General features: G+C 40.7%; 4 protein-coding genes and 1 long non-coding RNA gene across 6 annotated transcripts in view; 4 read left to right on the forward strand and 1 right to left on the reverse strand.

Annotated features, from left to right (window-relative positions):
• LOC114623725 (carboxylesterase 1D-like) overlaps positions 1-13752 on the forward strand; it is a 31765-nt gene extending 18013 nt beyond the window's left edge. The window contains exons 6-12 of the mRNA XM_028770420.1: positions 297-335; positions 3871-4011; positions 5329-5409; positions 6325-6472; positions 9858-9989; positions 10872-10944; positions 13383-13752. Coding sequence (XP_028626253.1) covers positions 297-335; positions 3871-4011; positions 5329-5409; positions 6325-6472; positions 9858-9989; positions 10872-10944; positions 13383-13566 — 798 coding nt within the window. The 3' untranslated portion in view covers positions 13567-13752. The remainder of the gene's footprint in view (positions 1-296; positions 336-3870; positions 4012-5328; positions 5410-6324; positions 6473-9857; positions 9990-10871; positions 10945-13382) is intronic.
• Positions 13753-25334: 11582 nt separating this feature from the next.
• On the forward strand, positions 25335-55760 carry LOC114623685 (carboxylesterase 1D-like). Its single transcript, XM_028770358.1, has 14 exons — positions 25335-25463; positions 28034-28238; positions 30239-30383; positions 33516-33649; positions 34213-34366; positions 35411-35515; positions 36497-36601; positions 37717-37755; positions 41269-41409; positions 42039-42119; positions 43064-43211; positions 51953-52084; positions 52956-53028; positions 55391-55760. Exons 1-14 carry the CDS (start codon positions 25412-25414, stop codon positions 55572-55574), a joined length of 1698 nt encoding a protein of 565 aa, XP_028626191.1. The 5' UTR covers positions 25335-25411; the 3' UTR covers positions 55575-55760.
• On the reverse strand, positions 42904-58023 carry LOC114623690. Its single transcript, XR_003711816.1, has 2 exons — positions 57771-58023; positions 42904-45317 (listed from the first exon to the last, which is right to left on the reverse strand). It is a non-coding gene; the product is annotated as an uncharacterized LOC114623690 (long non-coding RNA).
• Positions 58024-69585: 11562 nt separating this feature from the next.
• LOC114623683 (carboxylesterase 1D) lies at positions 69586-102882 on the forward strand. Of its 2 annotated transcripts, XR_003711812.1 has the most exons (15): positions 69586-69717; positions 72299-72503; positions 74490-74634; positions 77845-77978; positions 79458-79611; positions 81260-81364; positions 82479-82583; positions 85863-85901; positions 89431-89571; positions 90877-90957; positions 91887-92034; positions 98717-98848; positions 99541-99613; positions 101758-101833; positions 102794-102882. XR_003711812.1 is itself a non-coding variant. In XM_028770356.1 (14 exons), the coding sequence occupies exons 1-14, from the start codon at positions 69666-69668 to the stop codon at positions 102297-102299; spliced, it is 1698 nt and encodes a 565-aa protein (XP_028626189.1). In that variant the 5' UTR covers positions 69586-69665; the 3' UTR covers positions 102300-102482. The 2 variants fall into 2 exon arrangements, 1 of the variants encoding a protein (XP_028626189.1); XM_028770356.1 differs by lacking the exons at positions 101758-101833; positions 102794-102882 and adding an exon at positions 102116-102482.
• Positions 102883-112774: 9892 nt separating this feature from the next.
• On the forward strand, positions 112775-133965 carry LOC114623715 (carboxylesterase 1C-like). The gene is made up of 13 exons (XM_028770415.1): positions 112775-112826; positions 113132-113336; positions 116016-116160; positions 118932-119065; positions 119592-119745; positions 122219-122323; positions 123522-123632; positions 126502-126642; positions 127431-127511; positions 128358-128505; positions 130168-130299; positions 133310-133382; positions 133663-133965. Exons 1-13 carry the CDS (start codon positions 112775-112777, stop codon positions 133853-133855), a joined length of 1674 nt encoding a protein of 557 aa, XP_028626248.1. The 3' UTR covers positions 133856-133965.
• Positions 133966-139116: the final 5151 nt, after the last annotated feature.

Genomic DNA, 139116 nt, shown 5'->3' on the forward strand with positions numbered 1-139116 from the left:
AGGTGGGGTATTGTTACCAGAAGGAAAGCATGGGCAGGCAGAATGTAGAGGAACATAGACACAGAGAGAAGACATCGTCTCCAGGACTCATCAATCCTGACTCTGTGTCCTGTGGCTTTTCTCCCTTGCTTCTGATACTCCTCCTTCATCCTGTTCTACCCTGAACTCATTGCCACATGACACATGCAGGGAAGAGTTGGGGAAGGGGGTACCAATGTACCTTGGAGTCAGAGTTCAAATGATCACCCTTTGTTTATGGAAGGCTTTTAACTCATTATCTGTCTTTATCTTCATAGAATCTTTTTAAACTGGACTTACTTGGAAACCCAAAAGAGGTAAGGATCTTCTGCCTCCCACTTGGATTACAAACGTTTAGTCTTAACAACGTTCAGCTCCCACTAAGAATGAATGTAAAATCTCCACTGTGGTATAATAATCATTTTTTGTGTGCCCTTGAGAGGGGAAGGTTCTTGCAATATTAACAAAGACAGAAAGACCAGAGATGTGGCTAGCCTGACTCGTGTAGTACAGGGCTTCTGGTCAGGAACTGTGTGTCTTCTGGGCTCACCCCTCACTTCTTGTTTACATCCCCTCCACCCATAATGGCCTGTGGGAGGATGCTGTAATGGAACCTTCTACTGTCAAATGCCTGAGGAAGGATCTGAAAAGCCTTTACTAAGGGGCAGAGTTCTGACAGGACACAGGGGTGGTGAATGATATAAAGAGCATATGAAAGCCAAAGAAGTCAGATTTCTCCTTCTACCCAGTAAACACCAGCAGTGTGCAAAATCTCCAGCCCTTTGTCTCTCAGCAGTGGTTTCCACTTTAGCTGTGCAGCTCTACAGTCCCATCTAGAGCTCACCCTGTCACTCCCCTGAAAATGAAATGAGAGTAAGCTAACCATCAATGTTTCATCAATTGGCAAGAGGTGATTTAGCAACTGGGATACAGCAGTGACCCAGATGGTACTCTGTGTCTTTTGGGAGGCTTCCATTCTGGAGCTGAGGGAGCATAACAGCAGACAAATATGTGGTGTATGTGATGGTAGTGATAAAACAGAAGATAAATTAGGAGATGGGGACAGAGCTGGCAAGTAGTTTGATATACCCAGAAAAGAGATGGCTTGACTAGGAAGAAAGCCAGATGATGGGAAATTTGGAGATAATATTACAGGCAGAGGAGGGAAGAGCTGCAAAAGTCTGCTGCAGGAAGCCAGTATGCTGGGAGGGGAGATGGTGAGGAAAGCTTGGGCTTCTGGTTCAGGAGGTGAGGTAAGTGTGGTAGCATTTGAAAGGCTTGTATTTTGATTCAGCAAGAGAGAGCTTGTCAGCGAATTTCAAATGAGATCTTGGATATTTATGCTATCTTGGTTTTATTTGTTTTGATTTGAGATATGATCTTACTACAAAATCTAGGCTGTTATTGAAGTTATGATCTTCCTGTCTCTGCTTTTCAATTTTCTGTGAATGGAATCATAGGGCATCATATCTAGCTATGAAGTCCATTTAGACAGCATTGTAGAAATTTACTGTATAAGCCAGGGGCAGGACAGGTTCAGGAAGACCAGGTAGGAATAATTTATATTACAGCGGAGTAGTGAGATGTGATTGGAGTCAGGATATTTTTTTTTAAGGAATTTCTGAGATGTCTTGCTGACCGTCATGTCATGATGAAGAGGAGGAAGGACACCATTGGCATAAGTCAAGCACTTGACCTCACAGAGTAGCTTTGGTTATTCATGGCTGGTATTAGCAATTACTGTGTGCCTTGTAGTAACTAATATCAGTCTTCCTTGCATTTGCTGCTCCATGTGGTCCTTCGCTGTCTGGATTTTACTGTATTCCTACCTCCATGTTCTTCATTCATGTCCATTTCTCATAAGGTTAACAGACCTGTTTGTGGAAAAACATATTATAACATGTCATTTTCCTTCTGATGACAAAGTCTTGACTTTGTTTGAAGACCCAGAAGTGTTAAGGAACTTTGCTTTCTGGGTTACAGGTATTGAGAAAAAGAAACACCTTTCCTTCATGAGACTAGTACTTGAACACATCTCTGAGTACCAGAGATAGGCCATATATTGCAGAGCAAGGGTGTTCTGCCTTCTGATTCTCTCTGTAATCCTGTGGAGGGGAAGCCTCCAAGTCTAGGCCCTTTTGACTGTCCTGAGTGAGTTCAGCACACTGACTCTGCTCCCTTGACTTGTGCCTTTAGACTTGTGTGGAAATTCTTGCCCTTTCCCTTATTTGTATAGAGTGTCCTTGCCCAGATCCTGCTCAGATGGCAAAACAACATGTTCCTTGTGGATCTAGTAAATTTTTTCTTCAGATGAACAGTTCTCCAAGGAGATGTCCTGCACTGTCCAACTTTTCTAAGTCAGTAGCAACTATGCCCACGGCATATTCTATTTTGTCAGCCTACTTGATTATGGCTGATGCTTGTATTGTTTTTTTGTTGTTGTTGTTGTTTTTGTTTTACAGTGAATGAAGTCTCAGTTTAGACATTTGGAGAAGAGAGCTCAGGACTCTAACACCTAACATTGTGTCACAAAGCACTCAGGTTTAGAGATAAACACATTCAGTCTGCCTTCATTACTCATCAAGTCTGTATTTGTGAAGTCACTTGCCAAAATGTACATGCAATCTCAATTCAACACTTACGACACAGTCAGAGTCTTTTGCACCATATGCACTGGGTAGTAAGAAGCTCAAGTCATGTCATGCCCAAGCTCCTGTAAGAAGTCAAAAAGGAAATACTGTATCTTCTTGATTTCTTTCTTGTATTCAGAAATAGCCTCTTCATGCTCTACTTTCTTCTCTCCTTTTCTTTGTCATTTCCCCCTTTCTCTCTGTTCCTATCTTTATCACCCACATGATCACTCTTCAGAATGATGCCCTCCCTCTGCCTCCTGACAGCATTGTATCTTGACAACTAGTTATTGTTCCAAGTAGTTTCTCTTTTTAAGATGTTCTCAAACATAGTGATGAACAGCTTCCTCCCCCAACATGGCTGAATGTGAGACACATTACAGTGGAAATATGTAGGAGTGAGCTTTCTTAAGCTCTGATGCTTTTGGTCTTGGAGTTCAGTGTTGATGAAGCAACATCACAGGGCATCGAAAAGAGAACAGAGACTTGCAATCAGGTGGCAGAGGGAAGGCATCATTTTGAAAAGTGATCATGTAGGTGATAAAGATTGGAAGGGAGAGGAAAGGGGGAAATGAAAAAGAAAAAGAGAAAAGAAAGCAGGATTGTGAAACACAAACCAATGAAATTTATATTCACTTAAACTATGATTAGAGACATTTTATGCCTTTCGAGAACCATCCTTTGTTATACATTAACTTGATTTTAAACTAATAATTTGTAAGAGGTGTGTGTTATGTAAGGTGTCACTAAATAGAAACTAACTCCTAAAGAAAAATGATGAAAATTGTGTGTCAAGAAACTCCCAGGAAGTAACTCTTAACTCTCCTTGGAGAAATTGCATAGCATTTGCTAAATCAACATTTTCAGTAAGCTTACAGACTTATGTACAATAACCCAATTAACCCTACCTAACATACTAGCCCATATTAACATATATCTGGATATTTTTAATTCAATATGTAGTCTAAACTTTGAAACACATTTTTCTAAGGTATATATTTTTCTTAGGACAGAAGTTGACCTCTTGACCTCCCTACCACCATCATCCTGGCAGCACTGACCACGTAAAGAGTCCTAGACTTCATCCTTCTTAAGACACTGAGTTTTTGTGGCCATAGCCACTGGGGTTTTTGAGCTGACTAAGCTCTCAAATATCCAAAGAAAGCACAGATTTAATAGACAGCTCAATATTAAATAGAGGTTAAATTTCTTTCTTCCCTAGAGCTATCCCTTCCTCCCTGCTGTGATTGATGGAGTGGTGCTGCCAAAGGCACCAGAAGAGATCCTGGCTGAGAAGAATTTCAACACTGTCCCCTATATAGTTGGCATCAACAAGCAAGAGTTTGGCTGGATTATTCCAACGGTGAGAATATACAGACTTCTTAATCAACCATCATCCTCCCTGCTCTAATCACATGTTATGTACCCAGATGACTATAATTCAAAGAGGCTTAAAACTTTCCAAGTAAATTTATTTTGAGACTCCTTGATGAAGTCATTTGAAGTGCTCATTTATATCTGGGCCAGAGATGGAATTAATAGTTGAAATCTTTCTAAAGTAACTACTCTAGTGGCTCAGGACCATGGCTGCCTACCACCAAGCTTTCTATTGGCAATGCTGAGCTCTCTCAAGCAGGAATTTTAGGGTCCTGGTATTATCCTGGGGTGTGGATTCTGTGTTAGAAGGTATGCTGAAACCAGAACAGATCTCCGAGTGCTGACATGGGCAGGCTTAGCACCTCCCCAGCGTTTTGCAGCAGTGTGCACCCCCTTTTTCCCTGGAGGCTGTTAACTACCAGCCTGTTGGGAGAAAGGGGGCAGAGGTGAGAGCAAGGTTCAAATGGCCACAAATATTAATGGAAGGACCTCTAGAGGCCACTGCTGTGATGAGTCTACTTTATTGTTTCAGAGATAGGGTAGGGTATATAAGGGCTTTTTAAGGTTATGACTGGAAAGGTCTAATTGGCCATGACATCAAGTGAGCTGAAAGAGCTGATTGCTTATAGTACATCATCTAATTATCATGCAGGCTGGGAGCCAGAGTGGTACATGTCTACTGAGTTCCGCAGCCTTGTACAAGAGAATTCTGTACAAGATCACTTTTCAGACAAGGCCAGCCAAGGCCAGCCACCTGTGTCCAGGGACACTGTCCAGACAAAAACAAAAAGAGGCAGGAAAATGAGAAATGGAGTCCCCCACTTCACACCAACCTCAGAAAGTCATGTAATCATGGGGAAGTAGGGAACTGCTACCTTAATAGCAAGGTTCTCCAACACAGGAGGACCTGGGGTGGGAATCATATGAACATAGACACACAAACATAATATTTGGTTTCATTTCCTCTTTTCTCCTGAGTCTGAGGGTGTCAGGGGTGTGGGTTGTGTCCTCTGTCTCTGATCCTTTAGCTTCTATGTGATCCTGGCCTGAATGTTTGCCTCCGATCTTGAGGAACATTGTAGCTTCTGATGTGATCAATACTTTTATTAAGTGCCCTCTCTGTATTAGTTGTAATCATTTATATATGTGCATTGCTTTTGTTAACGTTTTTCTCAAAAACGTAAACTCCCATGCCTGTCAAGACCCCCCAATTCCACCTCATTCCACTTTGGTTTTTGCTTGATTGGTCTTTTGACTCTTCATACTTCTCCATAATTCACAAAGCTAATCATTTGTTTAACAGTTTATGGGCTATCCACTCGCTGAAGGCAAAATGGACCAGAAGACAGCCAATTCCCTCTTGTGGAAGTCCTACCCAACACTTGTAAGACTCTGGGGAGTTGTGGGAATTGGTTAAGAAGGAAAGAAGGTTGGTGGTGTTCTCTAATCACAGACCAGTTTGATGGTGGAAAACCTATGCTTAAGCTTCTGCATTTTTCATTTACCCATTTAACCACCCAGGTGCATAGGAACGCATATTTGTGACTCCCATGTCAAAACTTCGTTGAGTTCAGGATACGTTTTAGAGGAAAAGATTTATTTTTAAAGTTAGCCAAACCAAGACCATGGAGGCTATCACAAACAAGCATCTAGGCACTGGATGCTCAAGACTTCCTTATGGAGTTATTTGGATGCAAATCAGATACCTGGATACTTATAAATTTTACATTTGTTTTTATGATATATGGCTTCTATAATCTATAGGTTAATAGATATTATAAGCTTTGTAAATTTAAAGAAAAATTACAAAGTAGCAAATCATATGACCCATGTATTCCTTGTTTTCATTTTCCAAGAAAAGTTAATTCTGAACTTTATGATGTGGCTATAAATTATGTGTTTTCCCCAGAGAACATTGGAAAATAGCAATAAATTACTTTTCTCAAGAGGACCAGGGGTGAGATTTAAAAAAAAAAAGCAAATATTTCAAGTCATGTTTTTCTATAGGAACTGAAGAACAGTATTTTAATATATGAGGTCTCTTCAGGCATGGTGATTCCACCAAAGCAAGTGACATAACAATAGTACACAGAGTAGATACCTGAACGCAAATAGTGATTATTGAACATCAACATTAAGAGAAAGTGAAGCCAAAGAGTTTAAGAGTTTATTCCAGTCTTCCATGGGCAACGGGGAGGATTTGGTAAGCAGTGAGGTAGTTTAGCATTGATGAATCCTTCTTAACTGGCTGCAGAAGCCCCATCCCTCACCCAGCTAGTCACTTTCTGATACATTTCAGAAAATCTCTGAGAATATGATTCCAGTGGCCTCTGAAAAATATTTAGGAGGGACAGATGATCCTGCCAAAAAGAAAGACCTGTTCCAGGACTTGATTGCAGATGTGGTAATTGGTGTCCCATCAGTGATGGTGTCTCGAAGCCACAGAGGTGAGTTTCAGGTGTCAGATGGGAGATGAATACAATTTCAACTTCAAGGTTTCTGACCCCTACCTCTTGGCATAGGTAGATATGAAAGATATTGAGATCAGGTCTCAAAAGTTGATTCCATATAGCCAGCAGTGCTGTTCTGCCTTTCCTGCTAGGAAAGATCTAGCATGAGGAAAAGGTCCACATGCAGCTTAGTTTAGCAGATACTGCCAGAAAACACCATTGGGAGATAAGATGATGTAGAGAAAATACAGACCTTAATCTGGAGAGCAGCCCCGCATGTTTCCATCTTACCTGACAATGGGGAGCTCTAGAGCACAAGGAGAAGGAGTACCTTAGGCTCCTTTTCTGGAAAGGCAAAACAGGTGTGTGTTTACCCACCAGGAGCCATTTCTCACAGGTGCCATGATGTGCTTATCTAGGTCAAAAGACAAGGAGTTGCTTCTCTCCTTCCATCTTTGCCTGGGCTCTGGAGGTTGAGCTAAGGTCATCTCATCTGTGCTTCGGGCATCATTACCTGCTGAGCTCTCTTGACATTCCCTCTCTGATTTTTACTGTAGGGACTCAGATCTAAAGAACTTTGCTCTTAGGGCTGTCTTTACTTTATCAAGAAGGCTTTGGTGTATTGTGGTCTCATTCTATTTAGTTCTAGGAATTATTTTTTTTAACTGCTTGACTTCTTCTATGATGCATTCGTCATTGAATAGTATGTTACTTACTCTCTATGAGTTTGAGCATTCTCTATTGTTTTTCTTGCTGTTGATTCCTAGTTTATTCCATTGTCAGAAGAAATACAAGAAGCTTTTGGATTTCGTATGAGAATACTTGACTTTTGTCCCAAACCATAAATTACTTTAGGAAAGTTCCATGAGAGTGTTTTTTCCTGAAGTGTTTGGGTGGGTCACCTCTAGGTGTCTGATCTATTAATGATGTCATTTGACTGTAAGGCATCTCTGTTTCATTTTCTTTCATCTAGATGACTTGTCCTTGGGTCAGAATGAGGTATTGTTGTTACCTGCTGTGTTAAGATTAATAGGTATTTTATACCTAACAGAATTTGTTTTAGAAATTGGCTACACTTTTTTTGGCACAATGTTTAGAATTGAAATGTCCTCTTGGTACATTGTTCCCTTGATCAGTATGAAGTGATTGATCTTCTTTGTCTCCTCTGACTTCTTTTGGTTTGAAGTCTATTTTGTCTAAAATCAGAATATCTAGACCTTTTGTTTTCCTGGTTTCAGTCACTTAAAACATTTTTCTCCCTACCCTTTTACCCCGAAGTAGTGTCTCTGTTGATAGGAGGTGTGTTTTCCTGGAGGCAGCAAAAAAGACAGAGCCTGTCTTCTTACACCAACTGCTATTTATATATTTTTATTTGGATAATAAAGAGCTTTGATGTTATTTTCAAAGGTGTATTGTATATTGATGCCTCTCCTTGCTCGTTTTGTGGTGGTGTTTTGCTTTCTGTGTACTGACTACACTAATATCATTTTTTGGTCCAGTGGTCTCTTCAAGGAGTTCATCCTTCTCTTTAGTCTGAAGTACTCCTGAATGTACCCTTTGAAGAGGTATTTCAGAGCTTATTAATTTCATTAGCCTGCTCCTGGAATGGAAAGTTTTAGGTTTCCCTTCAGCTACAACAGATAGTTTATTGAGTTTGCAGCTGTTTTCTTTCAGAACTCAATATCAATCTTTTTTATCTTTCCTGAATTGAACAGATTCTGTCAAATAATCAGGTATAAATCCAAATGGCCTTTCTTTATATGATTCAACATTCTCTCTTAAATTGTGTTGAGGGAAGCAATTAAAAACAGCCACTGGTCAAGTCTTAACTGTGGTGGCTCTGCCTGGCTCAGCTGCCATGTGCCATGTGCCATGTGCCGTGTCCAGAGGATAAGTGCACACCACAGCTAGAAATGGTCAGCCAGAAACACCAGGCCTGCCACTCTTGAGATGCCAGTGTAGGAGATGGCTCTGCCAATATCCCACGCAGTCTCCGCAAGGATGGGCATTACCCAGACCATTTGGTCAACCATGCGAGCTAGGTACAAAAAGACTCTAATGCTTAGATTATCCAAAGGCTTTATATACTGATAATGATCAATAAAAAGGTATCCATATAATCAGAGACATAATTCAATACTGAATCTAGATATACCAACTACCTTTGACTCCCAGGTACACGTGAACATCTGCCTCCATGTTACCCTCTCTCTTGTACTGTTCCTCTCTGAGCTCCTCCTCTTCCTTCTCCTCTTCCCCTCCCTACTCCTCCTCTTCCTCTCCTTACTCCTCCCACCTTAAATCTTCCTACAACATTGTTCAATGTAATTTTCTGTTCTGTTTTTTTTCAGCACTTCAATTATGATATGACAGAAAAAGTTCTTTTATTTTCTCCTATTTGGTATATCCTTATTTTGGATTCGGTGAGACTCTTGTATGCTAATAGGCATCTCTTTAGATTTGGGGGTACTTTACTCCTATGTGATTTTTGAAAATACTTTCTGTGCTTTGTGCTTGGAAATCTCCTTATATGCTCATTATTTACATGTCTGGTCTTCTCTTGCAGCCTTAAAGCTCTCTGGGTCTCCATCTCTCCATGCTTTGGGTCTGTTTATGGGTTTTTAAAAAAATGGTATCATTAAAGTTAACTGACTGCTCTGATTCCTCTAGGTTTTCTTCAAGTCCTGATACTTTGTCCTCCTCATGATCTGTTTTATTAATGTGGCTTTTCACTGAGCTTTAACTTGTTGCAATGAATTACCATTTCCAATATCACTTTAGCCTACCTATTGGAAACCACTATACCTGGTATTTGTATCTCCATTTGGATTCAGAGGATGTAAACGGGTACTAGTTGGAGAAAGGTGTGTCTTGTAGATTGTGTAATGGGATGCCATTATTAATTAGTAAAACAAAGAAAGAGTCATGAATAAGATAAGATAGTAAACATAGGTCAGTAGAATGTATATAGGATAGAAATATGCTAGGTAGAAGGAAGACTGTAGTGGGTAAGGAAGTAAAGAGTAGAAGGTTTTTGGGGGTACAGAAAATTGAGGGGCAGCCTCAGAAGGTCTATTCTGGTAAGGTAGAAGGTACAATATAGTGTACCTTCTGAATGTATGTAAAATAAATGTAAGAGATTGCAAATAATTATATGAAAGAACAATTATAAAGAGAACTAACCTTTTTGAAATGTTACTAAAAATAAAATAAAACAAAGCAAAACTAACAATAAGTAAGTCAGGTAAAAGAATTATACCTAAAACAAGTGTATGTGTATACACACTCATGCACATAATCTGGAGAATATTAATATTGGTCTTGACACCAAGCAGGTGTGTAGTGGACATTGTGAACTCTGCATGAATCCATGTCTCCACAGATGCTGGAGCCTCCACCTACATGTATGAATTTGAGTATCGCCCAAGCTTTGTATCAGCCATGAGACCCAAGGAAGTGTTAGGAGACCATGGTGATGAAATCTTCTCAGTATTTGGAACTCCATTTTTAAAAGGTAATGTTTCTTTGCTGCCCCTGGCCTGGGCATTAGGAGGCCTGAATTTGTGTCCTGGACAAACCCTTGTCCTAGTTTCTCTATTTCTCCAGTTAGCTTTCCTGCCACCCTGTAGCTGGGTTGAAATATGCTAGGAGTAAGCCTTGATCATTCACACACATGAAGGAAGCTTTTGTTCGTTCATGTGTCCCCAGCCATATTTACTCTCAGAATCATGACCCATAATGCCAGTAATAGAGAAGACAGGCAAGCCACAAGCTTCATATTGAGGGAAGGGTGTGACTTATGGACTTTTCTCCCATAATAGCTGCTGGGATATGAGTGAGGACACAGTTAATTTCTAACCCTGAACAAGGGCTATCATATTTTACCCATCTGTCTATCAATATATCTGGGTCATATGTTTGCTGTCTTTTTTAATGTGATACTTAAGGGAAGATTTCACAGCTGTCTTCAATGCATTGCTTTTCAGTAGTTATATGTAAATAGCAATTCAACTCATGTTTCTGTGAGCCTCTCCCTGTTTTTGGGTGTCTTAGGAATTTTGGAGAAAAAGATTAAGAGAAGACCCAAGAGCAACCCTACAAAGACTGAGGAAACTTCAATTGTGGTTTTGGGTCATGGGTGACAAAGGAAGCCAGTAAGTAGGAACCTATTCTTAATGTGAAGTTTAGACTATCAACCAGCATGTTCTTAGAAGGTAGGTTTTAACATAGTAAGATGGGAAATAGATCAAGACTCTGATCTTCTAACAAGGTCCGAAGATGATGACAATGACCAGAATCCCTCCTGCTATGTGACTGCTGAACAAACAAACAAACAAACAAACAAGAAAGCCACTTGGTAAGTAGCTGAAGCTTACTTACTCCTTCTTCCCAACAGATGGCGCCTCAGAAGAGGAGACCAACCTCAGCAAGATGGTGATGAAATTCTGGGCCAACTTTGCTCGGAATGGGTAAGTCTTGTAACAAAGAAGGGACAGATCTGGGGGTGTGGTGTTTTCAAGCTTGTTGGAGAGGGGTGTTTTCTAATGTTTGAATGGCCAACCACCTGTTTCCGTGACCATACCACTCCAATGAAGGCTACAATAATCATATTTGGAGGTATGGTGAGCTTTTTAGATAGTGAAGGGATGTAAATTTTGGCTTATAGATCCAGAGGCTTCAATTCTCTTTCATTTGACCTATTTGCTCAGGTTTTTGTCAGTATAGAACATGGTGGTTTAGTGAAATGCCTAGATCTCTTTGTCTCTCCATCTCACTGGCAGGCAGTAGAGATAGAAAAAAAAAAGTTGAGGGTCCCAAAATACTCATCAGGGTCATGTCCCTTAGGATCAGCTACTTTCAACTAAGCCTACCTCTTAGAGTTCCCACCATATCCCAGGAGCACATTCAGCTGACAATCAAGTATAAGAGGGCTAATATTAATCCCCGAGGCTCCATGTCTGGCATCCAGACATCTTTTGGTTGGTGTGAGTTCTGAAAGGATTAGGAAGCCCTTCCCCCAAAGTGTTTGTCTCCCACAGCCTTTCTTGGGTTGGTTGTGCTCATGGCCTGATCAAACCCTAGGTAGAAGGTTCAAGTCCTGGCCCTCCTAACTCACTATACTCTGTATACTGAGTCACATCAACTTTACTCTCATAACTTTAAGCATCATGCTTTTAAAATGCTGTTAGCAGGGACTGCAAACCTTCTACACACTTGATGGCCCCAGCTCTTTCCTTTGCAATCTATGCAGAAGCCTTGATGACCTCATTGATCTTGCATTCTGCATGCTGTCAAAACCACATCCATGTGGATATCACCAAGGTTTACCTACATTGTCAGATATCCCCAGATTCTATGGGACATCCTCTTGAACAGTCATTGCGTGTCCAAACATGAAGGGAAAAAAATCAGAGAATTAATTCTCCAGGCTACCCTGAGGACAGAGACTTCTAGTGGAACATTCTCAGAAAAGCATCTTTGGAAGAAGTTCATACCGTTACATTGTATGTCTATGATAGCTGTGGTCTGAAAGTAGAGAAACAGCTCCAGGTATAAATAACAAAGACAGGGCCAACTCCTGAGAAGTCCCTGGCCAGCTTTCATTTTCATCCTGGTGCATGCAACTCTGGCTTCTCTTAATGAGGCAATCTCCTTGACAATGGCACTCTGCTTCCACAAAGCCTTAATCAGAGTCCTTGGCTATGGTGGTAGGGGTGTTGAGAGGTTTGGTCTTTGAGGGTTTGCTTGGTTTTTGTTGTTATTGTTTGGCATGACTATGTTTTTTTAATCTTCATGTTGTTTGGTTTTCTTGTGAATCTCAATGGAAATATAACTAAGATCAGAACAAAACAAACCTCACTATACTATCTAGATGCTATTGTACTTTTGAACGTACTCCACCGTGAATACTCTACAAATTGAGGGGGGTCCTTAAACTCAGTACCCCATAATACAGCAGAATGGACAAAATAGACAAATCTATGTGAGAATGGAACATGAATGGCCTCTGATCCAGATGTCCTTCTCTTCTGAACCATCTTGAGCTTGACTTCTCTTCCTTTCTTCCCTATTAGAACCTCCAAGAATCCCCTATAAATCCCACTCACTTCATTATGCATTCTATACACTACACCCCAAACTTCCCAAACTCCTTCACAGACCAGTTAAAAAAAAAGGAAAGAAAAAAGAAAAAGAAAAAAAAAGTTCTCCAGAACCACATTGTGGGAAGGGAATTAATCTTACAGAGATCTACTTTTTAGGAGTATTTTTAGTACTATTCCTATGTGTTATCGTCTTTCAATTGCTGAGCCAAAATGTCCAAGGTTTATCAACTTAAAGGATGAAGGTTTAATTTTGGCTCTGACTTTCTCTTGAAATTTTCACTTTGACAAAGTGACAAAATGGACTGTAGTGGCTTTAGGTGAGAGCCGGATTTCTTGGCACTCAGGAGACTGACATTGTTTTATTGTTTTGATTTGTTTTTTGTTTCTTTGTGTGTGTGTGTGTGTGTGTGTGTGTGTGTGTGTGTGTGTGTGTGTGCAGTCTAGAAGCACTGAGATAAAGGACTTGGAGACCCAACATGGTGCAAAGCAGGCCTTCAGTGACCCACCCCTCCCAAGTAGGTGCCACCTCCTGATGCCTCCATTAGTCCTAACAGAAGGATTAGCTGAGCATCAGTTTCAACACAGGAGGATTTGGAGGAGAGCTAAGACCTAACTAACACAGGACTTTTTAAACATGAACAGACTGCCCTAGGAGGTAAAGAGTTGGCACAAATGGCACAGGTATCAAAGGTAGCTTCTTGGCAGAGATCCACCAAGGTTTACTTTTAAAAAATCTAAGCAGCATAGGTACAACACAGTTGCTTTGGTGAATTTCTTTTCCTTTCTTTTAATTCTGTTCACAGGAACCCTAATGGGGGAGGGCTGCCCCATTGGCCAGAATATGACCAGAAGGAAGGCTACCTGAAGATTGGTGCCTCAACTCAAGCAGCCCAGAGGCTAAAGGACAAAGAAGTGGCTTTTTGGGCTGAGCTCAGGGCCAAGGAGGCAGCAGAGAGGCCATCCAACAGAGAACATGTTGAACTCTGATCAGGAGGATCAGCTGTGTTTGAGAACCTGGAGCCCAAGAAGTATTAGTCCACAGAAGATTTTTTAGAGAAATAACACTTCTTATCTTTCAGGCTATAACCTTATATGGTATTATGTACAAATGTATTAAAGAGGAAATATTTATCCTCTTCAACTTGTAAAAATAAAACATTGTTTTGAAAATTAGAATTGGATCAATATCTGTCTTGGCAGGTTTTAGTTGTTTTTTAGTTTTTTGTTTGTTTGTTTGAGGATACAGAGAGTGGCTGGACTCACAAATGCTAGTCTAGTGACCATCTACGTGTCTTTGTCTTTTATAGGTTCCTGAGGAATCTTTTACAGATATTCTTAGCCTTTCAGATTAAAAGGCTGTTGTGCTCAGGAGACACCTTTTCACAGCAGATTTGAAGATGTCTCACTTTCTCTTTACAGGGAGATGGTCTCCTAAATATAATGAGAATCACCAGTGTTTTCTAAGTGCTAAAGGCAATGTGTGGCCTAAATAAGAATGCAGAATTGATTGAGAACCACAGACCCAAGAAGAAGCTTACTTCCTTCCCAGACTCCTCTGCAGATGTCTACCAGGTGTTTATGAATAAGTCTGAGGACATGTTGCAAGACTAGGATAAAATTTGCTTCTGGGATTCAGGCACAAAGCACACTACTATTCCCTTTCCATCAGGGAACCATACTCTGTCCATATGGGGGAATCTTCAGATACCAGATGAAGGCTTATTGCAGCCAAGGGAAAATGTTGTAAAGTTCTAAAACCTATTGCATGAACAGAACACATTACTGGACCTAAGTCATCAGAGAGCTTTTACTGCTGCTGAGAAACAGGGTCACTGATGAGACTTCATCTGAGACAACCAGGGTTCTAAGGTTAAGATAAGACAACAACTATATAATCCACTCCTTACCAGTGTTGAGTCAGTAGATGCTCTATAACAAGTAACAGAAGTCAGCTGGTGGGTGCACCAGAGTGGGATGACTCTCTGGAGATGAGAAAGCAAGGAAGAGCAGTACCAAAGGAGTGAGGCAGAATTATAGTGTGTTACTTCATTACAAATTTCATGTAACTTACACTGCAGTGTGAAGTTACAGTGTGATGGTTCAAAGGTGGGTACTGAAATCTCAAGTCAACCATTAACGATGTTTCAACCTTTGATCCTTGTCTTTCTGCATCTGCCTGATCTAACTTCATATGTTATTCCTTGGTTCCATTTATGTATCTTTTTGCAAAGCACATGATTTTATTCTCAAGCATGAGGAACAGTCTATATACACAACGTGTATACAGCCCACATTTTCATCATCCACTCTCATGGGTCCAGGTGAATAAGTGGGCAAATGGCTAAGGGATAAACACTCTCCTTTTGGGGAAATGAGAGCAGGGCATGTTGTGTGGCCTGAAAAAAATTTAGAGCTTCTAGGAGGCAAGAGAATGTCAGAATGACATCATTTGTAATTTTTTTCATTGATATCAAATCAGATTATGTATTAGTAGTTAATCTTTAATTGTGATATGAGTCTAAAAGGACAAGTGAGAAATGCTTCAAGTGACTCTTTTAGCTGAGTGACTAAAGGCCAGAATCTTGGTAGGATGGTGTTAGGACGGCTTCAAAAGAAGGAGCATCACCTCAGTACACCTTATGGATCTGCCACCACCAGCAAGTCCAACACTGCCAAGACTGTTGCCCATGCTGACCCCTCTGTGGCCGTTCCAAATGGACCAACAAGGATTCTCTCTTTAACAGCTTAGTGGACAACACAATTATCTGTAAGAAGAAGAAAAGATTGCATCCAAGGTGGTGGAGTCGTCCAAGGCCAACTGGGAGGATCCAGTGTCCACATGGACTGGAAATGAAAATCCTCCCAGCAGTTGACTCCCCACATATGGACATGTGCATGGTAACCATGGGAACACCACGTCCTTTTAGCAATGTCAGTCCCTGAAGGCCAAGATCGTTAGATTTCTGCTCACGGTTGGACTAGGCTCAGATTTTAGTAAAATTTCCAAATAAGAGATCAACAACCTTTTCAAATAACAAACAGTGATTCATGAATTTTGAGCTGCTAAAGGGCATGTCCAATTAATGCCCATCAACCCCCAGTTTTAAACATAAAAATCTAGGAAAGAGCTCTTGCTATTCCTTCCCACTCTGTGACTACTATCAAATTATTGTCAATATACAATTACCATCCTGATGTTCATACAGATTTGTAGACTCTTTGCAAAACTTTGATTCCACTATGAATATATGAACCAGGGCAGAAGTTGTTATAAGAAAAAAAAAACTACCTTGTGAAATTTGCCATGCTGTCTCCACTTGGTTCTGTATTAATGATTGTGATGATGAACAATAAAATTATTACAGGTACATATAGTCTCTTATAATTGCCTGCAGGAATGGTTGGAGGATGCTATCTTTGGAGGATTTGGGGAGTGGAGCCATGTAGATACTAGACCACCTAACCCGATTCTAATCACTCCCAATTCTTGATCACTTAATAACAACCTTAACTTTCTGGGAGAATTTTTTAAACTTTTAATATTACATTTTATTTATAATGATATTATAATTTATTTCCATGTGTATTATATTATTAATACATTGGTATTAATTAAAGTTAAGTAATATCAACTAATAATAATTGATATTAATGATTAATAACAATAAGTAATAGTTAATAGTGACATCAATGATGACTAATGTTTTTGTTAATATTAATTAATAATTAATGTTAATAATTACTGATGGTTAATAATTTATATATATTTATATAATATATTTATGTTCAAGTATGTTTCTCTGTGTGTCTATATGTCCTGTTTCTGCTGGTTCTGGATAAGGCCAAAAGAAAGTCATGGGAAGGAAATCTGGATCCTCTAGAAGAGAAGCCAGTCCTCTTGACCACTGAAGCATCTATCTACCCCTCCAAGGGGTTTAAATTTTCTGTTTGCACCCATGATTTAAGTAGCTGTGGGCGCCACCTGCTGCTACTTCAGTTTCCTCAGTTGTGGGTGAGACGACAAGGGGTGAACCTAGTACTATAATGAGGAGAGAGACAGAGAATGAGCCTATGTAGTAATATGATGGCTATTATCCAAATATCATAATAATAAAAATATGCCCCAGTGTCATCTCCTTCTCCATGTCCTACCTTTTTGTGTTTATAACCCCTGTGTGAATGAGTATAAATTACGGTTTGAAAAACATAAATAAATTCTTTTAATAAAATATTTAATAATGTAAATAATATAAATACTAAGTGATGTTGCAGTTTATGTGTCAATGAAAAACAATTACTGTAAATTTGCTACCACAGCAAATATTGTACTTAGTGAGAATGGCATTTCCTTCCATCCTTTTTACAAACTCTTTGTCAACAGTGTTTATCATATTGGAGAATGTAACTCAAAAACAAAACAGGAAGTGAGTGAGATGGCTCAGCAGATAGACGTTCTTGCTGCCAAGCCTGACGACCTGAGTACAGTCCCTGGGACTCACATGGTTGTCCTGTGACCACACATTCACTGTGATCTGCCAATCCCAATACAAAACACAAATAGACAACTTTAATTTTTAAAAAAAGGTCAAAGATGAGCAGAATGATTCTGACTTTATGACAGTCTACTCATTAGTGTCCTCCAGCCTCTGACCCTTTCTCCTTTGATGTTTTGAGCTCTTCCTTGTAGACTCCATGTACATGATGTGTGTATTTGTCTATCTAGATCTGACTCAGTCCACTTAGCATATAATTCTCCATCTTTATGTGCTTTGTCATAATGACTGTGCATCTTCCTTTTTAAGGGCATGCATTATTCCATCTACACTACCCCACAGTCTTTATACATTCATCTGTTAGTGGACACATAGTAACAGCATAACTTGACTTTGGTGAGCAGTATAATCATGGGTCAGACATATTTTCAATACAGTGGTTTCAAATCTTTGGGGTAAGCACCAGAACTGGGATTGATCTGTAATGTGACAATTCTATTTTTAACATGCTTCACACACTGTCCTTGTGTTTTCTAGCACACTCAGTGTATGAGGGAGTTTCCTTATTTCTTTATCCTTGCCGACACTACTTGTTATTACCAGCTTTTCAGTCTTGGAGAGATGCTAGCCCAGTGTGTTCCTAATTTGCATTATATAAATGATCATTGATATATGAACAATTTTTATTGATCTATTGCCCACTTTTACTTTTATCCCTCTTTCAATAAAATGTCTACTTAGGTCCTTATCATTTTCTTATCTCTGTGAGACAAAGTCTCTCTTTTTAGACAAGGCCAAGGCATCCTGCTGTCTTTGTGTCCCAAGTGTTAGATTATAGGTGCACCCCTCACCCCCCACCCTGCTCTGGATCCTTACCCAAGTAAATGGGTGGTTTGCTTGCTTTTTTTCTTGCTGTTGATTCTTTACATTCCTTATTTACTTTGTAAAGTGATTCTCTATAGCCTGTATCATTTGAAAATATGCCCCACCTTTCACACACACACACACACACACACACACACACACACACACACACATTCAATGCATGCAGTCATGCATGGACACAATGAGACATAGATAATTCATTATATTTCCCTCCTGTCAATAAGTTTTGCAGTGGAATGTTTATTTCATTTTACAGTTTTTGCCTGTGTGGTCTCCACTTTTGGGATCACACACAGAGATCCATGTTTTAGCCAAGGTCATATTGTTTTTCTTCCTCTATGTTTTCTTATAGCTGTTTTAGTTTCCCATTGGGAATTAGATTTACAAACCAATTTTCTATTTTTTTCTTTTTTAAATCACTTGAGATAAGTGTCCAGTCTAACTTATGCATGTGGCAATCCACTTTTTTGAACAGCGATTACTGAAGTGACTTTCTTTTTCTAATTGTGTGTTCTTTTCTCTTGGAATGTACAGCAACAATGGGGAATCCATGATACAGACTATGCTTATTCTAGGTGAAAGACACATCAAACACCAATTTTTCTCATGAAATGGAGAGTTGTATCCTTGGGTTCATGTTGTGCTCCATTTAGGATTCTACTGTTCAGTGTGTCTACCTTTTGTTTGTTGTTTTTAGTGGTGGTGGTGATGGTGGTGGTGGTGCAATTACTTTGTTATTCTAAGTACGTGAAGTTTAACACACATAAAAACACTAGATGAGACATTAAGCATTGTTCTTATTACTCATGATTGCCTTTAGCATGTGTATGCATGTATGTATTTCCTTGTGTATATTTGCGGGAGCACAAGCTCACAAATGCTCAAAGGAGCCTGTCCAGGTGTGTGCATGCACACATGTGCATATGTGTCCATGTTTACTCTCAGCAACGTGATTTTATATGAATTTAGAGTTACTTTTTCTATATCTGCGAATATTGACATTGGAAATTTTAGGGAACTACACAAAACTGGCAGAACACTTTGTGTAACGTGGGTATTTTGTCTACTTGTTTTTACTTTATTAGACATGGCCTTACTATACAGGCTGGCTCAGAACTCTCTATGTAGACCTGGCTGGCCTTAATTTAGGTGATACCTGGTTTTTGTACACCAGTCTGTAATACTAGACATCACAAGAATGAATCACTTTTTATATCTAAGTGATAAATATTACTGCATGAAGCTGGATTAGCCTTTAGATGGGCCTTTATATTTCACTTACTAGGATTTTCTTGAGTGCTTTTGCATGTATACATATAGAAAGTATGGTGTGTATTTCTTATAATGTTTTCTCTTATTTTAGTTTGAAGGTAATGCTGTACTGGAACTATTCCCACTTCTTTGTTTTTAAAAGAAATTTAAAGAGAATATTTGGACTGATACTAGTTTTTCTTTAAGTGATGAGTTTGACCCATCTAGGAAGTCATCAGAACTTTGAAGTACACTGATAGGAGGTTAATGTTGTCACTGATTGGATCTAGTGTGTGTATGTGTGTGTGTGTGTGTGTGTGTGTGTGTGTGTGTGTGCATGTACAGGTGCCTGTAAAGGTCAGAAGACTGTGTTGAATCTTTTCGCGATGCCCTATGTGGGTGTTGAAAACTCAGGTCCTGAAGAAGAACACCATTCCTCTTTTCTACTAAGCCAACTCTTCAGCCCTTATTTCATTTTTGGTAGACTGTATTGGATGAACATCTTATTATTTTGTCTTAGAATAGTCTGTAGTACTCTCTTAGACTTCACTCTATTTCCCTGGCACCAAGTCTATGTTTTGTGTAAATATTCTCTTCTTCTTAGTTCAACTGAGTTTGTTAGTTTTGCTTTTCTTAAATAGAAAAAAGGAAAAAGGAAATTCTTGATTATCTTGATTCTTACCTTTACTTATAGCTTCAGAACTCACTGAAAAAACTTATTTAGTTTTATGTTTGTTGGTGTTTTATCTTCATGCATGTCTGTGCACCATGTATGTGTGCCTTGTGTCCATGGAAGCCAGGATAGGATATCGGATCCCCTGGAACTGCAGCAGCCTATATTTGTTATAGGCCTCAGTGTGGATGCTGAGAATTGGACCCTGAAAATTGAACCCAAGTCCTCTAGAAGGGCAGCCAGTGCTCTTAGCTGACGAGCCAACATGCCAGCCCCTTTCTTTTTGCCAATCACGGTTATTTTTTCTTTCTGCTATCCTTGGGTTTATTTTGTTGTTCTTTTAGATTCCTTTGGTGTAACTGTAGATTGTTGGATAGTTTTCTTCTTTTTAGAATGTCGTTGTTTAATGATATGATTGTTTCTCTAAACTGTTTTTGCTATATCTCATTAGTTTTTACAAGCTGTGACACCATTTTTGTGCACACACATTAGCTTGTGTGTGTCTGCGTGTTTGTGATATACACACATGTTCATGAATGTTCATATGTGTGTGGGCACACACTTGTGTGTGTGTGAGTAAGTGAGAATACCAGACCTCTGTTGCTCTCTACCTTATATCCTGAGACAGGGCCTCTGGGTTGAACTCAGGACTCGATAGTTCAGCTGGTCTAACTAGTCAGAGTGCTCCACAGATCCCCATCTATGCCTCCAGCATGTTAGAATTACAGCAGTCTGTAATGCCATAGGCAGGCTATATTTACATGCATATTGGGTATCCAAATATTCTCACATTTGTGGGGCAAGCCCTTCCCCAATGAGTTACGATCCACCACTGTTTCAATACGCTTTAAATTTTCCCCTTAGTTTCATAACATAGATTAGTGGCTCAGGATCATGTTGCTTTCCAAGAGTCTCTCAGTTGTCTAAAATTGCTCCTTGTGTTGATGTCTGATTTCAAACCATTGTGATCAGAAAAGATGCTGTGTCTAATTCCAGTCTTCTTGTATTATCTGAGTACTGCATTGTGTTCTCACATACGATCTGTTCAAGAAAATGTTCTATGAGTGCTTGAAAATAGTATGTATTGTTGGGTGGAATGTTACATGTGATGCTATTAAATTGATTCTTCCCAAAATACTGATCAAGATCTGTTTCCTTAAGAATTCTCTATCTGAATGAGCCATCACTAACAGTGCTATTGTGTTAAAGCCCCTTTGTTATTTCATTACACCATACCTCTCCAGTGCTTCAGAGCCTCTAACATACAAATACTCTGGTCTATTATGCCTAGAACAACTCTACACTTCCTCCCCCTCTACTGTACACTTTATATCTTTGAGATCAGAATGTATGTCCTATTGTAATGATGATATATTGGCTATAATTATCACTTGATTTAGTTATGATTCACAATCCTATTGTTTTGTCACTGTACTGAGAATAAGCTTGCTGTGCTCACCATCATGGCCATTTCTGAATATTGTTCTCTGTTCTGTGTCATTGACCTTTGTGTTTTCATTTGTTTCACATTATTCATCTCTATCTTTGTGTTTATTGAGAAATGTAAGTGGTGAGTTTCATAAGATTTGATTTGTCTGAGAAAGCTGTTATTCTCTAACTTATGAAAGACAGCTTTCTCCAACATTGTACTCCTGAGGCAAAAGTGATGTGTGCTCTATGTTTGTATGTATTTATCTTTAGAAATTCTCTCTTTCAGACAAATATCTTGAAAGTTCCTCATGTTTTTCTAAACAGGTGAGGAAAAAACAAAAAGAATGGTTAAAACAGGTCTGAATGGAGGACACATAGCAAAGTGTGGATCTTGAAATGAATGGACACTAGTCACTTATCAATGAACAACTCAGTGTCCTTTCTGGATGGAGTGCATTCATAAATCTTTCCCCTCACATGAATATCACTGCTTCCTTCCACTAACTTCACAGTGCTAAGCACATCAAGAAGCTTATGTTGAATTGTTTTTCTGTTTGCACTGATACTCAGAGATCTGCTGGATTACAAAAGCCTTGATACCATCCAGGCTTGTGTCTTGAAATATGAATGGTGTGTAAATCTGTGTCTTCTCAGATGCTGGAGCTCCCACATACATGTATGAGTTTCAATATTGTCCAACCTTCTCATCAGAAATGAAACCAGACACGGTGGTAGGAGACCATGGAGATGAAATCTACTCTGTTGTTGGTGCCCCGATTTTAAGAGACAATGGTGCTTTGCTGCCTTTGAGTTTGTGATCAGGAGCTTTGGGTTCCAAGGCTTCTGTGACCTTGAGCACATTTCTTTTCCTTTCTTGATTTCATTTCTCAACTCAGTGTAACTGGGATGAGCTCAACTATCAAGTTCCCAGACTTTCTCCCATTCCAGCATACATAAGAAAAGGTACATACTCCTGGGCAGCCAGCGATACTATATATCAAGATCCTATCAGTAATGCTCCAAGAGAAATGAGTCACACAAGTGTTCCATTTGAAGACAAGAATTTCCCATTCATAATGACATCTCAGAATGTGAGTGAAGATGATGTCAAGCTGTCCCTACTCAACATGATATACAAGAATATGAGTAAAGAATGAGTCAGATGTCATGTGCATCAATCTGTCCATATGCATACCTAGCTACATGTGATACTTTACCTATATTGTCATTAATAATACAATAGTTAAAGAAAACATTTCTGAATGTTTTTAGTACCTCAACTTTCACTAGCTGCTAAAATTCAAGACTGTGAGCCACTTCATGGATTTTTATGACACACCCTGTAGATCCCAAGGTCATATCTTAGGGCAACTGTCCATCTAATTGTGGGTTTGTAGGGAATACATAAGAAAAGATACAAGGCCCAGCAATCCCATGGACCCTGTGATCCACAGAATTCTTCATCTGTGACATTTTCATATCAACTAGACAAGATTTGGACATGGATGATCACACCAGAATATACCATATGCCTGCTGTGAGGTAGATCAGTTATTCTCAAATAGTAAGTACACACTAGCTAAGCACAGTCTCCTAGCAATGAAGATTTTGATTTCACAGCTTTGGTGTAAAAGCCCAGACACTACTCTTTTAATACTCCCATGAGTGATAAGGCTCTTGTTAGCTCATAAACCATGAACTGAATCAAAAAGATTATCCTTATTCCTCATAGGTAGAATTTCAGAAAAAGAGACCAATCTCAGCAAGATGATGAAGAAATTCTGGACAAACTTTGCTAGGAATGGGTATGTCTGGTGACCGAAATGGAGCCAAGTTGATGGGTAAGATGAGGTAACAGGGTACCCTTAAAGAAGAGGTGGCTTTTAAAGTTTAAGTGATTGACTCCAACCCTGTGACCCTGGACTCTGACAATGGCGCCCCCCACCCCCTTTTTGTGTAGTTCACAGCTCTTTAGAAGAGATAAACTAGAGAGCTCTATAAATACCACAGGGATGTAGGGAACACATAACAGCTTTAAGGAATTCTATCTGATTCTGTTCCCAGGAATCCCAATGGACAGGGGCTGTCCCATTGGCCAGAGTATGACCAAAAGGAAGGGTATTTGCAGATTGGAGCCACCACCCAACAAGCCCAGAGACTGAAAGATAAGGAAGTCACATTCTGGACTGAGCTTCTGGCTAAGAAGCCACTGCAGACAGGACACACTGAGCTGTGAATAGATTGCTCTGCTAGCCTCAGCCTCAGCCCCAGGGGAGCCCAAGTTAGACTACTTCACATGGAAGATGATTGTAGCCAAGGGTTTGGGGAGAAGGAAGAATTATGTGGTGGGAGTTGGCAGAGGGCAGGGAGAGAATATTTGCACATATGGACTCAATTTGAAAAATAAATTTTGTTTCATAAATCAAATCAATATCCTAGATTGGAGATGAATCTGTGCTTCTCAGAGAGAGGCAATGTCTCTGGAAGATACCTCTGCAGAGAATCCCTTTGTGAAATGATTATCCAGAAATCTAAAGAAAGACAAGTACAGGAGAAAGTAGTGGGGATTTTGGTTCTTCCTCACTTTGCTTCTCAGTGATGACATCAATACAGGAATAAATTCATTTTTAAGGGTTTGGTGAGTTGTTAAGGGGAGAAAAAAACCTGTGGATATCACCCTGATACATATCACCAACAGTTCAGCCAAGGTATGGCTGTCAACATAACTGTGGTGCTGCCCATCCAAGCTTATTCTGGTGATCAATATCTCTGAGGGGTTACAATTGGCTCCATTAACAGAGTGTCCCGCTGCTCATGGTGAGCAATACAAATACAATTTGTGGGATTCTGTTGTCTCCTTCCACTGTGTGAATTTAAGTCCATTCATTGAAGAAATGGAGTGAAGAAGGAAAAGATACAGAATTCCCTAAATGAAATGAAATGAAAATGAAAATATAACATACAGGACCCAGATAAAACAAAAGTAGTTCTGGAGGAAAGTCTACATCGTGACTCATTATAGTCTTAGGTCTTTTAGAAGAAGTTATTATGCATCAAATGGACTTAAATTCACAGAATAGTCCCTCCCAGAGCTGTAGAATGTCTAATATTTTATCAGCTTATCTAATCTTTTTTCAAAATGAATGTGCTGAAGAGATTTGATCTTAAAGAAATTAAAGATTTCTAAAATAAAACAAATAACCTAGTAAGAGATATGGAAAACTTAAAACTAAATGATTAGGTAAAACAAATAAACACTCAAGAGGGGAATCAAAAGAGGTACCCAATCATGAAAGCATAAAGAGGCTACACTGTTGGAACAGGTTAAGGCCAGAAATTGCAGAGATGCATGCACTTTGGCAAATGTTTGAAGAATCAGTGTATACGTGCATGCATGGATGGCTAGGAAACAGGTTTGTTGCCAGAGGAGTTTGTTTAATATATGAACATTATGTCCAAAGGTTCTTTCTTTGAAGGTTAAACTTCCTTGAACCTGAGTATGCACTGTGCCAAGCACAGTTACTTGGCAGGAATACTACAAAGATAATTTAGGGATCATTTGAAGGTTGGTAAAAGGTGAGGTTCCTTCCTAACTTGAAAATATGGATTCTAGGATATACCAGTCCATGGAGGCAGAGAAATGTGTCTGTCCTCACTTCCTAGCTGAGCAGAGTGGGAATGTGAGGTACTCTAAAATCCTCAGCTTTGTAAAAGGACCCTAGATCAACACTTTCTACTACCTGCAGACACCAGCCTACTGCTGTCTGCTCTGGAGAGGTCAAGGTGCATTGGATTGAGTTGAGAGCACTGCAGAGATGTGGTTATGTAAGAAGCTGTTGGATGGGGTTCTGGCCAATTTTAATCTGAGTATTGGGCACTGACTGTTCCAACAAAAGTGGGTAAAGTCTTAGTGGGTGTGGATTGGAGGTCCTGACTCATACCCAGAGAGCTCCTTGGAATGGAAAGCTTTTTGTCATCTTAGATTGCATATCTGAGCTGGTTGAGCAAGATTTAAGGAGGTGTGCCTCTAGGTCCACAAGGGAAGCAATTCTAAAGCAGCAGATAGCTAACAGATCCACGGAGCACTTGTCCTTCCAAAATGGGCCTCTACCCTCTGGTCTGGGTTTTTCTTTTTGCATGTACAGCTTGGGGTAAGTTCTTTCTGGGTTACAAATGTCTGTGTGTACATTTTCAGTTTTTGTTCTGGGCACAATGGGCAACGCTGTGGACAAAATAGTCCCAGTCCCTTGGTGAGTTTTGCTTTCTGCACTTGAAGGAGTACATGGAAGTCCAAAGAACTTGACTCTCACAGAGACATAGAAGATGTCAGACACCTGGATAGACAGGTATAAGAGGCACAGGAAAGCTAAAAGCTTAGTCTGTTTCCCTGTGATTCTTAGTTAAGTTGCAAGCAGGTCATAGAGAAAGACTGACCAGAACATTGGAAGTAAACTCAGGAGCCAGATATAAGGGTGGCTCCTAATCAATACCTTAAACTTGATATCTTAAAATTTGTACCTGGGTGATACAGTGCCTAGGAGACCCTAACTCTAAAGCAGAGATGACAGGAGGGCCTTTTTCACTGAGGACAAAATGAGTGATTGCTTCTGCTCTGGGTCCAGAGGATAAGTTAGGTTAAGAAGTACGCAAAAGATTTAGCTGAAAACTTAATTGGTTAATAGACATTTCAATGTGCTTAAATCAGACAATTGAGATGATGATGTTTTACTGAAGCTCCCACAAGGCAGGGACAGGCCACAGGGATGATGTAAAAGAAAAAACAATGAGGCTAGTCAGGAGGCCAGGGCAGTGTAGAGACAGGGAGAAGAGCCACAGTTGTAGTTATGTCTGGAAAGAAGGGAGCATTGAAGTGGCTTGGGGGTGGTTTAATGGAGTTCTTTTGGAGGTTTGAGGGATATGAGGCTATGTTTGGGTTTTTTGATGTCTAGATCTTGGAGATAAGGACCAGTAGGGTGGCCCAGGCAAGAGACTTAAATAAAATGGGGGCGGGACCCCCATTAGTTAAACTTTGGGGATCCCAATTCCCCCAGCCTGTGATGTCACCGTATTTTCATGTTTTTATAGTCTATGCTTGGTGCTTTGAAATCTCGCCTGTTCACCTGGCAAAGGCTCTTTGAGGAATTATGTTAAGAGAATGAATGTCCTTTGGCACACAGTAAATGTTCAGTTATTCACTCAGATACTACACAATTTTAAATACATAATTACATACATAATACTTGTGCCATTGCTGTGTATCCACCTCACACGAGAAAATGACCCTAGGTAGTCTGTTTCTACCTACTTCAGGGTGGACCATCACTGACCTGACAAAGGGTACCTCAGGCTATTTCTTCTCAGGTTTTACCCTCCTTCATGTCTTAGAAGTGCTGAACACATGTCAGCATCTCATCCCATTCTTCATGGTCTTCCAGAATATCTGAAAGTAGAGTTTGTTTGTACAAGTCTATCAGAATGTTCCTCATTGTTTGTAAGAAATAGTAACAACATCTTTAATATTCACAATATGCATCTGGCTGTTGATAGCATGAGTCATAGAGGCTGGATTCAGATGAGGAAATGTTGACCACTTCCTACTAAATTTGGATTTTTCCTGTCTTTTCTGGCCACAAGCATTGAGGAAGATGACATCTTGTCTAAATTGAAAGGCCTTGCCCAGTGAGGGATGGTCTCACAACCTGAGGTTCATGATGTCAGACAAAAGCAGACATCAGAGGGGCCATGACCAAGTATCTCTAAGTCCACCAACCATGTAAAGAAGGACCAGGTTGGTTTTGTGTAGGTCCCAAAATGGGTAGAAAGAAAAGAGTGAGGAAGCTGCAAAGACTGTCTATTCTACAAGAATGAGGCAATAGGGCAAATATTTTTGGTGCTCAGTCTCTCTTATTTGGAAGACCATGCTCAGGACGCCCAAGAAGAATGTTCTAGAAGTGTGTTGTCTGCTTTACCACAGAGTTATTTCTGCTGCTTATTTGTTCACTAAGTAAAAGCCAATCCTTACTCAGTCTTCCAGGGTCTTCCATGGTGTGCACTTTCTCTTCCATGACTAGCTTTCTCTGTTATGGACTCCTCCTGGTGGCAGTCATAGGACACCCACCCTTCGCAGCTGGATTGTATGCACTGTCTGTGAGCCACAGCACTTGTTCTCATTATTGCAATGTCATTCCTACCTCTCCCATTCCCTTATCTACCCCCTACACTGTGAGTCACAACTTGTGACCAGTTAGGAGGCCTCTCTATCTATTAGGACTGCTGTTTCCCCTTCCTGCCTCTATCCCAGGACAAAATATCATGCATTTCAACATTAAGTTGATAGTGTCTGTTGCCATGTCTACAAGGTGAGCCTTTCCAAGGACAGGGAGCACCTCTTGCCCATCTTCTCTCCCAGCTTGCAGTTCAGCACCAGGATCCTAGTGGATGAAAATTTCCAGTGAAACTAAAACTCATTTTTATGCTTGGTACCTTTCTTTCTGCAGTGACTTAGGCTGGATACTTTTAAGACACGAATACAGTTTTGTCTTTAATCAGCCCTCTGAGATGAGGACAATTTTCTTCACTCTATTTTATGTGAGAAGGGAATAAGATCTGGAAGGAGTTAGGTGACTTTAGCAATGACACCAGTGTTGAAGTGACAAACCCACCACGAAGGCAGACCTACCTTTTCCTTACAAATTTGTCCTTATTTTCTCTTGCCCAACAGGGTATCCATCCTCACCACCTGTGGTGAATACTGTTAAAGGCAAAGTCCTGGGGAAGTATGTCAGCTTAGAAGGATTTACACAGCCTGTAGCTGTTTTCCTGGGAGTCCCCTTTGCCAAACCCCCTCTTGGCTCCTTGAGGTTTGCTCCACCACAGCCTGCAGAGCCCTGGAGCTTCGTGAAGAACACCACCTCCTATCCTCCTATGTAAGCCACTGGGGTATGCCTGGTTCAGTGTAAAGAGGATTAAGATGTTTTATTTTTCTGTCTTGAACTTTGACAAGCTTGGGAGTGGGTGGGTGGGACTCCATCAGTCACAAAAACAGTTGAGGGTGACTTTAAGTTCTCATGCACAGGTCTATTCAGTCACCTAGTTGCGACAGAAAAATACCTGCCCCCCCCCCCACTCAATCTTGGAGCCAACTGAAAATTCCAAGGAGTCCAGATAGCCTAAAACACCAGTGAATGCAGTGTTTCTTCCCTTGGCAAGATGCTTGTGAGGATTCAAGGATTCCACACCTAGCGGTGTCCCTCATTCTGCATACTTTGCTTCTCAGTATGTCATTTGCCATTTTTTTCTAATATGACTTCAAATGTAAGACAAAAATACTGAAAACAGAAAAGGCAAGGGAATACAGAGAAGCAAATGTAACAAAGTTAAAAATCAGGTACAATCCACTTACTCAGAATTACTGTGAGCATTTGAGATTGTATTTCCAGTCCTGTGTCTGTGTTTGTCCTTTACACAGGGATTATGAGTATGGAAAATTTGAGTAACTATCTGCACATTTATAAGATCAACATTATTCTCCACTATTAATGCAACAGCTAATGTATAGCAGTTATATAAAGTAGATATAAAATTAGACTTTATGCATCCAGTTTTTTTTTAATTTGGGTTAAGTTTTTACCATGTATTGACAGTAAGACAACACGGTGATTAATTTGTTATCAAATCATTACATGTAGTGATCTGGATTTCGGGAGAAATGTTAGAAGTGAAATTTCTGAGTCAAGGAGTAGGAATTTGATTAAGTTTATCTCTAGAAATATCTAAACTGAACACCCTTCTCCCATGAAAACAGGAAAAACCCCTGTTCAGAGAATCTCTCCCCATACTTTGCCTTGTTTAAACCATGTGTGTGTTAGATAAGTGCTATGAGCTGATAAGAATTTAAGAAAGCAACACTGGTCTTTATTTGAGAGTTCTAAACACTAGTGAAGTTCAACTTTTCATCCCTGACTGGTCATCTGTTCCTAGTTCTGTGAATTATGCTCCTTTCTCCCACTGTGTAGGAAAATTGCAGAGGCTAGAAACATTAAGGTCACGTTTTCTATTCTACTATTCAACATCTGTGAAGGGTGAGCATTTGAGCACCTCTATTCTCTCTTTGACATATTGAAAGGCAGGTGCCATCTGTGAAACAGGATAATGGATACCTGGGGCTGATGTGTCTTAAATGACTCCTGCTACAGGAGAAGCTGATCAGTGCCTGGAACTCTGAAGAACTCAATTATTGCTACCAATTCCTCTCTACAATAGGCTTATGGGGCCTCCAATTAGGACAACCCACAATGATTGTTGATGGGCTGAGAAGATGAAAGAACCTCAGCAGGTTGGATGGGGAGATTCTTAGAGATATTACTCACCTCACCTGGCCCTGGTAGGTTAAAGCCAGAGCAAGAAGGATATTCAGTCAAGATTACCCAGCATGTCAGTGGTGGAAGCAGGACCAGAGTGATAACTTCTTACGTGTCTGCCGAAGATAACACCTCTAGCCTATAACAGGTCATTTTCCTGGTTGATAGAAGACTCCCAAGGATGGAAGCAGGTTTACCAACAGAAGTATTGCCACAACCCACTGAACAAGCCTAGCAGGGTGCAGGGCCCTGTCCAAACAGTGCAGGGAACACTATTGTCTAGGGAATATGAGGGGAACATATGAGTGCCTTTCTTTATGGGACACAGTACTCCAAAGGCTCCAGGAAGGGAGAGATGCCAAGTCCTCCCTCTGAATGACTAGGAGAATCTAAAATCTTAGTAAATCCACCAGGAACCTAAGACTCTATTATCCCTAACAATGAATCCAATACAATGAGGATAACTTCAGCTATGTGCTCAAAACTCCAAGTACAAGGTCAAGTGCTGGGTAATATATCCAAGGTTCAATCTAGTGGAACCTCAGATATGCTCTCTCCCCTTCCAGGTGCTCTCAAGATGCTGTTAGAGGGCAGGTTCTCTCAGACATTGTCACCAACAGAAAGGAGAACATTCCTTTACAGTTTTCTGAAGACTGCCTCTACCTGAATATTTACACTCCAGCTGATTTGACAAAGAACAGCAGGCTACCAGTATGTATGGGAACCTTTGGAGCAGAAATTTGAGTTCCAACCTCCAACTCATCATGGGCAACCAGAAAGGGGTTGAAGGCAGCTGGTAGAAGCAGGAGCTCATGGGCCAGAGGTGATTCAAGAACAGCGAGACCTCAGATTTTTTGAGTGACATCAGTTTTGAGTAGAGATCACATTTGGAATGTACATCCTAAATTCCTAAGTTTTCTCACACAAATAGAAGGAAAAGATTGGGTTGGTTTTTTTATTGGGTTAGGTTCTCATCCCCGGAGAAACTAAATCTCTCTATGCAGTTAGAGAATTGGAGGCTGTGGTAGAGATGGGAAAACATATGGAAGAGGTGCTCAGAAGAGTCAGACTTTCTGACTGCCATTCCTGTGCTTTTAGACAATGTCTGGGAAGGAGGGTACGTGTTGCCTTTATTCTCAGGTCTATGCATGACAAATGTGAAGACTGTAAAGTGAAGGTGTTAATTGTTCCATGAAGGACTAAGGAGTTAGAACTCTGAGGTTTTCTCATCAGCACTTTCTCTGCCTGTAGACAGCACCCTGGGATTTTTACCATAGCTCATTTCCCAGTCTAGCTGCCTTTGGCACAGTCTGATGACCAAGTGAGTCACTTCAAATGGAAACAGTACCAGAGAATAGCAGGCTGCCAGGTATAGATCACAGGGTACTGATCCCTGGGTGTAGGAGTCCAACATGCAACAAATTTCCCAGAAGCTCTTTTGTGTGAAGCCTATGAATTTGAGATATTTGCAGATTTGTGTGCTGAAACTTAATATTACATGTGCTTTGCACTCACTTCGAGGTGAGAAAAAACTTTAGTCACACACATATACACACACTCACATATACATGCACACATACATATATACACATATACATACACAAATACACAGATACACACCTACATTCATACACAAATACAAACATATGCTTATACATACACATACATACAGGAATATACATACATGCATACATACACACACAAATACACACACATACACACACACATATATTAGTATACACATACACAAATACACACACACACACACACAGACACAGACACACACAGACACACACACACACACACACACAACCACCTTTTACAGTGCATTTACTATCCCCAAAAACACAGTCAAACTTGGGCTTGGAGAAGGGAGAAACTTAAGCTGGGCTTTGAAAGACATTGCCATTGGGTCTGGACAGATATGTCATAACCTCTACAACATGCCCTAGCCTATCACCCTTGGGCTCAGCAATTACCCTTAGATGACCTTGACTCTGTGTCTCCTAGAGGTGACAGGAATCCCTGAGGGAGGAGCTGAGATTGATAATGCTATGAGGGACCTCCTAGGACAGTGGATCTCTACTTTTCTAATGCTTTAATCAGTGCCTCATGTTGTGGTGGCACCCTGGCAACCATAAAATTACTTCATTGTTACTTCATAGTTGTAATTTTGCCTCTGTTTTGAATTATAATGTAAATATCTAATATGCTCTAATATGCAGGATATTTGATGAGCTACTCCCCAGGGGTCTCGACCCACAGGTTGAGAAGCATTGTCCTAGGAGACCCTCTAGCTACAGTGACAGGTTTTAAAGCCCCAAGGTTTGTGATTAAATCCTGCTTTTGAGAAGATTGGAGAGCAGAGCCATTTCTTAACCTCTTAGCCTGTGTCCTTACATGGGAATTGTCATATGAAGCTCAATGCCCTGCAAGCTGCATCACAGTTCTGCCTGAGTGCACACAGCTGACGTGCTAATTAGACCTGTAGGATGGTCTGACTCCTGGCCTAAGAATGGGATCACTTCAGGGCAGTCATGAGCAGGCATTGAACAGCTTAGCATCTGGGGGCTGGAGGCAGGTTCCAGGTTGAAACTATAACCATTGGTTTTTATGTCCATGCGAGTGCCTGAATAATTACATGGGTGCCTATTACTAAGTGCCTAACCCTAAAGCTAGGCTTGTTTCTCAACTAACTTATAACTCAATTAATTCATTTATACTATTTTATGTCTGCCACATGGCTGATTTCCTTTTCTCATTTTCATATATCTGATTTCTTCCAAGTCTTGATGGCAAATCCTCTCATGCCAGGCTGTTTCCCAGAGTTCCCTTCTCTCTCTCTGCTAGATGTTCCACCGTCTTATCCTGCCTCAGCTTATTGACCATCAGATTTTTTTATCTAAAGCTTATGCTTTTACACACTACACAAGAGATTATCTCTCCAGGAAGTATTGTTTCTAACTCTTGTTTCCTGTGATATCTTGGCAAAGTGCTATGTTTCTTATCTGTCACCTAGGAAAATACTTTCTCTACCAGGTGGGGAGTTCAATTTTATTGCTTTGAACAATTCTGGATCTATGTAGCATTCATTATGCTTTTCCCTAGCAACAGTATCTGAACATTATTTTACTCACTCTCATTTCTTCTCTTGTTGATATACCCTCTAAATTAAAAAATGAAGAATAAAAAATTATATCTCCTTACAATCTCAAGTCTATTAGAGTAGCTGGTATATATTAGGTTTAGAGATAATGCTAGCAAAAGACTGAAAACTATATGGAGAAAGCAAGAATTAGCAGCGTGGTGGATTTGAGTGTGCTAGAAAGGAGGAACATTTGGAAGGTGAACCATTAGGGCACTGTGTGTCTCATCAGACAATCACTTAGCTGTGGGAAAGTCTAGTTTACCAATGAGGAGTTATCTGGGATGAAATGAAGAAGAAATACAAGAGCTGACCCTTTAATGTTCATTCAGGCATAAGTAAAACCAGGGGCAGGAGCTCAATATCTTTGACCTTTGAGCTGTTTCCATGGTAATGTCAGTTTGGGCATCTTGGGAGGATGTGAGAAATGAAAAACACAGTGGGGTACCATGATACATTATATACCTGTCAGATGCTGAGAGAATTTGAAAGAGAGAGAGAAATGTTATATCCTTGCTGTGCATTGGTGTGATTTTAGTGGTGACCACAGTGACTATAACTTAGAGGCTGGTGATCAAATCAAATAACCTTTGCTGTGCTCCCAAGTTTTCTGTGTATGACCCAACTCCCCAGCAGCACCAAAAGCTGGCTCAGTACATGAGCCTATGGGCTGCAGGATTGGTTATGCTCTTGTCCAGGTGATGGTGTGGATCCATGGAGGTGGACTGTTATTGGGTGGGGCATCCAGCTATGATGGACTGGCCCTCTCTGCCCACGAAAATGTGGTGGTGGTGACCATTCAGTATCGCCTTGGCATCTGGGGATTTTTCAGGTAAGATACTGGACTGTCCTGTCTCTACTTTGGCCATTACATCAGTCTGAAGCTAGTTAATTATGGAGCCGTTTCATATAACACAAGATTTGAGAGACTGAAACTGGAAGATTGGCTGGTTCCAACAAGTGGATTACTATTCAAGGCCCTTGGCATGGAAAAACATTTTAGAGGAACACATGAATTTAAAAAGACTGCTATGGGGTGTGCATGGTTTTCTTTTTCTACTACCTGGAATCATTGTCTATTCATCTGCAGGTTGGTGGTTTGCAGTGTGGGCTGAGTGTAGTCAGAGATTTGAGGATTCTTCTCAACTGTGCTCTAGGTCTGAGCATTATTCAATGCAATACTGGCTCCTTGTTACATAGCTGTTGGAAAATGAGCATAGAGCCCTGCATAGAACAGCACTGCATAAATGAGAATCAGATAGACTTCCTTGTCAGGGATGGAATGCACAGCCTGTTTCTGGTGTGGTTGTGGGTTCCCAGCCCATTTGAGGATTTGAGATCCTTGCTAGTTTTACCATTACATCACAGCCTTGACTCTAAGCCATTCTCTTGCAGCACTGGGGATGAACACAGCAGGGGCAACTGGGGGCTCTTGGACCAGGTGGCTGCATTACACTGGGTCCAGGACAATATTGCCAACTTTGGGGGCAATCCAGGCTCTGTGACCATCTTTGGAGAGTCAGCAGGAGGTTTCAGTGTCTCTGTTCTTGTAAGTGTTCCTAGCAACAGGTAACACCCCCAAGTTTACGTGTCTGAACCTCCTAAAAACCATCCAACATCCAATCCAGCCATGAGCATCTTTGCTTACAATACTATTATCACAACATAGCATCAGAAGGCAGACAGCTAAGGACCAAACACCCCTTTGCCCTTGGGAAGCTCAAACTTAGTTTCACATTTGGGCACTCAAGAATTTCCAGCTTCTCCTCCTCTTCCTCTTCCTCTTCCTCTTCCTCTTCTTCCTCCTCCTCCCCTCCTCCTCCTCCTCCTCCTCCTCCTCCTCCTCCTCCTCCTTCTCCTTCTCCTTCTCTTTCTCCTTCTTTTTCTCTACTTCCCCAGCTCTCTCTCTCTCTCTGTATGTTTGTATGTGTCTGTCTGTCTGTCTGTCTGTCTTCTTCCATCCACGCATAATCTCTTTTCTTTCTACTCAATATGCAACTACATTTGACCTTCAATTTTTTTACCCAAAATAAAATGTAACATGCAGTAATAAAACATAAGTATTTTTCCTAAAATTAAGACACTTCTTTGGCATTATCTTTTATAATTGCATAATATTACATGGTAGGGATAAATTCTTATCACCAAATTTTGTACTATTAGAATCTTGGCTTGTTTCCAAGTATTACTATCATCAAAGAGTAAGCATTCTTTGACATTTTTGTAGGCTCTCATGGTCCTTACTGTTAGGGTACATTAAGAAGAATGGGAGTGATTGGACAGAGTCTGCAGCTCAGAGTTAAGTCTTCCCAGTTTTTCTTGTGAGCATCTGCCACCTGATTCCTATTCTATTTCTTACTCTGGTCACTGTTTCCGTCCCATTGATGTTCTCTTGAGGGAAGGTAAAACCAAAGAGAAGTCTGGGAAGAATATCAGGAGACGTGAGGAACTGTCATGTCCAAAGCACTATAGTCCACAAATGAGTGGCCAGGGCAGAAGAACAGCTGGAGGAAGGGAGAAAGCCTTGAAGAGCAAGTGAATCACAGACCATGTTTGTAAGCATACACTCTCCTCCTCTTCTTTCCCCTGCCAGGTCTTATCTCCTCTATCCAAGAATCTCTTCCACAGGGCCATTTCTGAGAGTGGGGTGTCCCTCACTGCTGTTCTGATTGCAACAGATGCCAAGCCCATTGCTGATGTAAGTACTGCTATGAACAGAACCTTTGTCCTTCACTCTCCTGGGGTTCTCCAATTATTCTTTCCATGGAGTTCAACTTAAATGCTCAGGATATGTTTGAAGGGAGAATGGCTGAGGAAGAAGGACTGCCATGGCTCTATCTAAATCCCACTATGCAGGTTCTGTATTTGTGTGAATCATACTATGCAGATGTCCCACAATCCTGCACATGATTTAGTATGGTTAGCCACATAATATACATCAGCTCACCCCCAAAATAGGAACATTATCATCCTCATCTATGTTGGAAGAAACTGAGGCTAAAAGAGATTTTTCTATGGATTACTTATAGTTAATCATTTAGGAAGCAAAAGAATTAATATTTAACACCAGACAAACCTCCATATCAAAGGGCCTCCTTATAAACACTGAGATTTAAGAATAGTATATATAGTTTTTGCTATTAGAGATAAGTGTATTAATGGGAATAAATAACATTAATGGAGATACTAGTCAGGTATTCTACTCATTTCACTTTCCCGGTTAGTAGATGAGACACCATTCTATGAGATCATCCCCTAGACTTACTGGTCTAGAGTACATTTTACAAACTTCTCTAGTCTTTAGAATTTGGTTGTGGGACCCAAGCATAGTGATATTTTCCTACAGTACCAGCACTTTGAGAAACAGAAGCAGGAGGATTGCTATAAGTTTTAGACAAATCTGATCTACAAAAAAACATTCAAGAACATCCAAAACTGCATGAACTTCTCAATAGATATAGATAATAAATAGATAGGTAGATAATAGACAGATGATAGATAGATAGATAGATAGATAGATAAATAGATAGATAGATAGATGATAGTCAGACAGAAATAGGGAGGGATGGAGATAGAAGGAGAGAGAAAATATTCAATATGGGATACAATCCTTTATGCACATCAGTGGAGGTTATAGTCATTGTTTTTAACCTCTGCTGTTGCCTGTAATCTCTGGCAGCTGGTTGCTACTCTTTCTGGGTGTAAAACTACCACATCAGCTGTTATGGTTCATTGCCTGCGCCAGAAGACAGAGGATGAACTCCTGGAGACCTCACTAAAAATGGTAAGTATATCCATTATGCATTCTAGCAATAGTCGATCTATGCAATTGAGTTCAGATAAAAAGTATTCCAAAAATAACATAATGAAAGCTGTATGATATCCCTCTATAAGATGTATATTAATGATCTGCAAATAAACACCATTTTGGATTTGGAGGTTGAGGGTGTTCAGCATGTTTTTCAGAAAAGCATCACAATACTATTTGCTTTGGAAACTAATTGATAACATAATTTTCTAGGTCAATTCTCTATATTTTCTTACACTGCCTAAATGGAGTATTAAAACAGCTATCTATCTCCCAATTCATTCATATACTATAATTTAATTAAAAGAGAAGTCTAACCATAGCTCAAGTCAAGCAGAGTCACTGATTGTTAAGCTATTCCCTATGCTTGCCTGCCTCATCATCATAACCACAGAAGCCTCAGCAAACACAGGCAGGAAAATGGTGGGCTGGAAGGAGTGCTGTTAAGCCTGTGGGCACCAGAATTTTCAGATGCCAGATGAAAACACTCATTTCAATGATTCTAGAACAGAAGAAAAAGAAGGGGTTATAACAGAATCTTCAGGTAACAGATATTCTGAATAGAGTATTCAAGACATGGCTGGATCCAGGTGTTATATTACTGAGAATTTGCCTGTGTCTGTGTCAGCTCACCATCTTTGTTGTCTTTTATCCAAATAATCATGTCTCTTCGGGACGTCAAAGATAACAGCACTCTAATTTTATATCTGACTTGCTTAGAGGCCATCTCTACCCAGATGTCAGCAATGGATTTGCAGGAATCTTTTGGATACACACCATCATATCATTTCCCTTGAGGAAAGTTGGGGTTTTGTTACCAGAAGGAAAGCATATGCAGGCAGAATGTAGAGGAACAGAGACAGCAGACATCCTCTTCAGGACTCATCAATCCTGAGTCTGTGTCCTGTGGATTTTCTTCCTTGCTTCTGATATTTCTCCTTCACCCTGATCTACCCTGGACTCATTGCCACATGACACACACAGGGAAGAGCAGGGGAAATGGGTACTCTTGTACCTCGGAGGCAGAGTTCAAATGAACACCTTTTGTATATGGAAGGCTTTTAACCTATTATCTGTCTTTACCTTCACAGAATCTTTTTAAACTGGACTTACATGGAAACCCAAAAGAGGTAAGGATCTTCTGCCCCCCACTTGGATTACAAACATTGTGTCTTAACAGTGTTTAGTTCCCATTAAGTATGAATTTAAAATCTCCATTGTGGTATAATAATCATTTTTGTGTGACCTTGAGAGGGGAAGGTGCCTGCACTATTAACAAAGACAGAAAGACCAGAGATGTGGCTAGCCTGACTCATAGTACAAGCCTTCTGGTCAGGAACTGTGTGTCTTCTGTGCTCACCCCTCCCTTCTCATTTCCATCCCATAATGACCTGTGGGAGGAAACTGTAATGGAACCTTCTACTGCCAAATGCTTGGGGAAGGATCTGAAGAGTCTTCACTAAGGAGTAGAGTTCTGACAGGACACAAGGGTGGTGAACAATATAAGGAGCATGTGGAAGCCAAAGAAGCCAGCCTTCTCCTTCTACCCAGGAAACGCCAGCAGTGTGCAACATCTCCCTTCCCCCGTCCCCCTGCAGTGGTTTCCACTTTAGCTGTGAAGTTCTACAGTTCCATCTAGAGCTCTCCTTGTAAACCCTGTGAGAGTGAATTGAGAGCTAGCCAACCATCAATATTTCACCATTTAGCAAGAGGTGATTTAGCAACTGGGGCAAAGCAGTGACACAGAGGATACTCTGTGTCTTTTGTGAGGGCTTCCATTCTAGAGCTGAGGGAGCATAACAGCAGACAAATATGTGGTGTATGTGATGGTAGTCAGAAAACAGAAGATAAATTAGGAGATGGGGACAGAGCTGGCAAGTAGTTTGATATACCCAGAAAAGAGATGGCTTGACTAGGAAGAAAGCCAGATGATGGTACATTTGGAGACAAATATTACAGGCAGAGGAGGGAAGAGCTGCAAAAGTCTGCTGCAGGAAGCCAGCGTGCTCGGAGGGGAGATGGTGAGGAAAGCTAGGGCTTCTGGTTCAGGAGGTGAGGAACGTGTGGTAGCATTTGAAAGGCTTGTGTTTTGATTCACTAAGAGAGAAGTTTTCAGGGAGCTTCAAAAAGTGATCTTATTTATGCTATCTTGGTTCTATTTGTTTTGATTTGAGACATAATCTTACTATAAAATTTAGGCTGTCATTGAAGTTACAATCCTCTTGTCTCTGCTTTTCAATTTTCTGTGAATGGAATCATAGGGCATCATATCTAGCTATGGTGTCTATTTGGACAGCAGTGTAGTAATTTACTGTATAAGCCAGGGGCAGGACAGGATCAGGAAGACCAGGTAGGAATACTTTACATTACAGCGAAGTAATGAGATGTGACTGGAGTCAGGATATTTTTAAAGGAACTTCTGAGATGTCTTGCTGACCATCAATGTCATGATGAAGAGGAGGAAGGACACCATTGACATAAGTCAAGCACTTGACCTCACAGAGTAGCTTTGGTTATTCATGGCTGGTATTAGCAATTACTGTGTGCCTTGTAGTAACTAATCTCAGTCTTCCTTGCATTTGCTGCTCCATGTGGTCCTTGGCTGTTTGGCCTCTGCAGTTTTTCTATTCCTATCTCCGTGTTCTTCATTCATGCCCATTCCTCATAAGGTTAACTGACCTACCTATGTAAACACATAACATGTCATTTTTTTCTGATGACAAAGCCTTTGTTTGGAGACCCAAATGTGTTAAGGACCTTTGCTTTCTGGATTACAGATGTTGAGAAAAAAACAAAACAAAACAACCTTCCTTCATGAGACTAGTACTTGAACACATCTCTGAGTACCAGAGATGGCCATATATTGTAGAGAAAGGGTGTGCTGCCTTCTGACTTTCTCTATAATCCTGTACAGGGCAAGCCTCCAAATCTAGGCCTTTTTGACTGTCCTGAGTGACTTCAGCACACTGACTCTGTTCCTTTGACTTGTGTCCTTCCTCCTGCCTGGAAATTCTTGCCTTTTCCCTTATTTGTATAGAGTGTCCTTGTCCAGATCTTGCTCAGATGGCAAAACAACAGGCTCCTTGTGGCCCCAGTATATTTTTCTTCAGGTGAGCAACTCTTTAAAGAGATGTCCTGCACTGCCCAAATTTTCTAAGTCAGCAGCAACTATGCCCATGGCATACTCTTATTTTGTCAGCCTATTTGATTATGAATGATGCTTGTATTGTTTTTTGTTATGTTTGTTTTACAGTGAATGAAGTCTCAGTTTAGGCATCTTGAGAAGAGAGCTCACGACCTCTAACACCTAACATTGTGTCTTAAAGGTCTAAAGTTTACACAGAGATAAACACACTCAGTCTACCTTCATTAATCATCAATTCTACATTTGTGAAGTCACTTGCTATAATGTATGTGTAATCCCAATTCAACACTTATGACACAGCTTTTGTACCATATGCACTGTGTAGCAAGGAGCTCAAGTCATTTCATGCCTAGGCTTTGATCAGAAGTCAACGAAGAAATACTGTGCCTTCTTGATTTCTTTCTCATATTCAATAATAGCCATTTCATGCTCTACCTTCTTTTCTCTTTTTCTTTTTCATTTCCCTATTTCTCTCTGTTCCTATCTTTATAACCCACATGATCACTGTTCAAAATGTTGCCCACCCTCTGCCTCCTGACAACACTGTATCTTGACAACTTGCACTGTTCCAAGTAATTTCTCTGTTTAAGATGTTCTCAAACATAGTGATGAAGAGCTTCCTCCCCCAGCGTGGCTGAATGTGAGGCACATTACAGAGGAAACACATGTAGGGAGTGAGCTTCCTTCAGCTCTGATGCTTTTGGTTTGAATTCAGTGTTGATGAGGCAACATCACAGGGCATTAGAAAGAGAATAGAGACTTGCAATGCTGTCAGGAGGCAGAGGGAGGGCATCATTCTGAAAAGTGATCATGTGGGTGATAAAATTAGAAAGGAGAGGAAAGGGGGAAAATGAAAAAGAAAAGGAGAAAAGAAAGCAGGATTGCGAATATGAACCAAAGAAATTATACTCACTTAAACTATGATCAGAGATATTTTAAGCCTTTCCTGAACCACCCTTAGTTATAAATTAACCTGAGTTTTAACTAATAATTAATAAGAAATGTGTGTTATACAAGGTGTCACTAAATAGAAACTAACTCATAAAGAAGAATGATGGAAATTGTGTGCCCTGTGACACCCAGGAACAAACTCTTTATTCCTCTTGGAGAAATGGCTCAGCATTTGCTAAGTCAACATTTTCAGCAAGCTTACAGACTTATCTAAAATAACCCAATTAACCCTACGTGACATATTAGGCCAAATTAACATATATCTCTATATTTTTAATTCAACATGTAGTCTAAACTTTGAAACACACTTTTCTAAGATATATTTTTTCATGGGATGAAAATTGGCCTCTTGGCCTCCCTACCACCATCATCTTGGCGGTACTGACCACTGAGAGACTCCTAGACTTCATCCATCTTAAGACACTGAGTTTCTGTGGCCATAGCCACAGGGGTCTTTGAGCTGACCAAGCTCTCAAATAGCCAAAGAAAGCACAGATTTAACAGACAGCACAATATTAGATAGAGGTTAAATTTCTTTCTTCCCTAGAGCTATCCCTTCCTCCCTGCTGTGATTGATGGAGTGGTGCTGCCAAAGACACCAGAAGAGATCCTGGCTGAGAAGAGCTTCAACACTGTCCCCTACATAGTGGGCATCAACAAGCAAGAGTTTGGGTGGATCCTTCCAAAGGTGAGAATGCACAGATTACTTAGATACACTCCACAGAAGCTCAACCATCATCCTCCCTGTTCTGATCAAGGTTTTTCCACCCAAATGACTATCATTCAAAGAGGCTTAAAACTTTCCGTGTAAATTTGTTCTTAGAGTCCTTGATGAGTTCCCATTTCATATCAACCTCAGAAAGTCATCCAGTAATGGGGAAATAGGAGACAGCTAATTTAATAACAATCCCCTACATAGAAGGAACTCAGGGGGGAATCATAGGATCAAAGACATACAAACATAATGTTTGGTTTCATTTCCTCTTTTCATCTGAGTCTGAGAGTGTCAGGGGTGTGGGTTGTGTCCTCTGTCTCTGACCCTTTAGTTTCTATATGACCCTGTCCTGAATGATCGCCCACTGCCTTGAGGAACATTGTAGAATCTGATATGGTCAATACCTTTACTAAATGTCCTCTATGTGTTAGTTGCATTCATTTATATATGTGCATTGCTTTTGTTGACTTTTTCTCAAAAACTTAACTCCTATGCTTTTCGAGACCCGCCAACTCCACCACATTCCACTTTGCTTTGCTTGGTGGATCTTTGGTTCTTTTGACTTCTCCATGATTTACAACACTTAATCATTTATTTAACAGCTTAAGGGCTATCCACTCTCTGAAGGCAAAATGGACCAGAAGACAGCCAATTCCCTCTTGTGGAAGTCCTACCCAACACTTGTAAGACTCTGGGGAGTTGTGGGAATTGGTTAAGAAAGAAAGAAGGTTGGTGGTATTCTCTAATTGCAAACCAGTTTGATGGTGGAAAACCTATGGTTAAGCCTCTACATTTTTAATTTACCCATTTAAGCATCAAGGTGCATTGAACGCATATTTGTGTCTCCCATGTCAAAAATCAGTTGAGTTTTGGATACGTTTTAGAGGAAAAGACTTATTTTTAAAGTTAGCCAAACCAAAACCATGGAGACTGTCACAAACAAGCATCTAGCCACTGGATGCACTAGACTTCCTTATGGAGTTATTTGGATGCAAATCAGATAGGTAGACACCTGGTTACTTATCAATTTTACATTTTTGTTTTTATGACATGTGGCTTCTGTAATCTATAGGTTAATGATATTGTAAGCTTTGTAAATTTAAAGAAAAATCACTAAGTAGTAAATCATATGACCTATGTATTCCTTGCTTTCATTTTCCAAGAAAAGTTAATTCTGAACTTCATGGTGTGGATATAAATTATGTGTTGTCCCCAGAGAACATGCGAAAATAGCAATAAATTACTTTTCTCAAGAGGAGCAGGGGTAAGATTAAAAAAAAAAAAGCAAGCAATGTTCTTCTGTAGGAACAGCTGAAAACAATGTCCACTGAAGAAACGTTTTTGTAATATATGAGGTCTCTTCAGGCATGTTAGTCTCTTCCACTACAGCTAGTGACACAATAATAGTACACAGAATAGATACCTGAACCCAGGTAGCAATTAATTAAAATCAACAGTAAGAGAAAGTGAAGCCAAAGAGCTTAAGTGTTTATTCCAGTCTTCCATGGGCAAACCTTCCATGGAGGGTTTGGTAACCACTGAGATAGTTCAAAATTGATGAATCCTTCTTAACTGGCTGCAGAGGCCCCAACCCTCACGTAGCTAGTAACTTTCTGATTCATTTCAGAAAATCTCTGAGAATTTGATTCCAGTGGCCACTGAGAAGTATTTAGGAGGGACAGATGACCCTGCCAAAAAGAAAGACCTGTTCCAGGACTTGATTGCAGATGTGATGTTTGGTGTCCCATCAGTGATGGTGTCTCGAAGCCACAGAGGTAAGTTTCAGGTGTCAGACAAGAGATGAATTCAATTTCAACTTCTAGGTCTCTGTCCTGTCTACCTCTTGGCATAGGTAGATATGAAAGCTATTGAGATCAGGTCTCAAATGTTGATTCCATATAGCCAGCAGTGCTGTTCTGCCTTTCCTGCTAGGAAAGATCTCTGAGGGAAAGGTCCACATACAGCTTAATTTAGTAGATACTGCTAGAAAACCCCATTGGGAGGTAAGATGATGTAGAGAAAATACAGATTTTAACCTGTGGAGCTGCTCAGCATGTGTCCTTCTTACCTGGACCTGGGGAGCTCTACAGAACAAGGTGAAGGAGTATCTTAGGCTCCTTTTCTGGAAAGGCAAAAGAGGTGTGTGCTTACCCACCGGGAACCATTTCTCACAGGTGCCATGATGTGGTTATCTAGGTCAAAAGACAAGGAGTTGCTTCTCTCCTTCTGTCTTTGCCTGGGTTCTGGAGGTTGAGCTCAGATCATCTCATCTGTGCTTCAGGCATCATTACCTGCTGAGCTGTCCTGACATTCCCTCTCTGATTTATACTGTAGGGTCTTAGAGCTAAAGAACTTTTCTTTTACTTTATCTTTTATTTTTTCTTCACTTTATCAAGAAGGCTTTGGTATATTGTATTCCCATTCTATTTAGTCTAGGATTTTTTTATTTAACTCCTTGACTTCTTCAATGATGCATTTGTCATTGAATAGTATGTTACTTAGGCTCTGTGAGTTTGAGCATTTCTATAGTTTTTCTTGCTGTTGATTCCTAACTTTATTTTGTTGTCAAACGAAATACAAGGAGCCTTTTGATTTTCTTATGTATATGAATACTTGACTTGTGTCCCAAACAATGAACTACTTTAGGAAAGTTCCATGAGAGTGTTTTTTCCTGAAGTGTTTGGGTGAGTCACCTCTAGGTATCTAATTGGTCTATTTATGTTTTCATTTGACTGTATTGCATCTCGGTTTCATTTTCTTTCATCTAGAGGACTTGTCCATGGGTGAGAATGAGGCATTGTTATTACCTGCTGTGTTACGTTTAATAGGTAGCTAATACATACCTAGTAGAATTTGCTTTAGAAATTGTGTACACATTTTTTGGCACAATGTTTAGAATTGAAATGTCCTTTTGTTAGATTGTTCCCCTGATCAGTATGAAGTGATCTTCTTTGTCTCCTCTGACTTCTTTTGGTTTGAAGTCTATTTTGTCTAAAATCAGAATAGCTAGACCCTTTGTTTTCCTGGTTTCAGTTACTTAAAACATTTTTCTCAATACGCTTTAACACTGGAGTGATGTCTTTGTTGATAGGAGGTGTGTTTTCCTGGAGACAAAAAAAAAAAAAAAAAAAGATGGATCCTGTCTTCTTACAGAAGCTGCTAATTGATATTTTTTTGTTTGGATAATAAGGAGCTTCGATGTTATTTTCTAAGGTGTGTTGTATATTGATGCCTCTCATCGCTGTTTCTGTGGTAGTGTTTTGCTTCCTGTTTGCTGACTGCACTACTATCATTTTTTGTTCCAATGGTCCCTTCAAGATGTTCTTCCTACTCTTCAGTCTAAAGCACTCCTGAATGTACCCTTTGAAGAGGTATCCCAGTGCTCATTAATTCCATTAGCCTGCTTCTGGAATGCAAAATTTTGGATTTCCCTTCAAGTATAACAGATATTTTATTGAGTTTGCAGCTGTTGTCTTTCAGAACCGGATATCCATCTTTCTGATCTTTCCTGGATTGAACAGATTCTGTTAAATAATTAACTCTAAATCCAAATGGCCTTCCTTTATATGTCTTGACATTCTCTCTTACATGATCCAATATCATTTTTCTTCTTCTTTTTTTTTTTTGCACTTCAATTATAATATGACAGAGAGAGTTCTTTTATTTTCCGATATTTGGTAGATCCTTATCTTCTATTTGGTGGAACTCTTGTATGTTGATAGACACGTCTTTAGATTTTGGGGTATTTTCTCCTATGTGTTTATTGACAATATTTTCTGTGCTTTGTGCTTGGAAATCTCCTTATATGCTCATTATTTACATATCTGGTCTTCTCTTGAAGCCCTGGGGCTCTCAAGTTTCCATCTCTCCATGCTTTGGGTCTGTTTATGGGGTTTAAAAAAAATGGTATCATTAAACTTAACTGACTGCTCTGATTCCTCTAGCTTTTCTTCAAGTCCTGATACTTTGTCCTCCTCATGATCTGGTCTATTAATGCAGTTTCCCACTGAGCTTTAACTTGTTGCAATGAGTTACCACTTCCAGTATCACTTTAGCCTTCCTATTGGAAACCACTATTCCTGATACTTGTGTCTCCATTTGGATTCAGATGATGTATCTGGGTACTGGTTGGAGAAAGTTATGTCTTACAGATTGTGTAATGGTGTTCCATTATTAATTAGTGAAATAAAGAAGGAGTGGTGAATATGGAAAGTGGGTAGACATAAGTCAGAGGGATGTATAAGTGATAAAAATATTGGTGGTAAAAGGATGACTGTAGTGTGTAAGGAAGTGAAGAGTAGAAGGTTTCCCAGGGTACAGAAAGCTGAGGGACAGCCTCAGAAGGTCTATTCTGGTAAGGCAGAAGGTACAATATAGTGTACCTTCTGAATGAATGTAAAATGAATGTAAGAGATTGCAAATAATTATATGAAAGTTCAATTATGAAAAGAACTAATCTTTCTGAAATGTCATTAAAAATAAATAAAACAAAGCAAAACCAACAATAAAGAAGTCACGTACTGATAGTGAAATCCTGTCTTCAAAAACAAAACAAGGAGAGGCAGAGATGTAGGAGGATGGAAAGCCACGCGGGTATGGAGAGCAGTGCGGGACTCTGGGGGGATAACTCAGGAGACGAAATACTTGCCCTCAAAAATGGAAAGACTTGAATTTGGATCTCCACCAACCAGAAATCTTCCAGTGTACCCTAAACCACAATTGGTGTTGGCAGCAGGCTTCTAAACCCAATGACAAAATTCATCTTGCACTCAGTGTTAGTGCCTGGAGCAACACTGCTGGTGTTCGCATTTGAACCTCCACTTCAAAAATCTGGCTTTGATCTTCAGCAGCAAACTCAACATGAAGACCACAGCCCTATTCTCAGGGGAAAGTACTCAAGCATTAGCTTCCAGGCTGGTGTCTAAGGAAGAACGGAGCTGTAGGACCCCATACCCTGGCTTTTCGGTGGTTCCACTGTGGTTAATTTCTTTCCATGACTTTAGAGAGTTTTGGTGAACACAGCAACAAGGACTCCACTCACCGAAATCATTTGGGGAACTTGGACTTAATTCTTACACAAAAGAGCCTGGTGCTGTTAGTTCTGGCTGACTCTGCTTGTGAGTCATGGGCCATTTCAAGCACCTGACTGAATTCGGATAGCATGAAGCTAGCTGGCTGGGTGTGAACCAATGGAGTGGTTCCCTGCAGAGACAGGCGTTGGGAGAGGGACGTGGGGCAGGAGCGCACACAGCTAAGGGCACCACGCAGATCTCTTCTCAGCCAGTGCTCCCTGAGCCCCTGCAGCTGGGCTTGGCAGGCTCCTTCCAGCTATGAATCACGCATTTGATAACAGCCAAGACATGGGCCAGCTGCTGGGCTCTGGCTTATCACCCCACAGTCCCTTTTGTTTCAGTTCTGAAAAGGCAAAAGCCCACTGGGGACAGCATTGGAATGACAAAAGCCAAGAGCAATGTTCAGGGGAGATGGAGGCCTTGTGTCCTTTTGGTAGGCTAACCATTCCTTAGCAATGCCCAGCTCATAAGTGCTCCTACAAAGGAGCTTTATACTGGGGCGCAGGCTGGGGAGTATTGCTCTGCTGGGGGGTATTGTCACATTCCAGGACACAGGCCCTGTGAGGTCTGGAATTTCTCTTTTGTGGATAGTTCTCTGAAAGGGGTAAAAAAAAAAGAAGGTGGCAGAGAGACAATATTCTGAATGTGTTTCTGCCAAGAGCATGCGGGAGCCCTGGGAAAGAATGCTACACGACAGGGCCCTGTGTGGTGTCTGTGTGTCTGTAAGTGGACACCACTCCCTTTGGTGACCAGAAAATGGTCTGACATTCACGTGGTTAGTCTGGCTTTCACTCAAGTACCCCTGTGGTCTGTGGACCCAAACAGGAATTCATTAATACGGGTGACCTGCTACCGTTGCAGAAGAGGTTTTACTGTGGTGTCTGATGTAAATACTGCAAAATTATGAATGGCATAATAATAGCCTCTTTGTTTACCTGCCTTCTCTGCTCCAGAAGACTTAACTGAGTCTTGGTATTTGAAAAAGCATTCTACCTTCTTACAACATTTCTCTGCTTCGTGGAGAAATCTGGACAGGTAAGGTTAACAGAAAATTAATGTTTACAAAGGTTACATGGATGAAGAAGGGTGCATTCAAACCTTGAGTCGGGCTGGTTGTCTGCCTTGCACTCTCTGCTAAGCTAAGTGCCAGTGCACCATGTATGTGATTAAGCGTTTACTGGTAGAGAAAAAAAAAGTCAGGTATTGGAATTATACATAAAACAAATATATATGTGCACACATAATCATGCACATAACCTGAAGACTAGTCCAAATTCTTCCCTCAGTGTTAGGGTGGAGGAGGTTTTCTCCCACTACTACAAATGTTCTTTATATCAGCTTCTTCAGTAGAACAGACACACATGGGAGGCTTTAAAGATCAGTGAAATAAAGCTGTGTGTCCTTTGTATACTGAGAGAGCACTGAGTTCTGTGGCTCTGTGCTCCTTTGTAACTAGGTTCTGGTCCAGGCTCCCCCACCCCACTGGGCAAAGCCTGCCCCACTGACTCAACACTGAGTTGGCCTATGTGTCACTCTCATGCTTTCCCTGAACCATTTGCAGTCTGATCCTGGGAGTCTTCTTTAGAGGAATGTCTGGTAGGGCCCCTTACTCTTTCATTTTGTTTGTTTTATTGGTTAATTTTTGTTTACATACATTTCTAACTTTTGTATTTTTTTCTACAAGCATACACGTAGGTGCATACATGCCATGCACTTAGAGGTAGAAGGACAACTTATGATAGTTGGTGATCTCCTCTTCTTGGAATTGAAGACAGAGCATCTGATTTGACAGAAAACAGCTTTACCTGCAGAATCGTCTAGTCTTCCCTTATGTATATTTTTAAATAGACACACACCACATGTGCAGGTTACAAGCACATCCCCACCCCATGGATTGTCTCTATGCATAGCTAGTAGGTTTTGTTGGTGCGAAAACTCTTAGACTTGCTGACATCCCATTTGTTTCTGTTGCATATCGGAACTTAGAGCAAAGTGGCATACTTCTTCCTCATGATCCATCTTGCATTTGCTTTCACAGCACCTTAGTTTCTCTAAATTTATTTGTTTTTGAAATTACATATGTAAGATCTATGTTTGCATTTTCCCCTGTCTTCTTCCCTTTCTTCTCTCCCAATTTCTCTCTTCCCCCCACTGAATCCTCTAGACAGGTAGATTATAGTTCTTCTATATGCCTGTACATGTATGGCATTCAGCTACATTCTGTAAACTCAGGAGATCAGGATTCCTTAGCCCTAAATACTGGCTAGTGTTACAGGTCCTGACCCAGGAGTTGAGTCACTTGTCAATCAAGACTTGTCAATAATTTGGCATGCTCTTCTCTAGCCCCTGCCCCTTTCATGTCGCCCCAGCTCTTGCCTTCATGAATTCTGAAAATCTTCTTCCCACACTGACTGTTCTGAAGCTGTTGAGCCATGTCCACTTTTGCATCTCAGCTGTCTCTGCAGCTGATGTTCTCTTCCATCTTCAGTTGTTCCTGTCTTGCTGTCTAGGGCACTTCCTTCTTTATGTGACCAGCTCTGCCCACAGACTGACTAGGCACAGACTGAAGAACTTTTTAGTTGTACCTAATGTTTCACGACCAGGGGCATCACTGGAAAGTCTATCCCAGCTGACTCGAGTATACTGTGCACTGTGTTTCCCTTCAGGGCCTCTATTATTTGTTTTATTTATCTAATGTCTCTGATATGTCTGTTTTTACAATTGTGTGTTGTGAGTGTGTTTGCCATTGGTGTGTTGTGAGTGATTTGACCCTGTCACTGATGCTCTAAATCTAATTCTGTTCACGCCCTTCCCCAAGGAAGTTCTCATTCTGTAACCCAAACTACTCTAAAACTTACCACTACTTGTACTACTAGCACTACTAGTACTGGGATTACAAGTGTGAGTTAGCAGGCCCAGATTCTTGCACTGTTTGATCTCAACTTTCTGTCTGATATGATGGCAGTTACCATTTTTGTCTATTTTTTTCTTTGTATGTAATACCTATTTTCATTGATTTATTTCTAATCTATGTACCTCTTTAAAGGTAAGGGGGTTTGTGAGAACCTGTGCTTGGGCTGTTTAAACATGCTTGCTGACAGTCTTTTGTATCTCAGAAGATAACGTTTGATAGCAAGCACTTACAAGTACTGTTTTGGAATTGTTTGGCTGTTTTGTGGACATGTCCCTCCTTTCTTGGTGACTTCCCTTGGGGCTTTCTGCTGCTATGTAAGAGCATGTCTTGAATGTTTTCTATATTTGTTTTCTATTTCTACTGAATGGTTGTGGTTCCTGTCTACCCTTAGGCTTTTGTGTAACCTCTCTCATTAGATTATATTAGGCTAGTAATATTGTAACATTGATTCTGGGTAAGAACTCTCTATTTTTGCCTCTGAAAACACACACGAGCATGCACGCACGTGCGCGCGCACACACACACACACACACACACACACTTTTCATGTGCTTGATATCAGAATTTGCATCATTTGGGTAGCAGTTTATTGTAAATCTAGTATGTTGATGATCTATCCAGGTATAAACCTCAGCAAGAATTTTCTGCTGACCCTTTATGATGTGAAAGATAAAATATTGTCTCTATCACCACTAGATTCCTAGTGTGTCCTGCCTACGGCTCTCTTTACCCATATGGCTTTGATGTCTCATGCTATTTATTGCTATCTTGGATCTTTAGTTTAAGAGACTGCTTTAGCCATTCCTGCTAGGTATGTCCAAAAGCAGTGAGATACACAGCTTCTGAATAAGAGAACTGCTATGTCTCCCTCACTTCTGAGGACTCCTGGCTTGAGCACAGTACTCAAAGCTGGGGGTTACTTTCTTCCAGCACACTGCCTATATCACCCTCCTCTCCCTGCCCATGAGATTTCCTCTAAGACACTAGATGTAGGTTTAGTCCTACCTTGACTGTGAATCTCTTCTCTCTCATGCTCCTGGGGTTTTCCCTTCTTCTTGGTGATTAATATTGTGAGTAATTTGTATCCTGGCTACAATCAATGGGAAGCTGCTGTGCCTCCTGATGTAATGCTGGGACCTAGCCCAGGGTGGGAGCATTTTTCAGCTCCAATCTCTTGAAATAAATCTTCTGTCACATTCCAATTTATCCCCCTCTGTAAATACTCCCATTTAGATGCTTAGCATGATGACAATATCATGTTGTCTTTGCTTCTTGTAAAATTCCAACTTAAACTACAAAAATATTTGCGATTGTGATAAGAAGAACTTTTATAAGCATCAGGAGTTCAGGGGAAAAACAGCTTGAGCTGTACAGTCTGTAAAACATGTTGCCTCATTCACAAAGATCTGCATAGCTGAAGTCTGCATTCCTTGACCTTGAAGAGCTGCTTCTGAGGTGGACTAAGGTCATGAGACTGACCCTGTGGTCAGTCTGAGACACAATCAGAGAGATTATTCTTTATCTCTGCTGGGATGGCATATGTTATTTAAATATTCTGTAGGGACTCAGTGGGCATATCCCTTGGCACACAATGTCCAGAACCTGAGTTTAGATTCCAGAACCCCTGTAAAGGTAGAAGGGAGAACTGACTCCAAAGTGTAATCCACTGACCTCAACATAGTGTCACAGAGAACAACAACATGACACATCATACTCATATACCTTACTAGTAACAAATAATGTCTTTAGCTTGTGAATGAGTATCTCATAATGTGAAACAATGATAGTAGTGTATGAAAAATATATAATATTATTGCAAATGTGTATAAACAAAGTTAAGAATTTTCCGTTGGTGTGAGTGGAGCGGTGTGTGTGTGTGTGTGTGTGTGTGTGTGTGTGTGTGTGTGTGCTTATTTCTTACTATCTCTTAAGGGACAAAACTCCCACTTTGCTGCTCTGGAACCTGAAACATTCCTGAGTTACGCCACTGCAGACACTATCCCCTAATGAGAATTCTGCAAATTTCTGAGGTTCTAAGGTTGAGAGTGGGAACATGGAACTGTCCATAAGAAGCAGTGATTGGCAGTAACAATATTCTGTGAGCAAGAAAACACTGAAGCATCTTGGCCCATGGACAGGACATCTCTGGTGGTGAGAGAGGAGACAGAGAAGAGGAGGAGCAAGTCAGAAGACAAATTCTCTTTCTCTTAAGCTCCTTCCTTTGATGAAACCTTGCATCTTAAAAGTCTAATACTTCCTGAACAAGAAAGTAGCAGAGTATGAAACATGAGCTACAGTCTTTGCATTTCTGTGAAAGAAAAGAGATCATGCTTATTCAGTTTGTGTCCATATTTGTGGTTTTAACTGCCTTTATTCCAACCTGGGCAGATGTGCAGCTATGATCAAGTCTCTGGGCTTCCCTGAAGCACTGGGCACATAAACAGGGAACTCCGTGCAGGGTTTGAGGTCTTGACACCAAGCACGTGTGTAGTGGACATTGTGAACTCTGCATGAATCCATGTCTCCACAGATGCTGGAGCCTCCACCTACATGTATGAATTTGAGTATCGCCCAAGCTTTGTATCAGACCTGAGACCCAAGGAGGTGTTAGGAGACCATGGTGATGAAATCTTCTCAGTATTTGGCTCTCCATTTCTAAAAGGTAATGTTTCTTTGCTGCCTGTAGGCTGGGTATTAGGAGGCCTAAATTGGGTCCTGCCTAAACCCTTGTCCTCCTTTCTCTTTTTCTCCACAGTTAGCTTTCCAGCCACCCTGTACCTGTGTTCAACTATACTTGGAGTCAGTCCTGAGCATTCACAAACATGAAGGAAGCTTGTGTTCATTCATGTGTCCCCAGCCATAGTTACTCTCAGAATCATGACCCATAGTGCCAGTAATAGAGGAGATAGGCGAGCCATAAGCTTCATACTGAGGGAAGAGTGGCACTGATGGACTTTCTCCAATAAGAGCATGCTCAGATATGAGTGAGGACACAGTTAATTTCTAACCCTGAACAAGGGCTATCATATTTTACCCATCTGTCTATCTATATATCTGTGTCATATGTTTGTTATCTTTTGTAATGTGATACTTATGGGAAGATTTCGCAGCTATCTTCAATGCATTGCTTTTCAGTAGTTATATGTAACTAACAATTTAACAAATGTTTCTCTGAGCCTTTCCCTGTTTGGGAATGTCTTAGGAAGTTGGGAGAAAAAGATTAAGGAAAGACCCAAGAGCAGCCCTACAAAAACTGAGGAAACTCACAGTTGTGGTTTTGGGTCAAGGGTGACAAAGGAAGCCAGTATGTGGGGAGCTATCCTTAACATGAATTTTAGACTATCAGCCAGCATGTTCTTAGAAGGTTGGTTTTAACACAGTAAGATGGGTAAAAGATCAAGATTCTGATATTCTAACAAGGTCCCCAGGTGATAAAAATGATCCGAATCCCTCCTGCTATGTCACTGCTAAACAAACAAACAAAAAGCCACTTGGTAAATAGTTGAAGCTTACTTACTCTTTCTTCCCAACAGATGGCGCCTCAGAAGAGGAGACCAACCTCAGCAAGATGGTGATGAAATTCTGGGCCAACTTTGCGCGGAATGGGTGAGTCTTGTAACAAAGAAGGGACAGATCTGGGGGTATAGTGTCAAACTTGTTGGAGAGGGGTGTTTTCTAATGTTTGAGTAGCCAACCGCCTGTATCTGTGACCATAGCATTCCAATAAAGGCTACAGTAATCATATTTAGAGGTGTGATGAGCTTTTGAGATAGTGAGGAGATGTGAATTTTGGCTTATAGATTCGGAGGGTTCAATTCTCTTTCATTTGACCTACTTGCTCAGGTTTTTTGTCAGTATAGAACAGTGTGGATTAGTGTAATGCCTAGATTTCTTTGTCTCTCCATCTCACTGGCAGACAGTAAAGATAGAAAAAAAGAGGAGGGTCCCAAGACACTCATCAGTGTCATTCTTTGGGATCAGTTACTTTCAACTAAGCCTACGTTTTAGAGTTCCCACTATGTCCCAGGAGCACTTTCAGCTGAGAATCAAGTACAAGATGGCTTCCATGTCTGGTATCCTGACATCTTTTGGTTGGTGTGAGCTCTGAAAGACTTAGGAAGCTCTTTTTCCAAAGGCTTTGGCTCACACAGCCTCTCTTGGGTTGGTTGTGCTCATGGCCTGATCAAACCCTAGGTAGAAGGTTCAAGTCCTGTTCCTCCTAACTCACTAGACTCTCTATACTGAGTCACATTAACTTTACTCTCATGGCTTTAAGCATCCTGGTTTTTTAATAGTGTTAGCAGGGACTGCAAACCCGTCTACACACTTGATGGCCCCAGCTCTTTCCTTTGCAATCTATGCAGAAGCCTTGATGACCTCACTGATCTTGCATTCTGCAAGCTGTCAAAACCACACCCATCTGGATAGCACCAAGGTTTATCTATGCTGTTAGGTGTCCCCAGATTCTATGGGCCATCCTCTACAATAGTCTCTGCTTGTCCAAACATGAGGGTTAAAAAAAAATCAGAGAATTAATTCACCATGGTCACCCTCATGGCAAGGACCTCTAGTAGAAATTTCTCAAAAAAACGTTTTTGGAAGAAGATCATATCTTTACATCATATGTCTATGATAGCTGTGGTCTTAAAAAAATGACAAAAAGAAAGACAGGGCCAACTCCTGCGAAATCCCTGGAACAGCTTTTATTTTCATCCTTAGACATGCAACTCTGGCTTCTCTTAATGAGGCAATCTCCTTGACAATGGCACTCTGCTTCCACAAAGCCTTAATCAGAGTCCTTGGCTATGTGGTAGGGGTCTTGAGAGGGTTGGTCTTTGTGGGTTTGCTTGGTTTTTGTTGTTATTGTTTGGCAAGATTATGTGTTTCTAATCTTCATGTTGTTGGATTTGCTTGTGAATCTCAATGCAAATATAACTAAGATCAGAACAAAACAAACCTAGTTGTTCTACCTGGATGCTATTGTATCTTCGAATGTCCTCCACCAGTGAATACTCTATTAACTGGGGATCTTTAAACTCAATACCCCATAAAATCCGCTGTGAGAATGGATCATGAATGGCCTCTGATCTAGATGTTCTTCTCTTCTGAACCATCTTGAGCTTGACTTCTCTTCCTTTCTTCCCTATTAGAACCTTCAAGAATCCCACATAAACCCCACTCACTGCATTATGCATTCTATACAGCACATTCCAAACTTCCCAAACTCCTTCACAAACCAGTAAAAAAAAAAAAAAAAGAAAAAAGAAAAACAGTTCTCCAGAACCACGAGATTGGGGGCAGGGAATTAATCTCACAGAGATCTACTTTTTAGGAATATTTTTAGTACTATTCCTATGTGTTTTCATCTTTCAATTGCTGAGACAAAATGCCCAAGTTTCATCAACTCAAAAAATGAAGGCTTAATTTTGGCTCTGACTTTCTCTTGAAATTTTCACTTTGAGCCTGTGACAAAGTAGACTGTGGTGGCTTTAAGTGAGAACCTGGTTTCTTGGCACTCAGGAAACCGATTTAGTTGTACTGCTTTGTTTTGTTTGCTTGTTTGTTTGATGTGTGTGTGTGTGTGTGTGTGTGTGTGTGTGTGTGTGTGCAGTCTAGAAGCACTGAGATAAAGGACTTGGAGACACAACATGGTGCAAAGCAGACCTTCAGTGACCCACCCCTCCCAAGTAGGTGCCACCTCCTGATGCCTCCATTAGCCCTAACAGAAGAATTAGCTGAGCATCAGTGTCAACACATGAGCATTTGGAGGAGAGCTAAGACCTAAATAACACAGGACTTTTTAAACATGAGCAGACTGCCCTAGGAGGTAAAGAGTTGGCACAGGTGGCACAGGTATCAAAGGTAGCTTCTTGGCAGAGATCCCCAAGGTTTACTTTAAAAAATCTAAGCAGCATAGGTACAACACAGTTGCTTTGGTGAATTTCTTTTCTTTTAATTCTGTTCACAGGAACCCTAATGAGGGAGGGCTGCCCCATTGGCCAGAATATGACCAGAAGGAAGGCTACCTGAAGATTGGTGCCTCAACTCAAGCAGCCCAGAGGCTGAAGGACAAAGAAGTGGCTTTTTGGTCTGAGCTCAGGGCCAAGGAGGCAGCAGAGAGGCCATCCCATAGGGATCATGTTGAACTCTGATCAGGAGGGTCAGCTGTGTTTGAGAACCTGGAGCCCAAGAAGTATTATTCCACAGAAGATTTTGTAGAGCAATAACACTTCTTATCTTTGAGGCTATAACCTTATATGGTATTTTATACAAATGTTTTAAAGAGGCAATATCTATCCTCTTCAACATGTAAAAATAAAACATTGTTATGAAAATCAGACTTTGGTCAATATCTGTCATGGCAGGTTTTAAAATTAATCTATGTTCCTCAGAGAGGGACATATGAAGAGAGAGGAACCATAAAAAAAAGTCTCTACAGATGGATGGAGAAACAATTATCCTGAAAACTAAAGGAAGACAAACATGAAGGAAACATGAGCTGTTGTAATAAATTTTTATGGGAGATATGAGCAGCATCTACTTACCCCAGATAGAGCGTGAAAGAACAGAGTCAGAGTAAGAGAGGATTCCACTGAGTGCACTTTGATTCACTTTGTATTTGGTTTATTTAGCATAAGTCAGGAGTTACTAACAGGATTACTTAGAAAACAGCTCTGTCTCCAAATACCTTTCCCAATAAAGACTTCCCCATAGCTGCATCAATGTAATCCCTCCTTTGGTTAACTGTCCACCCTATGCATAATCTAGCACCTCCAAGAACCCAGTACAACGCTGACAGAACTGCACAAAGATTGTATGAGGATACAGAGAGTGGCTGGACTCACAAATGATAGTCTAGTGACCATCTGAATCTCTTTGTCTTTTACAGGATCCCGAGGAACCTTTTACAGATATTCTCAGCCTCTCTGATTAAAAGGCTGTTGTGCCTAGGAGACACTTTATCACAACAGATTTGAACAAGTCTCACCATCCCTTTCCAGGGAGATGGTCTCATAAATATAATGAGAATGACCAGAGTTTTCTAAGTGCTAAAGGCAGTGTGTGGTCTAAATAAGAATGCAGAATTGATTGAGAACCACAGACCCAAGAAGAAGCTTACATTCTTCCCAGACTCCTCTGCAGATGTCTACCAGGTGTTTATGAATAAGTCTGAGGACATGTTGCAAGACTCTGATAAAATTTGTTTCTGAGATTCAGGCACAAAGCACACTACTATTCCCTTTCCATAAGGGAACCATACTCTGTCCACATGGGGGAATCTACAGATATCAGATGAAGGCTTATTGCAGCCAAGAGAAAAAGTTATAAAGTTCTAAAACCTATTGCATGAACAGAACATAGTACTGGACCTAAGTCATCAGAGGGATTTTAGTGCTGCTGAGAAACAGGGTCACTGAAAAGACTTCATATGACTCACCCAGGGTTCTAAGTTTAAGACAAGACAACAACTATATAACCTACTTCTCACCAGTGTTGAGTCAGTAGATGCCCTATAGCAACTAAGAAGTCAGCTGGTGGGTGCACCAGAGTGGGAGGACTCTCTGGAGATGAGAAAGCAAGGAAGAGTAGTATCAAAGGAGTGAGGCAGAATTATAGTGTGTCACTTTATTTCAAATTTCATGTAACATACACTGCAGTGTGAAGTTACAGTGTGATGGTTCAAAGGTATGTACTGAAAGCTCAAGTCAACCATTAACAATGTTTCAACCTTTGATCATTGTCTTTCTGCATCTGCCTGACCTAACTTCATATGATATTCCTCGGTTCCATTTATTCATCTTTTTGCAAAGCACATGATTTTATTCTCAAGCATGAGGAACAGTATACATATACAATGTGTATACAGCCCACATTTTCATTATTCACTCTCATGGGTCCAGATGAATAAGTGGGCAAATGGCTAAGGGATAAACACTCTCCTTTTGGGGAAATAAGAAAGAGCAGGTCATACTGTATGGCCGGAAAAAAATTTAGAGATTCTAGGAGGCAAGAGAAGGCTAGAATGACATCATTTGTAATTTTTTCATTGATATCAAATCAGATTAAATATTAGTAGCTAATCTTTAATCATGGTATGAGTCTAAAAGGACAAGTAAGGGATGCTCCAACTTACTCTTTTAGCTGAGTTCCTAAAGTCTGGATTCTTGGTAGGATAGAGTTATGAGGATTCCAGAAGAAGTAACATCACCTTGGTACAACTTATGAATGTGCCACCACCAGCAAGTCCAACACTGCCAAGACTATTGCCCATGCTGACCCCTCTGTGGCCATGCCAAATGGACCAACGAGGACTTTCTCTTTAACAGCTGAGTGGACAACACAATTACCTGGTAAGAAGAAGAAAAGATTGCATCCAAGGTGGTGGAGTTGTCCAAGGCCATCTGGGAGCATCCAAAGTCCACATGGACTGGAAATGAAAATCTTCCCAGCAGTTGACTCCTCACATATGGCATGTGCATGGTAACCCATGGGAACAGCATGTCCTTTGAGAAATGCCAGACCCTGAAGGACAAGATCTTCAGATATCTGCTCATGGTTGGACTAGGCTCAAATTTTGGTAAAATTTCCAAATAAGAGATCAACAACCTTTTGAAATGGACAGAGTTAAACAAACAGTGATTCATGAATTTTGAGGTACAAAAGGGCATGTCCAATAAATGCCCACCAACCCCCATTTGTAAACATAAAATTCTAGAAAAGAGCTCTTGTTATTCCTTCTCACTCTGTGACTCTTATCAAATTATTACCAAGGTACAATTACCATCCTGCTGTTCATACAGATTTGTAGATTCTTTTGCAAAAATTTGATTCAACTATGAATATATGAACCAGACCAGAAATTGTTATAAGAAAAAAATTACCTTGTGAAATTTGCCATGCTGTCTCCACTTGGTTCTGTATTAATGATTGTGATGATGAAAAATAAAATTATTACAGGTACATGTAGTCTCTTATAATTGCCTGCAGGAATGGTTGGAGGATGCTATCTTTGGAGGATTTGGGGAGTGGAGCCATGTAGGTAGTAGACCACCTAACCCGATTCTAATCACTCCCAACTTTTGATCACTTAATGACAACCCTAACTTTCTGGAAGAATTTTTAAACTTTTTATACTAAATTTTATCTATAATGATATTATAATTTATTTCCATGTGTATCATATTATTAATACATCGGTATTAATTAAAACTAATTAATACCAACTAATAATAATTGATATTAATGATTAATATTAGTAAAGAATAGTTAATATTGATATCATTTATAACTAAAGATGATGCTAATATTAATAATGCTAATAATTACTGCTGGTTAATAATTTATATATATTTGTGTAATACATTCATATTCAAGTGTGTTTCTTTCTGTGTGTATATGTCTTGTTTCTGCTGGTTCGTGCATAGGCCAACAGAAAGTCATGGGAACCAAACCTGGATCCTCTAGAAGAGAAGCCAGTCCTCTTGACCACTGAAGCATCTATCTACCCCTCCAAGGGGGTTTGAATTTTCTGTTTGCACCCATGATTTAAGTAGCTGTGGGCGCCACCTGCTGCTATTTCAGTTTCAGCAGTTGTGGGTGAGAAGAAAAGGGGTGAACCCAAAGCTATAATAAGGAAAGAGACAGAGAATTAGCCTACATAGTAGTATGACAACTATTATCCAAATGCAATAATAGTAAAAAATATTAATAATTTAAATAATATAAACACTAAATGATATTGCAGTTAATGAATCAATGTAAACAATTACTGTAAATTTGCTACCACAGCAAATTTTGTGCTTAGTAAAAATGACACTTCTTCTCATCATTTTTAAATACTCTTTATCAACAGTATTTATCATATTGTAGAATGTCACTCAAAAATAAGACAGGGAGTGAGTGAGATGGCTCAGCAGATAGACGTTATTGCTGCCAAGCCTGATGACCTGGGTTGAGTCCCTGGGACTCACATGGTTGTCCTATGATCACACATGCACTGTGATCTGCCAATTCCAATACAAAACACAAATAGACAACCTTAATTAAAAAGGTTAAAGACAAACAGAATGATTCTGATTTTATGACAGTCTACCCACTTCTGATCTCCAGCCTCTGACCCTTTCTCCTTTGATGTTTTGAGCTCTTCCTTGTAGACTCCATGTACATGATGTGTGTATTTGTCTATCTAGATCTGACTCAGTCCACTTAGCATATAATTCTCCATCTTTATGTGCTTTGTCATAATGGCTGTGCACCTTCCTTTTTAAGGGCATGCATTATTCCATCTACACTACGCCACACTGTCTTTATACATTCATCTATTAGTGGACACATAGTAATAGCATAGCTTGACTTTGGTGAGCAGTATAATCATGGGTCAGACATATTTTCAACACAGTGGTTTCAAATCTTTGGGGTAAGCACCAGAACTGGGATTGATCTGTAATGTGGCAATTCCATTTTTAACATGCTTCACACACTGTCCTTCTGTTTTGTAGCACACTCATTGTATGAGGGAGTTTCCTCATTTTTTTATCCTTGCCAACACTACTTGTTGTTATCAGCTTTTCAGTCTTGGAGAGATGCTAGCTCAGTGTGTTCCTAATTTGCATTATATAAATAATCATTGATATATGAACAATTTTTATTGATCTATTGTGCATTTTTATTTTTATCACTGTTTTAAAAAAAAAGTCTACTCAGGTCCTTACCATTTTCTTTTCCCTGTGAGACAATATCTCTCTATTTAAACAAGGCCAATGAATCCTCCTGTCTTTGTGTACCAAAGACACAAGTGCTAGGTTACAGGTGTGCCCTTCATCCTACACCCTGCTCTGGATCCTTACCCAAGTAAGGGTGGTTTGCTTGCTTATTTTCTTATTGTTGATTCTTTACATTCCTTAAATACTTTGTAAAGTGATTCTCTATAGGCTGTATCATTTGAAAATATACCCCACCTTTTACACACACACACACACACACACACACATACACACACACACACACACACACACTCGATGCATGCAGTCATGCAAGTACACAATCAGACATGGAACATTCATTATATTTCCCTCCTGTCAGTAAGTTTTGCAGTGGAATATTTATTTCATTTTGCTGTTTTTTGCCTGGGTGGTCTCCACTTTTGGGATCAAACCCAGAGATCCATGTTTTAGCAAATGTCATATAGTTTTTCTTCCTTACGTTTTCTTATAGTTGTTTTAGTTTCTCTTTGGGAATTAGACTTACAAACCAATTTTCTATTTTTTTTTTGTAAATCACTCCAGATAAGTGTCCAGTCTAACACTTCTGCATGTGGCAATCCACTTTTTTGAACATCAATTACTGAAGTGACTTTCAATTTCTAAATGTGTGTTCTTTTTTCTTGGAATGTACAGCAACAATGGGGAATCCATGATACAGACTATGCTTATTCCAGGTGAAAGACACATCAAACACCAATTTTTCTCATGAAATCGAGAGTCATGCCATATTCTTATCAAATTACCTGTGTTCTTGAGTTCATGTTGTGTTGCATTTAGGGTTCTACTGGTCAGTGTGTCTACCTTTTGTTGTCTTTTGTTGTTGTCTTTTGTTGTTGTTGATGATGATGTTGGTGATGGTGGTTGTGGTGCAATTACTTTGTTATTCTAAGCATGTGAGGTTTAACATAGCATGAAAATACTAGATGAGACGTTAAGCATTGTTTTTATTACTCATGATTGCCTTTACCATGTGGATGCATGTAATGCTTGTACGCATTTGTGTGTGTGTGTGTGCAGGTGCATGCATACGCATGTGTGCATATGTGTCCATGTTACTCTCAGCAATGTGTTTTCAAATAAATTTAGAATTACTTTTTCTATATCTGTGAATATTGACACTGGAATTTTTATGGAGTTACACAAAACTGGCAGAACACTTTTTGTAATGAGGGTATTTTGTCTACTTTGTTTTTAATTTTTTAGATAGAGCCTTACTATGTAGGCTGGCTCAGAACTCTCTATGTAGACCAGGCTGACCTTAATTAAGATGACCACCTGGTTTTTGTACACCAGTCTGTAATGCTCCACATCACAAGAATGAATCACTTTTTATATCTCAGTGATAAATATTACTGCATGAAGCTAGATTAGTCTTTAGGTATAACTCTATATTTCACTTACTAGCATTTTTCTTGAGTGTTTTTGCATGTATACTTATAGAAAGTATGGTGTGTTTTTTTTTCTCTTATTTTAGTTTGAAGGTAATGCTGTCCTCAAACTATTCCCACTTCTTTGTTTTTAAAAGAAACTTAAAGAGAATATTTGGACTGATACTAGTCTTCCTCTAAGTGATTAGTTTGATCCATTTGAGAAGGCATCAGAACTTGGAATGTTCACTGATAGGCAGTTAATGTTGTCACTGATTTGATCGTGTGTGTGTGTGTGTGTGTGTGTGTGTGTGTGCACGCACGCACATGTACAGGTGTCTGTAAAGGCCAGAAGACTGTATTGAATCTTTTGAAGATGCCCCACGTGGGTGTTGAGGACTCAGTTCCTGAAGAAGAACAACATTCCTTGTTTCTACTAAGCCAACTCTTCAGCCCTTATTTCATTTTTGGTAAACTATATTGGATGGACAGCATATTATTTTGTCTTAAAATAGTCTGTAGTACTCTCTTAGACTCGACTCTATTTCCCTGGCACCAAGTCTTTTCTTTGTGTAAAGATTCTCTTTTTCTTAGCTCAACTAAGTTACACCCTACCTCTCCAGTGCTTTGGATTCTCTAACATACAAATGCTCTGGTCTATTATGCCTAGAACAACTCTACACTTGAGTACATTTCTTCTCCTCTCTTGATTTCATTTCTCAACTCAGTGTAATAGAGATGAGCTCAAGTAGCAAGTTCCCAGACTTTCTCCCACTCCAGCATACATAAGAAAAGGTACATACTCCTGGGCAGCCAGCAATACTCTATATCAAGATCTTAATCAGTAATGCACTTAGAGAAATGGGTCACACAAGTGTTCCATTTTAAGACAAGAATTTCCCATTCATAATGACATTTCAGAATGTGAGTGAAGATGATGCCCTGCTGTTACTACTCAATATGATATACCAGAATATAGTAAAGAATTAGTCAGATGTCATGTGCACCAATCTGTCCATATGCATACCTATCTACAGATGATATTTTACCTATATTGTGATTAATAATATAATATTTAAAGTAAACCTTTCTGAATGTCTTTAGTACCTCAACTTTCAGTAGCTGCTATAATTTATGACTGTGAGCCACCTCATGGATTTTTATGACACACTCTGTAGAACCCAAGGTCATATCTTAGGGCCATTGTCCATCTAATTGTGGGTTTGTAGGGAATACATAAGAAAAGATACAAGGCCCAGCAATTCCACTGAACCTGTGATCCACAGAACTCTTCATCTGTGGCATTTTCATATAAACTAGACAAGAATTGGACATGGATAATCATACCAGAATATATCATATTCCTGCTGTGTGGTAGATCAGTTATTCTCCAACAGAAAGTACACACCAGCTAAGCACAGTCCCCTAGCAATGAAGATTCTGTTTCCACAGCTTAAGTGTAAAAGCCCAGAGTCTACTCTTTTAATAATCCCATGAGTGATAAGGCTCTTGTTAGCTCATGGACCATGAACTGAATCAAAAAGATTATCCTTATTCCTTATAGGTGGAACCTCAGAAAAAGAGATCAATCTTAGCAAGATGATGATGAAATTCTGGGCAAACTTTGCTAGGAATGGGTGAGTCTGGTGAGCCAAATGGAGCCAAGTTGATGGGTAAGATAAGGTAACAGGGTACCCTTTTTTTTTTCAAATTTTAACATTTTTTTTATTGAATATTTTATTTACATTTCATATGTTATCCCCTTACCCCATCCCCCACCCACCCAGGAACCCCCCATCCCCTTACCCCTCCTCCTTCTTCTCCGTGGATGTAACCCCCACCTACCCCCCACTCCCACTTCCCCACCCTCAAAATTCCCACCCCCTGGGGCGTCCAGCCTTCATGAGGTCAAGGATCTCTTCTTCCACCTGTGCCCGGCAGGGCCCTCCACTCTTACATATTCAGCTGAAGCCCTGGATCCCTCCTAAAGAAGAGGTGGCTTTTAAAATTTAAGTGATTGGCTCCAATCCTGTGACCCAGGGCTCTGACAATGGTGCTTCTTTTTTTTTTTCTCTTTCTTTCTTTCTTTCTTTCTTTCTTTCTTTCTTTCTTCCTTCCTTCCTTTCTTTCTTTCTTTCTTTCTTTCTTTCTTTCTTTCTTTCTTTCTTTCTTTCTTTCTTTCTTTTTTTTTGTAGCACACAGGTCTTTAGAAAAGATAAATCAGAGAGCTCTATAAATATCAGAGGAATGTAGGGAACACCTAACAGCTTTAAAGAATTCTATTTGATTCTGTTCCCAGGAATCCCAATGGACAGGGGCTGCCCCACTGACCAGAGTATGACCCAAAGGAAGGGTATTTGCTGATTGGAGCCACCACCCAACAAGCCCAGAGACTGAAATATAAGGAAGTGGCATTCCGGACTGAGCTTCTGGCTAAGAAGCCACTGCAGACATGACACACTGAACTGTGAATAGAATGCTCTGCCAGCCTCAGTCTTGACCCCAGGGGAGCCTAAATGAGACTACTTCACATGGAAGATGATTGTGGCCAAGGGTTTGGGGAGACTAAAGAATTGGGTGGTGGGAGTGTGAAGAGGGCAGGGGGAGAATATTTGCACATGTGGACTCAATTTGAAAAATAAATTTTGTTTCATAAATCAAAGCAATATCCTAGATTGGAGATGAATCTGCGCTTCTCAGAGAGAGGCAATGTCACAGGAAGATACCTCTGCAAAGAATTCTTTTGTGGAATGATTATCCAGAAATCTAAACACAAGTACAGGGGAAAGGAGTAGGGATGTTAGTTCACCTTCTCTTTGCTTCTGAGTGATGGCATCAATACATGAAGAAAGTCTCTTTAAAGGGTTTAGTGAGTTGTTTAGGGAAAGTGGAGGCTAATAGGAGAGCCAGTGGAACCACAGAGCCAAGGAGGAGTCCTCTGTGTAGATCTATCATAAGTTTATGAGAAAAATCCAGAGCAGGTGTGAAGCATAAGAAAGACATGACACCCTGCTCAGATTTTCTAATCCTAATGAATGAAATCCGTAAGAAAAAGTACAGGCTTGTTTGTTTGTTTCTGAAGGTTTGGTGAAGACTTATTGAGGCTGGGAGGGGGGCAGAATTAAGCATACAACTTGGGGAGAATGGTGTAGGAAACTGTCCTGGGTAGTGTTACTAGCTATCTTTTGATTTTCAGGAAGGGCAAGGTCACAGAGAAATCTGCAGTCCAATATATAAAACCATGAGATCCCCTTAAAAGTTCTGGGAACTGGACTGGATACCACATACAAATTAGCAGCTCCTGGATACCAAATCTCAGAAATCTGACTGAAGAACATTTCTTTAGGTGCTTCTTAGCCATTCGATATTCCTCAGCTGCGAATTCTTTGTTTAGCTCTGTACTCACTTTTAAATAGAGTTATTTTATTCTCTGGAGTCTCACTTCTTGAGGTCTTAGTATATATTGGACATTAGCCCTCTATTGGATGTAAGATTGATAAAGATCTTTTCCCAATCTGTTGGTTGCTGTTTTGTCCTATTGACAGTGAGTGCCCTTTGCCTTACAGAAGCTTTGCAGTTTATGGATTTTTTTTTCAGCAGTGACACAGACACAATAAGAAAGAACTAGAGCTTTGGAGTTAATGTCCACTTAACTTATCAGCGGGTATCACTTACCATGTATGTTCTTTTGTGATTGGGTTAACTCACTCAGGATAATATTTTCTTGTTCCATCCATTAGCGTAAGAGTTTCATGAAGTCATTGTTTTGTATAGCTGAGTAGTATTTCATTGTGTAAATGTATCACGTTGTCTGTATCCATTCCTCTATTGAAGGATATCTGAGTTCTTTCCAACTTTGGGCTATTATAAATAAGGCTTCTCTGAACATAGTAGAGAATGTGTTCTTGTTATATGTTGGGGCATCTTTTGGGTATATGCTCAGGAGTGTTATAGCCGGGTCCTCAAGTAATACTTTGTCCAATTTTCTGAGGAACTGCCAGACTGATACTTCCAGAGTGGTTGTACCAGTTTACAATCCCACCAACAATGGAGGAGTGTTCTTCTTTTTCCACAGCCTCCCTTGCATCTGCTGTCCCCTGATTTTTTGATCTTAGCCATTCTTACTGGTGTGAGATAGAATCTCAAGGTCATTTTGATTTGCATTTTCCTGATGCCTAAGGATGTTGAACATTTCTTTAGGTGCTTCTTAGCCATTCGATATTCCTCAGTTGAGAATTCTTTGTTTAGCTCTGTACCCATTTTTAAATAGAGTTATTTTATTCTCTGGAGTCTCACTTCTTGAGGTCTTGGTATATATTGGACAGTAGCCCTCTATTGGATGTAGGATTGATAAAAATCTTTTCCCAATCTGTTGGTTGGTGTTTTGTCCTATTGACAGTGAGTGCCCTTTGCCTTACAGAAGCTTTGCAGCTTTATGCGGTCTCATTTGTCTATTGTTGATCTTAGAGCATAAGCCGTTGGTGTTCTGTTTAGAAAATCTTCCCCTGTGCCCACTGATTTCTCCATGTATATCTATCATATGTTTATGAGAAAAATCCATAGCAGCTACAAAGCATAAGAAAGACACGAGGCCCTGTTCAGATTTTCTTATCCTAATGAATAAAATCCGTAAGGATTTTTTGGCTTTGTTTTTTCGTTTTTGGGTTTCTTTTTTTTTCTTTTTTCTTTTTTTTTTTGGCTCTGAAGGCTTGGTGAAGACTTATTAAGGCTGAGTGGCAGAGGGTGGGGGGGGGGGTCGGGGAATTAAATATATACCTTGGGAGAATGGTAAGAAACTGTCCTGGGTAGTGTTATAGCTGTCTTTTGATATTCAGGAAGGGTAAGGTCACTGAGAAATCTGCAAAGAGGCACTTCCCCACTTTCTCTTCTATTAGTTTCAGTGTATCTGGTTTTATGTGGAGATCCTTGATCCACTTGGCCTTGAGCTTTGTACAAGGAGATAAGAATGGATCAATTTGCATTCTTCTATATGTTGAATGCCAGTTGAACCCGCACTATTTGTTGAAAATGCTGGATGTTTTTACCTCCTTTGTCAAAGATCAAGTGACCATAGGTGTGTAGGTTCATTTCTGGGTCTTCAATTCTATTCCATTGATCTACCTGCCTGTCTCTGTAACAATACTATGCAGTTTGTTTTATCACTATTGCCCTGTAATACAGATTGAGGTCAGGGTCAGATATTTCCCCAGATGTTCTTTTATTGTTGAGAATAGTTTTCACTATCCTGGGATTTTTGTTATACCAAATGAATTTGATAATTGATCTTTTGACTCTATGAAGAATTGAATTAGAATTTTGATGGGGATTGCATGGAATCTGTAGATTGCTTTCAGCAAGATGGTCATTTTTACTATATTAATCCTTCCATCTTCTGACATCTTCCTTGATTTCTTTCTTCAGAAACTTGAAGTTCTTGTCATACAAATCTTTCACTTGCTTGGTTAGTGTCACACCAAGGTATTAGTGGATATTAACATTAGTGGATATTTAATAAAAGCTTAGAATACCCAAGACACAATTCACAGACCACATGAAGCTCAAGAAGAAGAAAGACCAAAGTGTGGATGCTTTGGTCCTTCTTAGAAGGGGGAACAAAATACTAACGGGAGGAAATACAAACAAAGTGTGAAGCAGAGTCTGAAGGAAAGGTCATCCAGAGACTACCCCACCTGGGGATCTATTCCATATACTGTCAACAAACTCAGACACTATTGTGGATGTTGGGAGTGCATGCTAACAGAAGTCTGATATAGCTGTCTCCTGAGAGGCTCTGTCAGAGCCTGACAAATACAGAAGTGGATGCTCTTAGCCAACCAATGGACTGAGCACAGGGTCCCCAATGGAGGAGTTAGGGAAAGGACTGAAGGAGCTGAATGGGGTTTGCAACTCCACAGGAAGAACAACAATGTCAACCAACTAGACGCCCCCCCCCCCGAGAGCTCCCAGGGACTAAACTACCAACCAAGTGGTACATATGGAGGGACACATGGCTCCAGCTGCAAGTGTATCAGATGATGGCCTTGTCAGGCATCAATGGGAGGAGAGACCCTTGGTTCTGTGAAGGTTCTATGCCCCAGTGTAGGAGAGTGTCAGGGCATGAGTGGGTGGATGGGGTAGGGGAATGCCCTCATAGAAGCAGGGGGAGTTGGGATGGGATAGGGGAATTCCAGGGGAGAAAGTGGGAAAGGGGATAACATTTGAAATGTAAATTGAGAAAATATCTTATTAAAAAAAAAGAATTAGTCTGAAATTGGTACTCTGAGAGAAATTCTTCCAGAAATTCTTTTCATGTTTCTATGAACATACAGCAAAATTCTGTTTGGGGATTGCCTGAGAGTCAGGCAGAGAACTGGTTAATTCTGGAGGCAAAACAAAGAAACAAACAAAAACAAAAACAAAAAAACACCAAAGCCAAACAAAACAAAATACAAATTTGCAGCAGCCTACCAAAAGAAACATGCAGCAGGATACCAGCCAGATCTGATAGGAATAGAGGCAATATGATGGAGCTGGAGACTTGAGGTACCAAGCATTGGCTGGGAAGGATACAGTTTCAGCTCTACCATTCCACCCATCACTCTCAGTGTGTGTGTTGTAACAGCACGGCATACCACAACTCCACTCCTCCTAGCAGGCAAAGCAAACCTGTGCATACGACCTTGATGCCATACCACCATCAGTTCAGCCCAGGTATGGCTGCAAAAATAACAGTGCTGCTGCCCAGGCTAACTTATTCTGGTGATCAAGGTCTCTGAGGGGTTACAATTGGCTCCATTAACAGAGTGTCCCGCTGCTCATGGTGAGCAATACGAATACAATTTGTGGGATTCTGTTGTCTCCTTCCACTGTGTGAATTTAAGTCCATTCATTGAAGAAATAGGGGGAAAGAGAAGATGTAAAATTCCTTAAATGAAACGAAAATGGAAATATAACATACAAGACCCAGAAAAAACCAAAAGTAGTTCTGGAGAAAATTTTACATCGTGACTAACTACAGTCTTATGTCTTTTAGAAGATATAATTATGCATCAAATGGACTTAAATTCATAGAATAGTCCCTCCAAGAGCTGTAGAATGTCTATTATTTTATCAGCTTATGGAAACTTTTTCCAAAATGGATCTGCTGAAGAGATTTGATCTTAAAGAAATTAAAGATTTCGAAAATCAAACTAATAACCTAGTAATGCATACTGAGAACTTAAAACTAAATGATCAGGTAAAACAACTAAACACACAAAAAGGAAATGAAAAGAGGTACCCAATTGCAAAAGCATGAAGAGGCTACACTGTTGGAGCAGGCTAGAGCCAGCAATGGCAGAGATGCACCAACTCACCTGCTGTTGTACACTCCCACTATATGGGAAGGCATGCACTTTGGCAAATGTTTGAAGAATCGGTGTATATGTGCATGCATGGGTGGTTAGAAACAAGAATTGCTGCCAGCAGAGTTTGTTTACTATATGAACATTACATCCAAAGGTTCTTTCTCTGAAGGGTAAATTACCCTGAACCTAAGTATGCACTGTGCCAAGCCCAGTCACTTGACAGGAATACTACAAAGATAATTTAGGAATCATATGAAGTTGATAGGTGGTGACTTTCCTTCCTAACATGAGAATATGGATTCTAGGAAATGCCAGTCCAGGGACACCAAGAAATGAGTAGAGTGGGAATGGGAGGTACTCTAAAATGTTCAGCTTTGTAAAAGTACCCTAAGCCAACACTTCCTACTACCTGCAGGCACCAGCCTATTGCTGTCTGCTCTTGAGAGGTCAAGGTGTATTGGATTGAGGTAAGAGCACTTCAGAGACTGCTTATGTAAGAAGTTGTTGGATGGGTTTCTGGTCATTTGTAATCTGAGTATTGGGCACTGACTGTTCCAATAAAAGTGGGTAAAGTCTTAGTGGGCGTGGCTTGGAGGTCTCCACAGACACCCAGAGAGCTCTTTGGAAAGGAGAGCTTTTTGTCTTCTTAGATTACATAACTGAGCTGGTTGAGCAAGACTTAAGGACGCCGGCCCCCAGGTCCACAACAGAAGCAATTGTAAAGCAGCAGATACCTCATAGACTCACGGAGCCCTTGTCCTTCCACAATGGGCCTCTACCCTCTGGTCTGGCTTTTTCTAGCTACATACACAGCTTGGGGTAAGTTCTTTCTGGGTTACAAATGTCTATTTGTACATTTTCAGTTTTTGTTCTGGGCACAATGGGCAACGATGTGGACAAAATAGTCCCAGCCCCTTGATGAGTTTTACTTTCTGCACTTGAAGGAGGACATGGAAGTCCAAAGAACTTGACTCTCACAGAGACATAGAAGAGATCAGACACCTGGATAGACAGCTATAAGAGGCACAGGAGAGCTGAAGAAAGCTTAGTGTGTTTCCCTGTGATTTTTAGTCAAGTTGCAAGCAGGTCATAGAGAGAGGCTGACCACCAGATCATTGGAGTCATAAATTCAAGATCCAGATATAAGGCTGATTCCTAATCAATACCTTCAACTTGATGTCCTAAAGTTTGCAATGCCTGGGTGATACAGTGCCTCAGAGACCCCATCTCTAAAGCAGAGATGACAGGAGTGCCCTTTTCACTAAAGACATAATGATTGGTTGCTTCTGCTTTGGGTCCAGAGGACAAATTAGGTTAAGAAGTAGGTTTAGCTAAAAACTTAATGGGTTAAGAGAAACTTCAGCGTGCTTAAATCAGACAATTGAGATGATGGTGTTTTACTGAAGCTCCCACAAGGCAGGGACAGGCCACAGGGATGATGGAAAAGAGGAAACAATGAGGCTAGTCAGGAGCCCAGGGCAGTGTAGAGACAGGGGGAAGAGCCATAATAGTAGTTTTGCCTGGAGAGAAGGGAGGAGTGAGGTGACAGGGGTTGGTGATTTCATGGAGGTTTTTTTTTTTTTTGAAAGTCTGGGAGATATGGGGCTGTGTTCGGATTTTTTGACCTCTAGATACTGGAGATCAGGACAGGTGGGGTGGCCTAGGCAAGAGACTAGATAAGGTGGGGGATGGGACCCCCATTAGTTAAACCTTGGGGATCCCAATTCCCCTAGCCTGTGATTTCGCCCTATTTTCACCTTTTTATAGTTCATGCTTGGTGCTTTGAAATCTTCCCTGTCCACTTGGCAAAGCTTCTTTGAGGAATTATGTAAAGAGAATGAATGTCCTTTGGCATACAGTAAATACACTCTGATATTACACAATTTTAAATACATAATTACATACATAATGTTTGTGCCATTGCTATGTATCCACTTGACACAGGAATATGATCCTAGGTAATCTGTTTCTACCCACTTCAGGTGGACCATCACTGAGCTGACAAAGGCTACCCCAGGCTATTTCTTCTCAGGCTTTACCCTCCTTCACCTTTTAGAAGTACTGAAGACATGTCAGCATCACACTCAATCCTCCATGGTCTTCCAGAATATCCTAAAGTAGATTTTGTATGTACATGTCTATCAGAAAGTTCCTCATTCTTTGTAATAACTAGTAACAACAGCTTGAATATTCACAATATGCATCTGGCTGTTGATAGCATGAGACATAGAGGCTGGATTCCAATGAAAACTTTTCAGTTCTATTGTCCACTTCCCACTAAATTTGGAATTTTCCTGTCTTTTCTCGCCACAAGCTTTGAGGAAAATGACAACTTGTCTAAATTCAAAGGCCCTGCCCAATGAAGGATGTTCTCACAAACTGAGGCCCCTGAGGTCAGACAAAAGAGGACATCAAGAGGGCCATGACCAAGTTTCTATAAGTCTACCAACCATATAAAGAAGGACCAAGTTGGTTTGTATAGGTCCCACAATGGGAAGAAAGAAAAGAGTGAGGAAGCTGCAAAGACTGTCTATTCTACAAGAACGAGGCAATAGAGCAAATGTTTTTGATGCTCAGTCTCTCTTATTTGGAAGATCATGCTCAGGAACCTCAAGAAGAATGTTCTAGAAGTGTGTTGTCTGCTTTACCACAGAGTTATTTCTGCTACTTACTTGTCCACCAAGTAAAACCCAATACTTACTCAGTCTTCCAGGGTCTTCTGTGGTGTGCACTTTCTCTTCCAGGATTAGCTTTCTCTGTCATGGATTCCTTCTGGTCATAGGACATCCACCCTTCCCAGCTGGATTGTATGCACTGTCTGTGAGCCACAGCACTTGTTCTCATTATTGCAATGTCGTTCCTACCCCTCCTATTTCTTTAACCACTCCCCATACTGTAAATCACAACTTTTGTGTGACCAATCAGGAGGCCTCACTCTCTCTTCCAACTCCTGTGTCCCCTACTTCGCTCTAACTCAGGACAAAATATCATGCATCTAAATATTAAGTCGATTGTGTCTGTTGCCATGTCTACAAGGGTAGCCCTCTGTAGGACAGGGAGCACCTCTTGCCCATCTTCTCACCCAGCTTGCAGCTCAGCACCAGGATCCCAGTGGATGAAAATTTCCAGTAGAAACCAAAATTCATTTTCATGCTTGGTACCTTTCTTTCTGCGGTGACTTAGGATGGATGCTTTTAAGACACGAATACAGTTTTGTCCTTAATCAGCCCTCTGAGATGAGGACAATTTTCTTCACTCTAATTCTATGTAAGAAGGGAATAAAACCTGGAAGGCGTTAGGTGACTTTAGCAATGCCATCAGTATTGAAGTGACAAACCCACTAAGAATGCAAGTCTACCTTTTCCTTCCTGATTTGTCCTTATTTTCTCTTGTCCAACAGGGTACCCATCCTTACCACCTGTGGTGAATACTGTTAAAGGTAAAGTCCTGGGAAAGTATGCCAGCTTAGAAGGATTTGCACAGCCTGTAGCTGTTTTCCTGGGAATCCCCTTTGCTAAGCCTCCTCTTGGATCCCTGAGGTTTGCTCCACCACAGCCTGCAGAGCCCTGGAGCTTTGTGAAGAACACCACCTCCTATCCTCCTATGTAAGCCACTGGGGTATGCTTGTTTCACTGTAAAGAAGATGAAGAAGTTTTATTCTTCTGTCTTGAACCTTGACACTGCTTGGGTATGGGTGGGTGGGACTACATGAGTGACAAAAATAGCTGAGTGTGACTTTAAGTTCTCATGCTCAGGTCTATTCAGCCACCTAGTCACCACTGAACAGTACCTGTCCCCCATTCAATCTTGGAGCCAATTGAAAATCCCAAGGAGTCCAGATAGCCTAAGAAAGTCAGTGCAGGCAGTATTTCTTCCCTTGGCAAGGTACTTGGGAGGATTCAAGTATTCCACTGCTGGCAGTATCCTTACTACTGCATGCTTCTTTCCTAAAAATATCATTTTCTATTTTTTTCTTTCTGATTGTAAGTGTAAGACACAAATATCAAAAACAGAAAAGGCAGGGGAATACACAGAAGCAAATGTAACACAGTTAAAAATCATGTACAATCCAATTACTGAGAATTACTGAGAGCATTTGAGGTCATATTTCCAGTCTTGCATTTGTGTTTGTCCTTCCTTTATACAGGGATTATGAGTATGGAAAATTTGAGTGACTATTTGCACATTTATAACATTAATATTACTCTACACTATCAATGCAACAGCCAACGGATAGCAGTTATATTAACAGGATATGAAATTGGACTTTATGCATCCAATATTTTATTTGGGTTAAGTCGTTTCCATGTTATTGACAGTAAGACAACACAGTGATAAATTTGTAGTCAAATTGTTACAGGTAATCATAAGGATTGCGGAGAAATTTAAGAAGTGACTTTTCTGAGTCAAGGAGAAGGAATTTGATTAAGTTTATCCCCAGAAATGTCTAAACTGCACACCCCTCTCCCAGGCAAACATGGAAACCCTTGTTTAGAGGAACTCTCCCCGTGCTTTGCCTTGCTCAAAACATGTATGTGTTAGATGAGCAGCATAAGCTGAAAAGAATCTAATTTATTTGAGAGTTCTAAACACTAGTTAAATTGAATTCTTCATCTCTCATTGGTCATTCAGTTCCTAGTTCTATGAATTATGCTTCTTTCTTCCATTGGGTAGGAAAATTACCTAGGCTAGAGAAATGAAGGTCACCATTTCTATTCCACTTCCGCCAACTGACATCTCTGGAAGTTTGGCATATGAGCATGCCTATTCTGTCTTTGATATACTGGAAGGCAAGTGGCATTTGTGAGATAGGATAATGGATACCTGAGGTTGATGTCTCTTAAATGATTCCTACTCCAGAAGAAGCTGATCAGTGCCTGGAACTCTGAAGGACTCAATAATTGCTAAGAATTCCACTGTATAATGAGATTATGGGGCTTTTAATTAGAATAGGTCACAGTGATTGTTGATGGGAAACAAAGATGAAAGAACCTTGGCAGGCCAGATGGTGAGAATCTTAAAGACATTTCTCACCTTGCCTGGTCCTGCAGGCAAAAGCCAGAGCAAGCAACAAATTCAGCCAAGATTATCCAGCATGTCAGTGGTGGAGGCAGGACCTGAGTGATATCTTCTTATGTGTGTGCCAAAGATATCACCTCTAGCCTATAAAAGGTCATTTTCCTGGTTGATAGAAGACTCCCAAGGATGGAAGCAGGTTTACCAACAGAAGCATTGCCACAACCCACTGAACAAGCCTAGCAAGGTGCAGGGCCCTGTCCAAACAGAGCAGGGAACACTATTGTCTAGGGAATATGAAGTCAGAATATGAGTGCCTCTCTTTATGGGACACAGTACTTCAAAGGCTCCAGGATGGGAGAGATGCCAAGTCCTCCCTCTGAATGATTGGGAGAATCTTGAGTGTTAGTAGTTCCACCAGGAATCTAAAGATGCTATTATCCCTAACAATGACTCCAATCCAATGAGGATAACTTCAACCATGTTCTCAAAACTCCAAGTACAAGGCCAGGTCCTGGGTAATATATCCAAGGTTCAATCTAGTGGAATCTCAGATACGCTTTCTCCCCTTCCAGGTGCTCTCAAGATGCTGTTGGAGGGCAGGTTCTCTCAGAGCTTTTTACCAACAGAAAGGAAAACATTCCTTTACACTTTTCTGAAGACTGCCTCTACCTGAATATTTACACTCCTGCTGACTTGACAAAGAACAGCAGGCTACCAGTATGTATGGAAACCATTGCACCAGAAATCTGAATATCAGCCTCCAATTATTCAAGGGCAACAAGAAAGGCGATGAAGGCAGCTGGTAGCAGCATCAGCTCATAGGCCAGAGCTGATTCAAGAACAGGGAGACCTCAGATTTTTCCAGTGACATCAGTTTTGAGTAGAGATCACATTTGGAATGTACATCCTAAATTCCTAAGTTTTCTCACACAAATAGAAGGAAAAGATTGGGTTGGATTTTTTTATTGGGTTAGGTTCTCATCCCTGGAGAGACTAAATCTCTCTATGCAGTTAGAGAAACTGAGGCTGTGGTAGAGATGGGAGAACATATGGAAGAGGTGCTCAGAAGAGTCAGACTTTCTGACTGCCATTCCTGTGCTTTTAGACAACGTCTGGGTGGGAGGGTATGTGTTGCCTTTGTTCTCAGGTCTATGTGTGACAAATGTGAAGACTGTAAAGTGAAGGTGTTAATTGTTCCATTAAGGACTAAGGAGTTAGAACTCTGAGGTTTTCTCATCAGCACTTTCTCTGCCTGTAGACAGCATCCTGGGATTTTTACCATAGCTCATTTTCCAGTCTAGCTGCCTTTGGCACAGTCTGATGACCAAGTGAGTCATTTCAAATGGAAACACAGTGCCAAAGATGAGCACACGGCCAAGCACAGATCACAGGGCTGAGGATGGTCTTTTGAAAAAGGAACTGATCCCTGAGTTGTAATAGGCCAACACCCAACAACTTTTTTAGAAGCTATTTGTGTGCAGCCTATGAATTTGAGATATTTGCAGATTTATGTGCTGAAACTTAGTATTATGTGTGCTTTGCACTCACTAGTAGGTAAGGATAAACCTTAGTCTCTCTCTCTCTCTCTCTCTCTCTCTCTCTCTCTCTCTCTCTGTCTCTCTCACACACACACACTCATATATACATGCACACATACTTATACACACATATATGTATACAAATACACACACAGATACAAACAGACATACAAACAAAAACACATACATATGATTATACATACACATACATACAGATATACATTCATGCATACATACACACACAAAGACACACAAACACACACATCTGTACACACACACACACACACAACCACCTTTTACAGTGCATTTAGTATCTCCAAACATACAGTCAGACTTGGGCTTGGAGAAGGGAGAAACTTAAGCCGGGCTTTCATGGACCTTGCCATTGGGTCTGCACAGTTATATCATAACCTCTTCAGCATGCCCTAGCCTATCATCCTTGGACTCAGCAATTACTCTTAGATGACCTTGACTCAATCTCTCCTAGAGGTGACAGGAATCCCTGAGGGAGGAGCTGAGATTGATAGTGCTATGAGAGACCTCTAAGGACAATGGTTCTCTACCTTTCTAATGCTTTAATCAGTGCCTCATGCTGTGGAGACACCCCTGCAACCATAAAATTATTTCACTGTTACTTCAAAATTTTAATTTTGCCACTGTGATGAATTATAATGTAAATATCTAATATGAGGATATTTAATGAACTACTCCCCAGTGGTTTTGACCCACAGGTTAGGAAGCATTGTCCCAGGAGACTCTCTAGCTACAGACACAGGTTTTAAAGCTGCAAGGTCTGTGATTAAATCCTGCTTTTGAGAAGATGGGACAGCAGAGCTATTTCTTAACGTCTTAGCCTGTGTCCTTACATGGGAATTGTCATATGAAGCTCAATTCCCTGCAAGCTGCATCACAGTTCTGCCTGAGCGCACACAGCAATGGCTGACATGCTAATTAGACCTGTAGGATGGTCTGACTCCTGGCCTAAGAATGGGATCACTTCAGGGCAGCCATGAGCAGGCATTGAACAGCTTAGCATCTGGGGGTTGGAGGCAGGGGCCAGGTTGAAACTATAACCATTGGTTTTTATGTCCATCCCAGTGCCTGAATAATTACATGGGAGGGGGGTCTTTTATTTATGGACAAGTGACTAACCCTAAAGCTAGGCTTCTTTCCCAACTAACTTGTAACTCAATGAACCCATTTGTAGTATTCTGTCTGCTACATGGCTGGTTACCTTTCTTTGGTTTCATACATCTGATTTCCTCCAAGTCTTGGTGAAAAAATCCTCTCATGCCCAGCTGTTTCCCAGAGTTCCCCTGCCTCTCTCTCTCTGCCAGATGTTCCACCTTCTCATCCTGCCTCAGCTTATTGACCATCAGACCTTTTTAATCTAAAGCTAATGCTTTTATACACCACACAAGAGATTATTCCTACAGGAAGCATTGTTTCTACCACTTGTTTTCTGTGATATCTTGGCAAAGTGCTATGTTTCTCATCTGTCACCTAGGAAAATACTTTCTCTACCACCTGGGTAGGTCATTTTTATTGCTTCAAACAATTCTGAATCTATGTAGAATTCATTATGCTTTTCCTTAGCAAGAGTACCTGAATGTTATTTTACCCATTCTCATTTCTTCCCTTATTGATATACCCTTTAATTTAAAAAATGAAGAAGAAAAATTATATCTCCATGCAATCTCAAGTCTATTAGAGTAGCTGGTATATAATAGGTTTAGAAATAATGCTAGCAGAAGACTGCAGACTTTCTGGAGAAAGCAAGAATTAGCAGCGTGGTGGATTTGAGTGTGCTAGAAAGGAGGCACATTTGGAAGGTGCACCATTAGGTCACTGTGTCACATCAGATAATCACTTAGCTGTGGGAAAGTCTAGTTTACCAGTGAGGAGTTACCTGGGATGAAATGGAGAAGAAATACAAGAGCTGACCTTTTTATGTTCATTCAGGCATACGTGATAAGAGCAGGGGCAGGAGCTCAATATCTTTGACCTTTGAGCTGTTTCCATAGTAATGTAAGTTTGAGCATCTTGGGAGGACGTGAGAAATGAGAAACACAGCAGGGTACCATGTTTCATTATATTCCTGTATTCCTGGCAGGAGTTGAGGGAGAGAGAGAGAGAGAGAGAGAGAGAGAGAGAGAGAGAGAGAGAGAGAGAGAGAGAGAGAGAGAGAGATTGAGATTATATCCTTGCTGTGCATTGGTGTAATTTGAGTGGTGACCATAGTGACTATAACTTAAAGGCTGGTGACCAAATCAAAGTACATTTGCTGTATTTCCAAGTTTTCTGTGTATGACTGAACTCCCCAGAAGCACCAAAAGCTGGCTCAGTACATGAGCCTATGGGCTGCAGGATTGGTTATGCTCTTGTCCAGGTGATGGTGTGGATCCATGGAGGTGCACTGGTAGTGGGTGGGGCATCCACCTATGATGGACTGGCCCTCTCTGCCCACGAAAATGTGGTGGTGGTGACCATTCAGTATCGCCTTGGCATCTGGGGATTCTTCAGGTAAGATACTGGACTGACCTGTCTCTATTTTGGCCATTACATCAGTCTGAAGCTAGTTAGTTACAAAGCAGTTTTATATAACACAAGATATGAGAGACTGAAACTGGAAGATAGGCTGGTTCAAACAAGTGGGCTACTATTTAAGACCCTTGGCATGGAAAAACATTTTAGAGTAATAGATGCATTTAAAAAGACAGCAAAATGAGGGTGGAAGCTAGGGTCAGGGGAAATGTTGCTACTTTCATTTTTAAAGATTTATAAATTTTATTTTATACATTTGGGTGTTTTGTCTAGACATATGCCTGTGCATTGTATAACTGATGCCTAAAGAGGCTAGAAGATGGCTTCAGATCTCCTAGAACTGGAATTGTGGTGTATTGTGTGATGCCATTTGGTGCTAGGAATTAAACTTGGATATATGACATGAGTAGTAAGTTCTAGTATACACTGAGCCATATCTCCAGCCCAGATCTTGTAATTTTCTTTATAACAAAGAACTTTCTGATGAACTAGGTTCTATGAATGCTGTATAGATCCCTTCTGAGATCTGTGCACTCAGGAACATAATCATCTTGCCCTTGACCTTACCCAATACATGTTCTTTCACAGATAGGTAGTATGCCACAATAGAACCCATAATCCTAGCAATGATCTATTTGGAAACATCCCATATGTATGCAAAAGTGGCTACGATATCTCTCTGCTAGCACTAATCTAAGCCCGGAGTCTGGGGCAGGGATAATTATCAAAGCCATTTGTCATTACACACTTGCCGTTTTAGTACTACACTTGTTTCAATGTGATGTTTCTGGACAATGTCTCTAGGTCATTGAGACCTATACTTATAAATAATGAAACCTATACTTTCACCTGAGACCATTACTTCCAATCACACAGCAGTGCTTTCCAGAGATCACAGCAGCTACATTTATACTGTTATTCTCACTCCGGGGACCTTTGTACCTGCAGCTTCTCCTGGGTGAAATTCCATTCCTTGGATATTCAGGAGACCTGAGTCTTTATTTTATTCAGGTCTCCACCCAACCCACTGCCTTCAATAGGTCTTTTCCAGTGAGAAAGACCTAAAACGCTGACCTCACAGGCCTGCATTTGCTATGGGGTGTGCATGGTTTTATTTCTACTACCTGGAATCATTTTCTATTCACCTGCTGGTTCGCGGTTTGCAGCGTGGGCTTTGTGTAGTCAAAGATTTGAGGATTCTTTTCAGCTGTGCTCTAAGTCTGAGCATTGCTCAATGTAATACTGGCCCCTCAGTACATAGTTGTTAGAAAATGAGCATAGAGCCCTGCCTAGAACAGCATTGCAGAAAATGAGTAAAAGATAGACTTTCTTGTCAGGGATGCAGTACACAGCCTGATTCTGGGGTGGTTGAGGGGTCCCAGCCCATTTAAAGGAATTGAGATCTTTGCTAGCTTTACCATTACACCACAGCCTTGACTCTAACTTGTTCTCTTACAGCACTGGGGATGAACACAGCAGGGGCAACTGGGGTCACTTGGACCAGGTGGCTGCACTACACTGGGTCCAGGACAATATTGCCAACTTTGGGGGCAACCCAGGCTCTGTGACCATCTTTGGAGAGTCAGCAGGAGGTTTCAGTGTCTCTGTTCTTGTAAGTGCTCCTAGCAACAGGTAAAACTCCCAAGTTTATGTGTCTGAACCTCCTAAAAACCATCCAACATCAAATCCAGTCATGCACATCTTTGCTTACAATACTATTTTCACAGCATAGCATCAGAAGGCAGACAGCTAAGGACCAAACACCCCTTTGCCTTTGGGAAGCTCAAACTTAGTTTCACATATGGGCACTCAAGAACTTCCAGTTTCTCTTTCTGTTTCTGCCCTCCTCCACTCTCTCTCTCTCTCTGTGTATGTGTCTGTCTGTCTGTCTGTCTGTCTGTCTGTCTGTCTGTCTATCTGTCTGTTTCTCTCTCTCTCTCTCTCTCTCTCTCTCTCTCTCTCTCTCTCTCTCTCTCTCTTACACACACACACACACAACACACACAGACATACACACACACGTATGCACACAATTTTCATGCACTGCAGCCATAGGTAAGCAGTAAAAATAGGAGTATGAATAGCATAAGTTAGAGCAGTATACTTGTTTGACTTCAAGCCAGAACTACTCATTGAGGAAAGTTAAAGTCCAAAAACAGAATGGAACTTCCCCTGAGGAGGTCTGACAGCCTTTTTATGGCTAAGAGGGAAAGCAGCCAACTTTAAAGAACTTGTATGTCTTAGAGAAGTTGCTGTGTGGCAGAGAGAGAAGAGATGGAATGGGGGAGGAGGGATGGAACACAAACATGGATCACAGATGCAGATGGGGGATGCAAAATGTCTTGGTGCATGAGACTGAGTCTGATGGATATTTAAAGATGGTTATAAGTCATAAGATACTGCCTTGGAACTGAGTAGAGAATAGCCAATATTAATGTATATCTCAAACCTTTATTGATTTTATATTCAAAGGGAGAGATGTTTAAGTAGAGAAAAAGAAAATATAAATTAACCCCAAAAATAAAGTTGTTGGTCTCTCTGTTACCCAGAAATTATTACTATAATATTTTTATGTTTATTTCTCTAATCTTTCCCCACAATTTTATTTAACTGTCCATATCATCTGTGTGTCTGTCTGTCTTCTTCCATACATGCATTATCTCTTTTCTTTCTTTTCAATGTGCGACTACATTTACTCTTCAATTCGTTTATCCAAAATAAAATATAACATGCAGTTATAGAACATAAATATTTTCCTAAAAGTAAGACACTTTTTGGTATTATCTTTTATAATTGCATAATATTACATGGTAGGGATAAATCCTTATTGCCAAATTTTAAAATCTTGGGTTGTTTCCAAGTTTTACTATTAACAAAGAGTTAGCATTCTTTGACAGTTTTACAGGATCCCATGATTCTTATTCTTAGGGTACATTCAGAAGAATGGGAGTGATGGGACAGAGTCTGCAGCTCAGGGTTAAGTCTTCCCAGTTTTTTTCTCAGCATCTGCCACCTGATTTCTATTCTATTTCCTACTCTGGTCACTGTTTCCATCCCATTGATTTTTCTCTCAAGGGAATCTAAAACCAAAGGGAAGTCTGGGAAGCATATCAGGAGATGTGAGGAGCTGTCATGTCTATAGCACCATAGTCCTCAAATGAGTGGCCAGGGCAGAAGAACAGCTGGAGGAAGCCTTAAAGAGCAAATGAACCACTGACCACTCTTGTAAGCATATACTCTCCTCTTCTTTCCCCTGCCAGGTCTTATCTCCTCTGGCCAAGAATCTCTTCCACAGGGCCATTTCTGAGAGTGGGGTGTCCCTCACTGCTGTTCTGTTTGCAACAGATGCCAAGCCCATTGCTAATGTAAGTACTGCTATAAACAGAATCTTTTTCCTTCACTCTCCTGGGGCTCTAGAGTTATTCTTTCCATGGAGTTCAACTTGAATGCTCAGGAGATGTTTGAAGGGAGAATGGCTGAGGAAGAAAGACTGCCATGGCTCTATCTAAATCCCACTATGCAGGTTCTGCATTTGTGTAAATCATACTATGCAGATGTCCCACAATCCTGCACATGATTTAGTATGGTTAGCCACATCACATACATCAGCTCACCCCCAAAATAGGAACATTATCATCCTCATCTATGAGTGGAGAAACTGAGGCTAAAAGAGATTTTTCTATGGATTACTATAGCCAACTATTTAGGAAGCAAAGGAAGTGATATTTAACACCAGACAAACCTCCATAACAAAGGGCCTCCTTAGAAACAGAGAGATTCAAGAACAGTATGTACAGTTTGTACTATTAGAGTTAAGTGTATTAATGTGAATAAATAACAGTAATGGAGATACTGGTTATGTAGTCAACTCATTTCACTTTCCCGGTTAGTAGCAGAGACAACATTCTATAGGATCATCACTAAGAATTACTGGTCTAGAGTATATTTTACAAACTCCTCTGGTCTTTAGAATTTGGTTGTGGGACCCAAGCATAGTGACATTTTCCTATAATACCAACACTTTGAGAAACAGAGGCAGGAGGATTGCTATAAATTTTAGACAAACCTGGTCTACAGAAAAACATTCAAGACCGTCCAAAACTGCATGATCATCTCAATAGATAGATGATAGATAGGTAGATAGATAATAGGCAGATGAGAGAGAGAGAGAGAGAGAGAGAGAGAGAGAGAGAGAGAGAGAGAGAGGGAGAGGGAGGGAGGGAGAGAGAGAGGGAGAGAGAGAGAGACAGAGAGAGAGAGAGAGAGACAGAGAAACAGAGAGAGAGAGACAGAGAGACAGAGAGAGAGAGACAGAGAGAGAGAGACAGAGAGAGAGAGAGAATAGACAGAAATAGAAATAGGGAGGGATGGAGTTAGAGGGAGAGAAAAAGTTGAATACAGGATAGAATCACTTATGCACATCAACAGAGGTTGTTTTCATTGTTTTTAACCTCTGCTGTTGCCTGTAATCTCTGGCAGCTGGTTGGTACTCTTTCTGGGTGTAAAACCACCACATCAGCTGTTATGGTTCATTGCCTGCGCCAGAAGACAGAGGATGAACTCCTGGAGACCTCACTAAAATTGGTAAGTATATCCATTATGCATTCTAGCAATAGTCGATCTATGTAATTGAATTCAGATAAAAGTATTCCAATAATAATGTAATGAAAATTGTATGATATCTCTATATAAGATGTATCTTAATGACTTGCAAATAAACACCATTCTAGATTTGGAGGTTGAGGGTATTCAACATGTTTTTCAGAAAAGAATCACAAAAGTATTTGATACAGAAACTAATTTCTAGCCCAATTTTCTATATTTTCTTACACAGCCTAAATCGAGTATTAAGATAGCTATCTATCTCCTCATTCATTCATATACTATAATACGACTATATCAGTTCATCCTTCTCCTCATTTTATATGTCTATATCTGTATCTGTATATGAATATCTATCTATCTATCTATCTATCTATCTATCTATCTATCTATCTATCTATCTATCTATATCTTTTCACCAAATGTTAGTAGTATATCCCTTTCTCTTCACCTATTTTTCAATGTGTCCACAATCCATGAACCATCTAGCCAATTCATATCTACATTTCTCATTCCTTAACAGTCTTACATGTATTGGCCAAATTTACCCATCCACCCTTTCATCTGTCAATCAATCATCCATCCAAAAGTATGTGGAATTAATGTAGACAAGAATTTAATGTTTTTCTGTCTTATAGAGTACTACTCATAGGGAAACCCAGCCATGTATGTACTGAGTTAGGAATGACAGTACAGATTCAATACAGTTATCTGGGATAGTTCTTGGAGAAGTCACATTTGAGAATTGATAGACTGTCATGGGCATCTTCCATCACAAGGAAACATAGCAGGACACATATCCAAAGAAATGAGCATGCAAGTTCTTAAGAACTACCACATTTATGTGTGTGTGGGGAGGGGGTTGAGCATTGACATAGATAAGCTCAAGAATCAACTGAGCTCTTGGCCTATCTATCTGGACAATGGATACTCCATTTACTTCTGTTCCAACCCCAACAGGATTCTCTCTGTTTGTCCATGGATTGAGTCAATATGGCCTTGGTGCTTTGGTCATTAGGTTCATAAAAGGAGCCCAAGATATTCACAGAATTTAGACATCTGTATTCTAGCAGTAGAAGAAAGCAAGTATCTCAAGCTTCTCTGTGTGATGGAGGAATAATTAGATTATTCAGAAATAGTTGGTGACTTTGGAAAACTCAGGGGACCTAAGACCCTAGGACATCTTTCAATTATCTGAAATCTTGAGGAAGTGCTTCCACTTGCTCATCCATTGTGCCAATATGCATGTCAAAATAAAGAGTTCAGTTGCTAGGTGACATTCATTGGGTGCATCCCTATTTTGATTGAAAGACTTGGATTATGTAAGCCGTTTCTCACAGTGCCTGTTCCATCCCATACATGCCCAAGTATGCTTGAGCATAAGATAGCACACAGAAGGTTTCTCCTAAATGTTTCCTCAATGGGAACTACTTATCTTATTGCAGATGCAACAAAAAACTAGTCCAGGCCCAATCAGCTCCTACATTCTATACCTAGATATGTTCTGAAATACCTCTGCCTTAGAGTTTTATTGCTGTGAAGAGACACCATAAACAAGACAACTGTTGTTTAAAAAAAATTCAGCTGACTTACAGCTTCAGAGGTTCAGGTCATTGTCATCGTGATGGGAAGCATGGCAGCATGCAAGCAGACTTAGTGCTGGAGGAGCCAAGAGTTCTATATATTTATTGACAGGCAGCAGAAGTGGACTGTGTAACACGGGCGAGATATGTATATATATATATATTTGTGTGGTGTCATCATGCTTCCATCATGATGATAATGACCTTTAAAGCTGTAAGCCAGCTCATATTAATTTTTTTAAAAAAAATAACAGTTGCATTGTTTATGATGTCTCTTCACAGCAATAAAACTCTAAGGCAGAGGTATATCAGAACACATAGACACACATACACACACACACACACACATTCACACAGATAGATAGATAGATAGATAGATAGATAGATAGATAGATAGATATCCTCAAAGCCCCACCTCCACAGTGACACACTTCCTCTAATGAGTCCATAGTGTCATTTCCCATGGGCCAAGCATACTAAAACCACCACAACAATTGGATAGAAACTGTCCATTAAAAGGTAGATTTTATGGTTGTTAGGTGTAGAAAAATGTATTCCTTTGTTTTGAGTGATATGTACCTGCAGCTCAGTGCAGGTAGGAGTTCTAGGTTGTCAGTCGATCTTAGGTGCATTGTTAAATGAAGAATGTATGCATAAAGTACCTGAGGGTAAGAATCCTGGGATGCCACGTGCATAATTAAAAGAGAAGTCTAACCATAGCTCAAGTCAAGCAGAGTCACTGGTTTTAAGCTATTCCCTATGCTTGCCTGCCTCATCATCATAACCACAGAAGCCTCAGCAAATACAGGAAGGAAAAGGGTGGGCTGAAAGGAGTGCTATCGAGCCTGTGGGCACCAGAATTTTCAGATGCCAGACGAAAACACTCATTTCAATGATTCTAGAACAGAAGAAAAAGAAGGGGTTATAACAGAATTTTCAGGTAACTGGGATATTCTGAATAGAGAATTCAAGACATGGCTGGATCCAGGTGTTATAAATATATTACTGAGAGTTTACCTGTGTCTGTGTCAGCTCACCATCTTTGTTGTCTTTTATCCAAATAATCATGTCTCTTAGAGAAGTAAAAGATAATAGCACTCTAATTTTATATCTGACTTGCTTAGAGGTCATCTCTACCCCAGATGTCAACAATGGATTTGCAGGAATCTTTTGAATGGACACCATCATATATCGATTCTTGAGCTGTTCTCTGCATTCAGGGACATGGTCACTCTAAGTCTCACATCAATACACAAACTCTTGAATTGAGAAATGAGGGAGAGGGAAGCATCCTGTTCTTCTGGTCCATCCCACATCCAACCCCATCTCCCCTTGAGATTATCCAGTTCCTGCCATCACTTTCATATTATTCCACTGTTCCCTTCAGGAAAGTTGGGGTATTATTACCAGAAGGAAAGCATGGGCAGGCATAATGTAGAGGAACATAAACACAGAAAACAGACATCCTCTACAGGACTCATCAATCCCGACTCTCTGTCCTATGGCTTTCTTCCTTGCTTCTCATACTCCTCCTTCACCCTGTTTCACCCTGGGCTCATTGCCACATGACACAGGGAGGGAAGAGCTGGGGAAGGAGGTACTCTTGGAGGCACAGTTCAAATGAACACCTTTTGTATATGGAAGGCTTTTAACCTATTATCTGTCTTTATCTTCATAGAATCTTTTTAAACTGGACCTACTTGGAAACCCAAAAGAGGTAAGGATCTTCTACTGCCAATTAGATTACAAACTTTGAGTCTTAACAGTGTTCAGCTCCCATTAAGTATGAATGTAAAATCTCCACTGTGGTATAACAATCATTTTTTGTGTGTCCTTGAGAGGGAAGGTGCCTGCAATATAACAAAGACAGAAAGATCAGAGGTTTGGACAGCCTGCCTCATGTAGTACAGTGCTTCTGGTCAGCAACTGTGTGTCTTCTGGGCTCACCCCTCACTTCTGATTTATATGCAATGATGGCCTGTGGGAGGATACTGTAATGGAACCTTCTACTGCCAAATGCCTGGGGAAGGATCTGAAGAGCCTTCAGTAAGGGGCAGACTTCTGACAGAACATAGGGGTGGTGAATGATATAAGGAGCATGTGGAAGCCAAAAATCAGCCTTCTCCCTCTACCCAGGAAACGCCAGCAGTGTGCAACATCTACCCCCTCCTCCCTCTCAGCAAGGTTTCCAACTTAGCTGTGCAGTTCCACAGTCCCATCTAGAGTTCTTCCTGTAAACCCTGTGAGAATGAAACGAGACTTAGCCAACCATCAATGTTTTACCAATTGGCAAGAGGTGATTTAGCAACTGGAGTACAGCAGTGACCCAGACGGTACTCTGTGTCTTTTGGGAGGCTTCCATTCTGGAGCTGAGAGAGCACACCAGCAGACAAATATGTGGTGTTTGTGATGGTAGTGAGAAAACAGAAGATAAATTAGGAGCTGGGGAAAGAGCTGGCAAGTAGTTTGATATACCCAGAAAAGAAATGGCTTGACTAGGAAGGAAGCCAGATGTTGGGAAATTTGGAGATATTACAGGCAGAGGAGGGAAGAGCTGCAAAAGCCTGCTGCAGGAAGCCAGCGTGCTGGGAGGGGAGATGGTGAGGAAAGCTTGAGATTCTGGTTCAGGAGGTGAGGAAAGTGTGGTAGCATTTGAAAGGCTTGTATGTTGATTCAGCAAGAGAGAGCTTGTCAGCGAATTTCAAATGAGATCTTGGATATTTATGCTATCTTGGTTTTATTTGTTTTGATTTGAGATATGATCTTACTACAAAATCTAGGCTGTTATTGATGTTATGATCCTCCTGTCTCTGCTTTTCAAATTTTTGTGATTGGAATCATAGGGCATCATATCTAGCTATGGAGTTCTTTTGGACAGCAGTGTAGAAATTCACTGTATAAGCCAGGGGCAGCACAGGTTCAGGAAGACCACGTAGGAAGACTTTGCACTACGGAGAAGTAGTAAGATGTGATGGGATTCAAGCTATTTTTTAAGGAATTTCTGAGATGTCTTGCTGACCATCGATGTCATAATGAAGAGGAGGAAGGACACCATTGGCATAAGTCAAGCACTTGCCCTCACAGAGTAGCTTTGGTTATTCATTGGTGATATTAGCAATTACTGTGTGCCTCATGGTAGCTAATATCAGTATTCCATACATTTGTTGTTCCATGTGTTCCTTCGCTGTCTGGCTTATGCAGTTTTACTATTCCTACCTCCATGTTCTTCATTCATGCCCATTCCTCATAAGATTGACAGATCTGTCTATGTAAACACCCATTATAACATGTCATTTAACTTCTGATGACAGTCTTGACTTTGTTTGGAGATGCAAAAGTGGTAAGGACCTTTTCTTTCTGGATTACAGGTTTTTAGTTAAAAAAAAACACCTTTCCTTCATGAGACTAGTACTTGAACACATCTCTGAATACCAGAGATGGGCCATATATTGGAGAGAAAGTGTGTTCTGCCTACTGACTCTCTCTTTAATCCTGTGCAGGGCAGGCCTCCAAATCTAGGTTTTTTTGACTGTCCTGAGTGAGCTCAGCACACTGATTCTGCTCCCTTGACTTGTGCCCTTTCTCCTGTGTCGAAATTCTTGCCCTTTGCCTTATTTGTATAGAGTGTACTTGCCAAGATCCTGCTCAGATGGCAAAACAACAGGCTCCTTGTGGCCCTGCAGCCCCAGTATATTTTTCTTCAGAGGAGCAGCTCTCCAAGGAGATGCACTGCACTGCCCAACATTTCTAAGGAAGCAGCAACTATGCCCATGGCATATGCTATTTTGTCAGCCTTTTTGATTATGGCTGATGCTTGTATTGTTTTTTTGTTTTGTTTGTTTTACAGTGAATGAAGTCTCAGTTTAGACATCTGGAGAAGAGAGTCCATGACCTCTAACACCTAACATTGTGTCACAAAGCACTCAGGTTTAGAGATAAACACATTCAGTCTGTCTTCACTGATCATCAAGTCTGTATTTGTGATGTCACTTGCTCAAATGTACATGCAACCTCAATTCGACACTTATGACACAGTCAGAGTCTTTTGCATCATATGCACTGGGTAGCAAGAAGCTCAAGTCATGTAATGCCCAAGCTCCTGTCAGAAGTCAAAGAGGAAATATTGTATCTTCCTGATTTATTTCTTGTATTCAGAAATAGCCTCTTCATGCTCTACTTTCTTCTCTCCTTTTCTTTGTCATTTCCCCCTTTCCCTCTGTTCCTATCTTTATCACCCACATGATCACTCTTCAGAATGACGCCCTCCCTCTGCCTCCTGACAGCATTGTATCTTGACAACTATTTACTGTTCCAAGTAATTTCCCTAAGATGTTCTCAAACATAGTGATGAAGAGCTTCCTTCCCCCAACGTGGCTGAATGTGAGGTACATTAAAGAGGAAACACATGTAGGGAATGAGCTTTCTTCAGCTGTGATGCTTTTGGTTTGAATTCAGTGTTGATGAGGCAACATCACAGGGCATCCAAAAGAGAACACAGAGACTTGTAATGCTGTCAGGAGGCAGAGGGAGGGCATCATTCTGAAAAGTGATCATGTGGGTGATAAAGATTGGAAAGGAGAGGAAAAAGGGAAATGAAAAGGAAAAAGAGAAAAGAAAGCTGGATTGTGAAACATAAACCCAAAAAAATTATACTCACTTAAACCATTATCAGAGACATTTTAAGCCTTACCCAAACCATCCTTTGTTATAAATTAATCTGATTTTTAACTAATAATGAGTAAAAGGTGTGTGTTATATAAGTTGTCACTAAATAGAAACTAACTCATAAAGAAGAATGATGGAAATTGTGTGCCCAGAGGCTCCCAGGAACTAACTCTTAATTTCCCTTGGAGAAATGGCTCAGTATTCCTAAGTCAAAGTTTTCAGCAAGCTTACAGACTTGAAACCCATAACCCAATTAACCCAATCTAACATATTATCCAAAATTAACATATATCTCAACATTTTTAATTCAATGTGTAGTCTAAACTTTGAAACACAAAGTCTATGATATATACATATTCATTCTTGGGATGAAAATTCACCTCTTGACCTCCCTACCACCATCATCTTGGCAGTACTAACCCCTTACAGCATCCTAGACTTCATCCATCTTAATACACTGAGTTTCTGTGGCCATAGTCACAGGGGTCTTTGACCTGACCAAGCTCTCAAATATCCAAAGAGAGCACAGGTTTAACAGACAGCACAATATTAAATAGAGGTTAAATTTCTTTTTTCCCTAGAGCTATCCCTTCCTCCCTACTGTGGTTGATGGAGTGGTACTGCCAAAGACACCAGAAGAGATCCTGGCTGAGAAGAGTTTCAACACTGTCCCCTATATAGTGGGCATCAACAAGCAAGAGTTTGGCTGGATCATTCCAATGGTGAGATTATACAGACCTCTTACTCAACCATCATCCCCCCTGCTCTGATCAAGGCTTATGCACTCAGATGACTATAATTTAAAGACGCTTAAAACTTTCCAAGTAAATTTATTTTGAGAGTCCTTGATGAAGCCCTTTGAAGTGCTCATATATGTCTGGGCCAGATACAGCATTAATAATTGAAAACTTTCTAAAGTAACTACTCTAGTGGCTCAGGCCCTCATTGCCTACCACCAAGCTTTCTATTGGCAATGCTGAGCTCTCTCAAGTAGGCATTTTATGGTCCTGGTATTAACCTGGGGTGTAGATTCCATGTTAGAAGGCATGCTGAAACCAGAACAGATCTCTGAGTGCAAACATGGAAAGGATCAGCACCTTCTCAGAGTTGTGCAGAACTGTGCTCCCCCTTTCTCCCTAGAGGCTGTTGGGTACCATCCTGGTGGGAGAATGGGGGCAAAGGTGAAGAACAAGGTTCAGATGGCCATGAGTATCAATGGAAGGACCTCTAGAGGCCACTGCAGTGATGAGTCTACTTTATTGTTTCAGAGATAGGGTAGGGTATATAAGGGCTTTTTAAGGTTATGACAGGAAAGGGAAAATTGGCCAAACATCAAGTGAGCTGAAAGAGCTGATTAGTTATAGTACATCACCTAACTATCATGGAGGTTGGGAGGCAGAGTGGGACATGTGTATTGAGTTATGCAGCCTTGTACAAGAGAGCTCTGTACAAGATCACTTTTAAGACCAAGCCAGACAAGGCCAGCCACCTCTGTCCAGAGACACGGTCCAGACAAAACAAAAAGAGGCAGAGAAACCCCACTGAAAAAGGGAGCCCCCCCATTTCACACCAACCTCAGAAATTCATCCAGTCATGGGGAAATAGGGGACTGCTACCTTAAAAGCAAGATTCCCCAACACAGAAGGACCTCAGGAGGGAATCATATGAACACAAACATAATGTTTGGTTTCATTGCCTCTTTTCTCCTGAGGTGTTAGTGGTATGGACTGTGTCCTTTGTCTCTGACCCTTTAGCTTCTGTATGACCCTGGCCTGAATGTTCACCCAATGTCTTGAGAAACATTGTAGCTTCTGATGTGATCAATATCTTTATTAAATGTCCTCTCTGTGTTAGTTGTATTCATTTATATATGTGCATTGGTTTTGTTGACTTTTCCTCAAAAACTTTAACTTCCATGACTGTTAAGACACCCCCAACTCCACCTCATCCGACTTTGGTTTGCTTGGTTGGTCTATTGCTCTTTTGACTTCTCCATGATTCACAACACTTAATCATTTGTTTAACAGCTTATGGGCTATCCACTCTCTGAAGGAAAACTGGACCAGAAAACAGCTAATACTCTCTTGTGGAAGTCCTACCAAACACTTGTAAGACTCTGGGGAGTTGTGGGAATTGGTTAAGAAGGAAAGAAGGTTGGTGGTGTTCTCTAATCACAGACCAGTTTGATGATGGAAAACCTATGCTTTAGCTCCCACTTTTTTATTTACTCATTTAACCATCCAGGTGCGTTGAATGGGTATTTGTGACTCCCATGTCAAAATGCAGTTGAGTTCAGGATACATTTTAGAAGAAATAATTACTTTTTAAAGTTAGCCAAACCAAGACCATGGAGACTAGCATCTAGGCGCTGGATGCACAAGACTTCCTTTTGGAGTTATTTGGATGCAAATCAGATAGGTAGACACCTGGTTACTTATCAATTTTACATTTTTGTTTTTATGACATGTGGCTTCTGTAATCTATAGGTTAATAGATATTGTAAGCTTTGTAAATTTAAACAAAAACTACTAAGTAGCAAATCATATGATCCATGTATTCCTTGCTTTCATTTTCCAAGAAAAGTTAATTCTGAACTTCATGGTGTGGATATAAATTATGTGTTGTCCCCAGAGAACATGGGAAAATAGCAATAAACTACTTTTCTCAAAAGGACCAGGGGTGACATTAAAAAAAAAAAACGAAAAAGGCAAGCCATGTTCTTCTATAGTAACAGCTGAAAGGAATGTCCACTGAAGAACAGTTTTTTAATATATGATGTCTCTTCAGGCATGTTGATTCCACCAAAGCCAGTGACATAACAATAGTACAGAGTAGATACCTGAACCCAAATAGCAATTAATGAACATCAACATTAAGAGAAAGTGAAGCCAAAGAGCTTAAGAGTTTATTCCAGTCTTCCATGGGCAACCTGGAGGGTTTGGTAACCATTGAGGTAGTTTAGCATTGATGAATCCTTCTTAACTGGCTGCAGAAGCTCCATCACTCACCCAGCTAGTCACTTTCTGATACATTTCAGAAAATCTCTGAGAATATGATTCCAGTGGCCTCTGAAAAATATTTAGGAGGGACCGATGACCCTGCCAAAAAGAAAGACCTGTTCCAGGACTTGATTGCAGATGTGATATTTGGTGTCCCATCAGTGATGGTGTCTCGAAGCCACAGAGGTGAGTTTCAGGTGTCAGATGGGAGATGAATACAATTTCAACTTCTAGGTTTCTGACCTCCCTACCTCTTGGCATAGGTAGATATGAAAGCTATTGAGATCAGGTCTCAAAAGTTGATTCCATATAGCCAGCAGTGCTGTTCTGCCTTTCCTGCTAGTAAAGATCTAGCATGAGGAAAAGGTCCACATGCAGCTTAGTTTAGCAGATACTGCCAGAAAACACCATTGGGAGGTAAGATGATGTAGAGAAAATACAGACCTCAATCTGGAGAGCTGCCCCGCATGTGTCTGTCTTAGCTGCAGCTTGGGAGCTCTACAGAACAAGGAGAAGTATTACCTTAGGCTCCTTTTCCTGAAAGGCAAAACAAGTGTGTGTTTACCCACCAGGAGCCATATCTCACAGGTGCCTTGATGTTCTTATCTAGGTCAAAAGACAAGGAGTTGCTTCTCTCCTTCCATCTTTGCCTGGGCTCTGGAGGTTGAGCTCAGATCATCTCATCTGTTCTTCAGGCATCATTACCTGCTGATCTGTCCTTACATTCCCTTTCTGATTTATACTATAGGCTCTTAGAGCTAAAGAACTTTTCTCTTAGGACTGTCTTCACTTTGTCAAGTAGGCTTTGATATATTGTGGTCTCATTCTATTTAGTTCTAGGAATTTTTTTAACTCCTTGACTTCTTCAATGATATATTCATTGAATAGTACGTTACTTAATCTCTTTGATTAAGTCTAAGCATTCTCTATAGTTTTTCTTGCTGTTGATTCCTAGTTTATTCCATTGTCAGAAGAAATACAATGAGCTTTTCTATTTTCTTATGTATGTGAATGCTTGACTTGTGTCCCAAATCATAAACTACTTTAGGAAATTTCCATGAGACTTTTTTTTTCCTGAAGTGTTTGGGTGAGTCACCTCTAGGTGCCTAATTGCTCTATTTATGATGTCATTTGACTGTAATGCATCTTGGTTTCATTTTCTTTCATCTAGATGACTTGTCCATTGGTGAGAATGGGGTATTGTTGTTACCTGCTGTGTTAAGTTTAGTAGTTAGCTTATACCTAACAGAATTTGTTTTAGAAATTGGGAACACTTTTTTGGTACAATGTTTAGAACTGAAATATTCTCTTAGTAGATTGTTCCCTTGATCAGTATGAAGTGATCTTCTTTGTCTCCTCTGACTTCTTTTGGTTTGAAGTCTATTTTGTCTAAAATCAGAATATCTAGACCTTTTGTTTTCCTGGTTTCAGTCACTTAAAACATTTTTCTCCCTATCCTTTTACCCCGTAGTGGTGTCTCTGTTGATAGGAAGTGTGTTTTCCTGGAGGCAGCAAAAAAGATGGAGCCTCTCTTTTTACACCAACTGCTATTGATGTCTTTTTGTTTGGATAATAAAGAGTATTGATGTTATTTTCGAAGGTGTATATTAATGCCTCTCATTGCTGGTCTATGGTGGTGTTTTGCTTCCTGTGTACTGACTACACAAATATCAATTTTTGGTCCAGTGGTCCCTTCAGGGTGTTAATCCTTCTCTTCAGTCTGAAATACTCCTTAATGGACCCTTTGAAGAGGTATCTCAGTGCTTATAAATTCCACTAGCCTGCTTCTGGAATGGGAAGTTTTGGGTTTCCCTTCAGCTATAACAGATAGTTTATTGAGTTTGTAGCTGTTGTCTTTCAGAACTAGATAGCCATCTTTTTTATCTTCCCTGGATTGAAGAGATTCTGTTATATAATCAGCTATAAATCCCAATGGCCTTCCTTTATATATGATTTAACCTTATCTCTTATGTTGTCCAATATCATATTTTGCTTTGTTTTTTTTTCAGAACTTCAATTATTATGTGACACAGAAAGTTCTTTCACTAGTCCCTATTTGGTAGATCCTTATCTTCTATTTCCTGGAACTCTTGTATGCTGATAGGCATCTCTTTAGATTTTGGGGTACTTTTCTCCTATGTGTTTATTAAAAATATTTTCTGGGCTTTGTGCTTGGAAATCTCCTTATATGCTCTTTATTTACATGTCTGGTCTTCTCTTGAAGCCCTGGAGCTCTCAAGTTTCCATCTCTCCATGATTTGGGTCTGTATATGGGGTTTTAAAAAACCATATAATTAAACTTAACTGTCTGCTCTGATTCCTCTAGCTTTTCTTCAAGCCCTGATACTTTGTCCTCCTCGTGAGTCATCCAGTCTATTAATGCAGCTTCCTACTGATCTTTAACTTGTTGCAATGAATTATCATATCCAGTATCACTTTAGCCTACCTATTGGAAACCACAATATGTGGTACTTGTGTCTCCATTTCGATTCAGTGGATGTAGCTGCGTACTAGATGGAGAAAGGTATGTCTTACAGATTTTGTAATGGGGTGCTATTATTAATTAGTGAAATAAAGAAGGAGTGGTGAATAAGGAAAGGGGATAAACATAAGTCAGTGGGATGTATATGGGATAGAAATAGGAGAGGTCGAATGAAGACTGTAGTGGGTAAGGAAGTGAAGATTTGAAGGTTTCTCAGGGTACAGAAAGCTGAGAGACAGCCTCAGAAGGTCTATTCTGGTAAGGCAGAAGGTACAGTATAGTGTACCTTTTGCATGAATGCAAAATGAATGTAAGAAATTACAAACAATTATATGAAAGAACAATTATGAAGAGAAATAACCTTTCTGAAATGTTATTAAATAATAAAATAAAACAAAGCAAACCCAACAATAAAGAAGTCAGGTAAAAGAATTATACCTAAAACAAGTGTAAGTGTGCACACACACTCATGCACATAACCTGAAGACTAGTCCAACTTTCTCCCTTGGCATTAGGGCTGAGGAGGTTTCCTCCCAATACTACGAATGTTATTTATATCAGCTTCCTCAGGAGGACAGAAACATGGGAGGCTTTAAAGATCACTGAAATTATGCTGCATGTCCTTCATATACTGAGAGAGCACTGAGATTTGAGGATCTGTGCTCCCTTATAACTAGGCCCTGGTCCAGGCTACCCGCCCCCTGCTGGATGTAGCTTGCCCCACTGACTCACTCCTGAGCTGCCCTGTGTCACTGTCATTTCCCTGAACCATCTGCAGCTTGAGCATGGGAATCTTCTTTAGAGGAATGTCTGGTGGGGTCCTTTGCCCTTTTCATTCTGTTTTATTGATTAGTTGTTGTTTATATACATTTCTAACTTTTTGTATGTTTTTCTACATGCATACATGTAGGTGCATACATGCCATGCACTTAGAGGTAGAAGAACAACTTATGATAGTTGGGGATCTCCTCTTCTTGGAATTGAAGACAGAGCATCTGATTTGACTGAAAATAGCTTTACCTTCAGAATCATCTAGTCTTCCCTTATGTATATTTTTAAATAGACACACACCATATGTGCAGGTTACAAATACATTTGCACCCCATGGATTGTCTCTATGCATTGCTAGTAGGTTCTGTTGATGTGAAAACTCTTGACCTTGCTGGCATCCCATTTGTTTTCATTGCATATCAGAGTTTAGAGCAAAGTGGCATACTTCTTCCTTCATGATCCAACTTGCATTTGCTTTCACAGACCTTAGTTTCTCTAACTTTATTTGTTTTTTAAATTACATATGTAAGTTCTGTATTTACATCATTTCCCCTGTTTTCATCCCTTTCTTCTCTCCAACTTCTCTCCCCCTCCCCCGCCCCGAATCCTCTAGACAGGTAGATTATAGTTCTTGTGTATGCCTGTACATGTATGGCATTCAACTACATTCTTTAAACTCAGGAGATCAGGATTCTTTAGGCCTAAATACTGGCTAGTGTTACAGGTTCTGACCCAGGAGTTGAGACACTTGTCAATCAAGATTTGTCAAAATCTGACATGCTCTTCTCTAGCCCCTGCCCTTGTTAATTCTGAAAATCTTCCTCCCACACTGACTGTTCTCAAGCTGTTGAGCTCTGTCCACCTTTGCATCTCAGCAGTCTCTGCCGCTGATGCTCTCTTCCATCTGAAGTTGTTCCTGTCTTGCTGTCTAGGGCGCTTTTTTTTTTTATGTGACCAGCTCGGCCCACAGACTGAGTAGGCACAGATTGGAGAACTCTTTAGTTGTACCTAATGTTTCAAGACAAGGAGGCATCACTGAGAAGTATATCCCAGCTGACTGAAGTCTACTGTGCACTGTGTCTCCCTTCAGGGACTCTATTATTTGTTTTGTTTATCTAGTGGCTCTGATATTGTGACTGCATTTAACCATTGTTGTGTGTTGTGAGTGTGTTTGCTATTGGTGTGTCGTAAGTGATTTGATCCTGTCATTGATGCTCTGAATCTATATCTGTTCATGTCCCTCTCCCTGCCAGGGAAATTCTCATTCTGTAACCCAGATTATTCTAAAACTTACTGTTTGAGAACCCTCAAACTAATAAGTACTAGGATTACAGGTGTGAGTTACCAGGCCCAGATTCTTGCACTATTTGACCTCAACTTTCTGTCTGATATGATGGCAGCTACCATTCCTCTCTATTTTTTCTTTTTATGTAATACCTATTTTCATTCATTTATTTCTAATCTATGTACATACAGCCTTCTGCTGCTATGTAAGGGAATGTCTTGAATCTTTTCTGTATTTATGCTGTATTTCTTCTGAATGATTTTGGTTCCTGCTACCCTTAGGCGTTTGTGTAACCTCTTCCATCAGACTATATTAAGCTAGTGGTAGTATAACATTGATTCTGGGTAAGAACTCTATATTTTTGCTTCTGGAAACACACACACATACACTTTTCATGTGCTTGATATCAGAATTTGCATCATTTGGGTGACACTTTTTTGTAAATATAGTTGGTTGATGATCTATCCAGCTATAATCATCAGCAGGAATTTTCTGCTGACCCCTCATGATCTGAAAGATAAAATATTGTCTCTATCATCACTAGCCTCCTAGTGTGTCCTGCCTGTGGCTCTCTTTACCCATATGACTTTGATGTCTCATGCTATTTATTGCTATCTTGTATCTTTAGTTTATGTGACTGCTTTAGCCATTCCTTCAAGGTAGGACCAGAGGCAGTGAGATCCACAGCTTCTGACTAGGAGAGCTGCTAAGTCTCACTCACTTCTGAGGACTCTTGTTGAGCACAGTGCTCAAAGCTGGGCATTACTTTCCTCCAGCACACTGCCTGTATCACCCTGCTTTCCCTGCCCATAAGGTTTCCTCTAAAACACTAGATGTAGGTTTGGTCCTTCCTTGACTGTGAATCTCTTCTCTCTGATGCTCCTGGGGTTTTCCCTTCTTCTTGATGATCAATATTGTGAGTGCTTTGTATCATGGCTACAATCAATGGGAGGCTGTTGTGCCTCCTAAACTAATGCTGGGAACCTAGCTCAGGCTGGGAGCAATTTTCAGCTCCAATCTCTTGAAATAAACCTTCTGTATCCTTCTGATTTGTTCCCTTCTGCAAATGCTCCCATTCAGATGCTTAGCCTGATGACAGCATCCCATTCCTTTGCTTTTTTTAAACTATAAAAATATTTGCAATTGTGATAAGAAGAATTTTTATAAACATCAAGATTTCGGGGAAAAACAGCTTGAGCAGTATACTGTGCAAAACATGTTGCCTCATTCACAAAGTTCTGCATAACTGAGGTCTGAATTCCTTGACATTGAAGAGCTGCTTCTGAGGTGGACTAAGGTCATGAGACTGACCTTGTGGTCAGTCTGAGACACAATGAGAGAGATTATTCTTCATCCTCTGGTGGGATGGCATAGTTATTTAAATTCCTTGGGTAAAGCACTTGGGACACAGGCCACAACCTGAGTTTAGATTCCAGAACTCCTCTGAAGGTAGAAGAGAGAACTGACTCTATAATGTCATCTACTGACCTCAACATACACAGTGTCACAGAGTACACCAGCATGACACATCATACTCATATACCTTACTAGTAATAAATGATGTTTTTAGCATGTGAATGAGTATCTCATAATGTGAAACAATGATAGTAGTGTATGAAATATATATTATATTATTACAAATGTATATATACAAATTTAAGCATTTTTCCATTTGTGTGTGTGTGTGTGTGCGTGCGTGTTTATTTCTTACTATCTCCCAAGGAGTACAACTGTACAATCTCCCCAGTTTGTTACTCTGGGGCCTGAAACTTTTCTGAGTTACCCCACTGCAGGCACTATCTCCTGTTGAGAATTCTGCAAAGTTCTGAGGTTCCAAGGTTGAGAGTGGGGACATGAGATTGTCCATAAGAAGCAGTGGTTAGCAGCAACAGTGTTCTGTTAGTAAGAAAACACTGAAGCATCTTGGTCCATGGACAGAATGTCTCTGGTGGTGAGAGAGGAGTCAGAGAAGAGGAGGAGCAAGTCAGAAGTCAAGTTCTCTTTCTCTTAGGCTTCTTCCTTTGATGCAACCTTATATCCTCAATGCCTAATACTTCGTGAGCAAGAAAGTAGCAGGGTATGAAACATGGACTCCAAGTTTTGCATTTCTGTGAAAGAAAAGAGATGATGATTATTCAGTTTCTGCCCATATTTGTGTTTTTAACTGCCTTTATTCCAACCGGGCCAGTTGTGCAGCTATGATCAAGTCTCTGGGCTTCCCTGAAGCACTGGGCACATAAACAGGGAACTCAGTGCAGGGTTTGAGGTCTTGACACCAAGCACGTGTGTAGTGGACATTGTGAACTCTGCATGAATCCATGTCTCCACAGATGCTGGAGCCTCCACCTACATGTATGAATTTGAGTATCGCCCAAGCTTTGTATCAGACCTGAGACCCAAGGAGGTGTTAGGAGACCATGGTGATGAAATCTTCTCAGTATTTGGCTCTCCATTTTTAAAAGGTAATGTTTCTTTGCTGCCTGTGGCCTGGGTATTAGGAGGCCTGAATTTGGGTCCTGGCCAAACCCTTGTCCTAGTTTCTCTTTTTCATCACTGAGGGAAGGGTGCCACTGATGGACTTTCCTACCATAAGAACATGTTGAGATATGAGAGAGGACACAGTTAATTTCTAACCCTGAACAAAGTCTATGAAATTTTACCCATCTGTCTATCTAAATATCTGGGTCATATGTTTAACATCTTTTGTAATGTGATACTTAAGGGAAGATTTCGCAGCTATCTTCAATGCATTGCTTTTCAGTAGTTATATGTAACTAGCAATTCAAGTCATGTTTCTCTTAGCCTCTCCCTCTTTGGGGATGTCTTAGGAAGTTTGAAGAGAGAGACTAAGAAAAGACCCAAGAGCAACCCTACAAAGACTGAGGAAACTCATAGTTGTGGTTTTAGGTCATGGGTGACAAAGGAAGCCAGTATGTGGGAGGTATTCTTAATGTGACGTTTAGACTATCAGCCAGCATGTTCTTAGAAGGTAGGTTTTAACATAGTAGGATGTGGATAAGGTCAAGACTCTGAACTTCTAACAAGCTCCCTAGATGATGACAATGACCAGAATCCCTCCTGCTATGTGACTGTTAAACAAACATAAAGCCACTTGGTAAGTAGCTGAAGCTTACTTACTCTTTCTTCCCAACAGATGGTGCCTCAGAAGAAGAGACCAACCTCAGCAAGATGGTGATGAAATTCTGGGCCAACTTTGCTCGGAATGGGTGAGTCTTGTAACAAAGAAGGGACAGATCTGGCAGTGTGGTGTGGTCATATTTGTTGGAGAAGGGTGTTTTCTAATGTTTGAGTGGCCAACTGCCTGTCCCTGTGACCATAACACTCCAGTGAAGGCTAAAATAATCAGATTTGGAGCTGTGATGAGCTTTTGAGATAGTGAGGGGATGTGAATTTTGGCTAACAGACTCAGAGGATTCAATTCTCAGTCATTTGACCTACTTGCTCAGGTTTTTTGTCAGTGAAGAACAGGGTGGGTTAGTGTAATACCTAGATCTCTTTGTCTCTCCATCTCACTGGCAGACAGTAAAGATAGAAAAAAAGAGGAGGGTCCCAAGACACTCATCAGTGTCATTCTTTGGGATCAGTTACTTTCAACTAAGCCTACCTTTTAGAGTTCCCACCATGTCCCAGGAGCACTTTCAGCTGAGAATCAAGTACAAGAGGGCTAATATTAATCCCTGAGCCTCCATGTCTGGCAACCAGATATCTTTTGGTTGGTGTGAGTTCTGAAAGGCTTAGCAAGCCCTTCCCCCAAAGCCTTTGTCTCTCACAGCCTCTCTTGGGTTGGTTGTGCTCATAGCCTGAACAAACCCTAGGTACAATGTTCAGGTCCTGGCCCTCCTAACTCACTAGTCTCTCTATACTGAGTCACAACAACTTTATTTTCACAGCTTTAAGCATATGCCTTTGTAATGTTGTTAGCAGGGACTGCAAACCTTCTACACACTTGATGTCCCCAGCTCTTTTCTTTGCAACCTATGCAGAAGCCTTGATGACCTCACTGATCTTGCATTCTGCATGCTGTCAAAACCACACCCATGTGGATAACACTAAGGTTTACCTACACTGTCAGGTGTCCCCAGATTCTATGTGACATCCTCTTTAGTAATCACTGTGTGTCCAAACATGAAGGGAAAAGACTCAGAGAATTAATCTCCAGGCCACCCTGAGGGCAGGGACCTCTAGTGGAACTTTCTCAGAAAAGCATCTTTGGATGAAGTTCATACCTTTACATTGTATGTCTATGATAGCTGTGGTCTGAAAGTAGAGAAACAGCTCCAGGTATAAATGACAAAAAGAAAAGCAGGGGCCAACTCCCGGGAAAACTCTGGAGCAGCTTTCATTTTCATGTTGATGCATGCAACTCTGGCTTCTCCTAATGAAGCAATCTCCTTTAAAAAGGCACTCTGTTTCCACAAAGCCTTAATCAGAGTCCTTAGGTATGGTAGTAGGCATGTTGAGAGGGTTGCTTTTTCTGGGTCTGCTTGGTTTTTGTTGTTATTTTTTGGCAAGATTGTGTTTTTCTAATCTTCGTGTTGTTGGGTTTGCTTGTGAATCTCAATTCAAATATAATTAAGATAAGAAAAAAAACAAATCTCACTGTTCTACCTAGATGTTATTGTACCTTTGAATGTCCTCCACCAGAGAGTACTCTATAAACTAGGGGGTCTTTAAGCTCAGTGTCTCATAAAATAACAGAATGGACAAAAACAGGCAAATCCGTTGTGAGAATGGAACATGAATGACCTCTGATCCAGTTGTCCTTCTCCTTTAAACCATCATGAGCTTGACTTCTCTTCCTTTCTTCCTTATTAGAGCCTTCAAGAATCCCCCATAAAACTCACTCACTGCATTGTGCGTTCTATACAGCACATTCCAAACTTTCCAAACTCCTTCACAAACCAGTAGAAAGAAAGAAAGAAAGAAAGAAAGAAAGAAAGAAAGAAAGAAAGAAAGAAAGAAAGAAAGAGAGAGAGAGAGAGGGAGAGAGAGAATATTCTACGGAACGGCAGCATTGGGGCAGGGAATTAATATCACAGAGATCCACTTTCTAGGAGTATTTTAGTACTATTCCTATGTATTTTCATCTTTCAATTGCTGAGACAAAATGCCCAAGGTTCATCAACTTAAAGGATGAAGGTTTAATTTTGGCTCTGATTTTCTCTTGAAATTTTCACTTTGAGCCTGTGACAAAGTGGACTGTGGTGGCTTTAGGTGAGAGCCTGGGATCTTGGCAATTAGGAAACTGACTTAGTTGTATTGTTTTGTTTTTTGCTTGTTTCTTTGTTTGGTGTGTGTGTGTGTGTGTGTGTGTGTGTGTGTGTGTGTGTATGTGTATGTGTTTTTGCAGTAAAGAAGCACTGAGATAAAGGACTTGGAGATACAACATTGTGCAAAGCAGACCTTCAGTGACCCATGCCTCCCAAGTAGGTGCTACCTCCTGATGCCTCCATTAGCCCTAACAGAAGAATTAGCAATTAGCTGAGCATCAGTTTCAACACATGAGGATTTGAAGGAGAGCTAAGACCTAAAAAACACAGGACTTTTTAAACATGAGCAGACTGCCCTAGGAGGTAAAGAGTTTGCATAGGTATGAAAGGTAGCTTTTTGGAAGAGATCTGCCAAGGCTTCCTTAAAAAAATATGAGCACCACAGGAACAGCACAGTTGTTTTGGTGAATTTTTCTTTTCTTCTAATTCTGTTCACAGGAACCCTAATGGGGGAGGGCTACCCCATTGGCCAGAATATGACCAGAAAGAAGGCTACCTGAAGATTGGTGCCTCAACTCAGGCAGCCCAGAGGCTGAAGGACAAAGAAGTGGCTTTTTGGGCTGAGCTCAGGGCCAAGGAGGCAGCAGAGAGACCATCCCATAGGGAACATGTTGAACTCTGATCAGGAGGATCAGCTGTGTTTGAGAACCTGGAGCCCAGGAAGCATTATTCCACAGAAGATTTTGTAGAGCAATAACACTTTTTGAGGCTATAACCTTATATGGTATTTTATACAAACATATTAAAGAGGAAATATTTATCCCCTTCAACTTGTAAAAATAAAACATTGTTTTGAAAATTAGAATTGGATCAATGTCTGTCTTGGCTGGTTTTAGTTGTTTTTTAGTTTTTTGTTCATTTTGTTTAATTGATTTATTTAATTGCTTGTTTCTTTGTTTTGTGCATGTTTGTTTGTGTGCAGAGAAGTTTTAGGAAATGCTTCCCTCAGACTGCCTGTAGGCAAATTCCTTAGTGAGGGCCCAGCCCTCTGTGGGTGATGCTACCCTGGGGCTTGGGGTCCTGGGTTGTATAGGAAAGCAATCTAGTCAATCCATGCTGAGCAAGCCAGGAATCAGCATTCTGCCATGGTTTCTCTGATTCAATTTCTCCTTCCAGGTTCCTACCATGAGGGCTTGCCTTGGCTTCCATTAGTGAACTATGACTCAGGATACATAAACTAAATAAATCTTTTCCTCTTCAAATTAGTTTTGGTCATGGTCTTTATTGAACCAATAGAAACTTAACTAATGCCATGTCTTTGGCTCAAAATTAATCTATGTGCCTCAGAGAGGGAAATAAGAAGAGAGAGAACCCCCCCCCCAAAAAAAAACCATTCTACACGAGATGAATAGAGAAACAATTACCCTGACAACTAAAGGAAGACAAACATGAAGGAAACGAGAGCTGTTGTATTATAATTTTTATGGGAGACATGAGCAAGCATCTACTCACCCCAGATAGAGCATGGAAGAACAGAGTTGGGGGAGGAGAGGATTCCACTGAGTGCACTTTGATTCACCTTGTATTTGGCTTATTTAGTATTATTGAGGAGTTACTAACAGGATTACTTAAAAAGCATCTGTGTCTCCAAATACCTTTCCCAACAAAAGACATCCTTATAGCTGCATCAATGTAATCCCTCCTTTGGTTAACTGTCCACCCTATGCATAATCTAGCACCTCCAAGAACCCAGTACAACTCTGACAGAACTGCACAAAGACTGTATGAGGATACAGAGAGTGACTGGACTCACAAATGATCGTCTAGTGACCATCTGCATCTCTTCATCTTTTATAGTATCCTGAGTAATCTTTTACAGATATTTTTAGGTTCTCTGATTAAAAGGCTGTGGTGCCTAGGAGACACTTTTTCACAGCAGATTTGAACATGTCTCACCTTCCCTTTCTAGGGAGATGTTCTCTTAAATATAACGGGAATGACCAGAGTTTTCTAAGTGATAAAGGCAATGTGTGGTCTAAATAAGAATGCAGAATGGATTGAGAACCACAGACCCAAGAAGAAGCTTACATCCTTCCCATACTCCTCTGCAGATGTCTTCCAGGTGTTTATGAATAAATCTGAGGACATGCTGCAAGATTAGGATAAAATTTGTTTCTGGGATTCAGGCACAAAGCACACTACTATTCCCTTTCCATAAGGGAACCATACTCTGTCCACATGGGGGAATCTTCAGATACCACATGAAGGTTTATTGCAGCCAAGGGAAAAAGTTGTAAAGTATGAAAACCTATTGCATGAACAGAGCACATTACTGGACCTAAGTCATCAGAGAGCTTTTAGTGCTGCTGAGAAACAGGATCACTGAAGAGACTTCATATGACTCACCCAGGGTTCTAAGGTTAAGACAAGACAACGACTATATAACCCACTCCTCACCAGTGTTGAGTCAGTAGATGCCCTATAGCAACTAAGAAATCAGCTGGCGGATGCACCAGTGTAGGAGGACTCTCTGGAGGGGAGAAAGCAAGGAAGAGCAGTATCAAAGGAGTGAGGCAGAATTTCAGTGTTCTACTTTATTTCAAACTTCATGTAACTTACACTGCAGTGTAAATTACAGTGTGATGGTTCAAAGGTGGGTACTGAAAGCTCAAGTCAACCATTAACGATGTCTCAACCTTTGATCATTGTCTTTCTGTATCTGCCTGATCTAACTTCATATTTTTCCCCAGTTCCATTTATGTATCTTTTTGCAAAGCGCATGATTTTATTCTCAAGCATGAGGAACAGTCTACATACACAATGTGAATATAGCCCACATTTTCATTATCCACTGTCACGGGGCCAGTCCAAGTGAAGAAGTGGGCAAATGGCTGAGGGATAAATGCTCTCTTTTTGGGGAAAATGGAGCAGGGCATGCTGTATGGCCTGAAAACAACTTATACCTTCTAGAAGGCAAGGGAAGGCTAGAATGACATCATTTGTAATGCTTTCATTGGTATCAAATCGATTAAATATTAGTGGTTAATCTTTAATCATGACGTTGGTCTAAAAGGACAAGTGAGGGATGCTAAACTGACTCTTTTAGCTGAGTGGCCCATAATCTTGGTAGGATGTTGTTAGGAGGGCTCCAAAAGAAGAAATATCACCTGGGTACACCCTATGGACCTGGCACTACCAGCAAGTCCAACACTGCCAAGACTATTGCCCATGCTGACCCCTCTGTGGTCATGCCAAATGGAACGATAAGAACTTTCTCTGTAACAGCTGAGTGGACAGCACAATTATCTGGTAAGAATAAGAAAAGACTGCATCCAAGGTGGTAGAGTCATCCAAGGCCATCTGGGAGGATCCAATGTCCACATGGACTGGAAATGAAAATCCTCCCAGCAGTTGAATCCCCACATATGGACATGTGTATGGAAGCCCATGGGAACACCATGTCCTTTGAGCAATGCCAACCTCTGAAGGACAAGATCTTCAGATCTCTGCTCATGGTTGGACTAGGCACAGATTTTGGTACAATTTCCAAATATGAGGTCAACAAACATTTCAAATGGGCAGAGTTGAACTAACAATGATTCGTGAATTTTGAAGTGCAAAAGGGCATGTCCAATAAATGCCCACCAACCCCCATTTGTAAACATAAAATTCTAGGAAAGAGCTCTTGTTATTTCTTCTTACTTTGTGACTACTATCAAATTTTCATCAAGGTACAGTTACCATCCTGAGGTTCATACAGATTTGTAGATTCTTTTAACAAAAATTTGATTCGAAGGGCAGAAGTTCTTATAAGAAAAAAAAATCACCTTGTGAAATTTGCCATGCTGTCTCCACATGGTTCTGTATTAATGATTATGATGATGAACAATAAGATTATTGTAGGTACATATAGCCTCTGATAATTTCCTTCAAGAATGGTTGGAGGATGCTATCTTTGGAGGATTTGGAAAGTGGAACTGGGTGGAGACTAAACCACCTCACCAAATTCTAATCAGGAAATCTAAGTCAGTGCTTTAATCCAGCAGACAAGGCATATCACCGGACCCTCAAGTATAGACTCAGTCATATCAACTACAACCCTATGGAAACAGAAACTCAAGAGAAGTTCCAAAGATATTTTTTTCCAGAAGAAATCTCAAGAAAGCAATCTTCCAGATTAAAAAGAAGTTTCTGGACCCCTTTAGCCTCATTAAATAGGAAGTCCAGATAGGTCTCTGGGCAGCTAGCAATGGCCAATTTGATTCCCAACAAGGCTTCACAGGACTAAGCACTGAGGAATAATAAAGTCAATGACAGCATATTGATCAACCTGGTTCCTCTTCATCTGGTTGTGGTTTTCAACAATAAGCAACTATAACTCCAGCAAATTTAGAGTCTCTTACAATGTCTCTTACACCAGGAGGAAGTGTTCACATAAATCACAATGTCCACAGGAGTGATCCTTAGGCTAGGGTCTGTGCCCTGGTTAGTACAATATGTTCTGCCTGTTGGTAGTCCTGGGTGAGAGGGGCCTTGACTCTACAGTCATGTTCTAGCTGGCAATAGGGTACGTCATGTGTGACTTCTTGCACTGTGGTTGAGCTCTGTACAAACCATGTTAGGGCCAGAACCAGCTAGGCAAGGGGGAGTCTGAAAGGTAAGGAAAGTGATCTAATAGCTCAGCAATCATGAGAATGAGTAGTTTGTGGCTTTGGAGAATCACAAAGGAGAACAAGTGTAATTGAGTTGGGATAGCATCAGTGTGGGAAGGCAGAGGGAGTTTGTAGTTGAAGGGTGTGAATATCATGAGGGTGAGTGGGATAGAGCACAGAGATTGCCTGGTGAGTTAAAAGAAGCTGTTAAGATGAGACATATGGAGGTGTAAAAGGAAGGAGGCAACAGTTTAAGTTTCTTGGGTCAGGAGTACTGTTGCCATTAAATTCCTAAACAAGGTCATCCTAGGTTACATTCATCTAACTGTTTGGAAAGATAAGCAATTACCTCATATCAGATCCATAACACTGCCCCCAGTATCCCAGTGTGGAACCTCAGTGAGCACCGAGACTAAGGTGGGATGGGTTAGATGGATCAGGCAAAGCTAGGGTGGAGAAAGCGCTAAAGGTGTTTTGAGGAGAAAAAAAAAACCTTCTGATAGGAGCTGTTCAGTTTGAGAGGCTCATGAGGTCCCTGAAGCCAGTTGCTGGAACGGTCTGGTGAGGAACACAAAGGTGGGAATCCAAAGCTGGAAGAAGCTACCCTAGAAAGGAGTAAACTAATCTTGGAGACGAAGTTATATTTCTCTGAATGACTCAGGTTTTTATATGGAGCCCCTAACTTCTCCTTTTCCCTTCTTCTCCAGTTGTGGAAAAACTGATGAGGAAACCTAAGGACTTTCTCTTCTTACTCAAGCCTCAGAAAGCTCCCAACCTTATAAAAATCCACTGGAAAATGTGTTGAGGTAATTATTTAAAAACAGCAACACCGAATCTTGGCTTGTTCTTAATCAGCCACCATCTTCCTGACTAGCCTAGGCCTGAGAATATGTCACCCCCAATTTGCTCAGGCCACCGGCTCAGGCTGCCTGAAACCCCAACCCTGCCACCCTCAAGACACCAGCATGGGAGATGGCTCTCCCAATCTTCCATACTGTCTGCATGAGGCTGGGCTGAGCCCAGACCATCCCACCATTCACACAGTACCCGATAATAATGAGACTCTAATCCTTAAATTATCCAAAGGCTTTATATGTTTGGTAACACTCAATAACAAGATGCCCACACAATTAGAGGTGTAACCCAATACTCAACCTAGGTATATCAACTACCTTTGTCTGCTAGAGACACACACATGTCCACTGCCATGTTCCCCTCTCTCTGCTCCTCTCTCCTCTAGCTCCTCCTCTCCCTCCTCTTCCTCTCCTTACGCTTCCCACCTTACTTCCTCACAACTTGGGGGAAAATATGCTGCTACAAAAATGTCCTTTCCTTCTCTTAAACCTCATTAGGACTGCCTTCATCATGATCATGAGGTTTAAGTCTGTTGAGTTTTTGAGAAATTTCAACTTTCCTTATCAACTTTGTTAATGACTCATTATCATCCAAAGGTGTGTTGGTCAACATCCACAAGTTTATGTTTTGGGTATTATATTATCTATTATAGAGGAAGTCTCATGAGCTGCTGAGAAGAATGTGGATTTTGCAGTGTTTGGATGGGATGCTCTGCAGAAGTATATTAGGTCCAATTGACTTATATTAATGTGATTTATCTCAAATGGTTCTCGGTTTTTTGGTCAGGATAATCTATACATTGATGACAGTGGAGTGCCAATGTTAACCATTATAATTCCCTTGAGTTTAATCTGTTTATTAACATTTTTTTTAATTTTGAAACTTGTAATGCTGATGTTTTTGGTGCATCAATATTTAGAATTGTTATATCTTCATAACGAATTTTTCCCTTAATCAATATAAAGTAACCTTTTCTGTGACTTCTGACAAATATCAATTTGTCAGAACAAAGAGAACTTCTCCGTTTTTGTTTCCACCTCCTTGAAAACCTTCTCCATCCTTTGATCCTAGGTTGTCTTTGTCTTCAATGACAACACACTCTTCTTGGAGCCAACAAAGAGATGAATTCAATTTCTTTTTCCTCTAATCACCTAGTTGTGTCTTTTGGTTAGGGAATTAAATTCTTGTTCATTTGTTGGTTTGTACTGTTTGGTATCCCTCCTCTTTATTTGGTTAACTGGTGTAATTTGTTCTTTCCTGAGGTCTCTTGGATGTATTCATCTTCCTCTCCAGTATGTAGAGGGTCTTTAGGTATCTTAATCAATGTCTTCACATTCTAATTCAGTTTCCTTGTTATCTATTCCTGATAGTCTATGTTCTACTTGACCCTCTGTATTAGAAAGATGATATACTTGACTTGGGGTAATATAAATTTTAACATTTTAATTTGACATTTTTAATTATTTCTCATGAAATTTCTTTCATATACCACACTGAATTCCTTATTTCATGCAAATGACTTGTGTGCTCTTTTAAGAATTCATTTACTTAGTTTTAATTTATTTATTTAGTTTTTATAATCCAGTATATAACTTCTTTTATCAAAGTACTCCCAGTATTCTTTCTTGCCTTCTCCATGTCCAACCATTTTTAAAGTTAAAATATAATTACATTATTTCCTCCTTTCCTTTTCTTTCCTTTTTTTTTGGGGGGGGGGGGTGCAGCAAACATTTATTGATGGTATCTCAGAGAGTAAGGAGGGCTCCCTAGGCTCCTCCTGTTGTTATCGGGGTCCGGGAAGGAAATTGTAAGGGTGATGCTCAGTGTTGGGGACAGGAACTCCTCAGCAACCGAGGGCCTCTCTCTTGCTCTCATTGTCCTTGCTGGGGTGGGTGGTCCAGGATTTTTTACTCCTTGGAGGCCATGTAGGCCATGAAGTCCATGACCCTGTTGCAGTAGCCGTATTCATTGTCAAACCAGGAAATGAGCTTTACGAAGTTGTCATTGAGAGCAATGCCAGCCCCAGTGTCAAAGGTGGAGGAGTGGGAGTTGCTGTTGAAGTCACAGGAGACAACCTGGTCCTCAGTGTAGTCCAGGATGCCCTTCAGTGGGCCCTCAGATGCCTGCTTCACCACCTTCATGATGTCATCCTACTTGGCAGGTTTCTCCAGGCGGCATGTCAGATCCACAATGGATACATTGTGGGTAGGAACACGGAAGGCCATGCCAGTGAGCTTCCCATTCAGCTCTGGGATGACCTTGCCCACAGCCTTGGCAGCACCAGTGGATGCAGAGATGACGTTCTGGGCAGCCCCTCGGCCATCATGCCACAGCTTTCCAGAGGGGCCATCCACAGTCTTCTGAGTGGCAGTGATGGCATGGACTGTGGTCATGAGCCCTTCCACGATGCCAAAGTTGTCATGGATGACCTTGGCCAGGGGGGGCTAAGCAGTTGGTGGTGCAGGACGCATTGCTGACAATCTTGAGCGAGTTGTAGTACTTCTCGTGGTTCACACCCATCACAAACATGGGGGCATCAGCAGAAGGGGCAGAGATGATGACCCTTTTGGCCCCACCCTTCAAGTGGGCCCCAGCCTTCTCCATGGTGGTGAAGACGCCAGTGGACTCCACAACATACTCAGCACCAGCATCAGCCCATTTGATGTTAGCGGGATCTCGCTCCTGGAAGATGGTGATGGGCTTCCTGTTGATGACAAGCTTCCCATTCTCAGCCTTGACTGTGCCGTTGAACTTGCCATGGGTGGAGTCACACTGGAACATGTAGACCATGTAGTTGAGGTCAATGAAGGGGTCATTGATGGCAACAATTTCCACTTTGCCACCAGATGGAGAGCAGAAGGCAGCCCTGGTAACCAGGAGCCCAATAAGGCCAAATCCGACCTTCACCATTTTGTCTACGGGATGAGGCTGGCACTGCACAAGAAGATGCGGCAATCTCTGGAACAGGGAGGAGCAGAGAGCCCCCCCTTTCCTTTTCTTCCTCCAAAACTTCTCATGTACCTCCTTGCTTTCTCTCAATTTATTTAATTGCTGAATATATATGCATACACAGATATACCACACAAACATACACACACATACTCATTCCTAAATATATAAAAAATATAATTTGTTTGGTGATATATACATATATATATATATATATATATATATATATATATACACACACACACACACACACACGCACGATATAAGAGCTGACCACTAGGTGTTAAATAACCAGAAGGGGATCCTTTCTGATAAAGAATGTTTTCTCACTCTTGACATTGCTTTGTTGTCTGCATTTTTTTTTTTTTTTTTTTTGGTCTTGGGTTAAGGCCCCATTAGATTTCAATTCATTTAGGAGTTTACCTGTATCTGCCTTACTTCTGCCAAAATTTCTCATACTATCCATTTGAATTCTTGGAAATTTCAACTAACTCATTTGTATTGAACATTATTGCTATAGGCTTGGTTTTTCTTAGAGATTTTTAAGCCTAGACTTACACACCTGGGTATTTCATGGACTGGATATGAGTATTGACTATATTGTTTTGGCTAAAGTCTTTGTAGCACTCACAGAAGACTAGGCTGCAGTAGTTTGAGCTGCTGTTCCTCCTTGAGGGATAAAGGGTGTGATCAGTAGCTACATCCTTGATCCAGGGCAACAAATTCAATACACAAATACTACTCTGAGAGGAGAATATTTACGGAAGCCACACAAACATCTAGATGGGCTCACCATGCAAATGTCATAATAGCCATTTGGGGCTTAGTAACTGTTGGAGGGTAGAGGAACAAGGATATTATGGTATGGACTGAGCTATTATTTAATAAGTTTGGGGATAGAATGGATACAGGTTGTGGAATAATAGATACTATATCAACTGAAGGAAAATACAGAGGCGGGAATGTAGATAGAAAATGAAGCTAGAATGTTCTGAGTATCCTCAGGGCTTAAAGACAATTAAAGCTATACAAAGTTATAGTTAAGAGACAAAAAAGAAAGAGGAATGAGAAAGAGTAAGAGAGAGGTGAGGAAGGGAAAAGATAGAACAATAGAAAGTCAACAATAGGATGGGTGTAAAAACCAGAATGATCAGTCTTAAGATCTAACAAGAAACATAAAACTAAACAAAACCAGTAAGAAATATTAATGAAAGAATAAAGATTGAAAATATAATAACCAAACAAAAAGATTTCTGCTGTGGTGTAATGGGACTTTATTCCTAGCACTCAGGGGCTAGAGATAGGCAAAGTCAAAGGCAGCCTTAAGTATAATTGATCCATATAGTGAGTCCCAGGTATACCAAGAACACCTAGTAGACCCTGTCTCAGAAAACAATTAAACAAACAACAGAAACAAAAAAAGGAAAAAGAAAAATGAAAAAAAAACCAAAATAAACATAAACAAAACCCAAAATGATATAAAAGTAAAATTGATTTAAAAATATATATTAGACCTTAGCTGATTTGTTGGGAGAGCTTTTGGATTCTCTCTCTCCCTCCGGGATGTGTCCCATAGCAGGCTGTGTCGGTGTGGTGTAGCAGGTACAATTTACAGCTACAGTCCAAACCCACCAGACTTTGTGAGTTCACAAATTCCTAGTGGAATTTAGACAAAATGCCTTTTGTATTGTTTTTCTTAGCTGTGGTAAGTTCAGCACTTTACTGGTCAGTTTTGCCTCGCATACCGAGAAAGTGATGGGTGACTCCTCAGAATCCAGAGATCGTTTTCAGTTTCCTAGTGCTATTTGAGGATGTTTAGGAGATGTAGCCATGCTAGAGGAAGTTTGACAATAGGGGTAGGCTTTGAGAGTTTAAAGACTCATCATTTCTAGTTCACTCTCTGCTGTGAGCTTGCATTTAAGTATTATGAGCTCTTGGCTTTCTGTTCCAACCATCCTGCTTGCCATGTGTTGCCATGGTTCTGCTCTGCCATCATGGATTGCTCTCCCTCTGGACACTCTCTCTTCCTTAGATTGCCTTTGTTCTTTGTGTTTCATCACAGCAACCAGAAGTAACTAATACAAACATTCTGTTTAAATACACCTGCTCTGAAAGCAATGAGATCATTAACAAAGAAGGTGCACACCGGCAAATCAGGCCACCTGGCAGGAACAGTCTGCATCAGAAAAGACATTGAAGAAAAAGTGAGATTAGAAAACTTCCAATCTGGGAGCCTGTCTTCCAGGAAATGGCATTCCATGGAAGCTGGGAAGTGTGCAATGTTCCCAGCTGGGCAACACTGGCAGTGTGAAGTGCTCTTACTTTTCCAGGTTGTGGTGGGAATCCTAACTCAAGGCTTCTTCCTGACTGCATGCATCTCCTTACTGGTGCTTACCTTTGGAAGTTCAGGGTGTGCTGAACTACTGAACTACAAGTGTTTGAATAAGACGTTGGATGAGTTCGTGGCCATTTTGTATCAGAGAGTGGGTAATGTCTTTAAAGATAAAAAAGAGTAAACACTTAGTGGGTGTGCCTTGGAGGTCCTATCAAGCAACTGGGGAGCTCTTTGGAGGAGGGAGAGTTTTATGTAATTATGTTAATTGGTCTAGGGGCAGGTCCACAGCAAAGAGGCAGGAACAAGGCTTTCTATTTGAGCAGCAGACACCTCCTTGTCTCCAAAAGCTCCTGTTCTTCCACTACCATGTGGTTCTGTGCTCTGGTCTGGGCTTCTCTTGCTGCTTCCCCTATATGGGGTAAGTTCTTCTGGATTACAAACATTGGGTTGCTCATTTGAAAATCTGTCCACGAAATATATAGGAATATATACAGGGCAGGCACAAAGCTGAGCAATAACACTTGTATAGGCTTAGGCTGGCTACTTTTATAGCTCCAAACAGATTACTTTTTAGTTGGTGCTCTCCTTAATTTCAGAAGGAAATGAGACCTTAGAAGATTCAAATGACTATAGATGGGGCAAGCCTAAAAGTGACTAAAGCAACCATGAATCCAGATTTGCACTTTCCCCTCTGATATATTCTCATGTTTTCTTGACCCTCAGGACTCTCATTGTTACCACCCGTGGTGAATACTACTCAAGGCAAAGTCCTGGGAAAGTACATCAGCATAGAAGGATTTGAAAGGCCTGTGGCAGTCTTCCTGGGAGTCCCCTTTGCCAAGCCTCCTCTTGGATCCCTGAGGTTTGCTCCACCAGAGCCTGTAGAGCCCTGGAGCTTTGTGAAGGATGCCATCTCCTACCCTCCTATGTAAGCCACTGGGATAGGGACTGTTTCAGTGTGTATGTGTTGTTGTAAATATATAATATTAATTGGGGATATCTACCATGACTTAGACTATTTAGTTCCTAGATAAAAGACATATAAACTTTATATTTATAGTAAGATTTTAAAGCACTAGAGCTGGACAGATATCGCTAAGTTTTTTTTCTGCTACCCTACCAATAACTGAGATATGATTTTCCATGTTCTATCTGGGCTGCTTACACCAAGTGTACAGCCCTTATGGCAATATTTTCATGATTTAACTACCCAATGGCATCTTATCCTCTGTCCACATTTTCTCCCCCCTCTCCTCCCTCTCCTGCTTTGTCTTTTCCTGCTTCAGACACCAAGCCTAAGAACTGAAATTCTGCCTACCTCCTTCCCAGCTATAGGCTATAAGCATTTCTATTCACCAATCAAGGATAATATGTGAGACAAGGTTACAGAGCATCACTTGTTATACCTGAGGATCTCCTCTTCCCTGAGTCAAACAGAGCCAGTACTTAGCTTTACAATACATAGTCAGTCAAAGACAAAACTTCACTGTGAGATCTCACAGTGGTGCAGGATGGAGACAAGGCAATCCTTTGACTAACTATATTAACAGCAATTACTGGCATCCTTGAGAGCATCATGAGTCTTTAAAGATGGTCTAGTTACTAAGCACTTTCATAGTTTTCCAAACCCTGTATTTAGCACAAACTTACTGAGCACCTATGGTGGAACAGTAATATTCTCATTTTTCAGTAACCATTAATAAAAACAAAACTGTACTTGAAACTTTTATCCTATTGGATGGAAAGAGAAAATGAGGAGTCTGTGGATTAGTACATCAAGAATATAATATCCTAGAATATCTTCAGTGATTTGGACACTAGTAATTGATCAGATGAGGTGAATGAGAAGTGAGATGCTATATTATTCTAATTTGAACTTTAGTGAAGCTTAGGAGTGCTATGGGTGTGGACTTGTGAGTGAAAATAGTGAATATGACTGCAAGTTCTCACACCCAGATCTACCTAGCTACCTACTCACAAGCAATTATCAAAGTTTTGATACATCAACCTTGGCAACTGAGTGAACAAGCCTAAGAATTCTAGATGGCCTCATGGCCATCTCAGAGAACCTCAGACACCTACAAATGTCAGATCAGACAGCATTTGTGTCTTCCCCAAGGTTCTTCTGAGAGTTTCCAGGCTTCTGAGTCGGACTGTCTTCTTACCATTCCATGCCTTTCCTCTACAAATAATATCTGTGATGTACCACAGTTACATTATGCTTTCAAAGTAAGACAGTATTATCACAAACACACACACATACACACACATACAGAGAGAGAATCAAGGCCTTTGTGTAAATCCTCCATAAAACAGAGCTCATAAATACAGTGTCAGAGGTAATCTGGCACATTCATATATATGCATCAGCATCATTTCAACATATATATTATACCGATTATACGTATATGTGGTAGGAAAATATATTTTATATAATACATAATATAATTGTATATAAAAACTAATATAAAATGACAATATAATACTATGATATTTAACATGTGAATTTATATTTTTGTGTATATCATACACTATTCTGAGTGAGGTAGTTTCCCTACAGAACAGAGATTCTGTAGGCATTCCCAGGACAGAGATTTGGAAATCTCTGTTGTTTGATGTGGTTTGTGCCATGCTGGTCCTACACAGCATCACTTCTACACATGAGGGGTGGTGATACCACACCTTCCCATTGCAGAGAGACATGGAATGTTGCTCATAATCTACCTGAAGTACAAGCACTACCTGATATGATCTTGGCTCTGTGTCCTTGAGGCAACTGTCAAACCGCTCTGTATCTGCAATTCCTCAACTGTAAAACAGAAACAATAATAGACGCCTGAGGATGAACTGACCCTTAAATGGCCTCATATATAAGAAGAATCTAAATATCTTCCTAATACTCTGGGAGAACTCAGTAACTGCTCCCAATCCATGCTACACTGTACCTTTAACAGCCTTTAGACAGGAGTCAATAGTGGCTGTTGGAACAGGACAATATTGGACCTTAGCAGGCCATGCAACAAGAACTTTGGAGACTTGGCTCATTCCACCTGAACTTGGAAGCTTGGGATCAGATTAGGAAAGAAATTTACCTTAGGCCACACAGCACATCTTGTCTCAGACAAGGCTAGAATTTAGCTTTCCTGAGGTTCTCCCACTACAATGCCATCCCCTACCTCAACCTACAACAGGCTACCTATCATTGCAGCTAACTGTCTTGGTTAATGAATGTCTTCTGAGAACTATAAAGCATGTTTACCTGGTGGAGGAGTATAGTCAACTATGGACCACAATCCAAAGCCCAGAAGGACAAAGTCCTGTTCAAGCACTTTAGGAAGTAACATCTCCTAGGGCAGGTCACCATTCAATCATATTTCTCCTTGGTCCACAACATCCCAAAATACTCCTAGAAAAGAAATGTACCAATTGCTTCTTCCTCCATAGGACTTACAGATCTGAAAGATTTCAGGTTTCCCACCTCTCACATAGCAACAACTCCAGGGAAATAATAGGAACTACTTTTATAGGTTCAAATCTCTCAGTGCATGATCAGGCTCGGGTGACATGCTCACTCTGGTGGAATCTCAGATGTTCTTTCCCCTCCCAGGTGCTCCCAAGAGGCATCTATGGGACAGCTACTCCCAGATATGTTCAGCACCAAACAGGAGAGCATACCTCTTGAGTTTTCTGAAGACTGTCTCTACCTGAATATTTACAGTCCTGCCGAGTCAAAAGAAAACAGTCGATTGCCTGTAAGTGCTGGAACAATTGGTCCAGATTTTTAGTTTGAGCATCTAGATTTTCTGTGGGATTGGAAGCTGATAAAGGTAGCAGGGGTCAGGGGCACATAGGTCAGGAATGATTCAGGGACCAGAGCTTGCTTCCAGTTTTTACTTGAGTTTCTTTATCAAGTGATGTCTAAATTTTGTAGAGAGCACTATACAGCTGATGTCATTTCCAAGTCTTCACAGGATGTAAGGAAAAGAACTGCTAATCTTACTTATGAGAACCCTATCCTCATGTCAGTTAAGTCATAAATTTCTAGTAAATTCACAACTGGGAAGAATCTTAGGGGAAACAGAACAACCTGGCATCATACAAATAGAGAAACTGGGGTTCTAGTGGGGAAAAATAATAGAGCACCATGAAGGGGAGGCTCGGGTTTCCTGGTTTCATGTGGATGCTCATAGACAGGGCCTGTGGGACGGGGAGATGGGTTTTATTTTCAGGTCACCTGTGGCAGCTTTATTGACAGATGAAAACTTTTACTCTCCCATTAAAGGGAGGGAAGAGGGAATGCTGGGACAATCTCAAAAGCATGTTTCCTGTCGAGAGGCAGTACTCCAGGATTTCACTGTGGATCATTGCCATGTCTGGCTGTCTTTGGCACAGTCTGATGACCAAATGGTTCAGTATTTCACATGGAAACACAGTACAGGAGAAGAGACAGGTTGCCAGGTACAGATGAGAAGTTTTCGAGAGAGTTTTCTAAAGAAGGTATTCCTGCGTTTGTGCTACATCAACACCCAACAAACTTCGCAAAAGTCCTCTGTGTGAGACCCAGGAATGGCTGACAAAGTTGTGGAAATGTATGCTAAGATTTGGTGTTACCTGTGTTCAGAAGTCCCTTCCTGGGAGGTAAGCAGAGAAAAAAAAACCCGCTTGGTTAATTCCTATAAAAAGTGAGCTTCCCATGAGGTAGCCTTTCCTGGCCTTCTCACTGGAAAGAGACCCAGAATATTGCTTATAATGGACTTGAAATATAAGTACTACCTACCATGAGTCTTTATGGATTTCTGTCCTTGGGGCAGATATCAATCCTCTCCGTGCATTCAGTTCCTCATTTGTAAGCTGTGAATTGCAAGAAATACCTGAGGCTGCTCTGTGTCTGAGATGACTTCCTTCATAAGGAGAACTTGCATCTGTCCCTTATTCTCCATGATTGTTATCAGGTCCACTCAACATTAGACAATTGACACCATTTATCAGGAAGCCAATAGCAATTGTTGGAATAGGAAGAAGGTAGAACCTTAGCAGGCCAGGCAACAAGAACTTTGGAAGCTTTACTCTCCTCCCTAGCTGATCCAGAGGTTCAGGTACCTAAAAATCACACTTGGGACCAGAGAAAGGAAACATTTAATCAGTTCCCATATACTCATGCTTTCAAGGACCATTCCAACTGGTCTACATAAATACATCATAACCTCTTCAAGACATCATTACTCGTCACTCTCAGACTCAGCCTTCACTCTTAGATATCCACGATTCATCTCTCTTCGAGGCTACAGTGGTCCAGATTGAGAAAACGGTATCTTGAGATCATGGAAACAGGAGACCCTGTAGCTTCAGACACAGGTACTAGAGCAACGAGTTCTGAATATTAAACCTGGATCTGTCTTCAAAAAGATGAAAGAACAGAGCCTTTGCTTAACCTCTCAGCCTGTTTCCTCACATTGGAAATGTCATATAAAAGTTCAGTGTCAAGCTGGATCACAGTACTGCCTGAGAGCCAATAGCCAGGCTGTCACACTAAGCAGACCTACAGGAGGACCTGTCTCATGACTAAAGAGCTATCTCACTGCACTCTGGTCATGGGCTGCAGGTGTTGATCAGCCCAGCATCTGGATGATGGGAACTAGCATCATGACCAAGCCCTGCATCATTTTCTTCCTGGCTGTAGTTTCTTGGCAGGAAGCTTCTTCTCCTTTTCTTATCTTTCACACAGGGCAATATTATTTCTTACCATATGGAGAGGTTATTATTTATAGTACATAGATCAATTCTTGGTTCATTGTATTGCCAAGATCTTCTCTCAAATTAATTGTATTATCACAATATTATCATACACACCCTCATTTCTTTCCTGATCTACATGCTACTTAAGTCAAAGGACATGGATTATGAATTATTACATGCCTTCTTCTACTCAAGTTTCATCAGAGAGCCTGGAACATTGTAGATTCTGAGATAATGTTAGCCAAATGATCAAAGACATCTTGAATGAAGTGGATGCGAGCTGGGAGTAACATAGTGGGAAGGTTTAGGCTTTAGGAGAGATGAACTAGGAAGGGGTGCCATCAGGGCAGCAGGTGTCTTCCCAGACAATCTGTGAACACAGAGAAGTTTAATGAGTTGAATAGAATGAGACTAAGCTGAAATACAAAGTCTGTCTCTTGTTCATGTCCAGTTGCCTGAAGTTCTTGCTGTGACATGATGTGATTGCAGGGTGATGACAGCACCCTTGTCCTTTACAAGTCACATGATAATCTCAATTCTGTGTCTTAGGAGGATGTGAGAGATGAGAAGAAAGGGTGGGGTTATTGAGTGGCATGGTGTCCTGGACCTCATCTTGGAGAGTTTAAAGACAAAAAATAGAGTCAACCTTTTGCAACCTTCCTGAGAACTGGTCTGGTTTGGTCAATAACCTCCAGTCACAGCCTAGATACAAACAACCAATTCATATGAAATCACAGGTGGTCCCAAATCTTCAATCTATTGTCTGTGTGGTTTTATTGTTGTCCAGGTGATGGTGTGGATCCATGGAGGTGGATTGATGATAGGTGGAGCATCTACCTATGATGGACTAGCTCTCTCTGCTCATGAAAATGTGGTGGTGGTAACCATTCAATACCGCCTGGGTATTTTTGGATTATTTAGGTAAGATACTACATTCTTCCTCTCTGCATATTAATTAGTCATCGCTTTGGTTCATTTTGCTCAATTAATGAAACAAACACTCAAGATTGGCTAGATACTATTTCTCTTTCCCAAGAGTTACTGCTTCAAACAGGATATTCCCAGATGAAATGCTACCCTACAGACCCTCCTTGTCCACATTGTATTTTCTGTGCTAGCTGACATGTTGTTTCTAGTCTAATTGATTCTGCTCTGCACTGTGAGGTGAACATAGTCAGAGATTTTGTTTGTCTTGTTCTTTATCTGTTTGGGCAATCTAGAATGTACTATGGATCCTCAGTGCAGTACATAGTTTCTAGAATATGAATGTAGAGAGCCATACAGAGCAATGCTGTTGGGATTACAAGCAGGTAAAGTCCCTCAGTTGAGTAATGTGGTTTCCAACCTGGTTCTCAAAAGCTCATTGAACTTCTCTGGGCTATCTCCTCTGGCTCTTGAGAGGCCTGCCATGACACCTCTGACCCCATTCTACCTTGTCACCTTGCAGCACAGGTGATGAACACAGCCGGGGGAACTGGGCTCACTTGGACCAGCTGGCTGCACTACGCTGGGTAAAGGATAACATTGCAAACTTTGGAGGGAACCCAGATTCAGTGACCATCTTTGGAGAGTCAGCAGGAGGTGCCAGTGTCTCTGTTCTTGTAAGTATTCTTGTCACCATACCCTTGGTGGGGGATTGATGTAGCTACTGGGGACTAGAGGTGGGTTAAATGGGAGGGAACCTATTAGAAAGCAGCCAGTCCAATACATCCTTTCATTCAACACTTGTGTACAGGTTGACTCAGTTTGCTGCACAGCATCGGATGATGGACAGCTTCAGGTGTATAATTAGCTCTCTTTTGCTTATAAGCTTACTTTAATTATTACTATAATTTATTTTTAGTCCTACAGCCATCAACATCTCCAGTTTCTCTTCTCACTTGGTTAATCTCATTCTTCTTCTTAATCATTTTAATATCAGGTCTCACTCTATAAATTCTGGGATGCAGTACTAAGTACTCACTACAAATGTGAGGAGAGGAGCAGTAAATTGGACCAAGTGTCCTTGTTTGGGTTGAAGCTGCATCTTTACGTTAAGGAAATTCAAGACCCAAGATCATAGTGGGGCTTCCCCTGAGCTTAAGAAGGCAGCATCAGGGTATCTTACAGATGAAAGAAAAGAAGGTTAGGTGTGATGGAAGATCCAGTGGGGAAGGGTAGGGCAGAAGATGTGGATCACAGACATAGGCTGGGCACATGATGTGTCTTGCTGATGTGTGGAATTGATCCATAGGAACTGTGACAGAAGCTACAGATATTCTGGGAGCTCTGAGAAATTGTACCTTTCTCAAAGTTGAGCAGATATTTAGCCATGGAACTTACACACACTGGCTTTCTACTTAAATTCTTAGAGGAAAAAATTTAGAATATTTATTGGTTATTGTATTTGAGTTGCAGTGTTTGAAGTGGGAGCATTTGCACACAACATTAAAATAAACGATTAAGTATTTCATGCAATTTCGACATAAGATTTAGTAAGGAGAGAAGATGATCAGTATTTAGAAGAAAGTAGAAAGAGGTGTGGGAAGGCTGGAGAGATGGCTCAGTGACTGCCTGCCTGCTGTTCTCCAGAAAACCCAAGTTAGGTTTCTAGCAGCCACATCCACAGATAACAACCTCCTGACAACAGGAAAATTCTTAAATAAGGAAAAAATCTATTAAACACCTAGTGAAGAATAAAGTCTGGCATAACAACCTACCCAGGGATTGTCACATGGCTGTTTTATTTAATTTTTTCAGTCTTTTATAAAGTTTCATATACATTTATGTACATATTCAGAGTTATATGAGATACCATATCTTTCCCTCTATTCATCATGTGTCATCTATCCTCCATCCATACCCTCTTTCCTCATTTTCTGTACATATGCAGCGATGTTGACTTTTTAGTTCCTTTGTCAAAAAAGGCATCTTGTCATATAGTAACATATAAATATTGTCCTTATTAGAAACCTCTCTGATATATTACCACCCATGAATAATACTGCATTATAAAAAAGAATCTAAATTTTACTTAATGGTATATTAATACCTTGTGCTAAATCTATTTGAAAAATGCATATACTTTCTGAGAAATGTTCACAGGTCTCTGTGATCTTTGGTGTTAGGATAAATTTTGAACAGTGGAGAGGCAGACATTTTATATGGGTAGGCATTACCAAGCCTTTTACTGGTACTGTCTTTCCAATAGTTTGGATTTGCTCTGATAGGTTCTTGTAATGTGTTTCCACTCTGTTTCTGTCTCTGAATTCATGACACACTCTGCTGAGATCTTCCTGGGAAACATCAGAATAATAAGATGTCCAGGAGTTGGGCTAGGATGGGTGAGAAGCAGTCTTACTCATGGAACACCGAGGTCACCAAATCCACAGTCAGGATATCGGGGGAGCCCTAAACAGCAAGTGTGCCATGTTTCATAGTATCTGTGACTTTTCTCCTTACAATGGAGAAATATCAATCAAAGCAACTTAAAGAAGAGTTTATTTTGATTCACTCTTTAAGGATGCAATTTACCACAGCAGGGGAGTCATGACAATGAGAGCTGAGGTGACTGGTCACATGGGCCCATAGAGAAGATTCAGATCAGAAGCAAAATACTACTGCCCAGCTCATTGACCGCCTCTGATCTTCAAAACCATGTCTTTTAACATGAGTGAGGAAATCAAACAAGTGTGATATCTTTCTAAGTGCAACAGAAACTTGTTCCGTGACAAGGATGTATGAGATGCAGAATGGAAAACCCTAGATTGGGACAATCCACTTTAGCTTTGCTCAAACACCTGGGATTCAACTGTAGCTTGTTTTACTCCCTGGTTCCCTTTACCCTGGGCTGATGCCCCAGTAAGTCAGCATTCCCATGTAAAGCAGGCCTAGGTGTTGGATAAGCTGCTAGTCACATGTCACAGGAGTGCTGCTGCCATAAGACATATTCCAACATCAGTTAATGTGATACTGAAACTCCCCCACAGATATGCTAACAGGTTTATTTCCTAGGTCATTCTAGATGTTCTTTTCCAATTTGAGGTTAACCACAAAACCCATCTTAGGAGAATAAAATTTTCTCTCCCTCGCCAGGTCTTATCTCCTCTGGGCAAGAACCTCTTCCACAGAGCCATTTCTGAAAGTGGTGTGTTCCTCAGTACAAACCTGGCCATGAAGAATATTCAGGCTGTGAATGAAGTAGGTCTCAATCTGGGCATTTTTGAATTGCTTTCTGAGCTACTTTTGGGTCTTCTCTGGCTTTTCTGTCTGTGGGGTGCAGCTTAGATAATCCTTAAAGTAACAATAGCTGGGCAGAAGGACTACATTTTGGCTCACAGCAAAGCCAAATTCTGCCAGTTCTAACATACCTTCATGTGAATCATGTTACTCAGACACCCTGTGATTCTGCACAGGAACTGAAATATGAGGATCTCTCTTCTCTGTCTCTGTCTCTGTCTCTGTCTCTGTCTCTGTCTCTCTCTCTCTCTCCATATATACATATATATATGGAGAGCAAAGTAGTTAGTCAGTGGGTGAAGTAGTGTATGAAACCAAACAGAATTCATCCTTTATTTCAAATGGCCTCTTTAGATGCATTCAATTAGAACATTGTGCTCTGGTGTGTGTGTGTGTGTGTGTGTGTGTGTGTGTTCATTTGTGCATACACTCACACACACACTCGCAGGCACATATGTGACATAACCAGCTCATCTCATTATTCCAGTTAGTAACAAAGGCAGTACTCTGTGGGACATAGTATCTCCATCTGCTAATTTAGAGCAGTGGATCTCAACCTCTCTAGTACTGACAACCTTTAATTCAGTTCCTCATGTAGGGTTGACCCTCAACCATATGATTATTTTTGCTGTCACTTCATAACTATAATCTTGCTAATGTTGTGAACTGTAATGTAAATATCTGATATGCAGGATACATTTACATCTTTGCAAACTGACCCCAGGGGGTCAAAAGCCATAAACTGAGAAATGCCTATTTATGCTCATTACAAAGCCTCCGTCACCTTACAAAATACAATGTGAGAGCAAAACCTGGTGATGCATGACTATAATCCAAATACCTGGGAAGCAAAGACAGAAATAATACATGAAAGATTGACACCAGCCTGATCTGCAGTGTAGGTCTTGGGCTAGCCGTGGTACTTAGTAAAATCCTATCACAAAACTTCATAATTGTCATTATAATTGTAAATAAGAATAAATGAATGAAAGAAAGAATGAAAAAAGAGAGAAGTAGTGAGGGACGAGGTGGGGTAAATGGAAGAGGGAGAGCAGAAGGAGGAAGAGGAAGAGGAAGATAATCTAGAATCTATTGTCTATATTGACAGAGAATATAGTCATTACTCTTGACATCTGATGCTGCCTGTGATCTTTTTCAGATAATTGCTACTCTTTCTGGGTGTAATGACACATCATCAGCTGCCATGGTTCAGTGCTTACGCCAGAAGACAGAGGGTGAGATCTTGGAGATCACAACAAAACTGATACAGGTATATATCCTATCTACTCATTACTATTCTGTGTCCTCACCCCAAACTATTTCTTTTGCTGTTCTTCCCTTGGATAGACTCTAATGGGACAATTTCTTAGCTCTTGGAAACAGTGTCAACCTCTTGACCCCAACTGGGAATTACCTTTCCTGTTTTGAAACACCTTAAATGTCAAAACTTGGTCCAATTATATATCCCATGATGAAGAATTGCATGGAAATCTTTCAAATCAATCAAAGCTTTCTTTCTGGACATTCTTGTCACATTTTTATGAGTAAGACATTCTTAGTCCTAAAACCAAAAACTACTATCATGAATTTCAGGGATATTCAATTAGGAGTTTTTCAGAAAAGTGTCACATTATCTATTGGGTGATATACAATTTAAGTTATTAAAGAGTAGTAGCCAACTTCTCTAGAATTTATGAGATGCTGCATCAATTATAGTACTAGGATAGCGGTCTATTTCCCAGTCCATTCATCTATCGTGTTCTGATGCATTCATTCATGCTACCAGCCATCCCATTCATTCATATCTTTTCATTAATTGAGTAGAAATATATCCATAATTTTCTTACTACGTTTTCAGTATGTCCCCCATTCATGAATGATCTGATCAACCATTCACCAATTGTATTATTTTATATTTTTGATATTATAATTACATTTCTCCCATTGCTTTCCTCTCGTCAAATTCAAAGGCAATGAGGAAGAAGCAGGCTTAAGGAAGTCACCAAGATGGGAGGGCCTGCTTCAGCTAAGAAGGTTGGACTATGAACCAACATGAGACATGATCAGTGAGCTCTGAACACTGGTCTTTTTCATTTTAATGTCTTGTGTTTATTTGTTGTTTTGAGACAGGGTCCTACTCTGTAGTCTAGAAATTTGTGATATGCCTATGTCAGCCTCCCAAATTTGAAGGTATAAACCTTAACATTAAGTGCAATGTAGAAATGCACTATACAAACAAAGGCCTGGGAAGGTGCAAAGAGATTGATGGGAATACTTTGCACTGCAGTGGTTGGGTCTTTGCACTGCAGGTATTCTGTATCATACCAGGGACTGAGAGTGATGGGATGTGACTGGAGTGCAGGAACCTTTGAAGGAATCTCCGACTGGGCTTATCAATAAATAGGTTGTGTGGCATGAGATAAACAGAAGAGAAGATACCTTTGGCTTCCCTGACTCAAGAGGGCAAAGCATGTGGCCTCCACATGCAGCTATCAGTATTCATGGGCAACAGTGGCCCTTCTGTGGGTCTGATGATTGCAGATACCAGTGTCTTCCTTTGTCTCCCAGATGCCTATTCATGCAGGCTGTTCTGTCTGTCTTCCTGAAATCTTCTGCCTCTGCTTTCCATTCTTACTGCCTTTTCTCCTTGGGAACAAAAGCCATTTCCCTTCTTAAAAGCGAGGCTTTGCTTACAGGATTTAGTCCATTCCTTGCATTGAGATAGTACCCTCTCCTCAAACAGCTTTGAGCTCCAGGAAGGTGCCACATATAGTTCTGCTCTACTTTCCTTTCTGTTGCTCTGAATAAAACCCTCAGATCTAAAGCAGTTTGGTGGAGTAAAGGGTTTATTTGTGTTACAGCTCTAGGCTATGGTTCATCATTGAGGGAAGACATGAAGGAGGATCTCAAACACGCATGTTCAGCTAAGAAAATAAATATAGCAGAATCTGTGGAGGAAGGCTACTTGCTGGCTCATGGAAAGTCACATACTTGGCTAGTATTCTTATATAGCTTAGGACACAGTTTCCAGGGAATGATGCTGCCTACAGTGGACAAACAAAACATTCATTCAAAGACAAGCTCAAAAACCAATTTGATCCTGACAATTCCCTAATTGTGACTCCCTTCTTAGGTATAACTAGGCTGTTAAAGGCTAACTAGGAATATATATCAATGAATTAGGTTTTATTATGAAATATTTCATATAATTAGTTTTTGTTGTTTTCTGCCTGTCCACTTCAATATTTGTTACCTCACTATTCATAACAGCAAAGAAATGGAATCACATGTCTGTCTATCAAGAGAAGAATGGATAATGAAAATGTATTATGCATATACAATGGAAATTTCGTCAAGTGTAAAAAATGTGCCATATATTATACATAAAAAAGAATTTCACTCTGAGACCCCTTCTCTAACACTATCCCAGAGAAGTCTCCCAAGTCCAGGCCACTGTGACTTTCCTCATAGGAGCCCTGTACACAGGTTCCTCGCTCACTTGATCCATTTCCTTCCTACTGCTTAGAAATGCCCACTCTTTTCTTCAGTTGTTTATGGTGTTCGTGCAAACATACCAATCCAGATATCAAAAAGACTGGCTTTGTGAGTCCAGTGTGTCATCTTCCACCAGAAATCAGTTCCTCTCGTGAGATTCAGAATATTCTCTCTTCACTAATCAGCTTTTTCAAGGTGGCAATGGTTATGTCCAGGTGGTATTTTCTATTATCAGCCTATTGGAGAGAATCTGGTGCTTCCAGTGATATTTTATTTCTCTAAATAGAAACAAGGTTTCAGGTCAGTCTCCTCAAATGATAAGCTCAGTACTTCTCAAAGCCAACTATTTGCAAGCAGATCTAGATATGGATAATTACAGGTAATCAGCCCTTATTAATAAGTGTGAATTCTTTCCCCAATTCACTACCACCATTGCATTGCCTCTGCTGGCACCCACCTCACAGTTCTGATCTTGAAGTCTCTTAGGCTCAGCCATTGTCTTTAGGGTTTCAGTAGCCATAGCAACAGGAGTCTTTATGCTTAGCAAGCCCTCAGAGAAGCAAAGAGGGTCTGCACCCCTCTTTGATATGGATAAAAGGTAAGGTATGATATTCATAAGTACTGTATTTCTGTTTTTTTCCCAGCACAATATCTCCCTGTCCTCTGTGATTGATGGAGTGGTGCTGCCAAAGGCACCAGAAAAGATCCTGGCTGAGAAGAGTTTCAACACTGTACCCTACATAGTGGGCTTCAACAAGCAAGAGTTTGGCTGGATCATTCCAAAGGTGAGAATATACAGACCTTTTAGATACACTCCACAGAAGCTCAAAAATCATCCTCCCTTTTCTGTTCAAGGGTTATGCACCCAGATGACCACCATTCAAAGAGGCTTAAAACTTTCCATGTAAATTTGTTCTGAGAGTCCTTGATGAAGCCCTTTGGAGTACAAATTTATATCTGGGCCAGAGCAGGGACTAATAATAGGAAACTTTCTAATGTTACTCAAGAGGTCTCCAGGCCCTGACTGCCCACCACCAAACTCAGCAATGGTGAGCCCTCTAAAGCAGATATTTTAGGGCCCTGGTATCAGATTGCAATATAGCTTCTAGTGCTAAAAGACACACTGAGACCAGACCAGTTCTCTGAGTGCAAATGTGGTCAGGATCAGCACATACCCAGAGTTATTCAGAAGGACCTCATGGGGCATCACAGAAACATAGACACAAATACAATGCTAAGTCTTCTTTCAGCTGTCACCTGAGTCTGAGGGTGTGTGGCCTGTGTCCTCTGTCCCTGAGCCTTTGTCTTCAAAATGACCCTGGCCTGAATGCTCTACTGCCTTGAGGAACATTGTCCCTTCTAGTGTAATAAATACAATCAGTTGACTGTCTTCTCTGTATGGCTTAGCTTCATTCATATAAGTCCATTTCTTTTGCTTGCTGACTTCCTTCAGAATCATAATCTGTCAGCACTATCCCCTAAGCACCTTTATATCATTGGGTTTTCTTGGTTGATCTGTTTGGTTCTTCTTAATTTACTGGGATTCACCAATATATTAACATGTGTTTAACAGGCGTTGGGAGATCTACACTCTGAAGGCAAAATGAATGAGAAAACAGCCAGTTTCTTCTTGAAGATGTTCCACTCTGAACTTGTAAGAGTCTAGGGAGTCATGGGAATTGGATGGGAGATACAGGTCAGTGACTTGCTTCAATTACAGACAAATTCAATGGCTATAAACAACGCTGATGACTGGGGTGCCCCTCCCACTTTTCTATTCCATCTTCTTCCCATCCCAATGTAACAAACTTACATTTCTTGTTCACCATCAAAACTCCCCATGGATCCAGGAAAAGTTGCCATGGGAATTATTTGGAAAGCTTTATACCTGGAAAGATTGATTCCATGACCAACAAAGACCATCAGGTTTACACATTGAAGGTCTAAGACCAAGGATGTATATCAGACAGGTGGGCTCTAAGATAGTTACATGTTGTAGGTTCCCTGCTTTTCTGATGCATGAGATTGTTATCAGTAAATCACTGAACAGATATTCTGGACTCTGTACATCTAAAACAAAATATTTGCTGACTAGCAAATCTCATCAATCATTTCTTTTTTTTTATTTCATTACCTAGATGTAGCATATTCTATTTGCTAGGGTATAAAAGGTATCTTCCCTTGTAGAAGAGGGGAAGATACTGAATATTTATGTCTACTAGATACAACTTGCTATATGATTCACTAGACAACAGTTTCTATGCTATCAGGTGGTACCAGGCAAAGGGGTCTCTCCCAACACAGCAAATTAAAGAACATAATTATCAGACACCTGACCTCCAAACATAACGACATACTGCAGGTAGATGTAGAAATTCTTCCCTATTGTAGCAAGGTGGTTTGGTACAAAGCCCTATTGATCCAGGAGTCATGACCTCATCTTAACTGCAGCAGCCTCATTGATTCCAGGTGAGAGTGGTCATTTTCTGATCCATTTTAGAACATCTCTGAGAGTATGATTCCAGCAATCATTGAGAAGTACTTAAACGGAACAGACGACCCTTCCAAAAAGGGAGACCTTCTTCAGGACATGTTGGGAGATATATTTTTCTGTATCCCATCTGTGATTTTGTCCCGTAGCCTCAGAGGTGAGTCTTATGTGTTTAATTGGAGGACATGAACTCAATAACACGTCTCTGATTTACCCACTTCTCCCCAGAGGTGTGTGTGAGTTAATGTGTGTGTGTGTGTGTGTGTGTGTGTGTTTATATATGTAGATATAGATACATAGAACAGGAGGTTTGTGATATAGCTCAGTTGATAGAGTGTCTGACTGGAATGTAGGATACCCTGCATTCAATCCTGAATAACCTTGTGAGTCAGAACTAGTGGTACATGTTTGTATTTTCAGCACTTAGGAGCTGGGAAGAGAAGACTAGATTTCTTTTGGCTACATAGGGAGTTCAATTTCAGACTGTGTTACACGAAGTATTTTCTTCTAAAATCAACACACAAAAAGAATAAAAATCCAGGGTCAGGAACAGAATTAAGGTTCAAAAGAGCCTCTTCCAGATGAGAAAGTCCAGAAAAAGAGTGTGGAAAGAAGTATGGGCAGAAGAAGTGTAGAGACCTTCAATTTCCTTGGCATGCCTTTATCCATCTTGGTGTGCACTGGTTAGAAAAGGTGAAAACTGGTTTTTGATCTGTCACAGGATTGTCCATCACTGACTCAGGCCTGTATAGACAGAGTGAAAGCTACACATAGTTCTTCTTAAATTAGGCTAGGCTCTCTTGTGCCTGTGCGTGATATATTCCAGCAAATGGGCTGTGAACACTCAGAAAGAATGTACATCTTGTTGTACACACACACAGAACCTGCTTTAAGTTGATGACAATATAATTTGATTTCTTATAACAGTTGTACAATTTTATCTATGTTTTTCATTTAAAAGTATTTTTATTTTTGTGTATGAATATGTTTGTCTCTATATGTCTGTGCACTGTAAGTTGTGTCTGGTGCTGAGAAAGGCCAGAAGAGGTCAACAGATCCTGGAACTTCGGTTAAGAGATTATTGTAAGTTGCTGTGTGTGTGTACTGAGAACTGAACTCAGGTCTCAGGAAGAGTATTCAGTTCTTTTAATCACGGAGTCATCTCTCCAGCACAGGTTTTTTTATGTTATTTTTTGTGTCACAAATTTATATAATTTTGAATGAGAATTTTAACACTAATTTTTAGCAGGATTTTTGTACAGAACCCGTGTGCTACTGAAGGAAAAGAATCCCCTACAAAAGAAGATTACCATCTCACAGTGATCTGAACATGGGTTGACGAGTTTCCACCACTGACCTCCATGTTACTCATCAGTACACTTACCTTTCAGTTTAAAGAAACCTAGCAAGTGCTCACAGGCAGCAGCAGGGACAATGAGCTCCACAAGCTTTTCTCTGGGGGATTTGATATTCCTCCCTCATTTCTGAAAGACATCTTAGCACTGGGGATGCTTAAAACCAGGATGAGTATGAGCAAGTGCAGATCTTCTCAGAATGACAGGGCACCATGGATCATCATTGAATACATCCAAGTGCTCACTGCCTGCACTGCATCCACTCATTCTGCATTCCATAAACACCTGGCTCAGATCCCAGGTCTATCTCAACCAGCTGTGCAAAACAAACAGGTCACCATGGTTTCCAAATCTGCTTCTGTCCTATTCTAGTAGCCAACTATTTTCTTCAGGGATGGAGACCTCAGTGCCACTCAGGACTGTGTTTGCTAACGTGTGCTGTACATAAATTCATGTCTTCTCAGATTCTGGAGTGCCCACCTACATGTATGAGTTTCAGTATCGCCCAAGCTTCGTGTCTGACAAGAGACCCCAGACGATTCAGGGAGACCATGGAGATGAAATCTTCTCTGTATTTGGGACTCCATTTTTAAAAGGTATTGGCTCTTGCCCAGGTGTGTTCTGGGAGTCAGGAGGACTGTGTTCTCCAGTCTTGATTTGGGGGTCTTCAGCAAGTTTCTCCTTTTCTCCTAATGCTTGTTTTCTGGGATTCTATAGCAGAACTGAGCTCCATTAGGTAGTCCCCAAACATTCTCCCGTTCTGTCACACATAAAGATAGGTCATGTGGACTCAGCCATAATCATTCTAAGCATCATGACCTGAGGTAACAGTAAGAGAGGTGGTGGGTCAGGCATCTCTATATTACCATAATTTAATTTCCCACAAAACCTTAAAGTGTGAATACACGACCTATGTATTTATCTACCTAAATATATCTCTTACATGTGATGTATATATTCTTTTTTATTGAAGGTAGACTTCTTTCTTCCCATAGTATATTCTGATTTCAGTTTCTCCTCCCTCAATCCTCCCAGTTTTCCTCCACACCTCTTCTCCCATGTGGCTCCACTCCCTTTCTGTCTCTCATTAGAAAACAAACAGGCTTCTAAGGAATGATAATAAAACAAATATAATAAAAACTAACACATTGGAAAAGGACAAAACAAGCAGAAGGAAAAGAGACCCAGGGTATGCACAAGAAACAGAGACCTTCTCATTTGTAAACTCAAGAATCCCATTAAAGCACTGAATTGAAAGCCATACTATATATGAAAAGAATCTGTAGGATGAAAGAAAAAAAATATATATCAATAAAATAAAATGAAAATAAAAGTAAAATGTTTTTTTTAAAAAAATATATAAAGGAGGAACCCTAAAATGTCATTAGAAGACAAGGACCCTCCAGAGATGTCATTGAGTTTGTTTTATATTGGTCATCTCCTGTCTGCAGCCTAACCTTAAAAAAAAAGTTTGTTTCCTCTGTAAGACTCCCTTGGAGGAAATTAAATTTTCATTTGCAAATGATTATCAATTAAAGATGGCTGCTGGGTTAGGGATGGAGGCATGTGTCCGCTTTTTCAGCTCTATGCCGCCATCTGGTGGAGGCATGTGAAGGCTCTGTGCGTGCTGCCTCAGTCTCTGTGAGTTCACATGTGTGTCCTTTCTGTTGATTAGAGATTCTTGTTTCCTTAGTGTCCTCCATGCCCTCTGGCTCTTAAATTCTTTCCATCTCCTCCTCAGAAGTGTTCCCTGAATCCTAAGGAGAGGGGTTTATTGGAGCCTACCCATTTAATATTCCAGAACATTCCCTGCATAATGTCTGGCTGTGGGTCCCTGTACATGTTCCAATCTTCTGCAGGAGGAAGCTTCTTTGATGGTGGCTGTGCAAGAAACTGATCTAAGAGTATGGCAGACCATCATTAGGAGTCTTTCTAGTACTACATTTAAATTTTATTCATTTATTAACTTTTTTTTTTTAACAAAAGTAGTATTTGCTTTTGCCCAGGGCCTTGGGCTCTCTAGTCTCAGGTTCTTCTTCATTCAATCAGTGACAGGTATGGGTTCTATCATCTTATGGAGTGGACCTTACATCAAATCAGATATTGGTTGCTTGCTCCCACAAGCTTTGTGCCATCTGCCAGATATGACATCACCGTAGATCAAAGGGTTTGTAACTAGCTTGGCATTTGTGTTGCTATTTTGGGAACATCAGAACACCTTCCTGTACCAAAGACACTAGAGTGGATGGGTTAAGGCACTCAGTAGGTGCTCCCTTGACATCTCCATGGTCAATGAGTTGTATGGCTATTGTCTTCAGCAATGGGGCCTCCCATTAACCTGTGGAGAGCAACCTAGAGTCTGGACAAGAGACTGGGTTGTTTTGGGTTTCCCATGAGACCTGTTGGACCACATCTTAATTAGATGTAATCCAATTCTGGTACTGGAAGCTTCTTTTAGTGACAAGAGATGCCCAGTTGGGGTTTTGTCTCTGCCCCTGCTTGTCATCAATTTTATTTAGATTGGCTTCATATATGCACACATTTTAGGGAGCTTCTACTGTACTAGGCTTCCATACTACATTTCTAATGGTCCTTAATTTAACTGTCTCTCACGACATTACCTTCCTCAGCTTCTTCTTGCCCCCCTCTCTTCACTTGATCACCTTATTCTCACCCTTCTCCTTACCCTCATCTTTCCATAGCTGTCCATTCTACTTTCATTTCCCAGAAAGAGTGGCTGGCATCTTCACAGGAGATCTATGATATAGTTAATAACATGATATATAAATGTTTCTATGTGTGTACAAACATGTATGCATGGCCTTTCTATGTGTGTGTGTACATGTGTGTATGTGTGTATGTAAGTGCATGTGCGAGTGTGTGTGTATGTATATGTGTGTATATTTGTATGTGTGTATATTTATATGTGTGTATGTATGTGTGTGTCTGTGTGTGTGACTGTGTACACACCCATGATTCTGGAGATCAGAGAACAACTTGTGTAGTAGTCCCTTACCTTCTATTATGAGTCCCAGAAGTACAAGTCAGATTCTCACATTTTAATTATGGCAAATGCCTTGACACACTAAGCCATCTCTCGAGCCCAATAATGTATTATTTAAAAATATCTTTTCACAGATGTATTTAGTGTCTTAACCCTTATAATTTGCATAAGCTCATGACCCTAGCTCATGGATCCGTATGGGAATTTGCTTGCTGGAATGCTTCTTAGTTGTTTGTTATTCTGATATATTTTATAGTCTATTAATAATAATACTGTGTGCAAGTGACTAAAAAGCAAATCTCCCAATCAAAGGGCACTCTGAATATGACATTTTTGACCCAAGGAAGGAAGGGAAGGCAGATGAACATAGACAGCAAAGGAGACTCCTGGTGCATGCTCACATTCCCACTGCTGGGTCACAGATCAGTCACTCATTCGACCCCCAAATATGCACAATGATTAGCCAGGGTCTTCTCACACTGGAGCTTTTGACACAATGGTTAAGGAGTGAACATCTCTTTCTGACTTTATGGCAACCTCCTAAATGAAGCTATATCTGATTCACACTTCCAGCAGCAATAAATTTTTTCCCTTCCCTGCAGAGGGTGCCTCGGAGGAGGAGACCAACCTCAGCAAGATGGTGATGAAATTCTGGGCCAACTTTGCTCGAAATGGGTGAGGCTTGTGGCAAAGATGAAAAGGGTAGATTGGGTGTGGCTAGGCATATCTTGTAGGAGAGATGACTTCTGAAGTCTGAGTTATAGAAGCACGGACCATTCTCTCTAACATTATTGTCCTATAGTTTTTAGACTATAATGAGATGTTTCAAAAGATGTAAGCTCTAAATGGAGGTTGTCAGGTTCTCTGCTGAAATAAACCACACATGCATTCAGATCTCAGAGAGAAGGAGGGCCACAGAGCAGTCTTGAGGAGTTCTATTTGATTCTGTTCCCAGGAACCCTAATGGGGAGGAACTGCCACACTGGCCAGAGTATGATCAGACGGAAGGTTATCTGCAGATTGGTGCCACCACCCAGCAAGCCCAGAGACTGAAAGGGAAGGAAGTGGCTTTCTGGAATGAGCACCTGGCTAACAATCCACCTCAGACAGATCATCCTGAACACACAGAACACACTGAACATAAATGAATGGGATGTCCTGCCAACCTCTGGATCAGAGAAGCAAAGATGGAGCTATTCCACAAAGGATGGCTATTCACCAAAGATGGATCTTACAGAGGAAACTGCACAACTGTACAATGGGCATATTTGTATCTCAACTTGAAAATAAATTTCCTTTTAGAAATCAAATCAGGAGTTGTGTCTTGGGCTGAAGATGAATCTATCCTCATGGGTGGGGTGTTAGGAGGATGAAGAACGATGCTGACATACAAAGTTATCTTTTCAGGGGAAGATTTGGGGAATGTTTGCTGGAATCTGAGGGAAGACAGCTGATTGGAGGAGAGGTAGGATGTGATTATTACCTCATGATTCACCTCTAAGTAGACAACATTGTCACATTGCCATGCCAAAAACCACTTGTGGACAAGTGTACAACAATAAATTGCCTGAGAACCACAAACCCTGGATACTTTGCAACCATCACAGACTTATCCATGTAGGTAAGCAAGGTATTCCTAAGTAAGATTGACAGCAGTTAACAAGGCTGGACAAAGCCTGTCTCTGAGGGTTCAGGCACACAATACTGCACAAACTCTTTTACATAAAGAAACAAAATCTTACTACCCCAAAATATCTACCCAAAAATAGCATGGGAGCCTCTATTCCCAGGGCTTTTGTGAAGACCCATTGAGGCCAGGCAAATAGAGCTGTGATGTTCTACTTTCCCTAACTGTAGTGCAGTGCACAGTCCTGAGTGAAGGCACTAGGGATCTTTCAGTACCTGGGAGAGGCAGGATAACTGAGAAGACCCTAATTCCAAGACTTCAAACATGATGTCTCACTAAGGTTAGGATTAGATCAGAGCTACAGAGACTGCTTCCAGAACCTGTCCCTTCATCAACAGATAAAAGGTACCATCTACCCGAAATTTACTTGTAGTGAAAATATGGAGAGAGACCCTCTGTGAGAGGAAGGAGAACAGGCTGGAAGGACCGCGAAGAGTAGGAGAAAGGCAGGAGAGAATAATTTACAGTAACAGGTAATTATTCAGCTTCAGGTAATTGGTATCATGCTGTTTGAAGATACAATACATAATATAGCAACATATGAATATTATGTAAGAAAGGGCAATTCCTAAAAAAAATTTTTAACAGTGTCTGGCATAAGATTCAAAACAAACAAACAACAACAACAAAATAACCTCTTTTAAGAAGAGATTTTCATGTTAATTTAAGTGCTGTTGTGGTTTTGGGAAGTACTCAGGATGTCATGGAGGGGAGCCACCAGATAGGCCAGAGGTCAGCCATTGGCTGTGTGGAGCAGAAGGTTTCTAGGGGAAGAATGAGGCAGCCCATGGGACCAATGGGAGGTGGTATAACATGGCCAGAGTTCCTCAGAGCAGAAGAATGTGAGTTGTGTGTGTACCTGCTCCCATCTACACATGATTCAGGGCAGCTTTATGGCCCTAGGTAGAACACCAAGACACATGAGGGAAAGCCAGGAAGCCCATGTATACAGACATAGTGTGCCTGCTGTTTACAGCCCTAGGAATCCTGGGTGTGGTTCTCTTTTTCATTCGTGTCTTACTAGGTGCCCAGCTATAAATTACACTTGCCATCCAACTTTCTGTTTCCTTGGTTATTTTAGGATTACTTTTCTATTAGCTAAAAGATGATGCATTGTTTGGGGGCTTTCTCAGAATTCCAATAGCCCTGACAGAGTCTATTCCAGCTGACAGCATCTTCATGAATGAGTCTTGGACAGCTAGTTACTTGGCCATTCTGATTCAAACTTCTTGTTGAAGATCACTATATGAACATAGTAGTATACATATTGCTTAAGTTTCTACAAAGTTCTTCAAATCACTGCATTTATTTTCTTGGCATTGAAGATGCATTTTAAGTAACAACTTTTAAAATGATACCTTCAGCTTCAATGTGATTTAAGGTGTCTCTACATTTTCAGAAGATGGGGTGAGTCCAAGACCAGGGGTTTTCAGTCACTCCTAAATCCTGCAAGCACATGTAGCTACAGGGCTTCCTAAGTTCCTCAGGCAACAACCTGTTCTATTTTCTACCACAGTAGAATTTTATTTAATTTTTTCTTAGAAAGTCCCTCTACCCATGACCAGTTAGTCTTGTCTCCTTGTTCCATAACATCAACCAGAACCAACACCAGAATATCATTGGCCTGAATATTTTCCAGTGTCCAGCAGAGGGCAACACTGAGACAAAAAACCATGTTTTCCTTCAAAGCACCAGAGAGGCTGCTGGTGTTAGCTGAGATGGTGCAGATCCAGAAAAGACTAGAAGCCTTAACACAAAGACACTTTAGAAACAAAACCTCAGTGTGGTCATACATGTTTGTAATCTCAGCACCTAGGAAGTAGAGATGGGAGAATCAGAAGTTCAAGGCCAGCCATGAATGAAACCCTGCTTCAAAACAAAAATTAGAAACCTATCTCATCAAACAGTTTGGCTGTTTTCTCTGGAATATGTCAAAGGAGGGAAAGGTGAGAAGATACAGGTTTCACAAGAATCAGGGACTGAAGACCCACAAGTTCCTAATTTCAAATCTTTGCATTTTATTTTACTATGGAGAAAAAAATACATTTTGGCAAATTCTTATGAATGACAAGTACTGTAGAGTGATGGAATTGATTTAGCATAGTAATATTTGTCCCAGAGTATAGATCAGAGACTGAAGCAAAAGCCATTCATAGACTGCCCCACCTGGGGATCCATCCCATATACAGACACCAAATGCAGACACTATTACTATTGCGGATGCCAAGAAGTGTTTGCTGACAGTAGTCTGAGATAGTTGTCCCTGGAGAGGCCTTGCCAGAACCTCACAAAAACAGAGGGGAATGCACTCAGCCAACCTTTGGACTGAGCACGGTAACTCCAATGGAGGAGTTAGAGAAAGGACTGAAGGAGCTTAAGGGGTTTGCAACCTCATAGGAAGAACAACAATATCAAACAACCAGATACTAAAGAGTTCCCAGGGATTAAATCTTCAACCAAAGAGTAGAGATGGGAAGATCCATGGATTCAGCATAGATGCAGCAGAGGATGGCATTGTCAGGCATCAATAGGAAGAGAGGCCTTTGGTTCTGTGAAGGCTTGATGCCCCAGTGTATGGGAGTGCCTGGGTAGTGAGGTAGGTATGGGGGTTGGAAGGGGAGCACCCTCCTAGAATCAGGGGGATGGAATAGGATAGGGGGATTTCGGAGGGGAAACAGGGAAAGTGGATAACATTTGAAATGAAACTACATAAAATATGCAATAAAATATGTTTTTAAATAAATAAAGGTGAGTCATGTGGAGGTGTAAAAGGAGGAAGGAAACACCTTAAGTTTCTTGGGTCAGGAGTACTGCTGCCATTAAAATTCCTAGACAAGGTCATCCTAGGATACTTTTATCTAACTGTTTGGAAAGATAAGCAATTACCTCATATCAGATCCATAACACTGCCCCCAGTATCCCAGTGTGGAACCTCAGTGAGCACCGAGACTAAGGTGGGGTGGGTTAGATGGATCAGGCAAAGCTAGGGTGGAAAAAGCATTAAAGTCTGTGAAGCTAGGGGATCTTTATTCTGCTCACTGATGCATTATCAGAACCAAACAAAAATATGTCTGCTGTGGTGTCACGGGATTTAATCCCAGCACTCAGGAGCTAGAGATAAGAAAAGTTAAAGGCAGCCTGATGTATACTTGATGTACACAGTGAGTCCCAGGTTTACCAAGGACACCTAGTGCATCCTGTCTTGGGAAACAAACAAACAAACAAACAACAGAAACAAAGAAATGAAACAGAAAAATGTAAAAAAGAGCATAAAAAGAAACAAAAGACAAAATGATATAAAAGTACAATTGATTTAAAAATGTACATTATACCTCTTCTACTTTCTTCCGTGGTGGGAGAGCTTTTGAATTCTCTCTCTCCCTGGGATGTGTTCTATAGCAGGCTGTGTCGCTGTGGTGTAGCATGTACAGTGTTCAGCTCAAGTCCAACCCATCAGTCTTTTGTTTCTTAGCTGTGCTAAGTTCAGCACTTTACCACTCAGTTTTGCCTCTCATGCCAACAAAGGGATGGGAGTCTCTCCGGGGCCAGGGCTCAGTTTGAGGTTCCTGTGCCCTTGTCCATTTTGTCCATCACATTTCCATTTCCCAGTTTACTGCCTCTGCTGATACTCCCTTCCCACAGTGTATCCAGCCTTGGTCACCTCTCTGCCATCAGCCATCCCTTCCCACAGTGTATCCAGCCTTGGTCACCTCTCTGCCATCAGCCATCCCTTCCAACAGTGTATCCAGCCTTGGTCACCTCTCTGCCATCAGCCATCCCTTCCCACAGTGTATCCAGACTTGGTCACCTCTCTGCCATCAGCCATCCCTTCCCACAGTGTATCCAGACTTGGTCACCTCTCTGTCATCAGTCATCCCTTCCCACAGTGTATCCAGACTTGGTCACCTCTCTGCCATCAGTCATCCTATTAATCACTATTCCTTCAGGACTAGTGGGTAGTTCTCTCTGGCTTGAGACAGAGTGAAGCACTCAGACAATCTGCTCTTCAGGCTTGCTGGTGTCACATGTCACTCTGTGGTCTCGCAGCCAGGCCTACTCTGCTGGTGTTATGCAGCTCCTTGCTCCACAACCTTGAGGTCCCACTTCTCCCTGCCTGTGGTTTACACAGCCCTTGTTCACATCCATTCTTTATTCTACCAGATCAAATCTAATTGTTGAATATCTCATTTCAAGAATAAGAGATACAGCCCAGCATTTAAGGATGCTTGCCCCCCTTCCAAAGGAGCTTCTAGCATTCTCATAGGGCAACTCCCAACCACCTATAACTTCAGCTCTAGACAACCCTATATCTTCTTCCAACCTCCATGGGTACACACACACACACACACATACAGCAAACACACACATGCATATACATGATTTTTAATGTGTTTAAATAGCTCAATTCAAATACTTATAAATACATACAGTTATGGATGCTACATTTGAGGGTTAACTTATTTGCTAACATGCAAATATATTGCCCTGGTCAACGTTTGCGAGACTGCTGTGCTCACTTGAACATTATCACTGAGCAGGGAACAGTCCAAAGGAAGTCTGACATGAATGATTCCAGCCTTCCCATTTGAAATAAAACTTTATCTTCTTCTCTCATCTTGTAGACTCACAAGCATCCTCTGGGGTCTATGCAGTGTCACTTCTGTGATATTTTCTTTCTAAGTGTCTATGTCCCTGTATGTTGTTCTGTTTAAGATGCTCTCA

This window comes from Grammomys surdaster, unplaced genomic scaffold (genome assembly GCF_004785775.1).
Source record: "Grammomys surdaster isolate TR1022 unplaced genomic scaffold, NIH_TR_1.0 201, whole genome shotgun sequence".
In the NCBI taxonomy this organism is placed as follows: domain Eukaryota; kingdom Metazoa; phylum Chordata; class Mammalia; order Rodentia; family Muridae; genus Grammomys; species Grammomys surdaster.

What these genes read in the sequence shown, in the direction of transcription:
- LOC114623715 (XM_028770415.1), top strand. Translation starts at nt 112,775, where the DNA reads ATGTGGTTCTGTGCTCTGGTCTGGGCTTCTCTTGCTGCTTCCCCTATA. An exon ending in GCCATCTCCTACCCTCCTAT is followed by an intron (nt 113,337 to 116,015) that starts GTAAGCCACTGG and finishes TTCCCCTCCCAG; the next exon opens with GTGCTCCCAAGAGGCATCTA. An exon ending in GGTATTTTTGGATTATTTAG is followed by an intron (nt 119,066 to 119,591) that starts GTAAGATACTAC and finishes GTCACCTTGCAG; the next exon opens with CACAGGTGATGAACACAGCC.
- LOC114623683 (XM_028770356.1), top strand. Translation starts at nt 69,666, where the DNA reads ATGGGCCTCTACCCTCTGGTCTGGCTTTTTCTAGCTACATACACAGCT. An exon ending in GGAAGTCCTACCAAACACTT is followed by an intron (nt 90,958 to 91,886) that starts GTAAGACTCTGG and finishes GATACATTTCAG; the next exon opens with AAAATCTCTGAGAATATGAT. An exon ending in TGGCTCTCCATTTTTAAAAG is followed by an intron (nt 98,849 to 99,540) that starts GTAATGTTTCTT and finishes TCTTCCCAACAG; the next exon opens with ATGGTGCCTCAGAAGAAGAG.
- LOC114623685 (XM_028770358.1), top strand. Translation starts at nt 25,412, where the DNA reads ATGGGCCTCTACCCTCTGGTCTGGGTTTTTCTTTTTGCATGTACAGCT. An exon ending in ACCACCTCCTATCCTCCTAT is followed by an intron (nt 28,239 to 30,238) that starts GTAAGCCACTGG and finishes CTCCCCTTCCAG; the next exon opens with GTGCTCTCAAGATGCTGTTA. An exon ending in TACATGGAAACCCAAAAGAG is followed by an intron (nt 37,756 to 41,268) that starts GTAAGGATCTTC and finishes TTTCTTCCCTAG; the next exon opens with AGCTATCCCTTCCTCCCTGC.